This window comes from Ornithorhynchus anatinus, chromosome X2 (genome assembly GCF_004115215.2).
Source record: "Ornithorhynchus anatinus isolate Pmale09 chromosome X2, mOrnAna1.pri.v4, whole genome shotgun sequence".
Lineage (NCBI taxonomy): Eukaryota > Metazoa > Chordata > Mammalia > Monotremata > Ornithorhynchidae > Ornithorhynchus > Ornithorhynchus anatinus.
Window position 1 is genome coordinate 23,568,097 of NC_041750.1, and position 143,301 is coordinate 23,711,397.

The following is a 143,301-nucleotide window of genomic DNA, read 5'->3' on the forward strand; positions in this document are numbered from 1 at the left end:
GCCCGGCCTGGGTTTGAGGAGGGGACGCTGCTGCTCGGGGCCTGCAGGGGGCGGAAGAGAGCAAGGGGCGGGGCCTAAAGGGGGCGGGGCGTCGGAGAGGGCCACCAATCGGGAGCTAGGAAGAGCGGGAGGGAGGGGGCGGAGCCAATCGGGAGCTGGCAGAGCTGGGAGCGGAGCCAATCGGGACCTAGCGGAGGCGGGGGCGGAGCCAATAGGAAGCGGGCAGAGCCGGGGCCAATCGGGAGCTGGCAGAGGTGGGGGCGGAGCCGATCGGGGGCTGGCAGAGGCGGGGCCAATCGGAAACTGGCAGAGGCGGGGACGGAGCCAATCAGGGGCTGGACAGAACCGGTGGGCGGAGCCGAGCAGGGGGCGTGGCTGAGAAGAAGGCTGAGCCAATCAGAGTCTGGCTAGAGCCGGGGGCGGAGCCTATCAGAAAGCAGGGCGAGCAAGGGGCGGGGCAGGGGTGCGCCCGGTCCGCCCCCCTCCTCCCGTTCCCGCGGCGGCGCCGGGCCCCGGACCCGCAGCCCTCACCCGCGCAGGTGGGTGCAGGGGCGCGGGGCGGGGAGGAGCCGGAGGCCCGCTAGGCCGGGGAAGGTGGCGGCCCTGGGAGGCGGGCGCGCTGTGCAGGGGAAAGGGCGCCCCGAGCTGCCCCGGGGGCGCCGTCCCCAGCCCGGGCTGGAGTGCGCCTGCGCCGGCTTGACGGACACTTCCCCCCCGCGAGAGGGGGGGCGCGCGTTGGTGTAAGGGGGCGTCGGCGCCTGACTGCCTGGATGTGATTGGCTGTCCGGCCGGCAGGCCGGCAATCTGATTGGCTGTCTGACTGGCGGTCTGATTGGCCGACTGCCCGGATGACTGGCTGCCTGGCTGTCTGACTGGCTGGATGTGATTGGCTGTCCGACCGGCAGGCCGGCTGTCTGATTGGCTGGATGACTGGTGGCCCCACTGGCGATCTGATTGGCTGACTGCCCGGATGACTCGCTGTCTGATTGGCTGTCTGACTGGTAGCCCCCACTGGCGATCTGATTGGCTGACTGCCCGGATGACTCGCTGTCTGATTGGCTGGCTGACTGGTAGCTCCATTGGCGATCTGATTGGCTGACTGCCCGGATGACTCGCTGTCTGATTGGCTGGCTGACTGGCACGCTGGCTGGCTCATCAGCGCTCAGTACCGTGCCTGGCACATAGTAAGCGCTTAACAAATATAATTATTATGATTGGCTGGCTGATAATGTTGGTATTTCTTATTAAGCGCTTACTATGTGCAGAGCACTGTTCTAAGCGCTGGGGGAGATACAGGGTCATCAGATTGTCCCACGTGGGGCTCACAGTCTAGGGGGGAGACAGACATTAATATAAATAGCCAAATACATAAATAATAATAATTGTGGAATTTGTTAAGCATTTACTATATGCCAAGCACTGTTCTAAGCACTGGGGTAGATACAGGGTCATCAGGTTGTCCCATGTGGGGCTCACAGTCTAGGGGGGAGACAGACATTAATATAAATAAATAGCCAAATACATAAATAATAATAATTGTGGTATTTGTTAAGCATTTACTATGTGCGGAGCACTGTTGTAAGCACTGGGGTAGATACAGGGTCATCAGGTTGTCCCATGTGGGGCTCACAGTCTAGGGGGGAGACAGACATTAATATAAATAAATAGCCAAATACATAAATAATAATAATAATTGTGGAATTTGTTAAGCATTTACTATATGCCAAGCACTGTTCTAAGCACTGGGGTAGATACAGGGTCATCAGGTTGTCCCACGTGGGGCTCACAGTCTAGAGGGGGAGACAGACATTAATATAAATAGCCAAATACATAAATAATAATAATTGTGGTATTTGTTAAGCGCTTACTATGTGCGGAGCACTGTTCTAAGCGCTGGGGTAGATACAGGGTCATCAGGTTGTCCCACGTGGGGCTCACAATCTGAATCCCCATTTTCCAGATGAGGGATCGGAGGCATCGAGAAGTGAGGTGACTTGCCCAAAGTCACACAGCTGATAAGTGACGGAGCCGGGATTAGAACCCATGACTTCCGACTCCTAAACACGTGCTCCTTCCGAGCCACGCTGCTTCTCGCTCAGTACAGTGCCTGGCACATAGTTGCCAAATTGTACATTCTTAAGCGCTTAGTACAGTGTTCTGGACATAGGCTCTCAATAAACACGAATGAATGAATAAATTAATAAGTATCAGCTATATGAGCACCAGACTGGAAGCACCCAAGCTGAAAATGGAAGTGTCTGGTATAAAACCAGAAAAATAGCCACCTAATACACTCTTATAATAATAATAATAATAATGTTGGTATTTGTTAATAATATGTTAATAATAATGTTGGTAATCAGGTTGTCCCACATGAGTCTTAATCCCCATTTTACAGATGCGGTATCTGAGGCACAGAGCAGTTAAGTGACTTGCCCACAGTCGCACAACTGACAAGTGGCAGAGTCAGGATTCGAATCCATGACCTCTGACTCCCAAGCCCGGGCTCTTTCCACTGAGCCACGCTGCTTCTTATAACCACACACATTTTTTTAACTGGGTTCCATTATGGCTGCTCTGTCTTGTCGCCACGTCTCAACCACTTCTGCCTCTGTCCTGGAATGTCCTCGTTCCTCAAATCCAGGAGAGGTGCAGCGTGGCTCAGTGGAAAGAGCCCGGGCTTGGGAGTCCGAGGTCATGGGTTCGAATGCCGGCTCTGCCACCTGACAGCTGTGTGACTGTGGGCAAGTCACTTCACTTCTCTGGGCCTCAGTTCCCTCATCTGTAATAGGGGGATTAACTGTGAGCCTCACGTGGGACAAACTGATGGCCCTGTATCTACCCCAGCGTTTAGAACAGTGCCGTGCACATAGTAAGCGCTTAACAAATACCAACATTATTATTAGACATTTACTTCTCCCCCTCTTCAAAGCCTTATTGAAGGCACATCCCCTCCAAGAGGCCTTCCCTGACTAAGCCCTCATTTCCTCTTCTCCCACTCCCTTCTGCGTCACCTTGATTTGTTCCCTTTATATACTATAATCATAATCCTTATTGTTCGTAAATGGAAGGGCTGTGCTTGGCAAATCCTCAGAATGAATGTTAATACCATACAGGAATATTTTTTGATTAATTTGTTATTTCTTTTCCCTCCTCTCTCAAGAATTAGTGCTGTAAACGATCCTGATGAGTCTTTTGAAGTTTTCAGCTAGAAGAGTAGTTTCTCGGTTGGGTGGAGAACTGAAGTTTCCGGCTTCTAAGAGATTGAAGATTTGCATAGGAATGGCCCGTCCCAGTTCAAGTAAGAAACACGAGTCCTTGTTGAGATACTGTCTTGCTAGTGAATTCTGCAGGGTGTGAATGCTTAAAAAGGGTTTTAGAAAGTGTGACCCCCCCAGTAGAGAAGTTCCAGGGACCGAACACAAGCCTGCTTTGGTAGTTTAAGATGTATAGCTTGAGAAATGGCAGGTCCTTTCGTCTCATCATCATATCACTGGCGTTGCCTTCAGTAATAATAATAGTGTCGGTATTTGTTAAGCACTTACTATGTGCCGGGCACTGTTCTAAGCGCTGGGAGAGATACAGGGTGATCAGATTGTCCCACGTGAAGCTCACCGTCTTCATCCCCATTTTCCAGATGAGGTAACTTAAGCCCAGAGAAGCGAAGTGACTTGCCCACAGTCACACAGCTGACAAGTGGCAGAGCCGGGATTCGAACCCATGGCCTCTGACTCCCAAGCCCGGGATCTTTCCACTGAGCCACGCTGCTTCCCCGAGTCAATACCGGTACCCAAGTCTACCATCTCAGTCGGCAGGACTGGAACCTTTGACATTCTTATGAATGCAGAAACCTGACGATGGGTGTATTTATTGAGCGTTTATTATACGCAGAGCACTGTTACCAAGCCCTTGGGAAAATAACAATAGAGCAAAGTTGGTAGACGTGACCCCTGTCTCCAAGGAGCTTGATGCGTGTGGATTTGTTTAACCACAGAGTCCTCTCTTTGAAATGAAAAATTTCAGCTGCCCCCGTGTTGGATTAGACCCTGAGAGTTATGGAATGGAATATGGTGTAAGATTTCTGAGGTTCAGACCTTCATTCCCACCGCTTCCATTTGTGCCCTGCCACATTTGAAGGAGGATTTGAAGTAGGTCTGATTTTTTTTTTTCTGATCCATAAAGGGACGCTGAGAGAGAAGGAAAGAGACATCAAAACATCCCCCTATTACAAGTGAGATGTGCCCTAGTTGCAAAATATTGTGATTTTGGCCCATTCAGAATATTGCCTCTCCCATAATATATGTCGTGTGGTCTTAGCACACCAAGTAATGGAAACTCATCAGCCCTCTTGCGTGCCCAGATGCCACAGGGGAAGTAAATTCTGTCTTATTTCCGCTGTCTCCCCTTCTAGATATGGCAGATTTCCGAGAAGCCTTTGCAAAAGCCAAGCACGTCGCTATTATTACGGGGGCTGGGGTCAGTGCTGAGAGTGGAGTTCCAACTTTCAGGGGAGCAGGCGGATACTGGAGAAAATGGCAAGCCCAGGCAAGTAATTCAAGCCCAACTTTGCTCTCCAAAGGCCTTTCCTGACTAAGCCCTCATCTCTCTACTCCCTTCCCTTCCCTGTCGCCTCTGATCTCGGATCCGTACCCTTTCGGCACTTGCTTTCCACCTCCCCTTCAGCTCCACAGCTCATACGTACTTATCTGTAATTTAGCTTAATATCCGTCTCCCTTTCTAGACTGTAAGCTCCATTTGGACAGGGAATGTTATACCGACTCTAGTTGCTTCGTCCTCTCCAAAACACGTAGCACATTGCTCTTGCACACTGTAAGCGCTCAGGAAATACCACTGATTGCTTGAAAGCTCAAGATGAACAGCTCGTTTGACTGTTTTTGCTCATAATAATAATAATTGTGGTATTTCTAAAGAGTTTCCTTTGGGCCAGGCACTGTACCACAGACTGGTGAAGACGCAAAATAATCGGGTGGGACACAGTCCCTGTCCCACATGGGGCTCACAGTCTAAGTAGGATTTAATCAACATTTTACAGATGAGGCAACTGAGGCACAGAGAACATAAGTGACTTGTCCAAGGTCCCACAGCAGGCAAATGGCAGAGTTTACTGATGAAGAAAAGTGCTTTTCAACCGATGGAACTAATATCGCTGATGGGTACTTTGCTGATGATGGAGTCCCCCGTTGAGAACTGTGGACAAGCCTCGATCCTGACACTTTGGGTCTCCAAACTTGTGTGGAAGAACTGATTTTAGCGTTAGTGGTTCGGGCGGTGCCACTTTCTCCTACCGGTCTTGCTCCCGCTGAGGAATGGCATGTGGTGAGCAAAAGGCGGAGGGGTGAAGAACACCGGAAAGCAGCATGGTCTAGTGGAAAGAGCCCCGGGTTCTAATCCCGACTCCGCCTCTTGTCTGCTGTGTGACTTGGGGCAGGTCACTTCCCTGCGCCTCAGTTTCTTCGTCTGCAAAATGGGGAGTAAATATTCCTCCCTCCAACTTGGACTGTGAACCCCAGGAGGGCCAGGGACTGAGTCCAACCTGATTTTCTTGTGTCTTCCGCCGAGCTCAGTACAGTGTATACCATTTAAAAGATGCCTCCGGAGGATTTTACTTGCAGTACCCATTTAATAATAACAATAATAAAATTGATACTAATAATAACTATAATGGTCATATTTGTTAAGCACTCACTATGTGCCAAGCACTGGGGTGGATGCAAGGCTGGACGCCATCCCCGACAGTTTGTAATTGCTGGCATCTAGGAGTAGAGCAATTGAAGAATGTTAAAGTCGTCCCCAGAACCCGGGACCTTGGCCACAACTGGGTGGCATCTTGTTTTCCCACTTGGCCAGTCCCATTAGACTGTTCTGGGAGGCAATAAAGCAAAGCCGTTTCAGAGGGCTGGTGTGTCTCCTCGGATTTGTCTCCTCCTCGCTTCCAGGCCCTCGCTGTCTCCTCTGCAGGACCTGGCCACCCCCTTGGCCTTTGCCAAAAATGCCTCCCGGGTGTGGGAGTTCTACCACTACCGGCGGGAGGTGATGCTGAGCAAACACCCGAACCCGGCGCACCTGGCCATCTCGGAGTGCGAGGCCCGGCTGGGCAAGCAGGGGCGGCGCGTCGTGGTCATCACCCAGAACATCGATGAGCTGCACCGCAAGGCGGGCACCAAGAACCTCCTGGAAATTCACGGTAGGAGCCGGCCCGGCCCAGGGAGGCTGCCTGCCTCTCATTGAGCCTCCTGGCTGCCGGGGTAGCAGAATGACCTCCCTAAGGTGTTAGACGGGAAGAGAGAGACTCTGCCCACGCCCTCCTCTCTTCTCTCCCTGGAGCCAAGGATAATGCCCCATCCCTGCAGAGAAAGGCTGAGGAGGGGGAGGCTGTGGGCTCTACTCTGTGTGTGTGTGTGTTTTATTCTCTCAAGTTTCTTTTTAAATCGAAATGTTTCGTCCCCTGCCTTGAGAACACCGCTTGATCTACTAAACCCTGGATCTGATGAACTTGTTCTTTTAGGGAGCTTATTCAAAACCCGATGCACCAGCTGTGGGAACGTGGCCGAAAATTACAAAAGTCCAATATGCCCGGCTTTAGCAGGAAAAGGGTAATTAACCGCACTGTGTGATGAGATGTGTCTCGGTCGTATCTTTTTTGGGTAGTCCTGGGTGGGGCGTTTCAAAGGTGACTCAGGTTTTAATCCCATAACTCCCGTATACAACAGTGAGAATTAAGGATACACTCGAGGTTTTAAGGGCTGTAGAAAATTAAGATGTCATAGTAATTATTAACATAAACATGGGTAGATTGAGGGTCTTTTTAAGCATTAAAATAAGTTTATCTTCGAAGCATAAAGTAAGCAGCTGCACGCAGTTTTCTCGGTGAAGCAAATGCTGAGATGAAAGACATCTCACGTCCTCCCTCACCCCATTCTTCTTTTCCTTCGGTTAGACTATAAGCTCACTGTGGACAGGGATCGTGTCTGCCAATTGTATTATCCTCTTTCTAGTGCCTAGTACAGTGCTCGGCACCCAGTAAGAGCCTATTAAATATTATTACTACTACTAGTATTGATTGATTCGTTCTATTTCAGTCTCCTGAGACCCGAACACTAGGAGAGCGAATTGCTTGACAGCAGTTTCGCACAATCTTCTTCTTCTCTCACAAGCTTCTGCTAAGGAAAAGGTTTAGAGGCCAACACCCAGCGTTCAGTGGGGAAGCTGAAAAACGAAAAGAGGTTTTGTGATGGGGTGTTTTGGCCCGACTCCAGGGGTCTGTCAGGTCTCCTGTCTCTTTATGCCTCCTTTCTCCTTTCATGTTTCTCTGTTTGTTTCTACCTCTCATCTCTAATAATAACTGTGGTATTTAAGGGCTTACTGTATACGAAGCCCTGTATTAAATTCAAACTCAGTCCTTGTCCTCAGGGTCTCATAATGCAGGTAAGAGGGGAAAACAGGTATTAAATGTCCATTTTACAGTTAAGGAAACTGAGGCACAGAGAAGTTAAGTGACTTTGCCCAAGGTCACACAGCAGGCAAATGACAGAGACTGGATTAGAACCCAGGTCTTCTGACCCCGTGGCCTGTGCTCTTTCCACTATGTCATATTGCTTCTCTATCTCCGCATCCTTCTCTAGCTCTGCCTCTCTGGTATTGTCTCTGTCTCTCTACCTTTTTTCTGTTCTTGACACTCCTCTGGGCTTGTCTTTGCCCTTTCTGTTTTACAGCTCTCTGGGTCTCTTCCTCTCAGGGGCTTTTCATCCTTTCGCATCCCTCTGGGTCTCGCTGCCCTTTTTTGCATCTCTCTGGCTTTCATCTGACACTGCAGGTTCCATCTGATGCCTCCTCAAACTGAGGTTCTAGATACTTGATTACTGAAAACAGATATAAAAAAGGGGGAATATAAAAGGGTAGTTTAGCTGAATAGAAAGAGCATGGGTCTGGAAATCAGGGGACCTGGGTTCTAATCCCAGTTTGGCCACCTCCCCGCTGTGCGACCTTGGGGGAATCACTTAACTTCTCTGCGCCTCGGTTTCCTCATCTGTAAAATGGGGATAAAATGCTTGTTCTCCCTCTTAGCCTGTGAGAGCCTCCTTTGGGACAGGAACTGTGTCCAACCTGATTATCCTAAATCAACCTCAGTGTTTAGTACAGTGATTAGCACATAGCAAGCACGTACAATATTATTATTGCTATTATTCATAATAATAATAGTAAGAGGAATGGTAAAGGTAGGGATGACTGGTAAGGTAACTCAAAGAGAAAAGAGAAGTGAAGAAACGTACCCATAGGAAAGCGTACAGAAGAATTTATCTAATGAAGCCTCATGTTTTAGGGGGTCATCTTTTAAATCCAGGCTTGCCTTGTTTTTAGGGCAATATGGTAAATGAAGACTCTAGGGATGCCACACGCAGACAGATTCATTGTCCCAGAAGTAAGACAGCCAGTCAGTGCTATTTATTGAGTGCTTAATTGTGACCAGCACACTGAATTAAGTGTTGGGGAGGGTACCATAGAGTTGGTAGACATGATCCCTTCCCCTGAGGAGTCTACAAAATAATCAGTTTTAGATCGGGGGAAATACTGAGGTGACCATCCCTCAGTGCTGTGGGGGTGAGGGTGAAGTGAAGGTGACGGTCTTATTTTAATTAGTATCATGTCTTCAAAGAAGGAGCTTTCGGCTTGTGTTCGCCATGTTCTCCGTTGTTATTATTTCCTGTAACTCCAGGGCTCCGGAACCTGAAATTCAAGATGCCAGGATCCCAATAGAAAACCTGCCTCGGTGAGCACTGTCTTTTAGGTGGGTTGGGGCCTCTGATTGGGGAGGGGAGAAGCGGGTGAAATCTGTCCGTTTCTTAGGCAGAACCAGCTACATCATTATAAGACAATGAGCCCTCCCTGCAACCATGAAAACAGGCATTGTCACTGCCTAACAGAACAGACCAAAGTGGATCACCTAATTATGTTGAACTCTCTCCTGCCCTTAATACAGCGCTCTGCACATGGTAGGTGCTTAAAAGGAGAAGCAGTGTGGCCTAGAGGAAAGAGCTCGGGAGTCAGAGGACCTGGGTTCTCATCCCAGCTCCGCCACTTGTCTGCTGTGTGATCCAGGGCAAGTCACGGAACTTCTCTGTCCCTCAGTGACCTTATCTGTAAAATAGGGATGAAGACTACGAGCCTCATGTGGGCCTAGACTGGGCCCAACCTGATGATCTCGTATCTATCTCAGCACTCAGCACCATGCCTGGCACCTTAGTAAGCGCTTCCCAAATACCATTAAATACAAAGAGTGGCATTGCCCGATAGACTGATCTGCAGCGTGGCTCAGTGGAAAGAGCCCAGGTTTGGGAGTCAGAGGTCATGGGTTCTAATCCCGGCTCCACCACTTGTCAGCTGTGTGACTGTGGGCAAGTCCCTTCACTTCTCTGTGCCTCAGTTACCTCATCTGTAAAATGGAGGTTAAGACTAGGAGCCCCACGTGGGACAACCTGATCACCTTGTCTCCCCCCAGAACTTAGAATAGTGCTTTCCATATAGTAAGCGCTGAACAAATATCATCATCGTTATTATCAGGATAAGTTATAGATAATCCATGCTAAATGGATCTTTACAGTTATTCTTCTTGCCATACTGTCATTGCCAAATCACTTTGGCTCCTCTATAATGTGGAAAACACTGTCAGTCCATTGTTCAATAGAATTTATTCATTCATTCAATAGAATTTATTCACTCATTCAATCGTATTTATTGAGAGCTTAATGTGCGCAGAGCACTGTACAGAATGCTTGGGCGAATGCGATATTTAGTAGGCAAGATCCCTGCCCTCAAGAAGCTTACGATCTCAGAGTAAAGCTATATTCAACCTTCTTCGCCCAGGCGTATAAGCAAGTCACATCTTCAGTGCTGTTACATCAAGTCCTTTTAACTACTCATTTTGGCAGAACCTTGATATAGGGACTTAAGGAAAGTTCACCCCATGACAAGAGCCTTTTTGGAACAGAAGAAGTGATTTGTGTGTATGTGCAATCTGTTGAATGCGGGTAGTGCGAATTTTCCTTAACGTGGGGTTCCGCAAGAACGCTACCCTCACATTATAGGTGAACTGGGAGAATAGAAGGATCCAGCTCTTTCAGTGAATATGTGCGGAAAAAAGTGACATCGCTTCAGAGATGCATTTAATGTAATTCGTTTACATTAAGCTGATACATTTAATGTTATGAGTTAGTTTTATCAATGTCTGCCCCTCTAAACCGTAAGCTCACTGTGGGCAGGGAATATATTGTGCTCTCCCAACTGCTTCTTGCCGTGCTCTGCTCAGTATATCAGTACTCACTCTTAATATTCATTCCAAGGGCTTAAAAGTATTATCTAATTTACTCTGCCGTTAACCTTCCTCCTAGCTGTGAAGAAAAAGGTTGCAGTGGCCTGCTTCGACCCCACGTGGTGTGGTTTGGAGAGAATCTGGATCCTGACCTCCTGGAAGAGGTGGACAGAGAGCTCGCCCTGTGCGATTTATGTTTAGTGGTAAGTGACACGCTCGCCCTCTTCGATTTATGGTTAGTGATAAGTGACACCTGCGAGCTTGGGAGAAAGAGAGAGAGGGTATGTGCGTGTTTGTGTGTATGGGTAAAGAGATCAGCTATAGCCAAGCTACCCAGGGTCAAGACACTCCCTGGATCCCCACTGTTCCTCCCTGAAGCTACCATGGTCGACCCTCTCTTCCCGCACGTTCTGCCCCTCAGTGTTGGTTGGTCAAAACTCCCCAGTCACATATGCTCTTCTCCCCCCCTGAAATCTGGGCTATATTAGTGTAGATCGGCTTTGGAAAACTCTAGCGAGCTCCATCCTGTCTTGGTAAAGCACTAAGAATTCCTTGTGTGATGCAAGCTATAGTAATAATTGTGATATTTGTTAAGTGCTTTCTCTGGGCCAGTCACTGTACTAAGCGCTGGGGTGGATCAAAGCTAATCCCGGTCTCACGTGGGGCTCACAGTCTTAATCCCCATTTTACAGATGAGGAAACTGAGGCACAGAGAGGTTAAGTGCCTCGCCAAAGGTCACACAGCAGACAAGCAGCAGAGGAGCTAGGTTTAGACCCCGGGTTCTTCCGACTCCCAGGCTCATAGTGTAGCCACAAGGCCACACTGTTTCTCTGAGAAATTTAACATCATTTCGAATGTCGAAGTGCAGCAGACTGTGGCCAAGAGGCGTAATGTAGCACAAGGAGTCCAGGTCTCTGAGTCCTCCCGCTGTCAGAGCCAGTGAGTTGGGGATCCGCCCCCTCAGAGATGTTTGCCCAGCTCGGAGCAAATCCTGATGGTCTTGGGATGGGTCTTGTTGACCTTGCATGACCCTGGAAGGAGTCCACGTGAAAGGGAATTTCTCCCGAGTCACAGTCCTCTTTCTCCCTGAAAATAACACGATGGGATTTTCTTCCCGTTCTGGTTCATTGTTCTTGTGGGGCTCGAGTCTGTTTGGACCGTAAGGTCTTTGTGAGCAGCGAAAGTGCCTTGGGCTACTGTCATATTTAACCAAGCCTGTCATACGGTACCTCTCACTCAGTAGGTGCTCAATAATTACCATTACTCTTACTTCTGATAGCTTTTTCATACCGTACAGGACCTTGTACTCGGTGGGTGCTCAGTAACTCTCAAAATATCACTTTAAGGTGATATAAAGTATAAAAAATATAATCAAGTGATATAAAAAGATCACTTTAAGGTGTACTGACTGCTTCAAGATTTGGAATTATTGTGAACTAAGGGTTTTAGGTTTCTCAGGACTGGAAATGCTCCAAATAACTGGCAAAACTACCTCTGCTTTCGCTGCCTCTACACTCCTGTAATTCGAGGGTCCCTGAATGAATGGAAAATCAATCAATCAGTCAGTCTTTAGTGAGCGCTTACCGGGTGCAGAGCACTGTGCTAAGCATCAGGGAGACTCGTAAGGGATGCCGTAGCGATCCTTCCGGTTGGAACTCCCTTGGTGAACTCATTCGCTCTCACGGCTTTGACTACCATCTCTACGCAGATGACACGCAGATCTACATCTCCGCCCCTGTCCTCTCCCCCTCCCTTCAGGCTCGCATCTCCTCCCGCCTCCGGGACGTCTCCACCTGGATGTCGGCCCGCCACCTAAAACTCAACATGAGCAAGACTGAGCTCCTCATCTTCCCTCCCAAACCCGGTCCTCTCCCGGACTTCCCTATCACCGTGGATGGCACGACCATCCTTCCTGTCTCTCGGGCCCGCGATCTCGGTGTCATCCTTGACTCGTCTCTCTCGTTCACCCCACGCATCCTATCCGTTACCGAGACCTGCCGGTTTCACCTTTACAATATCGCCAAGATCCGCCCTCTCCTCTCCACCCAAACGGCTACCTTACTTCTACGGGCTCTCGTTATATCCCGGCTGGACTAATAATAATAATAATAATAATAATGTTGGTATTTGTTAAGCGCTTACTATGTGCCGAGCGCTGTTCCAAGCGCTGGGGTAGACACAGGGAATCAGGATGTCCCACGTGGGGCTCACACTCTTAATCCCCATTTTACAGATGAGGTAACTGAGGCACAGAGAAGTTAAGTGACTTGCCCACAGTCACACAGCTGACAAGTGGCAGAGCTGGGATTCGAACTCATGACCTCTGACTCCAAAGCCCGGGCTCTTTCCACTGAGCCACGCTGCTCCTCTAGACTACTGCGTCAGCCTTCTCTCTGATCTCCCTTCCTCCTCTCTCGCCCCACTCCGGTCTATTCTTCACTCCGCCGCCCGGCTCATCTTCCCGCAGAAACGATCTGGGCATGTCACTCCCCTTCTTAAACAACTCCAGTGGTTGCCTATCGACCTCTGCTCCAAACAAAAACTCCTCAGTCTAGGCTTCAAGGCTCTACGTCACCTCGCCCCTTCCTACCTCTCCTCCCTTCTCTTTTTCTACCGCCCACCCCGCCCGCTCCACTCCTCCGCCTCCCACCTCCTCACCGTCCCTTGGTCTCGCCCATCCCGCCGTCGACCCCCGGGCCGCGTCCTCCCGCGGTCCCGGAACGCCGTCCCTCCTCACCTCCGCCAAACCGATTCTCTTTCCCTCTTCAAAACCCTACTTAAAACTCACCTCCTCCAAGAGGCCTTCCCAGACTGAGCTCCCCTTCTCCCTCTACCGCCCCCCCACCTCTCCGCAGCTTAACCCTCTTTTCCCCCCATTTCCCTCTGCTCCTCCCCCTCTCCCTTCCCGTCCCCTCAGCACCGTATTCGTCTGCTCAACTGTATATATTTTCATTACCCTATTTATTTTGTTAATGAAATGTACATCGCCTCGATTCTATTTAGTCGCCATCGGTTTTTACGAGATGTTCTTCCCCTCGACTCTATTTATCGCCATCGTTCTCGTCTGTCCGTCTCCCCCGATTAGACCGTAAGCCCGTCAAACGGCAGGAACCGTCTCTATCTGTTGCCGACTTGTTCATTCCAAGCACTTAGTACAGTGCTCTGCACATAGTAAGCGCTCAATAAATACTATTGAATGAATGAATGAATGAATTTGTGCACTCCGCAGGTGGGAACCTCGTCGGTGGTCTATCCTGCTGCGATGTTCGCCCCCCAGGTGTCCGCTAGAGGTGTGCCAGTGGCCGAATTTAACATGGAAACGACACCCGCCACCGATCGATTCAGGTGAAGTGCTGCCCTGCCGGAGGAGGGAAGGGGCAGGGGCCCTGAGGACGGATAACTTCGACCTAAGTCTTACTAGAAAAGAGCGAGTCTGCTCATGTTTTAGGTGTTGGTCTGGAGAAGCAGCGCTCCCAACGGTGCCAAAACCTTAAGCTCAGGAGGTGAAATCATGGGAAAAAGATTCAGACCTCTCCCCGAAGTGTGGATGCTGGTACTTTCAATTATTCCCACGGCATTTCTTTTAAAATCACAAGATTGCTTTAAGGGCATTTAACACCAGGTCAGGCTGAGATGGAGAAGGCGAATCTCCAAACAAAATGGCAAACAAAACTTATTATCGCTAATATCAATCTTTATCGAGAATCAGCATTGCCCCGGGCACTGCACCGAAGCCTGCTTAGACAGGATATGGAGCAGGTAGGGGACGAGGTGCTGACTGCTTCTTCCATTCTTTCTTCTACCGTTCCCAGCCCAACCCCTTCCTGGCATTCCTGAATTCGGTACCCTTCTGATCGGGGGTGGCGTAGTGGAAAGAGCCCGGGAATGGGTGTCAGAGGCTCTGGGTTCTAATCTCGACTCTACTCTCGACTCTCTCCACTTATCGGCTGTGTGACCACGGGCCAGTCCGTGTCCCTACAGTTTTCTCACTCTCCTACGTGAGCCCCATGTGGGAAAGGCACTATATTTGATCTCACTATCTTGTATCTGCCCCAGCACATGGAGCAATTTGATAACCTCCCGGAGGCGATGGCTAGTATATTTCTGGAAATGTAAATTATTAACAACCCTTGACCTCAGAAATGGTTCTGCCATTTCCTCCCTCCCTGATCTCTAGGTCTCTGCAGCTCCCCTTCTCTGCTGGAAGGAATGAATCTTTTTAAGACGGGTCTGTCACTTGGAGGGTTGTCTAAAATGCAGTAGTTTTCTATTCCTTGCCACAGCCCCAGGAGGAATTGGAGGAAACCACCTTTTCCTGCTCTGTTTTGTAATGGCTTGTCTTGTCAGTAAGCAGCACCTTAGCGGAGTAGGTTCTAATTTTTCCATTTTTGCCCAACTATAGGCCTTCCTTCTGCTGTCTTGTATTTCTCTTTCAGATTTCACTTCCAAGGGCCTTGTGGAGCCACACTACCTGTAGCCCTGGCCCGGCACGAGACTGAAACAGTTTCTTGAACATCGATCCTGGGATGGAGGAAAACAAAAATTCCCCCCAAATAGGCTTTAAGCTATTAAGCATCTGGGGGGAAAGAAATAATTACTTTAAGGTGAACTGACTGCTTCAGGATTTGGAATTATATTTAACGTAACGGTTTTAGGTTTCTCAGGACTGGAAATTCTCCTGATCAAATTATGTTTTAGGATTTAGTCACATCGATGATGACAGAGTGTCTGAGGAGGGGAAAACTGAATTTTCCTCAGAGTTGTGAAAAAATTAATCTGTCACTTTTCTGTGGGTCTACAATCTGAAACCAAAAGGGTGATTGAGGTTGGATTGTTGGGGTGAAATTGTTTGAAGTCGAGTTGCTTTGTTTTTATTTGGTTTTTTAAAAAGTCTGTCAGCCTTTTTAGGTAATTCATGAGATATCGTTTTGGCAGGGATTGAGAAGAGGGTATTCCTTGTTCCCAATTAGCGCAAAAGTGCTTGACTGACGGAGAAATAAACGCGGTGGACTCAGTGTGCCATTTCCCAACTAGAGCTGCCTATCCAAGGGATGTTAATGCATTTGCAACGTTGTATTGAGTGGTTTCTGGTCAGTGACATCCTGTTGCTACCTCTGCAAGACAGGGAGCCTGCATTCGGTTCATCTTTCTCTTCTCAGGTGCTTCCTGTCCAAAAAAAGGATAAAGCTTTTGGAATAGCTTTTGGAACAGTGTCTAAGTCTCTCTCCACCTGACCTCTTGTGAGCATTGTTTCATGGATCTGTGACTCACTTTCCTGCTTCAAACCAGGCACTGTCAGAATTTAAGTGAAACCCTGAAGGGATGAAAGACTGGTTCTGGGCAAACTTTGATAATTGAAGTTGAATAATGGGATTTATGATTATCGATAAACTGGACTGGATACAAGCAAATGGGGTTGGACATTGTCCCTGTCCCACCCGGGACTCAGTGTCAATACTTTTCCCTGCTCCACGCCTTATTAATGATAATAATAATATTTAAGTGTTTACTATGTGCCGGGGTAGGTACAGTGTAATCGGGTGGGACACGGCCTGTTGTCGACAGAAATTAGACAAATTAGGAAGGGTTCGTTTAGTCGATGAAGAGACGAAAGACGCTGAGAGAACGGGTCAAAGAACGGGACGGTAGGAAAGGGGCGAGCGGCCTGCCCCACGAAGGGCTTAGAGTCTTAGCCCCCATTTTACAGATGAGGTAAATGAGGCTCAGAGAAGTGAAGTGACTTGACTGAGGCCACCCAGCAGACGAGTGGCAGAGGCTGGATCGGAACCCGGGGTCTTCCGCCAAGGGCCCTGCTCCATCTCTTAGCCCATGCGGCTTCTCTGCCTCACGTACAGTGTCGAGCACACGGTTAATAATAATGTTGCTATTTGTTAAGCGCTTACTATGTGCACAGTACTGTTCTAAGCGCTGGGATAGATACAAGGTGATCAGGTTGTCCCTCATGGGGCTCACAGTCTTCATCCCCATTTTCCAGATGAGGTAACTGAGGCCCAGAGAAGTGAAGTGACTTGCCCAGCGTCCCACTGCTGACAAGTGGCGGAGCCGGGATTCGAACCCATGACCTCTGGCTCCCAAGCCCCGGGTCTTTCCATTCATTCATTCAATAGTATTTATTGAGCGCTTACTACGTGCAGAGCACTGGACTAGGCGCTGGGAATGGACAGATCGGTAAAAGAGACAGTCCCTGCCCTTTCACAGGCTGCCGGTCTAATCGGGGGAGATGGACAAGAACAATAAAAAAAAAAAATATGGTATTTGTTAAGCGCTTAATATGTGCATATAGGGTAGATATAGGGTCATCAGGTCGTCCCACGTGAGGCTCCCAGTTAATCCCCATTTTCCAGATGAGGGAACTGAGGCCCAGAGAAGTGACTCCCCCACAGGTGACAGAGCGGGGGAGTCGAACCCAGGACCTCTGCCTCCCCAGCCCGGGCTCTTTGCCACTGAGCCACGCGGCTTCCCCCACAGTAGCCCTAAATCGAAGCAATAAAATGGGACTGAATGGATTTAAAGGGAGGGTCCGTCGTCTCGAGTCGCGTCACCAAGGGGGTTAAAACTTCAACCGAGGGGGAGGGGGGGGACGCCGCGAAAAGCATGGTGGGAAGGGAATGGCGGCCGACGGCGCCTCACGGCAGGCCCGGGCGGGAAGAGGGTGGGTGCAGGGCGCAGGCGCAGGGCGCAGGCGCAGAGCCCGCCTCCCGCTCTGCGGCCGGCGCATGCGCGACTCGTCGATGGGGGGGGCGAGGACGTCGGGTCAGGGGTCGGAGGTCAGAGGTGAAGCGGCAGGGCGGGGAGGATGGTCAAGCTGAGGCCGCGGCCGGGCCGGAGCAAGGCCCACCAGGAGGAGGAGGAGGAGGAGAGGGACGAGGAGCTGGAGCTGCGGCTGTCCGAGGACGGCGATGCCGCCGCGGAGGAGCAGGACCGGCAGGACCACGACGACGACGACGACGACGACGCCGCCCCGGACCGGCTGGCCTTCGCCACCACCAGGACCGAGGAGAAGGAGAAGCAGAAGCGCCTCTGGGAGAGCGAGCGCAGGTACTGCTTAATGACGATGTTGGGATTTGTGAAGCGCCTCCTCGGGCCGAAGCGCTGGGGGAGATCCGGGGGCATCAGCTGGGCCCACGTGGGGCTCCCAGGCTTCACCCCCACTTTAATAATGATGTTGGGATTTGTGAAGCGCCTACTCTGTGGACAGCGCTGTTCTAAGCGCTGGGGGAGATCCAGGGGCATCAGGTGGGCCCACGGGAGGCTCCCAGTCTTCATCCCCACTTTAATAATGATGTTGGTATTTGGTAAGCGCCTACTACGTGCAGAGCGCTGTCCTAAGCGCTGGGGGGAGATCCAGGGGCATCAGCTGGTCCCACGTGGGGCTCCCAGGCTTCATCCCCACTTTAATAATAATGTTGGTACTTGTTAAGCGCTTACTAGGTGCAGAGCACTGTCTAAGCGCTGGGGGAGATCCAGGGGCATCAGCTGGTCCCACGTGGGGCTCCCAGGCTTCAGCCCCACTTTAATAATGATGTTGGTATTTGTGAAGCGCTTACTAGGTGCACAGCGCTGTCCTGAGCGCTTGGAATGGACAATACGGCAACAGATAATAATGTTGGTATTTGTTAAGCGCTTAGTGTGTGCAGAGCACTGTTCTAAGCGCTGGGGGAGATCCAGGGGCATCAGGTGGTCCCACGGGAGGCTCCCAGTCTTCATCCCCACTTTAATAATAATGTTGGTACTTGTTAAGCTCCTACTCTGTGCGGAGCACTGTTCTAAGCGCTGGGGGAGATCCAGGGACATCAGGTGGTAGAGGAGCAGCGTGGCTCAGTGGAAAGAGCCCGGGCTTTGGAGTCAGAGGTCATGAGTTCGAATCCCAGCTCTGCCACTTGTCAGCTGTGTGACTGTGGGCAAATCACTTCACTTCTCTGGGCCTCAGCTACCTCATCTGTAAAATGGGGATTAAGAGTGTGAGCCCCACGTGGGACATCCTGATTCCCGTGTCTACCCCAGCGCTTAGAACAGTGCTCGGCACATAGTAAGCGCTCAACAAATACCAGCATTATTAGGTGGTCCCACATGGGGCTCCCAGTCTTCATCCCCACCTTAATAATGATGTTGGTATTTGTTAAGCGCTTACTAGGTGCAGAGCACTGTTCTAAGCGCTGGGGGAGATCCAGGGGCATCAGGTGGTCCCACGGGAGGCTCCCAGTCTTCATCCCCACTTTAATAATAATGTTGGTATTTGTGAAATGCTTACTAGGTGCAGAGCGCTGTCCTAAGCGCTGGGGGAGATCCAGGGGCATCAGGTGGTCCCATGTGAGGCTCCCAGTCTTCATCCCCACTTTAATAATGAAGTTGGTATTTGGTAAGTGCTTACTAGGTGCGGAGCGCTGTCCTAAGCGCTGGGGGAGATCCAGGGGCATCAGGTGGTCCCATGTGAGGCTCCCAGTCTTCATCCCCACTTTAATAATGATGTTGGTATTTGTTAAGCGCTTACTAGGTGCAGAGCACTGTCCTAAGTGCTTGGAATGGACAATTCGGCAACAGATAATAATGATGGTATTTGTTAAGCCCTTACTAGGTGCAGAGCATTGTCCTAAGCGCTTGGAATGGATAATTTGGCAACAGATAATAGTGTTGGTATTTGTTAAGCCCTTACTAGGTGCAGAGCACTGTTCTAAGTGCCAAGGTAGATACAGGGTAATCAGGTTGTCCCACGTGGGGCTCACAGTCTTAACCCCCATTTTACAGATGAGGCAACTGAGGCCCAGAGAAGTGAAATGACTTGCCCACGGTCACACAGCTGACAAGTGGCAGAGTGGGGATTCGAACCTGTGACTTCTGACTCCCAGGCCCGGGTTCTTTCCACTGAGCCACGCTGCTTCTCCCTGCCCAGTAATGGGCTCACAGTCCAAACGGGGGAGACAGACAGCAAAGCAAAACAAGACATCGTCAAGATAAATAGAATCAAGGAGTTATATACCTCATTAACAAAATAAGTAGGGTAATAACTTTCCCCCTCTCTTCCTCTGACCCTCTGTCCCTCCCTTCCCCTCCTCCCCGCCAGCTCTTTCTTCCTCCACTCTCTTGTCCCTTTCTCTCCCTTCCTCTCTTCCTTTTTCCCCACTTCTCCCTCCCTCTCTTCTGTCACCTTCCCACCCGTTCCTCTTCCTTCCCCCCTCCTCCGCCTAATGATAATGGTAACTGTGGTATCTGTTGAGCACTTACTATGTGCCAGGCACTGTACTGAGCGCTGGAGTGAGTACAAGCAAATGGGGTTGGACACTCTCCCTGTCCCACGAGGGCTCACAGTGTCAGTACCCTCCCCTGCCCCCTCTCCCTTCTTCCCATCTTCTTTAATCTCCCCCCATCCTCCTCTCCTCTCTTGTGGTCCCGCTGCCGTGACCGCCCGTGACGGGGACTCTGTCTTCCAGGGAGAAAGCCCTTCTGAAAGAGAAGCGCAAGCGGCGTGAGGAGCTGTTCACGGAACAAAAGGTGAAGCGCTGGGGACGGACATCCTCGTCCCCATCTCGAACTTAAACCTCAAGAGGGGGCATCGAGGGGACGGCCAACCTCCGGCCCCCGCCACCCACCCCACAGGCAGCAGTGCTGCTCTTCGATACCCACTTAGCGGCCCCGAGGGGGGGGGGGACATTCGAGAACCCGTGACTCGCGTGGAGTTGGATGGGGTGGTGTGTGTCTCTCTCTGGGCCACGCGGTAAGATGCGAGCACTGTTCTAAATGTCGCTACTGAAGTCATTTCCAGTGAGGGCAGTTGTTTTGGCAGTGGATCGATAACGGTATTTAAGCACGTGCTTTGGGTCAAGCACTGTACTAAGCACCATGGGGGTAGAGCTGGGATGAGAACCCAAGTCCTCTGACCCCCAAGCTGACGGTCCAGCGAAAGAGCACACGTGCGGGGGAAATGTCTGGGTGAAGAGCACCGCAGTGACTCAACCCTGGAGAACTGAAGGAGAAGCTTCGGGCCCTCCGGCCCTGGCCACTTGACCGCTCTGGTAGCCAGACCCAGGGTTTGCCTCTGCCCCATTGCATCAGCTTCCCTGTAAGACTTGGGGGTTCCACAACCTAGCAGCTTCCTAGATTTACCCAGGTGAATGGCTTTCAGGTTATTCACATTATATTCTGGTTTGTTGTTTTTTGTTCCTAGAAAAGAAAACTACTTCCAGCTTCCGTTCTAGAGGAGTTAGCGGCACCGCAGCCTGAGTAATGGATTTTTATAACTTCATTTTTCTGGAATGATTCTGTAACATCCTCCCCCCCGCCCGCCCGGTCTTTGGCGATTCATTTGCTACCTTCCTCGGCACTGGCCCGTGCCATAATCAGTGGTTTAAACCTGTGAGATTAAAAGATCGGGGGTAGGCTGTAATTGTGTCGGCCGGAGTCGTGGCACGTTCTACGAGGAAAAGGGCACTTTGACAAACTGAAGTCATCTGTAAGAATATCAAAAGATAACTAGCGGGGTAACCCATCAGAAATTCTAACCGTTGGTTTTGTGTCTTCTTTTTTCAGAGTGAAAGAATCACCGGATTCAGAGAAAAAGGGTGAGAGCTCATCCCTACTGGAAATATAGTTTCTGGGCAACAGTAGCAGTAATAATGGAAATATCAGACCCCCCACTGTTCCCCTTCTCTTACGTCCCAACGCTGCTTCCCCCTCTGCCATTTCCCCACTCTGGAAGTGGTTTTAGAGTGTGCCTTCCACCTCTTTTACGGAATCCTCCCAAGTGCTTAGCCCGGTGCCCCGCACACTGCAAGCTCTCGATATAGAGCATCAGTTTTCTTCCCAGCTCCGTGCTCCCGCAATCCGTAACCCCCAGTTCCCACACGCACGTACTTTGCCTTTTCCTCCTCCGGCTTTAGGCCCCACGGCTTCCTCCATCCCCGAGCGGGCTTTTTGGATCTCCCCGGAGGGTGCGATTAATTGGACGGGGACTAGACGTAGAAAAAGTAACCCATTTTTCTGTTGTTGTTTTCAGATTTGAAAACAAAAATTAAGGCTGCCGCAGGAAAGAGTAATAAACAGAAGAAAGAGGAGCAGCAGCCGAGGTAAGGCGTTAAATCACCGATTCAGTGGAACTGTGACGGTTGGGGGGGGCGTTGCCAGATGCCGGCCCAAGATTGAGAATCGTCCCCTGAGGGACGGGGGTCGCGTCTGAATCGCGCTGTGTATCTCCTCCTAGTGCTCAGTACAGTGTCCTACCCCTAGGAAATACTTAGTAAATTCCGTTACTGTGCTACTACTCTAAAATGTTACCGCCAACCCCCTCGCCTCCCTCCCATTTTGGTCCCACACTGCCCAGAGGATGGGGGAGAGGCTTGCAAAAAGTGGCCCGAGTCTCGGTAGCCAAACAAGCCACGGACTAGATCTGCTTCTGCTACCTAGGGACCCTCTCTGGGCTCCCGGTGAGTCCCGTCCCACAGAAAGCGGACGACGGAGAGAGGCGAGGTGCACCCAAACTGCAGAAGAGTCCGCCGTGACCGCTTTTCAAGAGTGAATGCCGCCCGAGTATGACTGGGTATTTTGTGCCCCTTAAGTAAACTTGGTCTTCACATCTGAGTCGAACCCATGTCCTTGGGAGGTCAGCCGGCTTAGAGGCAAACAGGTCCCAAAGGCAGCTCAGATCGAGGTGAGGATCGAAACTAGATACACGTTGGGCGGCATTTCAGGGGAAGAAATTATGCTCATTGTAAAACTTTCCGAAGTTGAATAAAAACCCACGGAGACTTTAAATTGACGATTCGCTAACTCTCGTGCTGAAGTTCTCTCTCCCTCCCCCCCCCCCCCCAACGTGTCTCCGGTCTGTAACTCTAACCTACTGCTTTGGTCACCAGAACCAAGATAAACTACACGGCCGTCAGGCTGCGGGACCACACCCTGGCCAACATACAGATGCAAGAGGCTAAAGCCTTCATTCAGAAACAGCTGTACGGACCCGGGAACAGCAGAACCACGGGTAACGGAGCCGAGCACCTTCCGCCCTCGTCTTCCCGCCCACCCCAACCACCCGAGGGAATGACGAAATCGTTTTCTCTTTCAGTGAATCAATTCTTCTCCCTGGCCCAGAAGAAACTGCCAGATAAGAAAGCGGCCATCCACTTTGTGAACGAGACCTGGGGTAAGTCGGCCTCCTCGGCTTCTCCCCGACCCGTGGGGGTGGGAGGGAATTAAAAATCTGAACCTCAGCTGCTACAAAGTTCTCGTAATACACCGAAATTAAGGCTAGATCTTCACAACTATTAAACAACTATTAAATTACTTTCTTTTCTAGGGGCGGAGAAGAAAGAAAAAGCTAAGGAAATTAAAAAATATTTGATTCACAGAAGGAACAAAGTTTCCAAAAAGAGAAAATGAATGTGTGATAAGTGGGAATGGAATCTATGCTTTGTTTCATTGTCAGTCACTTTGCATGTTCCATTTAAGAAATGGGGCTCGAAGTGTTTTGTTTTTTTGTTGCTTTTTTTAAACTGTAAAAATTCTTTAGTGTCTTAGGTGGTATGAAAATGATTTCCTTCAGATGTAAAACCAATAAAATAATGCCTTTAAAGAGTTGGGTCCTGCATTTTTTGTAGAGTGGCTGAGCCTCTGCCTGGTTTCAGTCTATTTTTACATCATTTGCATCTTTGGGACTGTTTCAAGAAAACTGGTAGGTTAAAGTGTGCCATTGAAAGGGAGATTAAAAAAAAAAAAGACTCTGGTTCTTGTGTCAATTGGGAAAAATTGTAATAGAGACCAAGGCTTTGTTCAATCAGTGGCCATTACTATGTGCAGAGCACTGTCCTAAGCCCTTCATGTGGGAGATCTGCGTTACCGACAGCAGTAGGTACAAAGGCTTACTGGAGAAATCTGTTTTAGAACCACAGTGGACACAGGAACAAGTTGGGATTCTACCTACTTCAGGAACGGAGAGCTAGTCGGTGAGGAAGTTCCGGTTATTTTCCTTATTACTGTTTCAGCCAGGGCACGATGGAAGTAGGTAGAATCCAAACTTGTTCCTCACAAGTAGGGCAGGAGAAAGGTGTTCACAATGGTTCCGTAAAGGGCGTTACCGGGTTTTCGACAACCGCTTCTCGGCTTTAAGGGATTCCTACCTGCCTTGACCGGCTTGGCCTGGGTCCCTCGTCCAGCACAAAGCTCAGGAGCAGAGGGAGGGTAGAGCGGGACCGGAAGACGATCACGGCTGACCCGGACAACTCTAGTTTTGATCCGTTTGCTTCTCTTCACCCTAAACGATGAGCTCACTGTATCCCTTCAAAGTCCCGACGGCAAAGCACATGTAGGCCTCTTTCATCCACTAAGACTTGGGGTACAGATGGGAAACATACTGCACCGCTCACCTATTTATGGTCTCCAGCTGCCACGATTCTGGATTAAGGGTGAAAAGAAAATGGACCGAGCTGGTATAAATTCATACCACCGATATCTGTAGAAGTAAATTTTTAATGGCTGGTTAATCATATCACTACATTTTATTGCAATATAGTACTCATCGAAGCACTTAAAAATGGAAGGTGTACAAAGATTAAATTAAGACACTGTAAATTGACTAAATATTTGGTTTTTATATAAATAAAGGTCATAACCACACTGTGTCGACATGTAATACTGTTATAATACAACAGTTAAACTCGTGAGTCTACAACAGAAGTCGTCTGCAGTTAAACAGAAAACAAAGTTGAAAAAGACCATGTTAAAACAAAACTACTGGGACCAAACAGGTTGGGATTGTAAGTAGCAACGAACATATTCACTCAGCTCCTGAGTATTTCAAGTTTTACAGTACACAGTAAAAATGATTTCTTCCATCAACACTATAAATCCGAACTGTCAGGTGTTTCTGCATTTTGCAAGTTACACTGATTAAACGGTAAGAATGGGATTGGGGGAGGGGGCGGGCGGGGGGGTGGGGGGCGGGGGGAGTCTCCCGGTTTGAAGTTTACATCACCCACATGCTAATAACACAAACACAACTTGTTCTAGATTGCCTCCCCCCCTCCCACGAAGGTGGGCTTTTTATTTCATTTTTTTGGTTTCTTTTCAATAATCGTTTTCGAGGGCTTGTGTGTGAAGATCCGTTTGAATGTCTGAAATTCAGTGGTATTTTAACTCTTAGACAACTAAGAGGTTAAAGATGGAAAATAATTTCTCCTAACACTAAGTTAGAAAATCATTTGCATCATGCTGTAAACTAGGAAGCAATGTAAAGCGACAAAGACCTGTCCCCAGTACGTAATTAAAAAAATCTAAATTTCCACGTCGGCAGAGCTGGTCTACTTCCATGTTGACTATATGCCACGATATAGGTTTGCGCTCTTTTAAATGCATAGCTAGTGTAGATAGTCTTCCACTGTGGCAAATGCACAGGAGCCAATTCCTGACCGAGCCATCAGTCCTAGACATTGTGTGGCCTGCCCCATGGCTAGGGCCAGTGGAGGTTGCTTTGGCAGATTGTGGGTCTCTGGAGGGGGAGAGAAGATTGGAACAATGAAAACGGCATCAGCACCGGAAAAAAAATAAACACATTTGCAGGCCTCATGGTTTTCTCTTAGGCTCACTAGAATTCTAAAAATAAACACATTTTCAGGCCTCATGGCTTTCTCTTAGGCTCACCAGAATTCTCATCAGCCTTGTGCAGCGGCTAAGTTAAGTTAGCTGTTCTCCCGTTATCGGGAGAGCAGTAAATCCCTCCTTAACTAGAAGCCAATAACATTCTCTAGGTAAACTTTCACCTCCGCTTTTCTTGAGCGGGGGACACTCCTGATTTTTTCTATAACCTAGGGGCCGCAGTCAGTTGCATTTATCGAGCGCTTACTGTGTGCACAGCACTGTAGTAAGCGCTTGGGAGAATACAATATAACAGTATAACAGACACCTTCCCTGCCCATGACGAGCCTACAGTCTAGTGTGCGCCGTGGGGGAGGACGACGACCTCTTCCAACATCGGGCTCTCTCCACACATTCAGGCCTGAGATCATTAAAGGGGCAAAGGCTAAATTTAATTCCTGTGGTTTTAGAATTTTAGCTCCTCGCCCGCCTTGCTGTCTATTCAACATGAAATTACCACTCAGACTAGGAAGTGCCTTTCTGGTGAGTTGTATTCAGTAGACTACTAATGGTAAAATATGCACACCACCCTCCCCCAACAAACAGAAACCAGTAGTGCTAAACTGTTTAACGGGTGAATCTCTTAGAAATTAAAAAAAAAGAAACCACACACAACCAATTGTTCCTCTGTGTCATTAACAATACGCTTTCTTTTTCAAAAGGAGAGCAACAGGTCGAAAACCCAGTGAAAATGAGGGTGTACGCAACATTGAGCTGTTAAAAAGCCTTCTTACTATTCAAAGCGTAAAGCCTGTACTTAAAACTTCAGACCTTTAGGTGAATAACCTACTCTGAATCTGTGCAGTTTGAAAGCTGTGAATTCTAATGCAAAATTAAGCCTCATAAGCCCTCTATAAGGAAAGGCAGTTTCAATAAAAACTGGGACAGGGCAGAGTGGTTTAAGCCCAGACTAAAGAGTTCCTACTCTGAAGGATAAAAGGGAAGCACACGCAGGTACAAGGGAATTAATTTCAAAAATGATAAGATTGACATCTAGACTGAATAGCGAGACGGTAAGCTCCTTGAGGTTAGGCCTCTTAACTATTAACTCCTGTACTTTCTCAACTGCTTAGGACAGTGCTCTGGACACGGAAAGGGCTCGAAAACTACCACCGTTAGAATGTGGAGGGTTTTTATAGTTCTCCTTACCTAGTATTGCACTGTTTAGCGCCGAGCACACAGGTTCTCTCTGAATTGGATCAAGCTGGTTTCCAACTGGGCTGCTCCAAGGATCCGAATAAGCAAGTAAACTGAACGCATCCTGTAGAAAGAAATAATGCGTTTTCATTTCCATCCAAATTCTATTCTGGCAGTAGAGAAATGGCACCAGATAAACTCGGGCATTTATCTAATGAGTACGTAAGCCCATCGACGTTTGCGTGATGCTCCAAGTTCATTTGCCAAATGGATTTTCATCGATACACTTGCCAGGCGTTTGCTCCTGGGGAAGTCACTCCAGAGACACAACCTGGATGTGACGCTCGTAAAAATGATGGGAGGAAGAGCCATTTGCAACCCAAATCCATTTCACCAACCCCTCTGCACCCTTCGAGTTATCCCTCGAAGGAAAGAAAAGGCCAGCAGATGAACCAAGGCCCATTCTACCACTGGCCCCCCGTGAACTGTTCTAACAAGGAGCCTGGCTCTAATGAAGCTCGGGCCACACTCCAACATCCTTGCATTTCCCCGAAAGCCACCAAGGGAAAGTAAAGTTACCTTTAGCATTTTTTTATTTGCTGTGTTTTTGCCACATTCTCGCCTTAGCTGTTCACTCATAGCTTGTAGTTCTCTTCCAAAGTGGATCATTCTTTCGATGGCCGCTTGACTTCCTCCACACAGCTGACGCCTCAACTGACTCGAATCGACTTCTGCAAGAGCAACGAGCCATGTCAACCGCAAGAAACCTGGCCAGCCACGGCTACCTTTTTGAAAGTGGTATTCGATACAATCGGTAGATGAGAATGGGGACCAAGCGGGTTTGCTGCCAACTTTGGACCAAACAGTGGCATTCTTTGGGGATAGAGATGAAATCGGGTGGAGAGATCGGTAGAAAAAGCCAAGGCGACAGGCCCAGCAGACACTGTGGGCAGGAGCAGAGCCCAAGACGGAGAACAGAAAGCAGAATGAAGAGAGGAGGGCATTACGAGACCTGAAGAGAAACCTAAGCATCCACAGCGAGGGGGAAAGGAGGTGAACAGACAGAAAGGCACAAAGTGCCAAAAATTCCTCACTGGTTTCCCAACCTCCAATCTCTCCTCTCTCCAGCCCGTACTTCACTCTGCTGCCCACAACATTTTTCTACATTACGTCTATGCCTGTTGAGCATTAACTGCTGACCACGCTTGCTTTATGGAACTCCCTCAGTTCTCTTCCCATCATTCATCGTCTCCACCGCCTTCACCCCAACTTGTCCTCTTTGTTCCTGTCAAACTAACCTAGTCCGTTTGTCACCCTCATCTCTCCCACCTCCAAATCATTGTTCAACTCCTTCTAGCCTCATCTTCCCTCCCTACTTCCAATCTGCCAGAGAGGGCTCTTTTCATCCAAACCCTTCCGAAACCTACCTCCTCCGAGAGCGCTTTCCCCGATTCATTTTTATTTTCCCCGGGGTCACATTCCCCCAACCACCCTAGCGCTTCTGAACATTTCAACTGACACACACTACTTTTTCAGCACTTAATCCTCATTCTCATGTCCCTTCTTCCATTCTCTTTTTACTCCCCTCTGCAAATTATTTTCTAAGTCTGCCCTACTAGGTTACAAGTCCTGCGGAGGCAGGAATCAGGCCTTGTAACACTACTGCGCGGTTTCAAGCACCTGTTACGGTGCTTGGCACAAAGAAGGGTGCTCAAACACTACTGATTTGTGGAGGGAGAAGGGGCAAGAGACAGAAGGATTCAATGTCCACATAAATTATTTGTAGAGTTCTGCTGGGAGCAAATAATATGTATTGGGATTGTACAAAACACATTTTAAATTCAGTTTAGTTGGAAAGGAGGAAAATCACTTCAGTTCCCCACCCCTTTTCTCTAAGGGACTTATTCAACAAAAAGAAACACCTACACACTTCCTATTGTGATAAGTGCTTAACTATAATGATACTGAATTTCCAGAAATATCTTACTACAGTGTACCAGTCATGACAGTGCATCCTCAAATAGACTGTGTCAGGGGGAAAAAAAAATATTCAGAATCTGCAGAAAATCAACTTCTCCATGCCACAGATTTCATCACTTCTTTCCAGCATTCTCAACCAAACAACGCCAGCTAAGTAAATCGCAGTGTGTTTGTCCATTTGCCAATATGCTCTTAAAAGTCAATGCTTAACCGTTAATTGTATTAAAAACCACCATTAAAAAAATTGAAAAGGTAAGAACTATCACTGCACACCCATTTCTGTGTCGCACTCTTCCATTTCGTGGTCATGTTTAGAACTGCCATTCAAGAAGCCGTTGGATGAAGATTCTCCAACTCCATTGGCATAATGATCTGTTTCCATGTCCACATCATTGCTGCGAAGGAAAGAAAGGCACAGACTTTCAGTGGCTAGTCCCGGAGGCAGCTGGGTTTAAAATCTTAGTTTCAGAAACACGGGGAATCACCCCAAAACCCAGTCGACACAGTAGATGGGAAAATAATCCAGCACTGGGTTGGGAGAGTTCAAAAGAGTCGACAGATGTGATCTCTGCCCTCTGGGAGTTTACAGTCTAGTAGGGGAGACAGGCGCTAAAATAAATTATACATTGGAGGAAGCAGGAGAAGGCTTTACCCTCTTCGACTGACATCATCCTTCCGTCCCCTTTTGCTCCCCTTGCTTGCAGCTTGAGGGGTGCAGGGGGATTAACTCGGAGGCAGAAGTAGACTAGACTGCCAGGGTGCCAGGCTGTGTGAGAAAGAGGCAGCCACTTGCTCTGGTTTGGGAGAGCCTGCCCAAGCCAACCTCCCCAAATGGAAGTTGGTCCCCTACCCAGCCCGTGGCAGTTTCAGACAAGGGCTGGGGAAGGTAGCCTCCAGAAACGGAGGGTTTGGTATCGGGCGATGGGGACGGATGGACACCTGCAGTTCTACAGTGCTGCGTTTGTACTGGGCACGGATAGGGACCCAAGGCAAACCGGGCCTGGCTTCACAGCGAATTCTAGCCCGCGCAGGCTGCTGGCAGAAAGACAACCCCCAAACACAAAGGAGCTGGGGGCAAGAAAGAGAAGGCAATATTCGTGTAGACTCACACACCACCACACGCACAGGAAGAAAGAGAGGAAATAAGGGGGTGACGCACTTGCAGAGGGGGAGGATTCACGTGTACAGACAAACATACACTGTCTCTCTCTCTCTCTCTCTCTCTCTCGCCCATCCTTGTTTTTTCCTTCCACAGTAAAGCTCGCCTGGTGCTGGGCAATGTTTCCTCCTCTGGCACGAGGCCAAGGAGGAATCTGGGAAAGAGTGAAACGCCTCAGTGCCCAGCACACAAAGTTTCCAGAGAATAATTGTGTGAATTGCTTATATGGCATTTTGACGGTGAGGCCTAACACAACCTCCCCTGCCCCCTCCAAAAAAACAACCCAACCCCACCCCCAAACCCTGGCATCTAGATTTCAAAGCAACGCAATGAAAGATCCCAACTCAATAAAAAGGTATTCTGCAGCACTTTTGGTGTGCTAACGTTAACCTAACTATAGGGAGGGCAGGACATTTACGAAGAGGAGTGCTACCCACGCTGCTTTTTCCTCCTCCAGTAAAAACCATCGCACTCCCGGTGACCTTCTCGAACACCAGCTCTTTCACTCACCACTGCCCTCCATCTTTTCAATAATCTCCTCTCCAGTTACCCTTCCATCTCTCTTCCTCTATCAAACTCTGATGTACTGTCTGTTCTCGCTGCCCTCACGTCTACTCCCCATGTTCTCTCCTAATGGCTACCCAAGATGGCTTCTGTCCTCCCAGGCTTTCAAAATGGCCTAAAGCAAAGAGCCAACGACCTCCCCTTGGGACAAATCTCAGAGCCTTATCTGTCCTCCCCCCACCGTAGGCCCCTCTTCTACTGGACAGACTACCCAGCGTGGCATCCCTCTGTTCCCCTCCCCAACTGTTCCTCCCTCTTCCCCAAACCCTTCAATGAGGTCATCTGTCAGAGGCGTGGGGACTGGTGGAAATCTCTTTTTTGCAGTTCCGGGAGGCGCCACGCTGCTCCCTCTGCATCATAATCATAGTAATGACCATAATCATAAAACAACATCAAATAAGGTATGTGTGCAAGGGAGCATTCCTTGAATTACCTGAAGCAAAATTCCCCGTCCTCAAAGCTGAAGAAATAGGAAAGAGGCTTTCAAAGAATAATGGTCTACTGAAATCACCGATTTAGAAAACTTAGATGAGGCTTTTTCTTTAGACTAGAGAATTCACAGATAGATAGAAGGCCTAACCCTGATCTTTCCCCCCAAAACCTGTCTTCGCCCTGACTTTCCCATCACTGGAGACAGCACCACCGTCCTTCCTGTCTCACAAGCCTGTAACCGTGACATTATCCTTGACTCCTCTCACTCATTCAACCCACTAAATCCTGTCAGTTCAATCTTCCCAACATCACTAAAACCTGCCCTTTCCTTTTCATCCAAATTGCTACCACGTTAATCCCAGAACTTATCCTATCCCATCTTGATTACTATATCCGCCTCCTTACTGACCTCACTGCCTGCTCTCTCTCCACTCCAGTCCTTACTTCACTCTGCTGCCCAGATCGTTCTTCTAAAAAACTTTCAGTCTACGTTTCCCTACCCCTCAAGAAACTCCAGTGGTTGCCCACCCTCCTCCACATCAAACAGAAACTCCTCACCATCGGCTTTAAAGCACTCAAATCACTTCCCCCCTACCTCACCTTGCCACTCTCCTACTACAAACCAGTCCGCACACTTTATGCCTCTAATGCCAATCTATCTCGTCGATGACCTCTTGTCTGCATCCTGTCTCCGGTGTGGAATCCCCTCCCTTCTCATATCCGACAGAAAATTACTTTCACCACCTTCAAGCCCTTAATGAAGGCTCATCTTCTCCAAGAGACCGTCCTAAGCCCTCCTTTCCTCTCTCCCACTCCCTTCTGCATCGCTCGGACCTGCTCCCTTCATTCATCACCCCCGACCCAGCCCCACAACACTTACGTACATCTCCGTAATTTACATTAACAACTGTCTCCCCCTTAGACCGTAAACTCACTGAGGGCAGCAAATGTGTCCCTTATATTGTTGTGTTGTACTCTCCCAGGTACTGAGCACAGTGTTCTACACACGGTAAGTGCTCAATAAATATGACCGATGACTGAGAGTCAATCTGCCCAAACAAAGTATCTTGCCATAAGGAAAGAGTCCCGGCTTGGGAGTCGGAGGTCGTGGGTTCTAATCCCAGCTCTGCCACTGGACAGCTGCGTGACTCTGGGCGAGTCACCTCACTTCTCTGTGACTCAGTTACCTCATCGGTAAAATGGGGATTAAAACTGGGAGCCCCACGTGGGACAACCTCATTATCCTGTATCTACCCCAGCGCTTACAACAGTGCTTGGCACATGGTATGCGCTTAACAAATAACATCGTCATCATTATTATTTTTAAGATTTTCTTGCTAGCTGAGTCAGGAACCGGAAGTCCAGCCCCAAGTGAGGTCCTGTGGCTCCAGCACTGCAGAACCGGAAATCATCAGAAAACTCAGTTCCAGGGGGCTACCTTCCCAAGCCCCCTGCAAGTGAGATTTTAAAAGGTGACAATCTGAATAAACTGCAAATATTTCAGAATACTACACGGTGACAAACACCACTGGAAACCTTTTTTTTTTTTTTTTTTTAACTGGTGCCGTACGTAGGAAAAGGAAATCACGCACTGATAACCGCTTGGCTTCTCCCAAAGCTTTGTAGGGGAGATTTTTTTCAAATCGAGCAGTCGGTGGTATTTACGGAGTGCTTACTGTGTGCAGAGCACTACATGAAGCCCTCGGCAGAGTACCGTACAACAGAGTCGACGGACACGTTCCCTGACCACAAAAAGCTTACAAGATCTACACGCATTTCTTCCAGTTTGCAAAATAACCCTCTGCTCTTTCCACTTTCTAACATCACGGCAATTACCAGCAGCCTGAAGAACAGTAGCACTTCTACAGATCTTCATTTCGATTAAAGTCACATTACCTTTATAACTGCTCTCATATAAACCAGTGTTTAAACTTTTTTTTTTTTTTTGACTTGGGAGAGCCACTCACCTGGTGAAGCTATTAACTTGCTGTGACCTTGACACGTTTATACTATTTAGTTCTGGTACATTTAAACTGGTTGATTGGTGTTTACTATGACAATAAGTTTGATGTGCTTTATTTGATATTACTCCATTACTACAACAACTTTCGAAACCTAAAAGAACAAAGAAAAAGTTAGCTTTAGTAACGGTGCTCCACGAACTTCACACAGCTTAGTATAGTGCCTGGCACACAGTGAGCGCTTAAATACCATAAACATTATTACGACCCAATCACCACACTCTCACATTTTGTTTTTGCCCCTTAAAACTGACTGAAGCCCTCCATAACCGAAGTCGATCGAGAAGGCAGCACTTTCCCAGGATCCCAGCAATTTAAGGTCATCGTCTCAACCTTCTAGCTTTCGCTATTCCATTCCATGCCTAGATAAAAATGTAAGTCTTAGAAACATTTTGTGTTCTCCCTTTTGACCCTCGAATCTTACCAGGAAAATGTGTGGTGTTTCCTTTGCTCGATGCTAGACAATGGATATTCATGCCATGGCTGGGGCTCATGCTGGGGCTACTGAAGGATCGAGGGCTCACGGGGTAACTGTCTTGCGATTTGGGGCTGCGGCCTCCCAAACACCGGACTTCGCTGTCGGTACCGTTCACCATTTCTATGAATTGGCGCACCCTAACAGAGGACAGAGGCAGAAAACATTACCCCAGTGAACCAGCACGGTGCTTCCAACTCACCCCATTTCTCCTTGAGTTGCTTTGGGGACAGAAATTCACACTTGGATTTTGGACTGTGAAATGGCGTGGGGGATGTACATACGGGAACTCTTAAAAGAACATGAACAGGTGAATTGAATAATGGTCAGATTTGAGAAAACGTTCACCAAAAACAGACTAGAAAAATGATTTCAATTAAAAGGACTTGCTGACTTAAATCAGCTATTTTAAAAATTCTCTTCTGATCTCCCGACAATATTTCTAAAATGGAAAAAATTTCTCGGAACTCAGCCTCCTGAGCTCAAAGTACCTAATCTGTGCCTTTAGAACCAGATGTTTAAAACATTAAAAAAAGTGTAAAAGCACATACAAAAAAAAAAAATCTTGAATACAGCAGAATACCTTAAGGGGCAACTTTCACAGATCTGAAGCCCTCAATTTAACGGCATTAACAGAAGAAGATTTAAACTTAATTTAGAAGCATTCAGGGGATAGGGAAAAACGCTTCAGCAACGTTACTGCACACATGCATTTGAAATTTTTTTCAACTATTAGAAATTAATATTTTCTGAAAGAGATTACCACATTCAGGCAGCTTGTCCTAATGGGCAGAGCACAATATTGTTATATCATACTCTCCCAAGTGCTTAGTACAGGGCTCTGTACCCAGAAAGTGCTCAATAAATAGGATTGACTAAAATAGGATGGCACTGGGAGTCTGGAGACCTGGGTCCTAATTATGTCTGCCCCTTGCTTGCTGTGTGACCTTGGGCAAGTCACTTCTCTGCACCTCAGTCTCATCTTTAAATACGAATCAATTCCTGTTCCCCCCCCCCCAAACGCCCTGTGTAGGATAGCATCTACATCCCATATTCCCAAATTATTATTGTGTATCGACACTAGTGCTTTGCACATTGTGAGTGTTAACAACTGCCACAAATGTTACAATTACTATTATTCTGAACCTGAGCAAACCTTTGGAAGGGCGAACAGCAAAAAACCTACCATGAAACTGCATGTAAAATGTATCGACTCCAGAACAGAATTAACTTTCTAATAACAATAATAAAAGTATTTGTACAGTGCCTGGCACGTACCAAGCGCTGGGGTGGATACAAGCAAATTGGGTTGGACCCAGTCCCTGTCCCACATGGCTCACAGCCTTAATCCCCATTTTACAGATGAGGTAATAGAGGCCTAGAAGAAGTGCAGGGACTCGGCCAGGGTCACGCGGCAGACAAGTGGGGGAGCTGTAATTAGAACCCAGGCCCTTCTGACTCCCAGGCCTATGCTCTATCCACGAGGCCATGCTGCTTCATATCAACATATGCTATAGCTCTACAACTGAAGACTCACTTTAACGTAAATAAGAGATTAGGATTTCTTTCAAGTAAGCTCGGATATAACTGTTGCGTCGTTTCAATGGCTTCTCCCATTCTACCTGCTAACACCAATTTCTGAATTCCTGTTGATCAAAACAAATCGAAAGTTAGTTTACTTGAACAGAAAAAATGGAAGAAACAAAAATCATGAAACGTGAGCAGCAATCATTGCACGTTCGATCCCAAAAGAAGGCCTTAATTTCCTTCTCTCAGAGTAACGGTTTCCTTTAGGATTTTTTAGATGGTGCCTGACTGGTGTACGAAACAACAGGGTAATGGTTTTTGCATAGATCGTATATTCCCTATACGCCACTGAATTTATTCCCAGCCAGTTTTCAAATTAATGGTTTAGCTGTGCTTCCTTTTTCATTTCTGGATTGTTTTCCCCTATCTGTTTCTTCCTTCATACTCTTTAAAACAGAGCCATGTTTCCTAGGCAGAGCAGGGCGGGAAAGCATATGGGGGAGATCACAATGGCCATGGTTCGGAGAACACCGCTTGACAGAAACTCACAAGCACTACAGGGACACGTCCTCCATTCTCCATAGCCTTCCAAGAAAACGGTTCTCGACTGGACACCATTTTAGACCAAGGTTTGAATGTAACGGACTGAATTTCAAATTGATTTCCATTTTCAGGAAATATGCTTTTCAGATTTGCAAGATTTTCACACGCAAAAAAAACAAAAAAGAGCAGTGACAGATGTGGGATTTTCTTCCCCCCCACTTTTGGATATATTCTATTTTCCCTTGTCTAACATCAAAAATATTCCACAGCCATCACGTTTCACAGAAAAAAATCGACAAGCCAGGCATAGATTGAGCAGTTGGTGCAGCTGGCACGATGTGCTCTTTCGCAGTGATTTTACGGCCCTCCGGCACTAGCTAAGAGACTGCTAGTGGCAAATTATAAGCCCAAGGGTAAAAACAGGATGCAGTTCCCGCCACCACAGGAGGGCATGAGGAAGGGGGACAGGGCTAGGAATACATTTTATGAGCTCTTACTTCCTTCTACATGCAATTTACTTAAGGGACGGGCACCCCCGCTAGACTGAGAGTCTTCGAGGGCAGGGTTCAGGGCCGTTACAGGTGCTCAACAAATGCCATTCATCGACTGAATTGGTGGCAGCGGGGCAGGGGATGGGGGAGAGAGGGTGCCTGGAACCCAGATGCAGCTGGAAGCACAGAACCAGGCCGGGAGTGAAGAGACAGACCTCACGGAAGCAAGAACGAGAGCTCTACGGTCACAGGTTAATCCCCTGCAGCATGTGATTCTCCGGTTCCTTCTAGTCTGTAAGTGTCACGGTATAACCGCTACGTAAAATAAATCAAGAGATGTAAAATGAAGGCTAATTTCCAAGCCCATCAGTGGATAGGAAAATATAAAGTCCTACCACTTGAATCCTAATTTCGGCACCATTTTCCTTTAAAAAAAAACCCAAACAAATGATGAAGTATGCATTTTCCTCTTTCAAAAATGTACTCTTTTTTTCTTAAAATCAGGATAGATTTTATCCTTGGCAAGCCGTTTCTTAACAGTGTTGATTTTCCCTTTTAAGTAAAACTCCAAGACCGTTTGCTACATCCATTCTCTTTAAAGCATAATTTTCAAAATATCCCCAGGCCTCATCAGGTGTACTTGTGGATTTTTTCAAAGAAACTGCACACAAACCAAAGGGTCCCAATTTTCACCCTGGAAATCCAGTGAACCACTGCATCCTTACTTTGTCTATTCTTAATGGAAGCTAATTCTTCTAATACGGCCTGGTCTGTGGATCTGGCAAAGGCTTCCGCTGTGGCACAGTACCCATGATGGACTAAGTAAGATGAAACCATTCTTAAAAGCAAACAGAAACAATGAAATTGTAGAAAACGTATCCTTTCAACCAATCAACATTTATAGTACAATTAGGAAAACTAATGCCCGTGTGTGTGTGTTTTTGGTGGGGTGGGGAGATGGTGTCGAGGTAAACCCCTCTGGCCTGTGGGGAATTTGGGGGTGGGGGTGAACAGTCTCGGAGATGCAAATCTTTCGGTGCCATCGGAGAGGACTCTGCTGGCAGCCCGAAGCTCCAGGACAGTTGAATCGCCCAACAGCCCAACTCCGGGGCAGTGGGTCACCCACCATTATTGCGGGATTGGCTCCAGACAGGACCCCTGCCCCTCTCCATGTGGGTCAAAGCCGCCCTGCCCTCGGTCACGCTACTGCAGGACTTGAGCACCCCACAAGCACAACCTCCACAGTGGCCTTCGCGGCCCCTAAAGCATTCGAAAGCTACAGTGACACGATCCCTCCTGCTCCCTCAGTATACCGAGGAACAATTTTCAGGTTCCCCTCAGGCACGTGGGGACTCAGTGAGTTGGTTGCAAACTCAATCTGGCGGCTATCACCGAGCGACAACCGAGGGTGGAGGCAACGACCAGAGCACACAAAAATCCCATATATTCTTTCTCCCTTTTGGGCGCCATTTCCCAACAGATTCAGAACCTGGTCAGAGTAATAGATGTCTACGTTACTTAAAATGGAAGTCAAAAAAACTTGGACCTCCTTGGCTTCCTTTTTTTTAAAAAAAAATTGCAATATTAAAAAGTCTTTTATTTAAAAAAAAGTCATGGTACTGTATTTCACTCAAGTTGTACACCTAAGTTATAACTACCTACATTGTGAACACTGAGCTGGAGCAAAAAATGGGAATGATTAAATTCTGTGGCTTGGGGTGCGAAGTGGCTTCTGGGAAGAATAATAAAACCTAATTATTGGAGAGTTAATTTTTCAGGTGCTCCACTTCTGGAATTCATTCCATTAGCATTGTATGGATTTTTTAATTTTTGCTTTATGGGTTTTTTTTTTTTTTACCAGATTCTAGGCTCGTTATGTATGCATTTTTAAATTTTTGTTTTATGGATTTTTAAAAATCAGATTCTAGGTCACTTGGATGGCAGATTTTAGTATAAGCAAATCAAAATTTCTCATTTTTGTACAAAAGAGCCATTCGCTCTGGGCCCAATATTGTACACTAAGGGGACAAGAACGCGTTCTGCAGTCAGGCACCTGAAGTGGACTGGGAATTTGAAAGCGTGGGCGAATTTTACAATTCACTTGTATTAGACCAATGACGTAAATTGGTTCTCCAAAATCATTCAGGGAATCAAGTGGGGGTAGTAAGTGCTTATCAAATACTATAATCATTATTATTATCTGTGGGCGTTTATGCACATTGTTAATGGCAACGCTGAACGTCGTCACCCCGCCCATTTCGAACACAGGTAAGAAATTACATTTTAAGGCCAATCTAGGCCAGGGCAGCACTATGGGAATCCCCACTTTGGCCGCTGTTTTCTACAGTGCGGACGGACTGCAGGGAAGCCCCGGTTCTTGACCAGACTGCGGAGATTTAGCTGTTCCCACAACTGAGGCAGGAACTCCTCTGCTTTAGGCTTAAAGCACGGCTCTGCAGGAAAAGCAAATATCTACATTTCTCCTGTTTGTTGGGAATGTGGAGGCCTGGGCTTGATGCTCTGCCCAATTTCCCCAGCTGCCCAGAGGATTCCTGTGAGGCCTGTAGTTAGTTACTCTGGGAACAGGCCGCTGTGTCCACCTCCCTACACCTGTCAATAGACCAGCTGCTGATTAGCACCAAGCATTCCAAGGTCCCAAAATTGCCCGCTGGGCCTTATGACTTCAAAGAGATTTCATTTTACCCCATGCAACTTTGGAAACGTGTGTCGATTCAAACTTTTCCATCCTTACTTTTGTATCATGGTCTGCCATTCTCCTTCCCGATCTCCTGTTGGAAATCGATCTATCTGGGCCTGGATTTTGGTTCTCCATTCTCGCATGTAGTCTTCTATGTCAAACACAAATGGATGCTGCCCAAAATTGGCATCCACCACTTCTCCTGGTGTCTGAAGTCCCACGGTAGGATACAAATTTGGCTGGAAGACAATACATTTCATTTTTTTCCCCCCTTAATTTCCCCTCAGCAAACCCTCTCAGTCTCCGGCAGCAATCGCTTACAGATTTCCCCACTGCAACAGAAAATGCTCGACTAATCTACAGGGATCGAAAATGTTCTAGAAGGTTCACACGCAAAGACTACTTAAAACTCCCCGATAAGAGTACTTAATAAAGGGAGCAGAGGTGAAAGGAGCTGGTTCTTTCAAGTTCCTTGGCTTTTTTTTTAATAATAAAATTATACTCTGGGTATTAGATTGGTACACAACACTTTAAACATTCAATAACTCCAGTTAAAATGTAGCAGGACCTTTTTTCTCAGAGTTCTTTACCAGTTACACACGAGTTCAAAATTATCATCCTACAGCTACTTATTGAGTTGCTATTTGACACAACTTATCTAACCAAAAACCATAGGGATATGAGCTGAAGACACATTTCTTCTAGAAAGTGAGAAGACACTGCCTCCGTGCCATCAAAAACTCTACCATACAAACGAGAGAAGCATGACCTAGGAGAAAGAGTACAGGACCCAGAATCAGGAGAGCTGGTTACTAATACCAGCTCCATCACTTGCTTGTCATGTGACCTTGCTCAAGTCACTTAACTTGCCTCATCTGTAAAATGAGGATTCAATAACTGCTCTCTCTGCCCATTATACTGTGAGCCCCATGTGGGATTGGGACTGTGTCAGATCTGATTGTACTGTATCTACAGAGTAAAAACTTGACAACACAGTAAGCACTTAAATACCGCAAGGATTGGGGATGGGAGACAACCACATTATGCTCACTGAAGGACATAAAAGATACAAGTTTAATCAGATAAACCCAGATTCACTTGAAAACACACACAGAGGGATGCACTAAATTGCTTCTCAATGTCTACAAGAATTATGGCCTGTGGAAAACTAGTACGAGACATTAATTCCCCAAGACTCCACCAAAAAAAAAAAACACTACCTTTGAAGTTCAGGGACCTAGGTTCAGTTCCACTGATTCACTAAACCCAATCGGTCCCTTACTTTACCCGTTTGTTAAAGAGAGAAGATGTCACACCTGGCCCCTCCTCTGCCTTGCTTGGAGAACGTACTCACTAGCCATCATTTCTGAGAAACACCAAAGTGTATGCCAGAGTTTGGTTTTACTATTGGATTTCACATTGAATTATTCTAAATTGGCTTCTTTAAACCAACTGACCAGAATACTTGGGGTTGGAGCCTGTGGCCCAGTCATCTCTCTTTCTTGAGCAAAACCCAGTACCTAAAAAGAACCCTCTCCAACACAGGGAGTGATGCAGAAGTTCCTGTGGAGAAGTGAGAACTGGGGGAGTTGGTTCTACTCAGCCTAATATGTCATCATTACAAGCTAAATTCCTTGCCCTCAATGTGTGTCCAGTTTCCCCCACGCAAAGCTGGGCCATCCACTACTAGAAAAAAATACTTAAAAAACAAACATGAGGCATGAAATAATCTCCAAAAAGTGGAATGCCACATCTCCAAATTTACAGTTACAGTGACCATGATCAAAATGTGATTTGCTGGGGAGAAAACCCAGAAGCCGATTAATGATACAGAGATGGTGGAATATCTGAGTTGCCGTTCATCCTAGACCAGTTTGGTTCTTGTAGGCCTTTGAGCCACTTGGATCTGGACAAATCTGGGGCAGACTAAAATTGACTCTTGTCCTCAAGGGCATTAGAGCAACCAGATGGGCCCCTGTCCTCTCCTGTCATGAAGATTCCAATTTGGTTCTATGTCAGGGGTTTAGCTCGCTGGCTCTCTCCCTCTCTTTTTTAGGCCCGGAGTGACCCTGCTGGGATTCTCAAACTGAATCAGTTCCACTAGCATACCCAAACTTGCATGGAACTTGACAAAAATGAAAACAGGAAGGTATTTTTATGAGGAGGGTTACTGTATGCCCTGATACTTCTTTTCAAATGAGATTGGAAAGAACGATAAGACTGATGAGTCAATTCAAGTCTAATATTACTTCTTCTGGGAGTCTTTCTTCTCCATAGCAGACAGATTTCCATGAAGGAAGACTGAAAGCTTTTGAGTGTACTGGTTGATATGGGCCATAAAATATACTAAAAAATAAAAAAGGAAGTGAGGGCACTACAATTAAAAGAATGAATTTCAATACTACAAAGCAGGGGGCGGGGAGTGAAAAATATTTTTGAAGCTAATAAGGCAGGGGCAAAGATGATCAGAGACAATTAAGATAATCAACTCACCACTGGGCTAATGGAACATCAAGAACAAAGCACCTCTGATCTCCACAGAAAAACCGAACGCAAAACCGCCGGAAAAGGAGACGGAAGACAGAAGGCGGAGACCAAAATCACTTTGGCCATCCAAAATTGGGAGGGAAACTGATTAGAAGTTCACTCCAAAAATTAGCTAGGACAAGATATGCCTTGTGAGCCAGACCAACTGGGGGTTCAGTCATTCACTGCGACTTGGCTCTCCAACATATATGTCTGCTCTCTATATTTGCTGCCAAGGGAAACAAGAAGCTGGGTAGACATTCTATGGCTTTTAGCTTCCTCCAGATAAAACCCACAAGATTTTTTTTCACATTAACTCATTGAGGAATGCGAGCAGCACTTATTCTGAAACCATCCGTCGGTGTGACTAGTCGGCAGGCCATTTTAAATACTCGAAGCTTCGCTACAGTAAAAGAAGTCTGTTTCAAATGGGCCACCCTGAAGGGTTTATCCTTAGCCACAATGTGCCCTTGTCATACTGGAACAGGGCGATCCAGTAGGCCCACTGCAAGGCTGGACCAAACGGCGTACATGACGCCACACTCCCAAGTACAGAAGAGCAAGTCACTGTCTAACGACGGTAAACAATAATTTCTATGAAATTCAGGAAATCTACATTCTGCTTTAGAAAAGATGGCTGTGTCTTACCGGTAGATCTGTAAAAGCAATACCTGCAAGAGACAAAGAAATATACGATATTAAAACACTCTGCAAAGAGAATGCTGTATATAACTGAGAGAAAGTGTAATTTTCAAAGTTGTCTGAAAACAAAACCAAACAACAACAACAAAACAAAACACAAAAAACCACCTAGGTCCTGAGACCAAAACTGGGAGCTGTCTTTGATAATTTTCTCTTTTAAAGTGTAACTTCTTTGAAGCACAAAATCCAAATGATTATTTTTGCAGGACCTTAAAAAACGACAACCCCCAAAACGAGAGCTCCCGTATTGGCTCGGCAAGAGAAGCCACAGATGTTCTTACATAAATTAGCATGAACCACAACAACAACAACAAAAAAGACAGAGTTAATTTCCAGCTCCATTAGTAACAGTGACCAAATCGGCTGTGCCACGGAGTAAAAGGAAAATCATTCAATTTTCTAAATCTAAAAAGAGTATGGAAAACAATACAGAAGAGAAAAACATCAACTACTTTATAACTATCCGCTTTATGTTGTCTTACTGTTTAACATACTAAGAGAAATGCAGGGCTAATTTTATTTGGTCTTTTCAGGAACTGGCACTGAAACCTTTTGGGGGGTGGTGAAGAAGCATGCAGAAGAGTTATTTTACACTCCATAATTAAAGGGTGGGGGAAAAGTCACAATCTCCCAAGTGAGAAATGAAAACTTTCTAAATGCATATTTTATATCTTGCATCCCATAAGGTTCTGAAATCTCTGGACAGGTCAGATCCTAAATGTGAGTAAACTACTCCTAGGAGTGCTGGTGGGGGCAGGGGAGGTGAATTTCATGACACCATTTAATGAAAGCAATACTTTTATGGCATTTTAATGAACCCGAATGTCTAATTCCCACCCAGCCATGTGAGAATATGTAGGAGTCCCTTAGAAACCCTAATGTGAAGGAAAGCCAACATCCAAGAAAGTGTATTTTCATATTTGACACCAACCATCACCAAAATACACCCTTTTGTTTTAGAAATATCTTTTAAAATTAGAGAAAGTCTTTACTGGGAGATCATGCTTTGTCTCCCACCTAGTTTAACATTAGATCGATATGACGGGTACTTTCATTAAAGCATCTGGGGAAACCAAACTAACCAGGAACAACAGGGTTAACTCTCTTTGACAAGTCAACTGTAAATCAACATCAACAAACAAATTAAAAGAGGCTGGTCTTCTGGGAAGCAATCTTAGCCATTACAACCACCTCCCTGAGAAGTACACTGGAAAAAACATACATAATTTCCATTAGGGCCTGTGATGATCAAAACTCTTCTGTGGACTAGCAGAAAATGAAAAGCAGCTATTTGCAGCTCTACTTGGAGAGCCTTGGCATCCGGTACCAAAGTTGAATTCAACACAAGCGTTAATGAACAGAAATTTACAATCAAGGAATACATTTTTTTGGTGACAAACAAATATGGAAAAGATTCTCTCATTTTGAATACAGACCGAGAGAAAAGGAATAAATAATGATTATTCATTGAGCCAGGGATTCGTCACTTCTGGTGTGAGGAGTCGAAATGAATATGCTATTTCAGAGGGACCTCTGAAGATAGGCTTAAGGATAGCTTCTTTCATATGATTTTTAAAACTTTCCATTTTTGAGGGGAGGAGGGGACCACAGTTTCTGCCAGCTTACATTCTAAAGATGAAGGTACTGAATTGATTCAGCTTGATTTTTGCTTCACATGAGAAGCTGCGTGGCCTACGGGATAGAACACAAGCCTGGGAGTCGGAAAGATCTGGTTCTAATTCCGACTCCACCATTTGTCTGCTATGTGACCTCGGGCAAGTCACTTTAACTTCTAAATGTCTCAGATAGCTCATCTGCAAAATGGGGATGAAATCTGTGAGTCCTATGTAGGACATGGACTGTGCCTGACCTGATTAGCTTATATCTACCCCAGCACTCAGTACAGCATCTGACATTTAGTAAATGCTTTAACAAATACCGTAAAAAAAATCCCCCTAATAGAAAAAATTACTTGTCAATAAAGTACCTGTTTTTAATAACTTGTTGAGTTTTGGCTGTTATCTGGGGACTATTCCTTGAAGTATGCAAAGGCTGTCCCCAAAGAGGGGTTTATACTACTAATCTTCATTCGGGAAGATATATTAAATGTGGAATTAAATGTAGGTTGCTGGCCTAAGTAAGGGATAAGTGGTCTACGTGAAGCACTGCCATGCTGCCCAGTCAAAGTGAAATGAAAACAGTGGAGCGAGGGCAGAGACCAGTAGGGAAACAGCAGAAAAACCCATAGTCGGAATGCATCATTTCTAGCCTTGAACCAGAATGCCTACTGTTCACTTTTGAGATATTATTCGGGGGCTGGGGGGACAAAATCAAAGTGTTTCTGAGAAGTGGCTCCTCTTCCTTTAAAGAACCCAATGTTATTTGCAAGGTCACGTGACTAAAGGCATTAAAGACTTGGGAAATTGAATTCTGCTTTCGAGATAAAACATCGCACTGCACCTTGAGCTCAGATTTAAACACGCTCCTGCGCAGTCCACTACAACAGTTCAGCAAATTATGAGTACCTGCCTTATGTACCCCGGCAAAGCACTGAGGATATTTACCTCGCCAGTCCCCATTCTCCTCCCAGCGCCCACCCACTTCCTTTCCTTTTTAAGAAAATATTTAGTGTTGTGGCTTTATATTGCTGCTGTCACATCCCTTCGACTCGTCTACTTTGATTGGTCTTTTCAATAGCGGGTCAGGTCACTTCCTTTGTGAGAAGCCATCATAAGCTTTTTTTTTTGCCCACCCTGCCCCTGGGGTTCAAGAAGCCGCTCTCGCCGCCCTCCTAGCACCTGCCACCCGGAGCCGTGAGCCACAGCGGAAACCTAGGTTTCCTGCCCGGACAGCACAGACGCTCGCCGCAGTAGATCTTGTCCTGAGACTGGGTGGAGAGGCGAGCTTTCAGGGTGAGCCTATACAGATCTGCAGCGGGCACACTCCCAAGATTTTTATGAATATGCCAACTTGTGGCTGAGAAACAGGGACCCTGCGAAGGAGCACTCTAAAACACACCCAAAGGCAAGGTTTTCAGTTTCAAATGCAAAAAGCAAGGTTAACGGTCACAGCATTTAGCTATCTGGCAAGCAAAAAAATGTTCTCGGTACCTAAACTATGTCCATTCTTTGTGTAGAAGCAGGTATTGTTGATTAGGTTTACGCAACAGCCAATGACATCACCGGTGGTAAAAGTTGGTCCATAGGGTTGCCCCGTTCCAGAAGAACAAAATGAATGCCCATCGTCTCCATGGTAACCATATGAATGCTTATCCCAACCTAAACACAAAGCAGCAATTGATATATTGTCTTTCAACTTTTATTTAAAAAGATATATATATACACATTCTTCATAGTGGATTTATTCACAAAGTTTGATGACAAAGGCTTTCCTTAAAGAAACCTCTAGAATAAATAGTATAGGAGTGCTATAGAAAGAAAATTCCCTTGCACATGTTTAATTCATAACAGTACTGTTGCACTGATGAATTCTTTTTAATCAAGAAGCTATTAAAACATTTAGCCCAACAAAATATGACCAAATGTAAAATGCTGAGCTAAGAATGCAATATAGGATGAATTCTAAAAATAAATAACTGTAAAAGCAACACTTGCCAGACAACTTTCATTCAAAAGGGAACTTTTTTTTTAAAGTAACCCATTATAATGCAATGCCCTGTATGATTCTTATTATAAATTAAGGCTTAGATTACAGCAGGTCATCTTATTGGTCACTTTTAAAGATTCAGCCACTCATAGAACTATCCAACAGCTTTATTACAGAATATGGTTTTATCTCACAACAGATCAACCGTATAAACTTAATGCTCAAGTTTTAGAAATGGCTAGTGTCTGCCTCATTTTCAGTGACTTTTAATACAATTTAAATGTTGCAAATATTATTTGCAAGGTACGCCCACCCTCGTGGCACCATTCTGGCAATTTCCACCTTACAGCAAAATAAAATTTGAAGCCCAAGAACACCGACTTGTGCTAGAGATCACATTTAACCCAACTTTACACACCGAGTGGATGTGATCTCAAATGCAATTATATTTACTCTGAAAGTTAATGAAGCTCCACAGTCTCCTCCACCAGACTTAGGGACACTTTGACCCTTTTCCTTTTTTTGAAGCAGCTTAGCACATCGCATTAATAGTCAACACTCTACTCCTGACCCATTTCAAAACTGGCATTAGACTGAACCTTCAAGGCAAATAGCTTCCTGCAAGGCTACTCTAAACTTCAAACACAAATATACCTGGTAGTCTATTCATGTTCACACCTTGAGCAGAAAGACCAATTCCCATGTAACTGTAAAAAAGAAAAGCATGTTATTTGTATTTTTCATTAAGTTATGAACATGATTCATGACATGAATAGGCACCCGCCTGAGAATCCTGAAACTGATCATCTTGATAATCTGGCTGGACAGTCAAATCTTAGATTGAGGAGATCACAAAAGATCAACATTAACAGACTGTTTCAAAAACGCTGTAAATCCCTTCCAAGTGGCTCTACCTCCAAGACTTTTAACAAAACCGTACTTTGCTTTAACCAACACAGAAGGGTTTTGTTTGTTTGTTTGTTTGGGAAGAATCGAGGAGATATTATAGGATCAAGTTGTAGTAGAATCTAAAGTAAAGAGCAGTAACTCCCATTTGATTTCTTGCAAAGACCACATGGTACAGAACCGTTGAACTGTGAGCAGACTAGGCACGATGCAGCTAGGGAAAACCCGGTGGGTCCAGAGAAATATTTTGCCTCATTCTCTTCCCCTTCACCATCCCACGTAAAGCTCTCTACCTTCCCACCTCCTCCACTGGTCTCCTCAGACCCAACTCTGTACGCTTAGACTCTCCCTCCTCCTATTAATGCTACTACCCGGCATACATGACTGTATGCTGAACTAAAACACAGACTCAATAAACCAGAGATCCAGTCACGCAGGAACTGCATACAATTGTAGGATTACTTGGAAAAATACCTAGTTATACCAAGAAAGGCACAGAATCTCAACTGGATATTACTGGATAAATGGAGAGGAGAATTCCTCCAAATAGATTTCAAATTACAATAAAGACACACGTTTCTAAATTTACACCATTTTAGCTTTAGAGCAATAATCCTCTGGGGGTGCAGGGAAGGAGGGAAACCCAGGAACTAAGGGGAAACTACTTAAAAAGCTGCTTCACAACGCTTCAGCTTAAAACATAGCTTTCGGTAACCAAGTGTTCTTAAGTCTGAATTCTGATATTAGAAGATTCACACTAACTAGTTGCCCGCTTATTTTGTTAATACTATATCGGGGGTGTTTTGTGATCAGAAACTTCTCCACGTAAATCAGAAGCTTGCAAACCAGTCATCAACCCACCAACTGCGAGCCGGCTCAAGGGCCACAGGAGAATTTAGGGAAGAGAGTGGGAGACGTGAGTGGGTTTCTTTTTCGCAGCAGCAAAGGGCCCAAGAAGAGACCAGAAAGCTGGAATCCCCTCAGATATCAACCACCCTCCTTGCTCCTCTCCCAAGATTCCCACCACTTACCGCCAACATCTGATGGAGCCACCCGCTAGGTTCAAAGATTTCATATATTGGTCAGGGGAGGAAGCCTATTTCAAGACCAAAAAGGGGAAGCCTTCCCAGCCCCAATTGAAAAAGCCTACCCAGTTTGAGAGATCGGACCACCCTGCTCTAATAGCACTGATTTTTTTTCTCACTTTCCTTTCACCTCATTTAAAAGACTGTTGGCCATTAAAAGATCATTTTAAAGTCTGTTGGTCAGTTTAGCCAGTTGATTCTTCTACCAAGGCATAACATCACATATCTTAAATCTATAGGGGAACGTTAAATCTAAACACCCTTTTAGGAAAAAACCCAAACATTTTTAGTGCATTTGCTATGTAAGTACTTGAATCCATTTTCAGAAATGCCCATCATTCATTTCCTTCCCATTACTGTAACTGGACTCTCAAATAAGAGCTTTTTTTTTTTTTTGGTAAACCCACGCATATCAGAATACTGATGCAGATTAGGAGATAGAGAATAGTTTGGGGTTTTTTTAACCTAAAAACAGGAAACAATATACATTGCTTAAGGTTGCAAAGGAAGTTTCATTATGTCTTCCCTATGTTCTACCTAAAGAAGCAGAACCACCCAAAAACTAAGAAAGCTTTAAGTTTTCTAACACATTCAACTGGGAATATATCTTATTTTTGAAAGTAAATCAGGTAACCAAAATTGTGACTTTGTTTTTGTGTTCTTCATTTTGTTTGCATATATCTTCATATACACACACACACCTACATATGCATATATAGGTTTAATAAATAAAATCTAACAAATTTTCAATAATTCCATATCAGATAGCCGGGGCAAAACGGCTTTGACTTTATCAGGCCTTTCAAACAGACAATAAATCAGTGTTGGGGAAAAAAGAAAAAAAAATCACAATTACTTTTAAATCTGAGGCAAGGGTGATTGGGTGTCTTGCCATTGCTTCAGGCTCTCCTTGTCCCTTCTGCCTCCTCAGTAGCAAAAGGAAGTAAAGGAGGAAGCCACGGTAGTGTGGTTTTGCATCACTTCATTACCCTTTATCGGGGACCGGTAGTTCTACGTGCAGTCGACGGTGGCATAAAACAGCTAGAACCGAACGCTGAAGTCCTGCAACATTACAGGATCGCATGCCCCGAGGGGATGGTGATAAGAGTTCAGCTGCAATGGGGTACCTCATGCCTCCAGAGGTACCTCAAAATAATGATCATAATAATTGTGGTTTTTGTTAAGCGCTGACCCTGGGCCACTCCCCATACCAAGCGCTGGGACAGATCCACGCTAATCAGATTGGACCCAATCCCCGTCCCACAACAGGGCTCACAGTCCAAGCAGGAGGCAGAACAGGTATTCTCCATTGTACGGATGCAGAAACTGAGGCACAGCACAGAGAAATGACTCGCCCAGGGACAGACAGCCGGCAAGTGGCTGGGATTAGGTCCCATGACTCCCAGTTCCGGGCTCTTTCCACTAAGGCCAGGTTGTTTCTCTACAGTGGCAGAACAGAAGCGTGGCCTTTGCTTTCAACGGGTGACTCCAGCTTTTAGTCTCCCACGGTGGAGATTATACTTTCCCACAATGGTTCTGTTTTCATCACTCCCCACTACTCTGGAGGGGAGGATGCAGGGGCAGGCAAACAGCTGCTGGTGAAGCTAGGTGCAGATTATTCATGCATTCAATAGTATTTATTGAGTACTTACTGTGTGCAAAGCACTGCAAGGCCAAACTAAACAGGCAGGGCCTTTAGTTCAGATTCACGAGGCTTTCTTTGGTGGAAACTACCTTCACCGACAGTGGGCAATGATCACTTTGATACTTACTCACATTTCTTGGATATTGGGTCACGTTCAATTTGCTGACCCCTTAACCAGGGCTTCCCAAATGACGTAATAATGCTGTAATGGAGCAGCGGCACTTTGGAGAATATCAGGTCTCAACTTTGAAAATCCAAGACTGGCAATTAAGACTTCACCTTCACAACTTCCTGAAAACTCACCTCCATAAGCCCTTTTTTATGCTATTTAAACACTATGTGCCAAGCACCATACTAAGCACTAGGGAAAATACAAGAGGTAATCAGGTTGGACATAGTCTGTGTCACTCATGGGGCTCTCAGTCTTCACCCCCATTTTAGAGATGTGGTAACAGGCATAGAGAAGTTAAGTGACTTGCCCAAGGTCACCCAGCAGAGCCAGGATTAGAACCCAGACCCTTCTGACTCCCAGGCCCACGCTCAATCTGCTACGCCACGCTGCTTCTCCAGCAGTCCCCAGGCCACATCACCCAAACGACTATCCCAGCATTTACCCACATAGCTGCTTATTCTATTCATTTTTCCCATTTCTGTATTCTTTTCCACTACACTTTAGCTATTACTGCGTGTACTAAGGCTATGCAATGTGCGCCTGCCCATCTCCCCCATTTGAGTGTGCCATTCGCTGTTCATTGTACTTGCCCAAGTGCTTGATGTAAAGTTCAAAAAATACTAAGAAACACAAACTTCAGTTGCATTTGAAATCAAAGGCTTTGTACTGCTGGAAACAACAACAACATACAAGTCAGATGGAAAATGTTTCCCCTAAAAGTCACCCAGAAAAATGGAAAGTGAGGTCTAAAGGGTCATCTCCAAGACTTCTAGAGTTATTTGACATTCCATTTTTGAACCTGCCTACTCATCTCAAGCAGTTCAACTCACTTGCTATTCAGATAGAAATGCAAAGCTGCTGTACACAATTTTCTCCTTCCCGCTTCATTTTTCCCAAGTTTTCTACTGAACCTTACAAACTGAAGCGTGCTGCGCAAGCCCATGACCTCATTTCCTAGAAATCACCTAGGCAAACTCCACGATATGGAGGAGTTACGTTCCTCAAAAAACTGGTTATATCATGGACGTTTTCCTATAATCTTACATCTTGTAGATCAGGATCTATTCCAGAATTTAGTAATAGTAATGGTCTGGAAAAACAACATGAAATTCCTTCATTTGCTCTATACTGGAAGATTAAACGTCACCAACTCTATTATACAATCTTTGTTAAAAGTAATTCAAACTATATCATCACAAATTAAGTGAGGAGCTGCAATACGATAATCAGACTGCGGGAGACTGTAGATGCAAAAACTCAATCTGGTGAATGGGGAGTTACTAGGCTGTGAGCCCGATGCGGGACAGGGACTGTGTCCAACCAGATAACCAGGTACCCATTCCAGTGCTTAGAACAGTGCTTGGCACATAGCAAGCATTTAAACACCACAATGAATTAATCTGTGGTTTTTCAACCTCTGTGAAGAATTTGTCTAATTTAAGGGGTCACCACCATCTTTTTTTCATAAAGTACTCTATGGTTGGCTAATTCTTTCCGACCATCCCTGTGCACCTTTGAACTTCTCTGTCCACTGGGAACTATTTCAATCACCTTGGTATCCTAATCTGATTTGTTGAAATCTGATGTCAAATTTCTTAATCCCCAAACTGTTGTTGGTATGGTCAGGCCATAATCTCTTCATCTGCTTTGGCGCCTGTCAAGATTTCATGAGGTCCTCAGTGGACAATGACAATGATTCCTCTGAATCAGACGCAGTTAACAAGTCGACTTCAATGCTCTCCATTTCTCAATTAAGTTGCCTCCCCAGTCCAACAACTTCTTTGGCTATCTGTTCGGGGGTGGGGCTTCTCAAAAATTTAACAACTGGGTAGAGCTTCCTCCAAAACCATTCATTCCCTGTGGTGGCTTAACCTCAGCCCAAGAAGGAGAAGGCGGGGATGGATTTACTTCCCTGGAACTTGGGGGTGGGGGAGGGTGGGGAGGGGAAGAGGCACCAAAATCATACCAACTAGAGGGAGGAATCAAGGCTTGAGGTATGCCTGTATCTGCTACTTTTACATCGCTGTATTACTGATGAAAGAAAGCAGAACTGTGATTGTGTAGATGCACTGCAACTGAGCTTTAGAAAGAAACTAAAACTGGGTGAATATCCATGAGTAGTATAATGTGTTGCATTTGGTAAATTTGTAAGAGATGAATTTTTATCGCCGGCATCCTTCCTCTGACCATAGTTTCAAGCCAGCATGATATATGGAATTATCCCGACCAACTGTCAGGCTCAAGTTAATTGCTCCGGGCACTATTTAATAATAATAATGTTGATATTTGTTAAGCGCTTACTATGTGCCGAGCACTGTTCTAAGCGCTGGGGTAGACACAGGGGAATCAGGTTGTCCCACGTGGGGCTCACAGTCTTAATCCCCATTTTACAGATGAGGGAACTGAGGCACAGAGAAGTTAAGTGACTTGCCCACAGTCACACAGCCGACAAGTGGCAGAGCTGGGATTCGAACTCATGAGCCCTGACTCCAAAGCCCGCGCTCTTTCCACTGAGCCACGCTGCTTCACTATTTGACTCGTGGTACCTCATTTTCCAACTTCTGCTTCCTGCCTCGTGGCCTGACTGATTTCCACACCCCTCCCTTATGGCACCAGGGCTGGAGCTGGGATTTGGGTGTCAGCCAGGATGTTCGGACCTGAGCAGTCCACCTCCGGCTATCAGCTTTACAGCTGGTAGGGTTTGGTTTTCTTTTCCTTTATGGTATTTGTTAAGCGCCTACTTTGTGCCAGGCACTGTTCTAAGCGCCGGGGTAGATACGACTAATCAGGTTAGACCTGGTCCACGTTCCATATGGGCTTCAGTCTTCATGCCCATTTCAGATGAGGGAACTGAGGCACAGAGAAATTAAGTGACTTGCCCAAGGTTACACAGCGGACAAATGGTGGTGCCAGGATTAGAACCCAGGTCCTCCAGACTACCAGGCCGTGCTCTAACCACTAGACCACACTGCTTCTCTGTTCTGCTGGTTTACTGATCTGGGGCCTTCATTTTTGATTCCTGTATTTTTTAAAAAAGCTTCCATTATCTGCAAATTGTTGCCCAGATTTTCTCTTTACTCTGCATCTTTCTTTCCCCAGCTAGATTTGTGAGTCCCTAGTGGGCCTGGGCCCATAAGTAAATTATTTATTTTGGGTTCACTCCAGCCCTTAGTACAGTGCCTTACGTATTGAAAGTGCTCAATAAATACCATAACTAACTAGCAAAAAATGCTAGGATTCAGTTGGCAAGATTAAATCTTAGGTACCCGAAATCTGAGCATCTGTGTTCTGTAAAATTAATCTGGGATTAAAGTAAACATCCTAACTTTCTAAATTTACCCAAAATTTTCCTGCCTGGAATTTTTATTCAGAGGTGAGTTGAACAGAATAAGTCACCATTCAGAATAGTCTTATTTCAAATGCTCTCCAGTTTTTCCCCCCCAAAAAGAATCCAGTCTTTCTAAAGAAACTGTTTATGCTTCTCCCCACCTGGATGAATGATACACTAGATCTTTTCTACTAAAAGACTCCTTCAGAGTTTGTTTAAAAGGAGCAACAGCACTGAACCACAGTCACTAAAAATCAAAAGATTTATGCACACGCCAGAAGACGCGGCACTGAAACAAGACTCCATAAAGCAGGGCTATATAGGGGCATATACAGAATTTATGGAACTTGGATCCCAAAGCGCCTAATGAAGACAAAGAAAAAAACTGAGCATGTGCGCATCCAATGCTAAGGTGTAACCACACTACAAGAATAGTCTAATGTTCTCCCAGTAATGTTCAGTCCAAACGATATATGAACCTTAAAGGGAGTCTAGAGAGGAGGCAAATGAAACCGATGAAACAGACAAAATGGTCTGAATATATGAACCTTATATGAACCTTAAAGGGAGTCTAGAGAGGAGGCAAATGAAATCGATGAAAGAGACAAAATGGTCTGAATACTTAAATAAAATTACAACCTTCATCTTTAAAAGCCCCTGAGTTTAGGATGTAAACAAGAGGAGGTTTTTTTCCACTTTATCCACAGAAAATAACCACAGTACAATTCGATGGTCATAAATGAGCCAAGAGTCAATTGGGTAGAACCCCTTTCCCATGAGCCCAACATGTTGGACTGCATCCCACAATATAAAAGATCTTACTTGGTCAGTTTTCTATTTGAGTTTAATTTTACTCATTTAAATAGCGCTTGGGCCTATCTCCACCTAAGTTTCAAAAATAAATTTTGACGGCAAACCGGGCTGCGACCGAAAACCTCTCTACTAGTAAATGAATTACCTTAAGTCTGGATTCTACTGGTCTTTGGAGACGACTGAACACCCGGAGGCTGATTTGCCAGCGCTGGAAAGTTGCTGAACTCTGGCTCCTGTAGCAGCCTACAAGCAGTGGGGAGTGGGAAAAGGTTCCAAAAAACTGTCCGGTCCCTTATACTGCACAGGTTCTGAGAGCACCCCAAGAGGTCAAGCCGACAGCCGGATGAGTCCAGCTTGCCAGGAACCCACACGGCTGGTGCAGAAAGCGTGACAAAAAGCCAATTCGGCTTGGCATTCGTGTCGCCCCTTTTCGGTTGGGTTTCTATGGGGTCGGAACAGCTCATTGTAAAATGGAGAACACAAAACCCTTGAGTAGAATTTTCCCATCTGTGGTTATGGAGTACCGTGGCTATCTCTAGAAACTCGTTGCGGGCAGGGAGTGTGTCTACTACCTACGCTATCCTGTACTTTCCTGAACACTTAATACAGTGCTCTGCACACAGTAAGCACTCAAATATGATTGATATCAGAAACTCAGGAAAGAAAATATAACATTTCCCCAATTTTCTTCCTTATTTACCTTATACAAGGTCAACTTGGGGAAGAGATCTGAGAAAAGAGACACTTATGCAGAGGGAAGACGACTTCCACTAACCTTCCACCTCACAGTGTTTAACCCAAGGAGGCACCTGGCTTTTGCAGACCTTCTAGAAGGGACTTTGCCACTGACGTTGCATAGCAAGGTTTCAGAAACCTGGAAAATTCCTCCAGATTAATCCTTGTCAAACTCAAAATCTTTTAGAGACGATACTCAACGCGTCCAAAATTTTGTTTTGTTAATTACTTTCCCTGACCATAGTGAATGCTCTTTGGCATTCATATACCATCAAGCTTTACGAACTCAAATACTGCACAGCAGAGGATTCCTGAAATGAAAGTGCATTCTGATGACAGCACTCACTTTGGAAACTCAATTCAAGGCAGATATTAATTTTAAAAGGTAATTTAAAATAAAAGGTTACTCACTAAAAACTAAATAACCATGCACAGGGTGAATGGTTTGACAAGTCCATAAAAATCTGCTTTGCATGCACAGGAAGATTATTTTAAGATTTACATTCAGGTGAATTCATAAGGATTTTAAAAAATGTTCTGATCTTAGCATGCTGCTTTTCCCAATGTTACCTTAAACCTCTAAATCTGCAATAGAAGGTTTTGGCTGAATATAAAAATAATATCTATTTGAGCCCAAGCCATCCTACCAACACGATAGGGGGAAATAGGATGCGATGCCCAGTTACCTCCTGCTGTTTACTACTGTTTGTCAAGGCAGGCCAAGAGAGTAGGCACATTTGTTACAAGATTAACAAGATCTCACTCCAAAGTAGAACCAAACATTCAAGCACTTTGGACTCCAAGATCCAGACAAACCAGTCTCCCTACCTTTTCCATGGAATAGTATTAATAAATGCAATTAAGGGGCTACCAACAGGCCTCCCTGCACTTTTAGCTTTTGAAAATAAAAGCGTGGCCTTAGAATTATTATCCAGGACATTAAGTACTTTTTAATTTCTGGACTAACAAGTGGGGTGCGACTGTGTATAAACACAAAAATCCAAAGAGTTGCTCATCTGGAAAAAAAAAATGTTGCTCTTCAACCAATGTTATATACCAAACATATGCTGTGTGCAGAGCACCATATTTAGTACTTGGAAAAATACAGAAACAAAAGACTGCTCCTGCTCTCAAATGACTTATAATCTAATCTGAAAGTGTGGGCTCCACTCTCAATTTTAGAATCACTTGGGTAGACAGAGAAAGTGATTACTGATTTCTCCAGCAGCCAACCTGGGTCTTTTTAGATTCACTTCAGGACAGGCTCTGGAATACTTTTACTCTGAGGAGAATTTGCCTACCGTTTTATCCACAGAAGGCGTCTCTGCCTTTTGACTCAGATCATTTGAAACATCGGTCTTTTGTGAGTGTCTCTGAGCCTGTGGATGTGTAGGTCTGTGGACTTGGGGGGTGTCTCTATGCAAAAATCCTTTGCAAGCCAAAATCCTGAGGTACAGCCCAGCCTGACCCAAACACCAGAGAAGTGGAGACTCCGAATCAGTCTGATGCCCCACTGGGCTCCAAATTCACGTCTCTAGATGGTAAGTTTGTTGTGAGTAGGGAATGTCTACCAGCTCTGCTTTACTGTACTCTCCCAAGCACTTAGTACAGTGGTCCACAAACAGTATGTACTCAAACAAGTTCGACTGATTGATTAACTCTAGACTGGGGCAGAGTCGCATGTTCAGTATGAAATACCTCTGCTGCTGGTCCCGGAAGCACTCAACACCTGTATTTACTATCACTACTAGTGTTAGCAGACCCTGGCTCAGACTTCCTTTAGTGATGGATCTAAGGGACCAAAGGGAAATACAAAAAGGACATAGGAAAATCTCACCTAGCGACTTGTAGGTAAAATGCCCAAATTTCCCAGAAGCCATCTGAGCATGGGGTTCTTTTAAATTCAGGAGAACTCCTCACTCTGGCTCTCTAATAATAACAATGATAATGTTGATATTTGTTAACCACTTACTATGTGCAGAACACTGTTCTAAGCACTAGGGTCTCTCTCTCTCTGGAATCATTCTTTTCCTGCCTTGCTGTAGAACTGTAAATGTTGGGGAAGGTTCTGCTAGGTGCCATTTAACAGCATGTCCTTTCAGAACATGTCTTCCGACTTGGAGAAAGTGTAAAATCAGAAGGCTTGTGTGCTTAGAGGAACGAATAGTAATTTGGCTCTCCCTTTTTTCTCCCTGAAATTACCTTGTTTCTGGGCCACACCTATGAATATCTCGGAAGGTAGAGCAGAATCACAAATTTTTCTCAGGCTCCCTTCCAAGAGTCCTAGCAGATCAGCCTTCCCTACAGGCCACCTGGATGTTGATTCAAGTCCCATGGCTACTAATCACATGCGACAACACCTGAAAGGGCCCGCAGCCCAACAACTATTAATAAGGTATGATGTTCGTATTTTCCCTAGTTGACCGATCCTCTGAGGTTCTTAGAAGAACTGCCAAGGTGAGATGTTAACGGTGGCTGTACTTCTTCAAATGCTCTTTGTTAAGCACTGGAATCAGGACACTTACTAGGAATCGCTGCCCACCAAGCCTATAGGAACCAAATTGGGAATGCATAAGTCAGTCTAGGAACACAGCCCATGAAGGCCTCTGGATTTGGAGGTGGGAGAGAGAATAAAGGACAATAAAGGAGACAGTGAATGCCGGGAAGAGTAGTTAGGCTTCAAATGAAAGGATGAAAATGTCTGTGAATGAGATGGCCCAAATGAAACTCAGACAGTCATATTTTATCACTCATTTTACTTCTGAAAATGTTCCTAAAATACCACTAATGTTATACATGTAATTAAATAATGCTAAAATCTAGGGCCTGCTTTGCTATGGTGAGCTTTCTCCATTCTTGAGCATGGGATTTAGCAAAGACAACCGGCTCAGGTGTCAGGCGAAAGGATTTGCTTCAGCTGGAGTCCCAAGTGAGACGGGGATATTTTGTTATCCCAGAGGTTTAGCACTCCTATTACCAACCTCCAAAGTCATCAAGTTCCCATGCAAGTAAAGCCTTTTGGCCTTGAATTTTAAAAGATCAGATTCGACCACAGAAAGCACATATCGACTACAATGAATCCCTCCCTCAGAGAAATAATACCCGTTGCTACTAGTACTCACCCATCTCTTCCTTTGCTAACAATTTTTACTTCAAAGTAATAAATCCCACAGGCGGCTGGTATGGGATGGGTGGCCCGAACTGAAGCTGCATCTTTTGGGGTTTTGCCGTGACCTGTAAAGATGGGGGAAAAAAAAATCTAATGAAGAACATTTATCATAGTGTATATCTACGTGTTAGATGGGTAAATGTAATTCATTCTCATTTATTTCAAGTAAATAAAAGACTTAGTAAGCACAGTATCTCCACCTTTAACTTATAAACTCCTTGGAGGTAGGAATTGAAATCTTTTTTTTTTTTTTTTTTACCACCGCTGTCCTCTCCCAAAGCCAGAAGTACAGTGCTTCGCTTATAGTGCGTACTCAGTAAATAGTACTGACCAAAAATGAGTAGTTTGCCATTAAACACAAATGAATGGATCCTAACTTTGAACTTTTTCTGAACAAAATCTTCCTACAAGGTGTAAAATGTCTTAGTGAAATCAGTCCCTTAGCCAAACTTCAAGAATCTCTATCACAGCACTTAGTACACTGCCTGGAACATAATAAACACAACAGATACCACCATCTCCATTATTTTTATCACCACAGAATTACCTTCTGTATAACTGCAAGCTCGCTGAGGTCAGGAAACATACCTGCCAACTCTGTGGTATTATACTCTCTAAAGTGCTTAGTACGATCCTCTGTATTCAAGAAATATCACTGTTGTTGATAAAGATGATGACGATGAATGCAGTATATGAGAAACGCCACAGTGAATCAAGTCCAATCTAAAGCTCGGTATTCAGTCTCCAAAACTGAGCAAAGGATTTTTGGAGGAGCAGTGAAACAATTTTCCACTGACACCTGTCCTAATGGTTATCGCTGGGTAACCTATGAGCCTTAGATTTCCCCCTCCTAACCTGTTATTTTTAACCACATGTGGTACAGTTTTTACACATGGCATATAAAGGATATCTTTTTAGCAGTTTGAAGACCCTCAGCAATTATTCAGTTTTGCCTAGAAAGTCTCTCAATCACTATTTTGTGAGCACTTACTGTGTGTAGAGCACTGTACCCAGTGCTTGGAAAGAGTTCAGTTATTGTTGGTAGACACAACCCCTACTTTCACGGAGATTATATTAACCAATATTACTTTATACTATTAACCTTAGAAAACACATCCAATGTTCAAAAACTTTTCAACAGTCCAATAGCTACACAAAACACACTGGCAAGTGCATCCAAGCCCTAGTCAATGTTACAACAAAGAAATCACAAACCATCACTGTTACTGCCATTTTCAGGAAATCTTTTTCCACATAACAACCTCAAGGCTCCCCTATGTACTACAGGTTTCTTGTCAGTATCATTGTTTCCAAGTCGCTTTCATTAAAATTACCTTTATATTTACAGGATTTCTATTTGCTGAGTTAGTAGCAATTTTATAATTTTGCACCTCTAAGTGGTCGGACGTTACCTACCATTTGGAAAAGAAAAACCTAACCCAAAAACCTGATGTACAAATGTCCACTGAAAGAAAACCACATTTGTTCCCATCAAATACTTTAGTATGTACATTTATCGATATCATATTCTTCCATTAAATCCTTTAGCTTCTACCTGTCATGTCAGTTAGTACAAGACTCTATGCCCTGGGCCCAGAAGAAATGTAATAAACTCTGCCTCCTTTCTATTACCCACTAGGTTTCCATGGAAATTTGTGTAAGAGAGAATTTTAGGTAATTTTGTCAGCAAAGATCCCCTAAACCTTGTGAACTGCTAAACGTGACCTTATGGATTGAAAAGCAAGACAGCAGCATTAGTAAATGTGGACTGAGCCAATGAAAATACTGTAGGCTAGGAATTCTTCTAATTTATCTACCAGCCATGTCTATGAATTTGAATTAAACAAAAAAAGTGATATTCTAAAGACATCACCCATTCTTTCCGTAGAATGTTTTAAAGGAGGGCCACCTAAGCCACTGTTTGGGTTGGGTTTACATACAAGGTATAATCCTGAAGACTGATCCCACTATATTATTTAAAAAGGATCCATACCCAAAGATAAGAAAAAAGAGGCTTTGGATTTTGCCTGGCTTCAAAATTTCCAGTAAAATTTCTCTAAAAAAGCTCATTAGAGCCTGTATAAGGGCTCTTTTCTTTATCACTGGCCTACACTTCTTTCTTTAGACACCTGGGAGTCAATAGTAGTGAACATCTACAATAGGCTGAGCACTACACCACGTATACATCTGCACTGTATTTAATCTACTGATTAATTTATATTAATGTCTGTCTCCCCTTCTAGTCTGTGAGCTTGTTGAGGGTTGTATCATCCTCTCCCGAGTGCTTTGTACAGTGCTTTGCACAGAGTAAGTGCTCAAAAAATACAACTGAATGAATGAATGTACTAAGTCTAGTGAAAGGCACACAGGCCTGGGAGCCAGGAGACACGGGTTCCAATTCCAGGCTCTGCCATTTGCCTGCTGTGTGACCTTGGGAATGTCACATAACTTCTCTGAGAAAAGAAGAGTAGAGGCCATTAGGTTTGGCTAGGAGGAGGCTGTCATAACTTGATGAGAGCAGGGTTCGCAAAGTGAAGGGGATAGAAACCAAGAGAGTTGGAGAAGAGAAAGTGAAGCCACTGGAGTGTATACTAGACATTCAAGGAGTCTATACAGGAAATTAGAGCAGAATGATGAGGCATCAAGCATGCAAGGGGATCCAGAGTGTTTGGGTTTTGCTTTTTTTTCTTGAACATGTGAATGGCAGTGTGGAAGCATCCAGTGAAGAGCAAAAGATTGAGGATGCAAGTGTGGCAAAAAATTTCTCACTCACACTTGCCTTCCAGCATACACCATTACCTCAAAAGTCTACAGGTCTTGTCTCCATATCAAACCTTCCACAACTATCTGAACAGGCCCCCATTAGGACTGGCTTTAAAAAAGGGCCAAATTCACTCAAATGCCCCTCTGGTTTTTTCCACACTCTGATGTTCAAGTTCAGGATTATGGGTTAGTCATTCATCATGTAAACCCAGCTTTCCTGTCATACGGAGACTGTGTACTTACAGAACCCTGCATTGAGGAAAAATTCACATTGCACTACTCATCCCGCACCCAATACCTGCCATCAGCAGGCAGACCATGGTTCCTTCCACAAGGCATCGTGCCGAATCCAGACGGAAGTGCGTTGTTGGAAGATCTTTCCCTAATTCTACGGTCACATTCGACCCAAAATCCAGAGTGAAAACATGCTTTCTGGCATAACAGAGGCTAAATACATGAACTCGCTATTATTCTAGACTTGAAAAATATCCAGCCATGGATTGAAATCTGAAAACAAACTGATTCTCTGCAGAAAAGATCCCCCCCCAAAGTCTACCCTTGGGGAAGGCACAAAGAACTCAGTGCTCTCCAAGCTGTGTCACCCCAAGAGCTGCCTCAGGGCGCAGCTTGGACCTACTTCCAAAATCCGGGTTAAAAATAGCCCGGGGAGCTCTGAAACTGGTCAGGCGGGGCCTGGAAGTGGCCTAGGCAGGACTGAACAGCAGGACCAAGTGGCTGGTTTCTTTAGACTCCGGGCCTAGTCTTCCACCTCTTCCCACACCGCCCCCTTCTCATCCTCACCTATTTTAGTCCCAAGAGCTTGGCATCCAGGTCAGGCAGGGCCTGGAGCCAGAGGGTCCAGCCTTAAGGCCCAGCAGATAGCTCCAGGACCTTCTAGGATCAAAATAGTTCCAGAGGCTGTGGAACACACTGGCCCAGAAGGGAAGGCACCGGTGCCATCGCAGCCCAGGACTCAGAGCGAATGAGACCAGTGCCCACTGCAGAGCTCTACTAAGCACCTTCACCAAACTTCTCCCTGCATGAAGATTAAAAGGACAAATTCGAAATCCAGACCTGACTCAGGAAACAATGACAACAACAAAACTGGGACTGGGCTGGAAGCTACAATTACTTCTTCCATTGAAGAATTCTGCACCGACAAAATCCCTGCACAGTTAATACACCGCAAAAACGATCTTTCACTTCATTTAGAGAAGAACTGCATCCGAACATACTTCTTCATACAATCATATTTACTGAGCACTTACTGTGTGAAAAGCACTTTACTAAGCACTTGGGAGAGTACGCTCTAACAATTAATGGACACATTCCCTGCCCACAACAAGCATGCAATCTACAGGTGAACGGCACGAAGGCAGACAAAGTTTACAATTCGGTATCAAAATCCGGCAGAGTTTGGGGTGGTCTGGGGACGTGAAACAGGAAGGGGCTTAGGCAACTTCTTCAAGCCTCTTCCCCCTCTCTTCTGTCCTCTCCGGCTACCTCTCAGACCTCTCTTCCCTCTTCCTCTCCAATCTCTGTCTCTTCCCCTTCCTGAATTCTCTCTCTCTGCCCCTCCCTTCCTCCAAGCCCACTGTCCATCTCTGGCTGGCACACATCCTGCATCGTCCCCCGTCCCTTCCCCACGACCATCCGACTGGCCCACGGATCCTTTACCTCCTGCCTGACTCTTCAAAGTGCTGCCAATTGAGGACTGCTCCACGTCAACGCCTCTGCCCAGCCTTAGACACCCCCGTCTCCCGCTCGCTGGCTTCCTGTGGCACCCTGGTCTCTCCTTCAAGGCTCGGGGGCCTTCCTGGCTCTTCCCCTTTCGTGGCTTTGGCCTCTGTCCCCAACTGGAGCCACTGGCAGCCACTGCCCCGTCTCCCCAGGCCACCCCAGCCTCTCACCCCAGTTGGCCTGGACAGCTGATCCTCTCCTCTTCCTCCAGGTTCTTGGCCCTCTCCTTCTCTGGCCCCATTCCCACACGTTCTTGTCTGTTTTCTCTCTCCCTCAGAGCCCACCCCATCTTTCGTTTCATTTTCAGTCTTCCTTTGTCCTTCTTCTCCCACTGTCACAATACCCACTGTCATGACTTTCTCTGTCATCTCAGCTTTTTCCTGCTCTTGTGCTGCACACCTGCTTCCCTCTCGCTCATGCTCTTTTCATTGTTTGCCCACGCAGGCATAGAACATTCCTGGACAAAGTCTGATGCCTGTTAAGTGATGTAGACATTTTGCTGCGTGTAATTTCCAACCAAGGTTAAAGAATATTCGTTTACAGAAGAACTAAACATAGCAGGCATCATATTAAATGCCCAGAACACGCTTTCCCGGTAAGATAAAGTCTTGTCTCTTTTAGGATCCAATTCGGAAGGTAGTGGCTTTTAAACATAACTCATTTAGATTTTTTAAAAAATGGATAACCCTTGAGAAAATTCTGCGAAAGTTCCAATAATAATGCTCATTTCATAATTTCTCAGAGGTTCCACTCGGGATCGGCAGTGTTTGGAAGAAGCTAGACTACTGCGGTTCATCAAGTCACATAATACTTTCCAGCTGTTCATTTTCAAGTCTAAAGCCCGGACAATGAACTGTTAATACGTGAGCTCAGTATCTGTTTGGCACCTTCACATTTGGCCCTAAAATAACTTCTGCTAATACAAGCAACCTAGCAGTGAGGATTCCCACAGATGAGGAAAGTGGAACTATGCAACTGTGCTTTCTTTCCCACTCTATTTCTTTCCCCGTGTCAGAGTCACATAGGGACCAAAACAGACACCGCACTAGTCTAGACGCTTCTTGTATCCCACTGGGACTCCCTCATCGGCCTCCTCACTGACCTCCCTGCCTCCAGTTTCTCCCCTCTCCAGTCCACACTTCATTCTGGTTGAGAATCACATTTATTCATTCAATTGCATCTGTTGGGAGCTTACCCTGTTCAGAGCACCGTACTAAGCGCTTGGGAGGGTGCAATACAACAACAACAAACAGTGACACACCCTGCCCTTACAAAGAGTTTACAGTCTAGAAGGGAGGAAGGCGGTCATTAATATAAATGACAGCTACGTATATAAGTGCTGTGGGGCTGGAAGGGAGGGATGAACACAGGGAGCGAGTGAGGGCGAGCCAGAAAGGGGTGGGAGAAGAGGGAAAGGGGGATTTAATCAGGGAAGGTCTCTTGGAGATGTGTCCTCAATAAGGCTTTGAAGGGGGCAGAATAATTGCCTGTTGGATTTGAGGGAGGGCGTTCCAGGCCAGAGGCAGGTCGCGGGCCAGGGGTGAGTGGTGTGATAAACAAGATGGAGGCACAAAGAGAAGATTAGCATTAAAGGAGCGAGGTGGGTGGGCTGGGTTATAGCAGGAGAGTAGGAGGGAGCAAAGTGATTGAGTGCACTCAAGACCATGGAGAGTAGCTTTTGTTGACGCAGAGGTAGATGGGCAACGACGAGTTTTTTGAGGAGCGGGGAAACACGTTTTTCTAAAACAGTGTTCTGCACGTGTCCCCCACAATTCTCTAAAACCTCCAACGGCAGTCCAATCCTGTCTACATCAAGTAGAAACTCCCGATTATTGGCTTTAAAGCAATCGGCCTTCTCCCTCCTATCTACCCACTCTTCTCCCATTACTCCTCAGCTCATACTCTTTGTTCCGCTTAAGGTAAACTTCTCACCATGTCTTGCTCTGGTCTCTCCTGCTACTGAACTCTTGCTCTTGTCCTCCCTGAACTCTCTCCCACTTCCCATCCAACAAACTACTGCTTCTCCCCATCTTCAAAGCTCTTCTGAGGTCACTGTTCCTCCAAGAAGCCTTCTAATATCACTACCCGCCTTACATTCCCAACTACTGCCCGAGCACTTCCACACCACCTACGTCCTTAAGTACTCAGAACTCTCCTATACACTTATGTTCAACTTTATACTGTATTGCTTCCTTCTAACTATGATTTATTTTACTGTCAGTCTCCCCCTGCTAAAACACGAGACCCTTGAGGGTAGGACTCGTGCCTACCAATTCCATTGTTCTTTCCTGGGGGCTGAGTACCATGCTCTGGCCAAAGTAGGTGCCCAACAAATACTGTTGATTGATTGGCTGACCTGATTTCTGGTGAGAGAGAGAGCACGATGGGGGGTGGCCAACACATCCATTATTTTACACATTCGGAAGTGTTCGGGTGACCTGCTATAATTTGCAGGCACTCACGGACCTCTCACATGTACAGGATTTCATTCATCAGGACCCTCACCTCCACTTTTCCAGAGTGGGAAATATGAAGAAACCACGCCACCAAAAAGAAGGGTTTATAGCAGCAGTATTCACCGAACAAGACAAGTGGAAAATGTAGAAAAAAATAAAAGACATCCACTCCTGCCCTCGAGGAATTGACATTCCTCCTGGATCCAAGGCTGGGTTAGTTAGTCCTCTGCTTCTGATGCGAGGTCACGCAGGGCTGAAACTGTCACTTGACAGCCAGAGCCCTAGGTTACTTTGAATCGTCTGCGTGACCTGCAACGACCAGTGGCGACGATGGATTTTGAAAATAATCTGGAAACTATGGCCATCCCTAGAAAACTGATCGAGAGACCTGGATTCTACACGATGTAGAGAGGAGGATCTCCTGTGAAATTGCTCAGAGACAAATCACAAAGAGGGAGAAGAGTCTCAAGAAAACCCCGAGGGTAGCCTAGGAGCCAGGGACAAGGGAAGAGACTGGCAGACAACCAAAGCAGTCTCCTTTCCTTGGATTCTGCTCGCATATTGAGGGGGTTGGGGGGGAGAGGAAGAAGGGATGGGGTTAGTCCTTTTTAAATCTCTACTCAACAGTGGACCCTGGGCAAGTGGATTTTTCCAAACTGTGGCATCTAATAATATTTGCTGTATATTTTATTTTTGCTCTCTGGACTACCCAGAAACTACAATGTCCAAAAAACCCGAAATAAAATAAAAGGGCAAATAAATCTTGTCACTAAATGGCCAGAGACATGTTCAGGTGAAATTCTGACCTGAACTCCAGCGTACGTGCTCTTAATTTAACGCGCTAGCAGCTTGGTACTTTAAGTCAACATGTCTGAGACTTTGGGTTACCTCTGTGGGGAGCAACTGACCCCCGTGGAGGCCAGCTGGGGAAATTCCCCTGAGGAAGGAGGTATCAGAGGGTGACTCCAAGTTCTCCCCAGGTGACTGCAGTATCCCCAAACTGCTCTTTCAATAATGAACTCAACAACCCAGATTACCTTGCTACCTAAATAGACCTTAAGTCATGCGTTCCCAGTATTTTTTTTAGTTGTATACTTAAAGTATTCCGTTTGCACTGGGCAACTGTGAGGAATGGAAATCTCCTTTGATATGTGAAGAGATGCTTCAGCAATATGTAAGTGTACACAAGTACAAATCTACAGATATATGTTTTATATCTATACTAACAGCCAAGTCTGAAACACGAGTTTTGCATTCTTGCACAGGCTTGCATAAAGGAAAACTCAAGTTCAGATATACAAATACGACCGTTTCTTCTGATGCCACGTTGCACTGCAACAAAAAGGGCTTGTGTTGTCAGGAGACCTGGCCTAAATTGCCTCTAGTCTGGATGTTCCTAGTGGGCACAGACTGTATCTCTCAACTCTACTTTAGTCCTCTCTCCCAAGCACCTACAGTACTCGGCACCCAGCACTGTACAGTGTACTCAGCAAACAGTAACCACTCAATAAATACCACCGATTGCCCGATCCATTAAGAGGTCTAACCAAAATGCGTGCTGGAACCTTGCATCCTGCCAAAACTGTGGGTGGGGCAAATATCCTTCGTTTATAGCGCGTGGCAGTACCGCATCCTCTAGCTCCACTGCCAGCCATTTTTACCATCAGGATTATTGCCGAAGAAAAGTTCTACGTCCACCAGTCTCCCGACTGTATATCCCAAATGGGAATCTGGTGACTCCCGGTGAACTCCTTATTTTGTTCCAATTTGATGCCAAGACAGAAGATGTGGTCAGAGAAGATCGAAGGCTAGATCTGGGCTGTCTGAAAACGTAAGGATAAAAGTGAAAGGGACGGAACCATATTCACACGAGAGAAAATCCAAGTGGTCAGCTGTAATTTCGGATCCTTGGTTTAGAAACTTTATAAGCCACGCTTTTTTATTTGTAGAGAGCCAACTTCTTTGACAGGAACCACTCTTTTTTATACCTAGAGAGCAAACTTCTTTTACCGGAACTACGATAGTTAGAATAATGAAAAATGTAGCATTTGATGAGCACGTACTACACTGCACTGCCTTAAATACTGGGGAAGTTTGAAGATCATCTGGTCAAATACAGTCCCTGTCACAGTCTAGGTTTGATTGCATATTGCCTTGTTTACTGTTGGCATTCAACTACTAATAAGCTTATTGTGGACAGGGAACTTGTATGTCAACTCTCTTGGACTGTATTCTCCCAAGTGCTTAGTACAGCGCTATGCACATAGTAAGCCCTCAATAAATACCCCTGAAAATGACAACACCGAAAGAGAAGCAGTTTGGCCTAGTGGACAGAGCACGGGCCAGGGAGTCAGAAGGAGTTAGGCTAATTCCAGCTCTGCCACTTGTCCGCTGTGTGACCTTGGGCAAGTTACTTAACTTCTCTGTGCCTCAGCTACTTCATCTGTAAAATGGGGATTAAGAGTATGAGTCCTATGTGGGACATGGACTTAGCTTATATCTACCCCTGAGTTTAGTACAGTGCCTGGCACACAGTAAGTGCTGGATACCATAAAAAAAAAAATAATGCCCTTTTTATGCCTCTTCTGCAGCCATTACCATTTACCACTCCAAGGGAAACCGAGATATGGTTAGGGAGTAGAATGGAAAGAGAACACTGGACAGAGTTGTGACACTACCAGCAACATTTAACAAAAAAACCAAACCAAACACAGGATTCAGCTTTGCCACTTTTCCGTAGCATTAACCGCCTCTGGATGACAGACTTTCTGATCACAGACCCGGTTTTAGTTGTAATATTAAAAGCCACTTCTGATTCAGATCTCTTAACTCATCTTATCCTATTCATGTTCCTAGTACTATGGCATTAAACACGCGTTAAATGATCTGACTAAAGTCAACTAACTAGCCCACTGACGAGGCTCCTGAATGCCAAAGCCTCTGAAGCCCTCTACTACCAAACCTGAAAAGTGCTAGTTTGCCGTTTCCCTGAATGCGTATCAATACCGCCACCCGACAATGATTATTGGATTTTGTTTGTTTGAAGGGTGAAGGATCGAAGGTTAGTTAACTCCTTGTGGGCAGGGACCTTGTCTACCAGCTCTAGTGCACTGTACACTCCCAAGCACTTAGTACAGAGCTCTGCCCCCAAGAAGCACTCAATAAATACCATTGATTGACTGAAGCTGTAACAGCCCACGTAAACGAACAGGATCGAAGCACTAGAAGGAATGAGGCCACAGGCCCCGGCCCCTCTACCGTTTCACTCACTGCCATCCGGACGGGGCCCAGAACACACAGCGAAAAAGTTGTTCAAAATGGGGGTCAGTGGAACGTCTTCACGGCCAATCCATTTCCTCTTTCTTCAACCCGGGACTGATTTAACATGCCTTCTGCCCTATTTGTAATTCTATAAAGGTGACTTAGCAGTACTGCCAGCAGATGGCTACTTTAAAGATGAGTTATATAAGGCGCAATTAAGCCCGGAAAGCTAACGGCAGTTATTGGAATACAAGCTGATACGGTAACAAAGGATATTTTTTTTCCCTGTAGCACAATCAATTCTGTAGGGGAAAAATGTGTCTAGCACCGTTCAACAATCATCTCTCCAATCACTTGAGAAGCAAGACCTTCCCCAGAGACAATGTACCCAATTGTTGCCTGAAAGGAAGAGGCTTTGGAGATGGAAAGAGGTTGAAAGAGAATATAAGAGGGAGCCTTAAAACACCAAAACCCTGAAAATTCCTCCCACATATTGGCATTCTGAAATACAAAAAAAAAAAAAATGATTATCTAATCAGAAGGTCTCGAATGAAAGAATGTCTTCACATGCCTAAATTCAAAATTACATGCCTAAATGAAACACTAGGTTCAATTCAAAATTACGCTGAAGAATAATTTCAATTCCCTTTGTCATTTTCCTTACCCCATAGCTGTAGGGTTTTTGTTGGGTTTTTTTGTTTCTGTTTGGTTGGTGGTTTTTTTTTTACCTATAGCCTTGTTTGCTCTGACATTTTTCTCACAGGCCATCTTACTAAAATTACTCAGCTAAATTCAGCACCTCCCATCCAGGGTGATCCATTGGTCAGAATGGCAGAAGAGTACACAAATACAAATACACATACACGCACCCAGAGAGTACTTTCCAAGGCCTCAGTACAGTGCTCTGCACACAGTAAACGTTCAATAAATATGATTGAATACAGGGTGGGACCAAGGAAGAACCAAAAGGAAGTAGTAAATAGAGGGGGAAAAAAGCAGGCACCCATCACACTTCAGTGGTTGGGAAGATGGAAGTAAGGGGAGGCGAGGAGGTAGGGCCAAGTACAGCCCCTGCCCCAAACTTGAGGCAGCACTTCTTCTAGTTGTACTTTCATGCGCCAATTTCAAATTTAGATACTTTCCTTGTCCCATACTAGGCATGTTTTCTGTAAGGAAGCACTAAAAATTTCCCCCCAGATGGCAGTGTACATCCTACAACCTCTAGCCTCACCTTTATTTCAGTGTATTTTTTAAAGAGTATTTGTTTCTTAAAAACTGGTATGAAAAGAAAGCAAGCGCATTTTTCCCCCAAGTACAACTTTTGTGCAAATATACAATTTTAGATAGCAGGACCAAGAAATTGGAGAAAAACTTCACGTAGAAATTGAGGGGTTTGGCAGGCCCCGCTTAGCTCTTCGCTGTGGGGGAAATGGTACGGCACACTACCGCAAACTGCGCCGAAGCTACAAAAACCTAAATCTGCTAATAATTCCCATCCTTTTCACCAGGATTACGGAAGTTAACCAAAGATCAGTTCATTTTGAAATCCGTTATTAGGGTAACGCTTAGACGGTTATTTAAAAATTCAAGGTGCTGTCTTTTCCACCTCATTCAATAGCACTTATTGAGCGCTTATTATGTGCGGAGCACTGTACTAAGCGCTTGGGATGTACAGTTTGGCAACAGATAGAGACAATCCCTACCCAACGACGGGCTCACAGCCTAAACACCTCAAGACGACAGCACCTTGAATTTTAAATAACAGCATTATTTAGAGGTGGAACACGGAGAAAGGAGGAATTTAATATTCAACAAAATTGCAATGTGCATAATCCTTTCGGTGCACTGAAATCACGTCATCTGTGTTTCTGTGGCCATTCTCTTCCTCCGATTAAACAGTAACTCATTTACCCAGTTTCCTCTCAAATTTCACCCCTGCGATACTTCGGGAAGAATTTAACCCCAGTGGGTTTTTTGTTTTTTTTTACCCCCGGACATTCGTTTTAATGGGCTCTTTAGACCCTGCCCTTTTGTAGCCCACCCCAAAAAGAAGCCGTTTCGAATGCGAAAGCTCCTAGTTGAGGACTAGGCCCCCCAGATTGATTCCCAGCGGCTAATGTGGTCGGCTGGATTTTGGGGTCGGGGTTGGTGTCATCTTCGCTTTGACATTTTTCAAGGCACGTTTCCGAGAACACCCACCGCGACTCCCAATGCCCCATGCCGCTGCTTTCTCCTTAAGGTGACGGGTGGGTGGTTTGGCCGTCCATCTTTTGAGCAACGAGAGCCAGCAGATCTGGTAGGTGGCTCGTGCCAAAAAAAAGGATCTTCTTTACCCTGTTTTGCAAATGGAAGGTGTGTCGTCCCCCCGTCCCCTCCCCCCGGGACTTCCAACCCCAGGACAGATGACCCAAGCATGCAAGTGGAGAGAAGGCTGTCCTTTCCCCCTCCCCCCTGGGGTTTCGTGGGCCGAGATGTGTTTTCGTAGCTCAAACTCCCTTCCACTTCCGTGTGGCTTTGGGTGAGAATTGTCGATTTCCAACTCGACCCCTCGGTCTTCCCGGGCAGTCTCTGGCCTGCGCATCGAGGAAAAATCCCGGCCTACTTACTGCGACCCTCCGGAGGTCGGGCCTCCCGGAAAATGGGAACATTACAGGGCCGGGGGGGGGGGGGGGAATCGGCTCCCATTTTCCCCACGCCATCCAGCCCCCGCCCACCGCCCACCCCTCAAAAAAAATAGGGGACAGAAAAAGGGGAGCAAAAACACCGGCGGGCAGAAGGGAAGCCAAGTGGGGAGGTGGGGGGGGGCGAGGGAAAGGGCCTGGGTCCCCCTGAAAACGGAGCGGGGCTGAAAATCGACTGCTGTCATTGTTGATTTGGTTTGGGGGGGGGGGGTGCAGGCCGGGATCCCCTCCCCTCAACGATGTCACCGGTGGGGGCTGAGCCTTAACCCCCCTGCTCGGCCGGGGGCCGCTCCCCCTTCCTTTGGGCCCGGCGGACACGACGGGAAGACACGACGACGACGACGAGGAGGAGGAGGAAGAGGAAGAGGAGGAGTCGACGAAAACATTCCGAGAACAACAACACAGGACCCCCCCCCAACCACCGCCACCAGCCCCCGATCGCGCCAAGTCCGACCCCCGACGGGGGCACAAACCTAGGGAGGGGAAAATAATATCGGGGCGGGGGGGGAAGGGGGAGCAAGCCCAACTCCCCCCCCCCCACCAGCACATAGGTATACACCCCACATCACACACACAGATGTACAGCCACACGCACGTACATCCAAACGCGCACACATACGTACTCCCAAACACACACAAGTGCGCGCCCAAACATACACACACACACACAAAAATGCACAGCCACACACACAAACGGACACACAGACACAAACGGACACCCGACACACAAACACAAATATACACTCAACACACAAATGTGCACCCAGACACACACACACACACAAATGTACACACACACACAAATGCATACCCAAGCACACACACAAATTTACACCCAAACACACACACACACGTACACCCAAACACACACACACAAATGTATACCCAAGCGCGCACACACACGCAAATATACACCCAGACACACATATGTACACCCAACACACAAATGTATACCCAAGCACACACACACACACAAATGTGCACCCCAGCCCACACACGAATGCGCACCCAGACACAGACAGAAAAGGGCAAACAAACAGAGGCCCAAACGTGCCAACGCAGACACAAACGGGCGACGTTTGGCGACGGGTCGCACAGACACGAAGGTGGCCCAGAAGGCGGGCAGATGCACAAACGGGCAACCGACCCGAGACAGAAGTGTGCCCACACGGCCCCAAAAGGACAACCGAACACACAGACGCACCTGTGCCCCCAGAGGCCCACGGACACACAAACGGGGCCCCCAACACACACACACACACACACACACACAGGCACCCGGGTCCAGACCCACACATGCGGCCCTCCACATCACACACACACACGCCCTCGCACATAGACGAGGATCCAGATCCACACATGCGCCCCCCCCAACATAACACACACACACAAACACACCAGGATCGAGACCCACAAATGCGCCCCCCAACATCACACACACACACACACACCTAGACGAGGATCGAGACGCACAAATGCGCCCCCCCCAACCTAACACATACACAGACCAGGATCCAGACCCACAAATGTGCCCCCCCCCACAACACACACCTAGACGAGGGTCCAGACCCACACATGCGCCCCCCCAACACACACACACACACAAACACACCAGGATTGAGATCCACAAATGCGCCCCCCCACAACATAACACACACACACACAGACCAGGATCCAGACCCACAAATGCGCCCCCCCCCCAACATAACACACACACAGACCAGGATCGAGACCCACAAATGCGCCCCCCAACATCACACACACACACACACACCTAGACGAGGATCGAGACGCACAAATGCGCCCCCCCCAACCTAACACATACACAGACCAGGATCCAGACCCACAAATGTGCCCCCCCCAACACACACACCTAGACGAGGGTCCAGACCCACACATGCGCCCCCCCACAACACACACACACCTAGACGAGGGTCCAGACCCACACATGCGCCCCCCCACAACCTAACACACACACACACACACACAGACCAGGATCCAGACCCACAAAGGGGCCCAACACACACACACACACACAGAGACCAGCTCCAGACCCACAAATGCGCCCCCCACAACACACACACACACACCTAGACGAGGGTCCAGACCCACAAATGCGCCCCCCCACAACCTAACACACACACACACACAGAGACCAGGATCCAGACCCACAAAGGGGCCCAACACACACACACACACACAGACCAGCTCCAGACCCACAAATGCGCCCCCCACAACACACACACAAGGGACCAGGATCCAGACCCACAAATGCTCACACACACACACACAATCAGACAAATCCCCCCCCCTTCCCCCCCGAGAGCCACCTGGATAGAGCCCCGCGTCCTCCCCGCCGCCCCCGAGGGGGGAGCAGAGTCCGGTGCGGGCGCGTGTGTGTGTGTGTGTGTGTGTGTGTGTGTGTGTGCGAGCCGCACCTTTGTAGTGGACCCTCAGGTTGTTCTGCGAGAGGCCGATGTAGCTGAACTTGTCCTTGGGGCTCCAGGAGCGCGGCAGCGGCGTGTCGCGCTCGTCCACGGCCGGGTAGAGGCGCCTCAGCCGGCGCTGCAGCTCCTTCTCCTGCTCGTTGAGGGCCGGGTCGCCGTGAGGGAAGGGGCCGGGGGTGGGGGTGGGGGCCGAGGGCGCCGGCGGCGGCGGAGGCGGAGGCGGAGGAGGAGGCGGTGGCGGCGGCGGAGGCGGCGGCGGCGGCGGCGGCGGGTGAAGGAGCAGCGCGGCGGCGGCGGCGGCGGCCCCCAGCCCCGCTCCGCCCCCGCCGGGGGACCCGGCCGAGGCCACGACCCCCGCGGGGCCCGGGGCGGCCGGCGATGGCGGCGGCTGCTGTTGTCCCGACATCCCGGATGGCCGCCGCTCCGCCGCCCCTTCCCCTCCCCCCGCCGGAAGCGGCCGGCGGCGCGAGCCCGCGCGCGCGCGCCGGGGGGGGGGGCGGGCGGCGGTTACCAGGCGGCCCGGCGCGGGGGGAGGAGGGAGGGAGGGAGGGGGGGGCGCGCGCCCGCCGCCACAAAAAGGCGGCACGAGGCGGGAGGCCGCGCGCCTGCGCCCGCGGGCGGCGCCTGCGGCGGCTCCTCGGCGGGCGCGAGACGCGGCGCGCGCGCGCGCGCGAGGCGGTGGGGGAAAGGGAGGGGAAGGGGGGAGGGAGGGGGCGGGGGGAGGGGGGGGGGGCGGGGTCCCCGGATCAGCCGCGAACGCGCGACGTGCCCCGGACGGAGACGCGCGCCCCCAGGGCGCATGCGCGGCCTCCCTCCGACCGCGCCCCCGCTGGCCGCCGCTGGAACTGCGCCCCTCTCTGTTGGGCCCCAGCACGGCTAATTCACTCATTCGATAGTATTTCTAATAACAATGTTGATATGATTTATACGATCGTATCATTTTAATTATATTAATCAACACCCGGGTAATATATTTACAATTATGTTGGTCTTTGTTATTGAGCGCTTACTATGTGCAGAGCACTGTACTAATAATAGTGATAATGTTGGTCTTAAGTGCTTACTATGTGCAGAGCACTGTACTAATTCAATAGTATTTATTGAGCGCTTACTGTGTGCAGAGCACTGTACTAAGCGCTTGAGTAATGATGCTATTTGTTAAGCGCTTACTATGTGCAGAGCACTGTTCTAATTCAATAGTATTTATTGAGCGCTTACTGTGTGCAGAGCACTGTACTAAGCGCTTGAGTAATGATGGTATTTGTTAAGCGCTTACTATGTGCAGAGCACTGTTCTAATTCAATAGTATTTATTGAGCGCTTACTGTGTGCAGAGCACTGTACTAAGCGCTTGAGTAATGATGGTATTTGTTAAGCGCTTACTATGTGCAGAGCACTGTTCTATTTCAATAGTATTTATTGAGCGCTTACTGTGTGCAGAGCACTGTACTAAGCGCTTGAGTAATGATGGTATTTGTTAAGCGCTTACTATGTGCAGAGCACTGTTCTATTTCAATAGTATTTATTGAGCGCTTACTGTGTGCAGAGCACTGTACTAAGCGCTTGAGTAATGATGGTATTTGTTAAGCGCTTACTATGTGCAGAGCACTGTTCTATTTCAATAGTATTTATTGAGCGCTTACTGTGTGCAGAGCACTGTACTAAGCGCTTGAGTAATGATGGTATTTGTTGAGCGCTTACTATGTGCAGAGCACTGTTCTAAGCGCTGGGGTAGACACAGGGGAATCAGGTTGTCCCACGTGGGGCTCACAGACTTCATCCCCATTTTACAGATGAGGTAACTGAGGCACAGAGAAGTGAAGCGACTTGCCCACAGTCACACAGCTGGCAAGTGGCAGAGCCGGGATTTGAACTCATGACCTCTGACTCCAAAGCCCGGGCTCTTTCCACTGAGCCACGCTGCTTCACTAATTATTATCACTAATAATAGTGATAATGTTGGTATTAAGCGCTTACTATGTGCAGAGCACTGTAATAATAATAGTAATAATGTTGGTATTAAGCGCTTACTATGTGCAGAGCACTGTACTAATAATAGTAATAATGTTGGTATTTCTTAAGCGCTTACCATGTGCAGAGCCCTGTACTAATAATAGTAATAATGTTGGCATTTCTTAAGCGCTTACCATGTGCAGAGCACTGTACTAATAATAGTAATAATGTTGGTATTTCTTAAGCGCTTACCATGTGCAGAGCACGGTATTAATAATGGTAATAACGTTGTTATTTCTTAAGCGCTTACTATGTGCAGAGCATTGTACTAATAATAGTAATGATGTTGGTGTTTCTTAAGCGCTTACCATGGGCAGAGCACTGTATTAATAATGGTAATAACGTTGGTATTTCTTAAGCGCTTACTATGTACAGAGCATTGTACTAATAATAGTAATGATGTTGGTATTTCTTAAGCACTTACTATGTGCAGAGCACTGTATTAATAATGGTAATAACATTGGTATTTCTTAAGCGCTTACTATGTGCAGAGGACTATACTAATAATAGTAATAACATTGGTATTTCTTGAGCACTGTACTAATAATAGTAATAACGTTGGTATTTCTTAAGCGCTTACTATGTGCAGAGCACTGTTGTAAGCACTGGGGTAGTTACAGGGTAATAAAGTTACCTGGACAAATCTGTTACCGATTTGTCCATTCCAAGCGCTTAGTACAGTGTTCTGCACATAGTAAGCGCTCAATAAATACTATTGAATGAATGAATGTTGTCCCCCATGAGGCTCACACTCTTCATCCCCATTTTACAGATGAGGTCACTGAGGCACAGAGAAGTGAAGTGACTTGCCCACAATCCCACAGCTGACAAGTGGCAGAGCCGGGATTCGAACCCATGACCTCGGACTCCCAAGCCCGGGCTCTTTCCACTGAGCCACGCTGCTTCTCAATAATGTTGGTATTTGTTATTGAGTGCTTACTATGTGCAGAGCACTGTACTAAGCGCTTGGAATGGACGAATCGGCAACAGATAGAGACAGTCCCTGCCCATTGACGGGCTGACAGTCTAATCGATAATGGTGGTATTTGTTAAGCGCTTACTACGTGTAGAGCACTGTTCTAAGCGCTGGGGGAGATACAGCGTCATCAGGTTGTCCCACATGAGGCTCACAGTTAATTCCCATTTTACAGAAGAGGTAACTGAGGCACAGAGAAGTGAAGTGACTTAACAGTCACACAGCTGACAAGTGGCAGAGCTGGGATTCGAACCCATGACCTCTAACTCCCAAGCCCGGGATCTTTCTACTGAGCCACACTGCTTCTCACCACTACTACTCCAGCCAGTCCCAGAAGCCTCCGCACCCCAACGCTTAGCCCCTCCGGCTCTGTGCCGGATGGCCTCCATCTCCCATTTCATCCATTCGGTCCTGCTGGAACCAAGCCCCCGAAGACCTCTCTCATCCCCACCCACCACTAATAATAATTCATTCAATAGTATTTATTGAGCGCTTACTATGTGCAGAGCACTGTACTAAGCGCTTGGGATGAACAAGTCGGCAACAGATAGAGACGGTCCCTGCCGTTTGACGGGCTTACGGTCTAATCGGGGGAGACGGACAGACGAGAACAATGGCACTAAACAGCGTCAAGGGGAAGAACATCTCGTAATGATAGCATTTGTTAAGCGCTTACTATCTGCGAAGCACTGTTCTAAGCACTGGGGGGATACAGGGTGATCAGGCTGTCCCACGTGGGGCTCACAGTCTTCATCTCCATTTTACAGATGAGGAAACCGAGGCAATGAGAAGTGAAGTGACTTGCCCAGGGTCACTCAGCTGACAAGAGGTGGAGCCGGGATTCGAACCCATGACCTCTGACTCCCAAGCCCGGGCTCTTTCCACTGGGCCATGCTTCTTCTCCACTACCACAGTCGGGCCCAGAAGCCTCCGCAACGCTTAGCCCCTCCAACTGTGCGCTGGATGGCCTCCACCTCCCATTTCATTCATTCAGTTCTATTTATTGAGCGCTTACTCGGTGCAGAGCACCGTACTAAGCGCTTGGAAAGTACAAATCCGGCCCCAGATAGAGGCGATCGCTACCCAAAAACGGGCTCACAGTCTAGAAGGGGGGAGACGGACAGCAAAACAAAACAAGTAGACAGGCTGCAATAGCGTCCCTATAAATAAATAGAATTTTCCTGCCTACCTCCTTTCCCACTCATCGAGCCCTTCCTCCCTCTCTGTCTTTTGTCGGAGGGCCTGGAAGACCATCCACGGGGCAGCCCCTCTCCCACAGGCCTTCACCCTCGCTCCAGCCCCGAATTTCGGGAGCCAAACGAGGCAAAGAGGAGCCGGGGGGGAACCAGTTGAATTTAGAAGAGTTTGCGCTACAATTTTTTTCAAGTGGTAGTTGTTAAAAACTGTTCTGAGCACTGGGGTAGACCCAGGATGAACAGGTTGGACACGGTCCCTGTCCCTCATTCAATCATCCATTCATTCAGTCGTATTTGTTGAACACTTACTGTGTGCAGAGCACTGTACTAAGCGCTTGGGAAAGTACAATACAGCAGCGACGAGTGACAATCCCTGCCCACATGGGCTCACGGTCCTAGGCCCCAATTTACAGATGAAGTAACTGAGGTACAGAGAAGTGAAGTGAGGTGCAGAAAAGTGAGGTACAGCGAAATCAGGCCGAGTGGAAAGAGCACAGGCCTGGGGGGGTCAGAGGATCTGGGTTCTAATCCTGACCACCAGTTGCCTGCGGAGTGACCTAGGGCAAGACTCGGCCTCGCTTTTCCCATCTGTAAAATGAGGATAAAATGCCTGTTCTCCTTTCCTCTTAGGCTGCAAGCCCTGTGCAAGATAGAGATTCTGTCCAATCTGATTATCTTACATCTCTCCCAGGGCGTCTAGCCCAGTGAAGTGAGTTCTTAACAAATAACACAATTATTAGGATTATTAATAAAACATTAAACTGCATTTTAAAATCAAGAAATTGGTGTATTAGCTGCCAGTGCTCTCAGAACTTTTTTTTTTTTTCTCAGCCACCTTGAAATCTCCAGATCCTTGTCTTCCTTACCTCCCACTCATTCCCGATGTTGTGGAGCAGCAGATGGTTGAAGGAAAAAAAGTTGAGCATCAACAAAATTCTGTCATTAAAAATGTCCATGAGAACATAAGAAATGTCATTTCTGAGCCAGTCCAATGGTCCATCCAACCCCAGTACTTGGTCTGACTGGGACAACAGGATTCTTGGGAGAAAAAGAATAATTTTTTTTGCCCTCCTTGGCACTCATCCTCGAGGTTTAGTGCTCTACCATCTAAAATCCCTTAATATTCCCCCTTGACATCCTTAACTTTCTCTCAACCCATTATGGTTCTCTTACCCATTCATTTTTTTTCCAAACCCCTCTTGAATCTACTGACAGTTTCATTCTGCAGGACTGATTGTGGTAACAAATTCAATATGCCTCCCACCCACCGAATTAAACTCTAGTCAAGTCAGAGGTCAACTAATCCTGGCAAATTCTAGTTGACAAATCATGGAATCAGCCACTTCCTATGAGGATTACTTCTGGACCAAAACTTCTACGTGAATAGAGAGGGCTCCGTCGAAATCCTCTATCCTGGTGGAGAAAAGCCACGAGCGTCACAGTGGAGGTATTCTCAATTAGCTAGATCTTCTCTGTCCGATAGGAGACGGTTTCTCACGAGGCTGGGTCAGACTCTGTGTGAATCCAGTTGGAGACCAAAGTTCTCCCTTCTAAACAGAGATGGTGTGGAATCGTATGGGTCGAATGGAAAGATCAGATTTTATCTGATCCCAGGACAGTCTTCAATTGGGTGTAGATCGATTTTGTTCAATCAAATTACTTCAGGTCAGGTGGAGACCAACTATGTCCAATCAGCTGGAGAGAATATGATCTACACAGTCCCTCATTACAGGAAAAATGCAGAGAGTAGCCCCAAGATCTCAGTGTAGTTTTCATATCAATCGCCAAACACCTACTCCGTGCAGAATACTCTATTAAGTGGAATTAGTAGATTTTCATATCAATCGCTGAACACCTACTCTGTGCAGAATACTCTATTAAGTGGAATTAGTAGACATGATCACTGAATTCCAGGACCTTCTAAACCTCTTTGTTTCTTATTGGAAATTTGGTTCCGAAAAATTGAAATGGAAGTCAGAATTAATCTGCCCATGGGAACGGTGCTAGAAATGAAGAGTTGTTTCTGAATACGGCTTGGGCCTTATTTTTAGCAAAATTATCCTAAACTGGGTATTCCATCAATTAAGGATGAGTAATATAGCTACACACCTATATCCGTATTGAGTCAGAGAGATTCTACCACAGGGGAGCCAACTTTTACTTCAACGGAGGTAAAACGAATGTTTTGATTCTAGACTGGAAGCTTGTTGTGGGCAGAGAACATGTCTACCAACTCTCTTATGGTGTTCTCTCCCCAGATCTTAGTACAGTGCTCCATACCCATTAAGTGCTCAGTAAATACGGTTGATTGATCTTGACCTTTCCTTGCAACCAGGCATTCTTTCCGCTCCCATCTCCTGACCTCTCCCTCTTTGTCCCACCACCTTCTGGAAAAATTCTCCCCTCTGCTCTCCCTGTCCCCATCACAGCTTTTAAAACTCCCCTTCTCCCGGTGGCCTCCAGATTCATTCAGTAGTATTTACTGAGTGCTTACTAGGTGCAGACCACTGTACTAAGCACTTGGAATGGACAATTCGGCAACAGATAGAGACAATCCCTGCCCAGTGATGGGCTCCATATCCTCCTTCCCCGCACGACCAACCACCCTACTCCAGGAACCAGTGCCATAAAGGAAGCTGGTGTTGTAAAATCAAAACCAGGGGGTGCAAAGCTGCAACAGTATATTTTGGAGCATCTGTAAACCTTATGCATCTTACCTTCAAACATATCTTACACTGAGCACTTCCAGAGCATGAAAACAAAGCCTCAGCCAGTCAGCTGAAAATGCAAAGTCAGTGGTGGTGGAAAAATTAGCAAGGGGTAGGGCAGTCAAGAAAGGAGTGGCTTTTTTTCAAAGAGAAGCTTTCAGAGGAACCTGAGACAAGAAAACACAAGTGTCAATAGGGCCAAGGGCTGCAAACAATAAATGTGACAGCACAATGAGGGCCAGTCTTTGTGTGTGCATAGTGCCTTTGGGACTGAGGGCCCTACACTGACCTTCCCAACACACACATACACACACCCCACACACACCTTCCCCCACCACCCCCTCTGCCCAGTGAGCGACCTTCACCATCAATGACATCTTCAGGCACAAAGGACAATGAGAGACATATAGAAAATTGAAATTGCCAGTTTAACCATTGCCAGTAAAGGATGAAATGTTTTCCCTCATCCAAAGAGCAGGTGACGCATTCTGTAGGCTTACAGGTTTATAACTTCTATGTATTTAGGAAGGGCTTCTCTGTCTGGAAGATCAAAGTTCTTTACAGGCTTATGAATTCTCACTGCATCGCTGATTAGGAGGCAACAAATATAATTACACCCATTTTATGGATTAAAAAACCGAGGTACAGGGGTTAAATGACAATGCTCAAGGTGATTCAGTGAATCATCAGTTGTAGGATCGGGGAGTCATATTTGCCGACTCCTACTCTGATCCTTTTAATTCAACTGTTTTGAATATGGGAGTCCAGGTCACCATGTATTAAGTGATCTGAGAATTAGTGCATATAGTCATTCTTGTTTCCTCCTCTTTGTTTTCATCTTCCTCTTACTCTTTTAAATTGTCTTGCACGATTAAAAATTGTGAAATGTATTAAACGATTTCATGTTGTTGCTAAAGGTTGGAGTTCGTATTTGGGCACCGACCTGAATAAATTTCCATAAATTTGGCAAAATAATAATTGTCACTGGGGATTTTAAAGGACCCCATGACCTGGATCCTTTGCCAGTACAATAAGGAAGCCCCTTAGCTGGTTGCGTGTCATCTCGGTCAATCAATCGACAGTATTTACTGAGTGCCTACTCTGTACAGAGTACTGTATTAAGCGCTTGGTAAAGTACGTTCGTATCGTATTAAGCGCTTGGAAATGTATGATAGAGTAAATAAACATAATCATAAGGGAGCAATAATAATAAGGGAGTAATAGACATAATAATAATAATGTTGGTATTTGTTAAGCGCTTACTATGTGCTGAGCACTGTTCTAAGCGCTGGGGTAGACACAGGGGAATCAGGTTGTCCCACGTGGGGCTCACAGTCTTAATCCCCATTTTACAGATGAGGTAACTGAGGCACCGAGAAGGTAAGTGACTTGCCCAAAGTCACACAGCTGACAAGTGGCCAAGCTGGGATTTGAACCCATGACCTCTGCCTCCAAAGCCCGAGCTCTTTCCACTGAGCACGCTGCTTCTCACATAGCAGCAGCAGCTGCTTCTCACATAGACATAGAAAAGCAGCGTGGCTTAGTGGAAAGAACCCGGGCTTGGGAGTCAGAGGACTTGGGTTCTAATCCTGGCTCTGCCATTTGTCTGCTGTGTGACCTTGGGCAAGCCACTTAACTTCTCTGGGCCTGTTACCTCATCTGTAAAATGGGGATTAAGATTGGGAGCCCCACGTGGACAACCCGATTGTATCTCCCCCAGCGCTTAGAACAATGCTGGGCACAAAGTAAGAGCTTAACAAATGCCATCATCGAGAAGCAGCGTGGCTCAGTGGAAAGAGCATGGGCTTTGGAGTCAGGGCTCATGAGTTCGAATCCCAGCTCTGCCACTTGTCGGCTGTGTGACTGTGGGCAAGTCACTTAACTTCTCTGTGCCTCAGTTCCCTCATCTGTAAAATGGGGATTAAGACTGTGAGCCCCACGTGGGACAACCTGATTCCCCTATGTCTACCCCAGCGCTTAGAACAGTGCTCTGCACATAGTAAGCGCTTAACAAATACCAACATTATTATAAGCCCTGCCTTTAAGGAGTTTACAGTCTAATGCGGGACACAGACACTAAAGTAGGAGGAAGCAATCCATGAACGGTATTTATTGAACACTTACTGTGCGGAGAGTACTGTACTATGCGCTTGAGAGAGTATACCGTAACATTGATAGACACGATCCCTGCCCACAAGGAGCTTACAGTCTAGAGGGGGAGACAGAAATTCAAATAAATTATTGATGTCAGTCAGTCATATTTATTGAGTGCTTACTGTGTGCAGAGCACTGTACTAAACTCTTGGCAGGGTACAATATAGCTATATTACAGACATTCCATGCCCACAATGACCTTATAGTCTAGAGGAAGAGATGTATATCCATCTAAATAAACAAATTACAGATGTGTTCATATGTGCTGTGGGACTGGGAGGTGGGGGATGAATAAAGGGAGCAAGTCAGGGTGACATAGAAGGGAGCTGAAGAAAAGGAAGAGAGGGCTTAGTCGGGGACGGCCTCTCGAGGAGATGTGCCTTCAATAAGGCTTTGAAGTGGGGGGAGAGTAATTGTCTGTCGGATATGAGGAGGGTGGCGTTCCAGGCCAGAGGCAGGACGTGGGCGAGAGGTTGGCGACGAGATAGACGAGATTAAGGTGGAGCGAGAAGGTTAGCATTACAGAAGCAACGTGTGCAGGCCGAGTTGTAGTAGGAGGGTAGTAAGGAGAGGTAGGAAGGGGCAAGGTGATTGATTGCTTTCAAGCCGATGGTGAGGAGTTTCTGTTTGATGTGGAAGTGGATGGGCAACCAATGGAGGTTCCTGAGGAGTGGGGAAATTAGGCCCGGACGATTCTGTAGAAAAATGTTCTCGGCAACAGAGTGACGTATGGACTGGAGTGGGAGAGACGGGAGGCTGGAAGGTCAGGAAGGAGGCCGATACAGTAATGAAGGTAGGATAGGATAAGTGCTTGGATTAACGTGGCAGCGGTTTGGATGGAGAGGAAGGGGTGGATTTTAGCCACGTTGTGAAGGTCGAACTGACAGGATTTGGTGATGGATTGAATATGTGGGTTGAATGAGAGAGAGGAGTCAAGGGTAAGGCCAAAGTTATGGGCTTAAGAGACAAGGATGGCGGTGCCTTCTTCGGGGATGTGAAACGAAGAGGAGAGGGTTTGGGTGGGTAGAGAAGGAGTTCAGTTTTAAACATGTTAAGTTTGAGATGATGAGAGGACATCTAAGTAGAGATGTCTTGAAGGCAGGAGGAAGCACGAGGCTGCAGGGGGGGAGAGAGAGATCAGGGCTGGAGATGGAGATTTGGCTATCCGCATGGAGGTGGTAATTGAAGCCATGTGAACCAACGAGTTCTCCAATAGACTAGAAGGGGATCCAGTCCTGAACCTTAAGGGACACCCACAGTTAGAAGGTAGGAGGCAGAGGAGGAGTCCGTGACAGAGTCCGAGAATGAACAGCCAGGGAGATAGGAGGAGAACCGGGAGAGGACGGTGTCGGTGAGGTCGAGGTCGGATAATGTTTCCAGGAGAAGGGGGTGGTCGACGGTGCCAGAGGCAGCTGAGTGGTCAAGGAGGATTAGGATAGAGTAGAGGCCCCTGGATTTGGCCAGAAGAAGATCATTCTGTGACCTCTGAGAGGGTGGTTTCTGTGGAGTGATGGGAACCTAAGTGCTGTGTGGCTGAGGGTGGGGTGAATATCAAGTGCTTAAATATTCAAGTGCACAGACTGCAGATGTAGAGGAAATGAGAGATTAGTTGGGGCGGGCCTTCGAAGGAGACGTGATTTTAGTAAGTCTTTGGAGAGTGGTGGTCTCTCACGTGTGAACGGTGAGGGAGTTCCAGGGCCGAGGGAGGATGTGGGCAAGGGGTTGGGGGGTGAGGTAGACAAGAAGTCATTACCACCATCATCATCAGTGGTATTTATTGAGCACTTACTATGTGCAGCACACTGTACTAAGCACTTGGGAGGGTACGCTACATCAGAGTTGGCAGGCACTTTCCCTGTGAGATACAGTGAGTACCTTGGGATTAGAGGAGTGAAGTGTGTGGCTGCGTTGTAGTAGGAGATCAGGGAGGTAAGGTAGGCGGGGGCAAGGGGATTGAGTGTCTTAAAGCTAATGGGGAGGAGGTTTTGCTCGATGCGGAGGTGGATGGGCAACCACTGGAGATGTTTGGGGAGTGGGGAGATAAGGACCGAAGGCTGTTTCAGAAGAATGATCTGGGCGGCAGAGTGAAGTATGGATTGGAGTGGGGAGAGACAGGAGGCAGGAGGTCAGTGAGGAGGCGGATGCAGTAATCAAGCAAGGCTACGATGTGCTTGGATCCGTGCGGTAGCAGTTTGGATGGTGAGGAAAGGGCGGATTTTAGAGAGATTGTGAGGGTAGACCCAAAAAGATTGGGTGACATTCCACGTGTGGGTTGAAAAGAGGGATGAGTCAAGGATAACGCCCATCAACCACGTTTAAACTGAAAGTAGATGCAAGCCCCCACATGGGCCCATTGGACCAAACTCAACGAACAGTCCACAAACTCAGGGCTTCCCTGGCTAGTTGAACACTTAACAAAACACATACGGGTGTTTGCAAGCAGAAGAGTATTGCACTCTCCCAAGCACTTAATACAGTGGTCTGCGCATAATAAGCGCTTAATAAATACCACTATGAATGAAGAGAAGAGGCCAAACAGAAACCATCATGGGAAATTAGTGGACACCAGGGCCAGGAGGAGGGTGCCATAAGCAGAGAGGTATATGCTAAGGGCCACCATCTTTGATGGAGGGGTGTTGTCCCCACACAAGGGCGTCTATGAACTCTAAACTCTGAACATCTGAACTCTGTGGAGAGCAGAGTTGAGACTAAACTACCGATGAATGGTATTATCAATCAATAGTATTCACTGAGCGTTTAATATGTGCAGAACACCGTACTAAGCACTTGGGAGAGTACAGTACTCTTCTGCTTGCCGACACCTGTATTTGTTTTGTTAAAGAATAATTATTATTATTGTGGTACTTGTTAAGCGCTTACTAAGTGCCAAGCACTGTTCTAAGCCCTGGGGTAGATGGAGGTTAATCAGGTTGGACACAGTCCCTCTCCCACAGGGGGCTTGCCCTCATTCCCCCCCCTTTACAGATGAGGTAACTGAGGCCCAGAGAAGTGAAGTGACTTACCCAAGGTCACACAGCAATCAGTGGTATTTATCGAGCTCTTACTGTGAGAGCACTGTACTAAGCGCTTGGAAAAGTACAATATTGATAGAGTTGGTTGACACAGTTCCTGTCCACAAGAAGCTTCCAGTCTAGAGGGGGAGACTGACGTTAAAATAAATCATAAACCGAAGTGCTGATTTCTGGGGAAAGATCCTGGGGATATTGCATAGATACTTCCATAATGAGCTATTGTGAAATTTTCAAGGACAATAGTTTCCCACCAAAATCACATAGATTCCAATCCGTGCAATTGTTCATGTTTAGAAATATAATTATTCTTCTCAACTAAGGGATACCGTCACCATTTTCAACTGACAGCCCAAGAAATCTAAACCATGAGTGCCCCCTCCACTTTCTCACACAATTATCATCAACATTATTCAAAAAGAGCTGATACCATTATAATTCGGATTATTTATAGCTCACTCACTTTCCTTTTCAGGATAAAAAAGATTATACTATAGTCCCCAAAGAAAGATAAGATTTTTTTTTTGGTTAAGTCTGTTCACCTATTATTTCCGCCTTAAGAACTGCTATTTGAATGGTCTTTAAAAGGAGGGTAAAGTTCACACGAGAGCTTGAAAAAACTCAGAATGAGCATGTAGCCTGCATAAGGAGGTTGCACAAGCATGGGGAAGGAACATGGCCTAGTGAAGACAGCACCGGCCTGGAAGTCAGAAGGTCCCGAGTTCTAATCCTGCTCCGCCACTTGTCTGCTACGTGTGACCTTGGACAAGTCACTTCACTTCTCTGTGCCTCAGTGACTTCATCTGTAAAATGCCGATTAAGACTGTGAGTCCTCCGTGGAACATGGACTGGGTCAAACCTGATTAGCTTGGATCTACCCCAGTCTTTAGTCCAGTGCCTGGTTGCTGAACAAATACCATTTTAAAAAAAGGAAGGGAAGGAGAACAAAAAATGGCTGTTGGCCTCTTGCCTATATTTACACTTCTCCCCCACCCCCCAACCCCGGCGGTGGCAGTCTGCCCGCTTTAGGGGTCAGCAGGACAAAAGTCTGAGTCAGCTGTTCCAGCAACTGTCTTCATGATATCTCCAGAATCTACCCTTTCCTCTCCACCCAAATTGCCCCTCCGTTGGTCCAGGCAGTTGCCAAATTCCAGTCTGGAGACTTCATCACACACACCTCTCCCCACACTTACCTCTGCTCCTTGGATCATTTTAAAATGAGAAGCAGCGTGGCGCAGTAGAAAGAGCATGGGCTTTGGAGTCAGGGCTCATGAGTTCGAATCCCAGCTCTGCCACTTGTCAGCTGTGTGACTGTGGGCAAGTCACTTAACTTCTCTGTGCCTCAGTTCCCTCATCTGTAAAATGGGGATTAAGACTGTGAGTCCCACGTGGGACAACCTGATTCCCCTGTGTTTACCCCAGCGCTTAGAACAGTGCTCTGCACATAGTAAGCGCTTAACAAATACCAACATTTTTTCTAAAATTTTGTTCTTTGCCAATCTCCCCTTGCCTCAGAAACCTCCATTGGCTGCCTATTCCTCTTCTCATCAATCATTCGATGATATTTATTGAGAGTTTACTATGTGCAGAGCATTGAACTAAGCACTTGGGAGAGTACAGTACTGCAGAGTCGGCGGGCACGTTCCCCGCCTACAGTGAGCCATCAGATCTGACCCAGATCTCAGTGCTTACTCTGTGCAGAGCACTGCACTAAACCCTTGGGAGAGAGAAGCAGCGCAAAGTACAGTGCAAAGAGCCTGGGCTTGGGAGTCAGAGTTCATGGGTTCGAATCCCGGCTCCACCACTTGCCAGCTGTGTGACTTTGGGCAAGACATTAAACTTCTCTGTGCCTCAGTTACCTCATCTGTAAAATGAGGATTAAAACTGTGAGCCCCATGTGGGACAACCTGATCACCTTGTATCCTCCAGCGCTTAGAACAGTGCTTTGCACATAGTAAGCGCTTAACAAATACCACCATTTATTTACAATACAATAGAGTTGGTAACCAGGATCGATTGCTAGCCTCAATCTAGCGGGATCAGGCTTAAGTAGAATTTAAGTACACTTAAGTGATATTTCAGTATATATCTTCATGCTCTACTGCTTCCTTCTACTATTTTAGTGTCTTTCACCCTCACTAGATTGGAAGCTCCATGAGGAGAGGCACTGTGTCTACCTACTCTGCCAAGTACTAAGTACAGTGCTCTGCACACAATAAGAGCTCAATAAATTTGACTGATGGACTGACCGATTGAGTTTCCCTCTTCAGGGTCCTTCTGAACATGAAAGATTAGAGATCTGGGGCTCTCCTCCTCAGGCGGCTGCAGATCTGAGGAGAGATCCAGGGCCTGTCCCAGGGTTTCTCTGGACCCTCCGAACTGGCCTCTGACCTCAGAGAAGCAGCCTGGCCTAGTGGAAAGAGCACAGGCCTGGGAGTCTGAGGACCTGGGTTCTAATTCCCAGGTCTGTCACGTGCCTGCTGTGTGATTTCGAGGAAGGCACTTCATTTCTCTGCACCTCGCCTGTAGATTGGAGGATTCATAATCTGTTTTCTCTCCTACTTGGGCTGAGAGCCCCATGTGGTACAAGGCTGTGACTGACTTCTTTACCCTGTATCTACCACAGTGCTTAACACGTAGTAAGCACTTACCAAAAACCACAGTTATGATTATGGTTTTAGTGAAGGTGGCCAGTTGTCTGGATATATACCTGACAGCCTAGCTCTCAGATAGTCTGGCCCCTGATTGGTATTCACCCTTTAGGCACTTGATTTTCACTTTATCCTCAGCTCCACAGCACTTCTCTACATATCTGTAATTTGTTTTAATGTCCATCTCCCCATCTAGACTGCAAATTCCTTTTGGGCAGGGAACATGTCTACCAACTCGGTTGTATTGAACTCTCCAAATTACTTAGTACAGTGCTCTACACTCAACTGGAGCTCAGGAAATCCCCTCGATGGCTGACTTGTCTGCTGTGTGACCTGCCTTCTCCATGCCCGGTTACCTCATCTGTAAAATGGGGATTAAGACCGTGAGCCCCATATGGGACGTGGACTATGTCCGACCTGATTAGCTTGGATCTACCCCAGGACTTCCTGGCCTGGCCACTCCTGGCCACTTCGACATCCTCTACCTCCCCTGCCGGCACTGTAGCTGAGGTATGAACAACGTGTGGCGGCTTTTGTTCTCAGCCTCCCGATTAACCTCCGTCATAAGCAGGCAAGTAAATCTCAGCTGGTAGTGGACAGTTGAAAAGACATACTGCTTTGAACTTGAGGGAATGTGAAAAATAGCTTTAGGTCTCTTTAGAAAAAGATATAGCTGTTGATTGATTCTGGAAGAGTCAAAACTGGACACACTGTTAAATCTTCGATCTAAAATTTTTGATAAATAATGTCCCCCCAGAGGTGTTTTTCTTTGGGAGGATGGAGGTAAGAACGGAAGATGAATGAGATTTTACACAAGTGAGAAATGTCATTACCCAGCAAAATCACTTTTCTCAAAGTTCAGATTTCCTAAATAAATGTGCTAGCACATTTCTCTCTAATGGCTCGATCTTTCTTTTCTTCTCTTTAAAAATGAAGAACTTGGAGATTAATTCCTAAGCATTTCCTAAAGGGTAGGCAGCCCCCTCAGCACCCTAAATACTATGATTGCTTTTCTTATCATGGGACGTCGGGTCACTTTGTTCCTATCACAGACACCCAATTTTCCAAAGCATTGCATTCCTTATCTCATTTTGTTCTTGCAACATACCTGCGCATTAGGAAGAGGCAGGTATTATCATCCCCACTTTTCAGCTGAAGAAGCTGAAGCAGAAAGGTGAAATGGATTGCAGAGTTGGGAGCTAGATGTCCTTTCCACTAGATCACATTTTTTCGATGGCCAGCTGAAAAAAAAAATCTCTGGTCATATCCTTTTATGGAGTTGGAACACAATTTCCCTCAATTTGGCTAGTCATTCATTCATGAATGCAGTCTCATTGTCGGCAGTGTCATCTTCAGACCTAAGGACAACTCTTCTGCTACTATTAATAATATATACACACGCAAACCACACACACTCACACCCCTATGTAACTGCTCTTCCTACTCAAAGAAGGCATCACAGTGGTTTTATATATCTATCTATATTTTTTTAACGGTAATAGTAAAGTGCTTACCAGGTGTTAAGCACTATTCTAAGTGCTGGGATAGATACAAGTTAATTAAGTTGGACACAATCCCTGTCCTGCACAGGGCTCACAATCTAAGTAAGGCGGGAAAACAAGAATTGAATCCCCATTTTATAGTTGAGGAAACTGAGGCACAGAGAAATCCAGTGATTTTCCCCAGGCCACACAGCAAGCAGTCGTCACAGCTGGGATTAGAACCGAGGTCCTCTACCTCCCAGGCCTCTGCTCTTTCCACTAGGCCCATGGTTGCCTGTGCCTAGTGGCAAGAGCCCAGGCTTAGGGTTCAGAGGACGAGGGTTCTAATCCCAGCTCCGCCACTTGTCTGCTGTGTGATCTTGGGGAAGTCACTTAACTTCTCTGTGCCTCAGTTACCTCATCTGTAAAATGGGGATTCGGATTGGGAGCCCCACGTGGGACAACCCGATGACTTGGTGTCTAACCCAGCACTTTGAACAATACTTGGGATTTAGTAAGCGCTTAACAAATGCCATTATCATTATTATTAATATTAAAAAGGCAATGTAGAACCTACATTCCCAGTGACATTGTTCCCAAAAAAAGGTGGTCTCCTATTTTGTTGTCATGTTTGATGTCTGCAGTGACAGAAACTGCTTCTGCTTTTGCCTCCTAGCTTTTACTAAGCTTCTGCTCAGAGAGAGACACACTCCTTTGTTGACTGTAGCAACCGTCTTCCCGTTTTCAGGCGAATGCAGCAATATCTGAGGCTTTGTTTTACTTAAAATGTTTCCTCCGTCCTCTTTGCTTTCAGTTTTCCATGTGCAGCTCCCCATATGTCAGTTATTTGGGTGTGCTGCTGTTGCTGACTCCTCTCGTGCCCCACTCAATGTACTTATAATAATACTGATGATGATGGTATTTATTGAGCTGCTTACTTTGTGCCAGGCACGGTACTAAGCGCTGGGGTGGACACGAATAAATTGAGTTGGACACAATCCCTGTCCCATATGGGCCTCACAGTCTCGAACCCCTTTTTACAGAGGAGGTGACTGAGGCACAGAGAAGTGCAGTGACTGGCCCAATAGTGAGGTGCAGACAAGTGAGGTGGGAATAGTTTAATGCTAGGAGTTGGGCAGTGTTCCTGAACTTCCTGTCGTACGGTGTTGAATTTAGCCCACATACAGCTCTGTCGACCTTCAGTTTGAGCCGCGGCCTGACAGCACCATGCTACCTCATTCCGATCGACAGACGCCCCAACGATGTGCTGGCCTTCTTGATTCGCTTTTCCCTCTAGACCGTAAGTTCTCTGTGGGTAGGGAACGTGTCTACCAACTCTGTTATATTGTTACATTGGACTCTCCCAAGTGCTTAGTACAGTGCTTGGCACACAGTAAGTTCTCGATAAATAAAATGGATTGATACGTCTTTGTCTACTGTTGTTTTATTGGTCAGTGGGCTGTTTAATAATAATAATAATAATTATTATGGTATTTGTTAAGCGCTTACTATGTGCCAAGCACTGTTATAAGCACTGGGGTAGATACAAGGCAACAGGTTGTCCCCCTTGGGGCTCACAGTCTTCATCCTCATTTTACAGATGAGATAACTGAGGTACAGAGAATTCATTCATTCATTCATTCAATAGTATTTATTGAGTGCTTACTATGTGCAGAGCACTGTACTAAGCACTTGGAATGAACAAGCCGGCAACAGATAGAGACAGTCCCTGCCGTTTGACGGGCTTACGGTCTAATCGGGGGAGACGGGTGGACGAGAACGATGGCAATAAATAGAGTCGAGGGGAAGAACATCTCGTAAAAACAATGGCAACTAAATAGAATCGAGGCGATGTACATTTCATTAACAAAATAAATAGGGTAATGAAAATATATACAGTTGAGCGGACGAGTACGGTGCTGAGGGGATGGGAAGGGAGAGGGGGAGGAGCAGAGGGAAATGGGGGGACAAGAGGGTTAAGCTGCAGAGAGGTGAAGGGGGGATGGTAGAGGGAGTAGAGGGAGAAGAGGAGCTCAGTCTGGGAAGGCCTCTTGGAGGAGGTGAGTTTTAAGTAGGGTTTTGAAGAGGGGAACAGAATCAGTTTGGCAGAGGTGAGGAGGGAGGGCGTTCTGGGACCGCGGGAGGACGTGGCCCGGGGGTCGATGGCGGGATAGGCGAGACCGAGGGACAGCGAGGAGGTGGGTGGCAGAGGAGCGGAGCGTGCGGGGTGGGCGGTAGAAAGAGAGAAGGGAGGAGAGGTAGGAAGGGGCAAGGTGATGTAGAGCCTTGAAGCCTAGAATGAGGAGTTTTTGTTTGGAGCGGAGGTTGATAGGCAACCACTGGAGTTGTTTAAGAAGGGGAGTGACAGAGAAGTGAAGTGACTCGTCCAAGGTCACAGAGCAGGTAGGTGCCGTAGCCGGGATTAGAACCCGCATCTTCTGAATCCCAAACCCAGGCTCTTGACACTAGGCTATGCTGCTTAGGTAACATAATTCCAAGGACAGAGTTTATCTGTCTCTCACACACACCCACACACACACACACATTTCCCTCTCTCCAGAGAAGGCAGTTTATCGCTGACCCCTGAATTCATGCAGAAAATGATTAGCTTCACTTTGCTTCTCTCCCCTTCATTCTCCACTGAATCTGAAGAGCCTATTTGGCTTCAAACTGCAAAGGAGACTCGGGGTATTGAAGACATTCTGGGATTTACAGTGTTGCACAATGGCAGGCTCACTGCCGAAGCAAAGCAGACTCTGAAACTGTACTTTGAACTTTCCCAGATCCTTTTCCATCAACCAAGCCATGTATGTATCTAAACTGCCTAAGCCACTTATCTGACGAACACACTTGAAATCTTCCATGCCTTGTCATTCTGCAATTTGCCTTTTCTTCTACAATGTTATTGTTGATCAGAAGATCCACAGCTTTTGTCTCCGATTAATGTAGGCCATGGATAACTTCTCATGTGTGGGGAAGAGTTGTATTGCAAGAGCCCAGGATATATGAGATTTCCCCTTATTTCATTGGTTAGTTAGTTTGGGAATATATTAGTAATTATAATGTTTATGTCATTTATTAAGTGCTTACTCTGTGCCAGGCATGTATAAGCACTGGGGAGATACAAGATTATCAGGCTAGAAACACTCCCTGTCCTACATGGGAGACCCAATCTACGTAGGAGGGAGAACAGGTTTTAAATCCCCATTTTAGGGATGAGGAAATTGAGGCAGAGAGGAGTTAACTGACTTACCCAAGGTTATACAGTGGCCATCCAGGGATTAGAATCCAGGTCCTCCGACACCCAGGCCCGGGTTCTTTCCACTAACCAAGCAGAGATACATGTTACGTCACCTGTGTTGTGCTGGACACATACTATAACATATCAATGTCACTCACGCCATTTTGTTCAACTGGGGCCTCCAGGGGGCTCATAGTCTCAATTCTCATTTAACAGATGAGGTAACTGAGGCACAGAGAAGTTAAGTGACTGGCCCAAGAACACACAGCAGTCAAGTGGTGGAGCCAGGATTAGAACCCAAGTCCTCTGATTCCAGGCGTGAGTATGTGTTTCTTCCCACCCCTAGTCACCCTATACTCAGGCAGGCTCATGTCATCCGAAGAATGTTCCCCAATTCTACCGTCATATACGTAATAATAATAATAATAATAATGATAATGGTATTTGTGAAGCACTTACTATATGCCAGGCACTGACTAAACTCTGGGATAGATACAAGTGCCTGTCCCATATAGGGCTCACAGTCTTAATTCCCATTTTCCAGATAAGGTAACTAAGGCACAGAGAAGTTAAAGGACTTGCCCAAAGTCACACAGCAGGCAACTGGCAGAACCGGGATTAGAACCCAGGTCCTCTGACTCCATTAGGCCACACTGCCAGCAGACTGCTCTTTCAATTACACTTGTTGAGTCTGTATCAGGGACAGTATCACGGCACATTCAGAGTCACGATTCAGCACACAGTAGGGTGGGATGGTATTGATTGAGAACAGATTTAAAGTGTAAAATGACCTAATAATTCGATTCCGGCTTTCACTGCAAATTAAAGCCCCTTGTGGAGGTCTGAGAATGAAGAACTCCATGTCATCGGTCATGTGGTTGTGTATCACCCGGAGAGGAGGTGCTTCATCTGCTAGGCAGGGGCAACCTCTGGGACCTTTTGGAATACGAGGAGCCAAAGGCACAAAAACTTGTCGCGATCAATCAATTAATTAATCAGTGGCATTTATTGAATGTGGACCGTGCGCAGAGCGCTGTACTAAGTTCTTGGGAAAATACAACAGAGTTGATAGACGTGTTCTTTGCTCTCAAGGAACTTACAATTTAGGAGGGGGTGACAGACCTTAAAATAAATCGTAGATCTGTGCGTAAGTGCTGTGGACTGAGGATGGGGTGAATATCAAGTGCTTAAAGGGTTCAAATCCAAGTGTAAGGGCACTTTAGAAGGGAGAGGGAGTGGGGGAAATGAGGGCTTAATGGAGGAAGGCCTCTCGGAGGAGATTTGCTTTTAATAAGGCTTTGAAGGTGAGGAGAGCGATTCTTTTATCAGATATGAACGGGGAGGGAATTCCAGGCCAGAGGCAGGACGTGGGTGAGGGATCGGCAGCGAAATAGAGGAGACGGAGGCTCAGTGAGTAGGTTGGGTTGGGGGAGTGAAGTGAGCGAGCTGAGTCATAGTAGGAAATCAACGAGGTAAAATCTGGTCTAAGAGCCAGTTTTACTGGTGAGGTGAAGAGCAATTTCCTCCAGCCCCAAGATTAGAGGTAATCCTAACCCTAATCCTAACTCTAATTATTGTGGAAATCCCCGAGACATTCCTTGGCCTCTACCTATCCTTTCTGGGCTCATCTGAATCTCTTCTATTTGTCGCAGGTACCACCTCATCCTCCTGTATACTTTGTAGTCATCAGGAATATTCTCATTATCAGCAATTTATTGCGAGTCTACTGTTTTCAGAGCATTAAACTAAACTCTTGGGAGCATAAAGTAGAAGCATAAAAAGTAAAAGTCACTGCCTCTGCCTTCAAAGAGCTTCCAATCTAGAGGGATAACCAAAGTGACCATGAATCAATGTCAGTGGTATTTATTGAGTGCTTACGTGAAGAGAACACTGTACGAAGTTCTTGGGAGAGTACAGTACAATAGAGCTGGTAGATATATTCCCTGGCCTCGAGGCACTTACAGTCTACGCTGAGCATACGTTATGCTCTTAGTGTTTAATAATAATTATTAATAGTAATAATAATAATGAGAATAAGACTATTTAGCAAGGGGTTACTATGCATTCGACACTGGGATAGGTACAAGATAATCAGGTTGGACACAGTTCCTGTCCCAAATGGGGCTCACCATCTAAGTAGGAGGGCGAATGGGAATTTCATCCCCATTTAAGAGGTCACACAGCAGGAACTCCAGTTTTCTAGTCCTTGCTCCTTGTCTCTATTTTCTCCAGCACTGAATGGTCAGTGTCCATTAATTATAGCCACTCCAGTTCTTCTACAATGAAGCTCCACAGCTTAGATCCCCGGTCTTCTGGGTAGACTGTCTGACATCTATCCTCTGGCCCCATTTTCAGTCTGGACTTGTCCGAGCTAGAAGCAGCCTTAAGACCACACTTTTCTCTAAGCCATTGACTTATCTCTTTCTCTGAATTTAGAAAGGACTTATCAGGGTTCCTCAGGGTATTAAGAAATACTATTCCACTGCTATCTTCCTCCGGCCCAAACCAACCATGAAATGAGCCAAGGAAACCTTTCCTTTACAGGAACATTTTGGAATTCAACCAAGATTACTCCTGAAACATGCTGAAGATTCCCAGAACCTCCCCAAAATGTGTCTCCTCCCATCCAGATACATGCAATTAAGTAGAAAGGAGCCTTGTAAATCATTCCAATGAAAAGTGGACAAGAGAAAGCCATGCATCTGGAAAGTAAAGCACGAGGGTGGAAGCTATATAGGTTCTCACTGAGTACAGAGGTGAAGAGCAGAGATAATGAAGAACAGGGAAGCAGTGTGGTCTAGTGGAAAGAGCACAGGCTTGGGAAGCAGAGAACCTAGGTTCTAATCCATCCCCTGACACTTGTCTGCTGTATGACCTTGGGCAATTCATTTAACTTTCTGACTCGATTACCTCATCTGTAAATGGGGATTAAATCCTTCTCCCTCCGTCTGTGAGCGCATGTGGGACAGGGACTCTGTCTGACTTGACTACCTTGTATCTACCTCAGCGCTGAGTACAGTGCTTAGCACATTATAACCCTTTAGCCAGCACTGTTGTTTTTTTTAAAGAAAGATAATAACCCAGTTGAAGTGGCTGGCAGTAGTATTCCCTAGGGTGTCTAGGACACTGGTTTCCTTGCAGGCTGTAACTAGCTTTACTAAAAGCGTATGTCTAGCTCATGAGCCCTATCAGTTCACTATGGTAACACATCTTTGAAAACACAAATGCAAAGAAGGCCTAAAATTATAGAGAAACCGAAGCAAACGAGACTGTCTGGAAGCCTTGGGGTTGCAGTAAATGAGCTCACGGGTTCGAATGCAGCGCTGGGTGGTGGCAGAGAAAGACAAAATGGGAAACACCAATTCTAGGGACAAGTAACACTCTGCGGGAGCCCAGATTTCTCAAACGGAGTAGGATGGCCTTTGCGGGGCGATTTGAGGGACCAGAGGATAGGAGTGGAGAAGAAGCAGAACCCCTCCTCCAAATTCCTGATTTGGCTAATCTGTTGTCCTTCAGTAACCTGCCACATTCCCTTCTTGAGGGCCCAGACATACTTGTTTGAAGGCCTCTTTTGAAAGGACTGTAGGGAGCTGTTTGTTGAGTAGCAGTGTGGCCTAGTGGCTAGAGCATAACCCTGGGAGTCAGAAGGATCTGGGTTGTAAGACAGCAGTCCTGGTGGGTGGAATCGTACTGATTAACCTCCATCTGAGTCAGTGGTGTGATAATCAATCAATCAATCAATGGTATTTATTGAGCCCTTTACCAAGAGCTTAGGAGAGGACAATCCAAAAGAATCGGTAGATCTATTCCCTGCCCATAAGGAGTTTACAGTCACTTCACTTCCCTTCGCCTCATTTACCTCACACGTAAACTCCTTGTGAGCAGGGAATATGTCTGTTTACTGTTATATTGTACTCTCTGAAGTACTTAGAGAAGCAGCGTGGCTCAGTGGAAAGAGCACGGGCTTGGGAGTCAGAGGTCATGAGTTCGAATCCCAGCTCTGCCACTTGTCAGCTGTGTGACTGTGGGCAAGTCACTTCACTTCTCTGGGCCTCAGTTACCTCATCTGTCAAATGGGGATTAACTGTGAGCCTCACGTGGGACAACCTGATTACCCTGTATCTACCCCAGCGCTTAGAACAGTGCTCTGCACATAGTAAGCGCTTAACAAATACCAACATTATTATTAGTACAGTGCTGTCCACATAGAAAGTGCTCAATAAATACAATTGATGAAGAAGGGGAGACAGACAATGGGGTTAAGAGGGCGGGTGAATATCAAATGCTTGAAGAGTAAAAATCTAAGTGCAGGTGATGCGGAAGGGTGAGTAAATAGGGAAATCGAAGGCTTAGTAGGGAAAGGCCTCTTGGAGATGCTGTTTTAGTAAGGCTTTGATGGTAGGGAGAGTACCTACACGTCTGTCTCTCCCTCTCTTTCCATCTCTTTCTTTCTGTTCTTTCCTCACGATCATTCTCCGTTGTATTCTCCCAATCGCTTAGTACAGTGCTCTGCACCCAGTAAATGCCCAATGAATACCACTGATTGATCGATTCTCTCGGTACCTCTCCACCCTCCCATCCTAGCCCCACCTCCTATTCGCAAAAAATTCCGAGGCTTCTCCTCAGCCTCAGAGGTAAATGAAAACCTATCTTTGTCTTCATCTTGAATAGTCGACTAAAGATCTACCTTGGATAAAATAAATGCATTCCTATTCAAACTAAGGGAAGAATTCCAGAGAAAAGATTTATTTGCCAATGTCGGAAGAAGCCAAAAGGGGCGTAGGGAAGCTGAAGAGCTGGCGTTCCCTCTGTGTGTGCGTGTGTGTGTGTAAGCAGTGTAGCGGAGGCTGATGATGGGCTGTAATTTGATAAGTTGTTATTCCAGTGCTTTTCCACAAATGCAGTTTCAAGGAGGAAGTTAGAAGACACAGTTTCACCTTGCTACTGCTGGTTGGGAAACCAACAGCCAGAGGGGCGGCCAGCCTGCTTGCAGGGGAGGGAAGGAGGGAGTAAAACCAGTGGAAGCCAAGTGTCGGAGTGGACTCTGGGGTTTGGGGAATGTTCTCTTTGTCCGGGCCCTCATCTGAAATTACTACTCCCTTTCCACAAGTATCCACACGCTCCGATGTTTGGAACCCGGAAGGAAGAAAGTCCCCATTTAAGGGCCCGCTGGTAGGTCTGGGAGCTGTATAAATTGCATTTCCCCAGCTGCTGCTGCAAATTGAGATTATGGTAGCTTAAAAAAGGAGAGATCGGAAGGGAGTACAGTTGCCGGTAGCGTTTCGAACCCAGCACCAGCAGTGACCTTTGAAATCAGGGGGGTGGGAGGGACTGTGGCCACCGGCATGTCGAGACCTCTCCCCTCTCCCATTGCCCTGTTACCTCTCCCATCACTGTGGCCTACCAACTCTCCTGTATTAAACTCACCCAAGCACTCAGTATAGTCCTCTGCGTGCGGAAAGCGCTCAATAAATACCACTGATTTAGAGGGTGTGCATAGCCATGAGAATTAGCGCCACTGGATCTCTTCCCCAGAGGATGAGCTACCAACACTATTGTGTTGTACTCTCCCAAGTGCTTAGCACAGTGCTCTGTCCACAGGACTCAATCAATATCAATTGATGAATTGTCTTGTACCTACCCCAGGGCTAAGTACATAGTAAGAATTGAACAAATACTGCCATTATTATGGGTTATGAAGTGGATAGAGCACAAGCCTGGGAGTCAGAGGACCTGGGTTCTAACCCCAGCTCCGCCCCTCGTCTGCTGCGTGACCTTGAGTAAGTCACTTCACGTCTCGGCGCCTCAGTTACTTCATCTGTAAAACGAGGATTGAGCCCGAGAGCCCCGAGTGGGATAGGTACTGTGTCCAACTCGATCTGCTCGAATCCACCCAGCGCTTAGTACAGTGACTGGCGCAGAGTAAGCGCTTAACGAATATCATAACTGTTATTGTTATCTTGATTGTTGATTCACAAGGCCAACTGTGGTCCCCTTTAAGGGGAACTGCTGTACAAACTGGTGAAACAGGGCAGACGGGACACACTCAAGTGGCACTCACCAAAGGGCTAAAACCTGATGAGGCTGCCTCGTATCTGCCCAATCACCGGGCTGCTGAGGAAGGGCAGGAAGGATGTCGGTCTGGCTTCTCCTTCTCCGTGGCCCAGTGGCTCAGTCATCGGCTACTGCAGGAAGCTTTGGGGGTCATAAAACAGCAGTCGAAGTTTGGTCATTCGGAGGCTGATTATTCAGTTTGCGGGCTTATCTAGGATGGCCGTCTGCCTTCTGGCCTTTTCACTGCTCATTAGCATCTCCACGGGGAAATAGAAAGAGATGAAACTCCGGCCAGTCTTTTCCAGCTCCAGGAAGAAGCCGGGTGGGAGGAGTAGGAGACAACAGACTGCCAGAAGGCAGGCTCCACATTTTCGGTAGATGTTGTTTTATCCATCGATGGTAGTTTCGGATTAGGAGTGCGGCCTAATGGCAAGTGCACAGAACCGAGAGTCAGGAGACATGGGTTCTGTTCTGACACTTTCCAGCCAGGTGACCTTGGGCAAGTCATTTCACCGTGCCTCAGTTTACTCATCTACAAATAAAATCCCTGTTAGCCTCGTCCCAGGTGTGTGACTGTGGGCAAGTCACTTAACTTCTCTGGGCCTCAGTTACCTCATCTGTAAAATGGGGATTAACTGGGAGCCTCACGTGGGACGACCCGATTACCCTGTATCTACCCCAGCGCTTAGAACAGTGCTCTGCACATAGTAAGCGCTTAACAAATACCAACATTATTATCATTATTATTATTGTCATGTATCTACCCCAGGGCTTAGCTCTTATAAGCGCTTACCTAAAATCACAATAATCATTGAGCGTCTTACTATCTCTAGCCCACTGAATTAAGCATTTGGGAGAGTAGGATAGAATTAGTTAAGCGCTTACTATGTGCCAAGCACCGTTCTAAGCGCTGGGGGAGATACAAGGTAATCCCAGCTCACGGTCTCAATCCTCAATTTACAGGTTAGATAACTGAGGCACAGAGAAGTTAAGTGACTTGTGCTGGAGGAGATACAGGTAATCCCAGCTCACAGTCTCAGTCCCCATTTTACAGATGAGAGAGGCACAGAGAAGTTGAGTGACTTGCCCAAGGTCACTCAGCCAAGTAGCAGAGTCGGGATTAGAACCCACGACCTCTGCCTCCCAAGCCCGTGCTCTTGCCACTAGGCCATGCTGCTTCTCGCTCTTCCTCTTTCTTCAGTACCCCCAGATCACTGGGGAGAGATAGGTGGGATGATCTGCCCTGTTCCAATAGCCAATCTGCAGATTTGGCTCTTCCAGAGCTCATTAAATTGTTCTACAAATCCCATTGCTCCCCTCTGCTCAACAAGCCAATCCAGGAAGAAGTTCAGAGCAACATCACTGATATCATCACTAACATCTTCCTTCTATGTACTGCATTTTAACCCCACTGACTCTTGTCCATCTACAGAGTAGAGCATTCATGTTGTGACCAAATATATTGTTACAATCGATACCCGGAGCACAGCGGAGACAGATAATTGCGACGGGGAGAACAGAAGCACCGGGATTTTAAGTTTCCGTTACGAACTGGAAAAATACATCCATCCAATTATCAGGTGTATGCGTTTTATTTTAGATATTAAAAATATTCCACCCACTCTGTTACAAAGGCGGTTTTTTTTCCTTTTATGTAGTTAGATTGAACATTCACTGACAGACTAAAATGAGTAAGAAATGATCTAGGTTATCAGTGTAAAAATACAAAGATAAAAAATAAAAAGATAAATATTTTAAAATAGGATTCAAAATGAGAAATAGCATTCTCAAACCTTCACACACTTGATAAATGACTATTTTCAAAGAACACACATTTCTCTAGTGCACTGAAAGACCATATCTAATTTGTCTGAATTCAATGATTAAAATGCACAGGCATTCTTGGTCTGTTTTTTTCCCTTTTTTTTTGTGGGGAGGGTTTTAATGGTATTTGTTAAGCACTTACTACGTGCCAGGCAGTGTTCTAAGCGGGTTTAAGGTCTGGTTCCTGGATGGTCTCAGGAACTGGAGTTTACATGGTAGAAAATGGTGCAGAACCCTCAACGGAGGAACCTCTGGATTGTAAAGTCATTGTGGGCAAGGAACATGTCTACCAACTTTATTGTACTGTCCCAAGCACTCAGTACAGTGCTCTGCACACAGTAAGTGCTCAATAAATAGTAGAAAAGCAGCACGATCTAGGCCATAGAGCCCAGGCCTGGCGGTCAGAAGTGGGCTCTAATCCCGGCCCCGCCTCTTGTCCAGTGTGTGATCTTGGGCAAATCACTTCACTTCTCTGTTCCTCAGTACTTCATCTATAAAAGGGGGATTAAGATCTTGAGCCCCATGTGGGACATGGACTGTGTCCAACCTGATAACCTTGTTACTGTTACTCGTTAAGACTGTGAGCCCCACGTGGGACAACCTGATCACCTTGTATCCCCCCCAGTGCTTAGAACAGTGCTTTGCACACAGTAAGTGCTTAAAAAATACCATCATCATTATTATTATTATCTATCCCAGCACTTACAACAGTGCCTGGCGCATAGTAAGCACTAAAATACCTTTAAAAAATACCACTGACTGACTGATTGATAGTGACTTATGTCCAAAGACACGATCACTTAAGTGGCTGAGAAGTGGGGTGGGTGGGGGGAAGGAGCCCAAAAGCTGCAGTGGAAGAGTCATGGAAAAAAACACCGGACTGGGTGGGAGTCAGGAGATACAGGTTTTAGCATTCACTGGCCTGCTGTGTGACTGTGGGCAAGTCACTTGGCCTCTCGGTGCCCCAGGTTTTCCAACCGTAAAAATAGATCGTGATTGGGGGACGGGGACTGTGTCCAATCAAATGACACTGGATCTCAGTGTTTAGCACATGGTAAGCACTAATTAAATGCCATAATTAATACTCTGTGCAGAAACAGAGGGAAAAAAGAACCACCAGCATCTGTACAGCGATTGAATCCAGGCATATTAGTTCATGGTGTTTGTTAAGCACATACTATGTGCCAGGTGCTGTTCTAGGGGAAGAGACACTTTTGATGTTGCTGGAAAGGAACATTCAGAACTTTAAAGTCCTCCTGGTTTATGCAATCCCTCTCTCCCTCAGTTTGTGGCTTCTCCACAGAAGCACTTCGCACAGGGAAGGAAAACAAAGAATGCATTCAGATTCCTCCACTAGAGATTAAGCTGGAAACCCAGCTGTGATAATAAAACCAGTGTAGTCATTTAAACAGAAGCAGGGCGCCAGTGTAGAAAACTACAATAAAAATCAGGTGGCACTTATTAGCAGCGAAAGAAAGGAATGAGACCCTTTTGGCTGCTTTAAAATGAAAACTTGAAAACTTAAAGCAGCTTAAAGCTGCAAGGAAAACCCAGATCTCAAAAGGAGATAAGTCGGAAAGTTCCAGACCATAAAGGGGAAAGGTTCAGGGACTAAGGAGAAAATGCTTCCATTTCCACTTAATCTTACTCAGTCAATCAATCGTATTTACTGAGCGCTTACTATGTATAGAGCACTGTACTAAGTGCCTGGGAAAGTACAACAGAATTAGCAGACACATTAACTGCCCATAATGAATTTACAGCATATCTCCTCCAAGAGGTCTTCCCTGATTAAGCCCTCATTTCCTCTTCTCCCACCCCCTTTTGCGCAGCCCTTATATTTGGATTTCCATCCTTTATTCACCCTTCCCTCAGCCCCACAGCATTTATGTATATATCCATAATTTATTTATTTACATGAACGTCTGTCTTCCCCTCTATACTGTAAGCTCACCGTGGGCAGGGAACGTGTTTATTAACTCTGTTCTGCTGTAATAATAATAATAATAATGTTGGTATTTGTTAAGCGCTTACTATGTGCAGAGCACTGTTCTAAGCGCTGGGATAGACACAGGGGATCAGGTTGTCCCATGTGGGGCTCACAGTCTTAATCCCCATTTTACAGATGAGGGAACTGAGGCACAGAGAAGTGAAGTGACTTGCCCACAGTCACACAGCTGACAAGTGACAGAGCTGGGATTCGAACTCATGACCTCTGACTCCAAAGCCCGTGCTCTTTCCACTGAGCCACACTGCTTCTCAAACTCTCCCAAACGCTGAGCACAGTGCTCCGCACACAGTCAGCACTCAATAAATACGATTGGTTGATTGAGAGAGCTGATTCTGACCTTCTCACCTGAGTCTGGTAGATTTGATAGGGAAACAGGGTGGAAAGAGGTCAGGCCTGGAAATCCGAGGGTCTGGGTTCTAATTCTGCTTTTGCCGCCTGCCAGCCGGGATTTAACTTTCCGTGTCTCAATTTCCTCCTCTGTAAAATGGGAATTAAATAAATGCCTGTTCTCCCACCTACTTGGAGTGCGAGCCCCAAGTGGGACAGGGATTGGGTCCGACCTGATTATCTTGTAAAAACCCCAGTGCCTGACGCATAGTAAACCCTTAACAAATAATAATAATTGTGGTATTTGTTAAGTGCTTACTATGTGATGAGCACTGTTCTAAGCACTGGGGTAGATACAAGGCAATCAGGTTGGACACAGTCCCTGACCCACCTGAGGCTCAGTCTTAATCCCCATTTCACAGGTGAGGTAACTGAGGTAAAGTTAAGCGACTTGCCCAAGGTCATACAGCAGACGTGGCAGAGCCGGAGTTAGAACCCACATCCTCTGACTCCCAGGCCCGTGCTCTTTCCACTAGGCCGAGCCGCTTACCACAGCTATTATTATTATTTTATTATGTTTGGGGTGGGACGTAGCCCGCTAACTCCTAAGGGCAGTTCAAGCTTTCCTGTGTGTAAGGCCTGAAGATCACAATTTGAAAGCCACACTGTGGCTTCCTCCCTTCACAGGACTAGAACCTCTGCTTCCTCAACACTTCCCCAAAACCAGAATCCTGCGGGTTGCCGTTTCCCGTCTAGCGGAGGTCTCCTCACGCCGTTCAGAGCCTCCCGAACCCGAAGGGGAGAGGGCAGACCCTGGCTGTTGTGGGTAGAAAGCTGAGACGACAACCATTTAGTCGTTCGGTGCGCAAAGCTCTCTTATCCTGCAGATGTGTCCACAAACCACATCGTCAGAAGTGAGGCAGGTTGACACAGAGGAACTCTCTTGACTTTCGGACTGAGTCAAAGAGGTCTTTATAGCCCACGGAGAATTCTGCTTCAATAGCCAGGTCTCCAAAGAACCACAAGATTTTTCGAGGCATGTTTTCTCTAATACGATAAGAAGAAAATTTGGAAGACTAGGCAGGAAGAACTGAGGCGACGATCCAATATCGGTAATTGACCCCACGCATTTAGTTCTGAACTAAGGGTGTTTTTTCTCGCTTACAACCAATTCAAATTAGATTATTTTTGTGGGTTTAGTGGCACCTGAAAATATACCTATTTCCCCTCTCCTAAGGCACAACAGTTCTTTTCTCTTTTGATAATTGTACATTTTGGAAGGATGGTTTGGCAGGGGTTCCTCTCTGAGCTGGGATGTCGGATTTAATCATCTTGTCACTGTGGCAGCTGCTGAATAATCTTTTCTGGAGATTATTCTCTGGGGAAAATGGGGAAAACATTCTCCTCAGATTTGGGGGTAAAAATGGCATCCCTTTGAAGCAACAGAGTGTTCTTGGGGATTCACATTCCTGGAGTCCAGAGTCCTTGCCCAATTCACTTCTGGTCTGGAAGCATTATTGCCAATCACACACATATTTAGGGAGTTTTCAGGATGCATAGAGAAGCAGCGTGGCTTAGTGGAAAGAGCCTGGGCTTGGGAGTCAGAGGTCATGAGTTTGAATCCCAGCTCTGCCACTTGTCAGCTGTGTGACTGTGGGCAAGTCACTTAACTTCTCTGTGCCTCAGTTACCTCATCTGTAAAATGGGGATTAACTGTGAGTCTCACATGGGACAACCTGATGACCCTGTATCTCCCCCAGTGCTTAGAACAGTGCTCTGCACATAGTAAGTGTTTAACAAATACCAACATTATTATTCTAGAAAAACACTGTGGTCTAGTGGGAAGAACAGTGGCCTGGGAGTAGAAGGACTTGCGTTCTAATCTCGGCTCTCCCCCTGTCTGCTGTGTGACCTTCGACAAAGTCACTTCACTTCTCCGGGCTTCAGTTATCTCATCCGTAAAATGGGGATTAAGAATGTGAGCCCCATATGGGACGTGCATTGAGTCCAACCTGGTTATCTTGTATCTACCTTAGAGCTAAATCCAGTTCCTGGCACACAGTCAGCGCTTCACAAATGTCATTTAAAAAAAATCGAGAAATGATTAAATTGGTTCTTTTTATCTCAAGAAAGCTTGAACTAATTGGAGTGCCTAAAGAGAATGACTAATGAAGACCTGCATATTAAAGTGCTACCTTAGTACCAAAATTTGCTTTGAAATTAAACTGCTTATTCGGAGAAAGCAGGGATCTACACAAAGATTCACATAAGACCTAGATTAAAACTGGTTTTCCCAGTTAATTTCCTGGCTGCAGATTTTTCCATTTTTCAATTCTGTAGAAGGACACAGATATAACCAGAATTGTATTTCAAATGGCAAAATGTTAATGAGGCCGATTAATAGAGAAACTCTGTTATCTTTAAGGATGACATATAGTAATTAGGGGGACATAATTTAGCTTGGAAGGGCCCGAGAAGTGGTCCTTTTGACTGGGGACAAGTTAGGCTGGACATTTCTCCAGATGTTCACACTTCACCCTAGAACTCAAACTGATCCCAACACAGCGGCTCCATTGTGCAAACCCAGGAGAAAAGCCGTGATCAGGGAGATCCAAACACAGGAATAATAATAATAATAATTGTGGTATCTGTTAAGCGCTTACTATATGCCAGGCACTGTACTAAGCGCTTAGTACAGTGCTGGGGTGGTTACAAGCAAATCGGATTGGACACAGTCCCTGTCCCTCTTGGGGCTCACCGTCTCAATCCCCATTTTACAGATGAGGTGAGGCAGAAAAGTTAAGTGACTTGCCCAAGGTCACACAGCAGACAAGTGGCTGTGCCACGATGAGAACCCATGACCACTTGACGGCCAGGCCCATGCTCTATCCCCCACACCATAATGACGGTGTTAGTGCTTTGACGATGAGGTTTTCTAGGTCCTTCATTTGTAGGCCATAAAGAACAATCACAGACCCCAAACCACTCCATTATAAACCAAATCAAACCGAGGCAACGACAGACATTCCAACAAACCAGCCCGCTGAAAGACATGAGTGATGCGGCATCATATCAGGACACTTTCTCAGGCAGAGTGTTTTGGCAAATACTACCAACAGCTTTTAGAACAATAAACCCAAAATACCATCCTATTTGCAAAAGCCCAACTTAAGTCAATACATCAAACCACTCAGAAGTAGCACGCCCTGCAGCAAAACCTCATAATTTTCCCACGGTTCACACCTTTCTTTTCCTCCTGAACATCCAGTGATAGCTATGAGCCCTAAAGCCACGAAAAAGGAATCTCCCGTTTCTCCCCTCTGGGCCTGCCTGCCTGCCTCTCTCCCCCTGATCCCGTTAAATGGGAGCGTCAAGCCGAGTGGTCTTGGAATGGTGGAATAGGAGAAGCTGTTTGTAGTTGGGTTTTCAGAAATGGGGTGAAACAGTGAAAATCCACCCAGTGAAAACACTCTGGAAAACAAGAGATGGCTTCCCTTCTCCCACAGGACTGGGAGCACGAAAACTAACTTGAGTCTGCCTCTTTCTCAGCTCCGGCGTCTGGGGAGGACCCCTCTCCCATCTCCTCAGCCGTCGGTCACCATCTGGGCAATTGGCCCTCTCTCCTTCCGTAGAAGCAACATGGCGTATTAGATAAAGCACGGGCTTGGGAGTCAGAAGATCATGGGTTCTAATCCCAGCTCTGTACTTGTCTGCTATGTGGCCTTGGGCAAGTTCCTTCACTTCTCTGGGCCTGAGTTCCCTCATCTGTAAAATGGGGATTAAGACTGTGAGCCCTGTGCGGGATGGGGACTTTGTCCAAACCTATCTGCTTGTATCCAGCCCAGCTCTTAGTACAGTGCCTGACACATAGTAAATGCTTAACAAATACCATAATAATAATATTATATATTACTTTCCTACAATTGACACCCCCCCCACCATTAGTAACACCTTTTCTTCCTCCTGCTGTGTCGCCAGAAAAGTGCAAAAAGTAGAGTTTTATGCCATCCAAGGGTTAGTTCTTCCCTTCTATGAGCGGGGAAGAGAGTTCTTGGGTGGTAGACGGTTTTGTGCTTTAGGTGAAGTCTCAGGGATCCTCCTTTGGGTTATGTGACAGTCGCTTCTTACTGAGGACCTCCCCACAACCCCTGCTCCCACCCCAGTGTATCAGCAGTGATGCCTTGGTCAGTTGAGCTGCTAGAGCTGAGAGATTCAGGCTAGGCTCTGGCCCCAAAATGAGGAGGGAAAAGGAGGTGAAGAGAGGATTTTCTAGTATCTTGGTGTTGGTCCCATCTCCAGAGTTGGCATGAAAATAAATAGCATAAATAAAACCTGGAATCGGGATTCAAAAATACAAGGGGAGGAAAACAGGCAACAATTTGGGGTTTGTAAGGGCAAGACGATAAAGATCCCTTTAAATAAACATTTTATTATATCCATAGACGATAAAATCCCAGTGCTACGGTAAGGCACGTAAATACGGAACCTGTTAAAAAAAAAAAAAGCAATGGGGGCAACAGTTAGTTTTGGTTTCGTGCTTCAGGAAGAAATTTATTTTTAACAGAAAATCAGTTGTTTATTGAACTGCTTGATTCTGTGAAATGTTTGCTTTCCCAAAAACAAACACGAGAAACTCCACTTCCAAGACACGATAGCAACTACGAGAGCTTTCCAAATCAGGGCCAGGGAAAAAAATGTTGGACTCAGAAAGTATCAAAAGCATGGGAAAGGGAGGCAAGTTGGGAATTCTGCAGGAATTCCTGCCTTTGCCTTTGGAAAACCTCTAAAGACTTCCCCCATGACTGATGCTGGCCCAACTCTAGAAAGTGGTGCTTTTGACCAAGAAGGAAATCTCCCTTCATGCCCTCAGCTGGACAAACACTGACCCTAAAAGAGAGGTTATTAGCTGTAACAGAAAGTGTCCAGGGCCAAAGGCAAGACCTTCCAATTAACCGATCAAATCTCGCTTAAGATTTTTATTAAACTCCATTTAGGCTCTCCAGATTCTTTTTTTAAAGTTTCTTTTCTTAAATTCTTTATTTCTTTTCTTTCTTCCTTGTCTTTATTGCCTCTCCCTACTTAGAATTTATTTGAATATCCCTCTCCCCTGCTACTTGAGGGCAGGAATCGTATCGACTGACTCGGCTGTACTGCTCATACGATGCTCTGCACCGAGTAAGCACTCGATAGATGCTAGTGGCTGAGGAAACCCGATTTTTGAGACTCTTACCTGCTAAATATTTAATATTATCTAGTTTGTGCGATTCGAGCATGGTTTTCAGGCCTGCCACTTCTGTGTCTATCTTCCTGTCGGTCTGGGTTAGGGCCCGATCTTGCTGGGCGTGCTTCAAGACAAAGAGACAGAGACAAAGCAACGGTCCGATTAGCTGGATCAGCAAGACTACTACTCCTGTAGCCTTCTTTCCACCTCTTCCCGTACCGGATGGGACGCCGTTAGGAGAATTAGGAATGGTCTTTTGACCCGGAGCGTCTAGCTGGGTGGAACGCGATGTGGCGTTGGGAAAATGGGAGTGGGCTAGTCTTATTTCATCCTTGGAGGAAGTTGTCAGTCGACACTACGGATAAAGGTCACATCTAGTAAGCACTTAAGAAATCCCATCTTTTTATTATCATCATCATTATTATTAACTACCTATTAGGTCCCTAAGGTTCCCCTAGCTTCTCCCAAGCAGGTAATAACGTCCAGTGACAGGAGCATTTTCCAAAGGAAAGAAAAAGGGGCAGTTGTGCCTCGCCGTGTCGGTTATTCCCCCGAGAACGAAGACGGCACGGAACAGAGTTGATTTTCGAGTTCAACTTAGCAAAGTCGGAGACCCGCATGCTTACCAACGCCATGACTTCTGTCCTCATTTCGAGCAGCTTTTTTTCATTAAGTGAATACTGAAATGGAAACGTTTTAATACAGGTCAGCCTCTCTCTCTCTCTCAATTCACTCCTCTCCGGCCTTTCTCCCTCCCTCATCCTGTAGGAACCGGTACTGAGGGCCACCTGTTGCCCCGAGGAGCCTCCTCAGGGGGAAGGTGATAGGAGTGTTGAGTCACTTCCTAACTGAAGATAAGGGGATGTGGGGAGGAGGGGTTGCCATCATATTAGTTCATATCAGCTGGCTTCCACCCCTGGCCTGATGACTCTCCCCTCTTTGGTTACCTGCTCTGCTGAGCTTCTTCAATCAATCAATCACTCATATTTATTGAGCCGCTTGAGAGAGAACAGCAAAACAGAGTTGGTAGTCGGGTTCCCTTTCATCCATTCGTTCAATTGTATTTACTGAGCGCTTACTGTGTGGAAAGCACTGTACTGTTTCTGTCCACTGGGACAAGGACACACACGCACACACTCTGTTGTAGCGTACAGCAACTGGGCTGAGGTTACAGAAAAATGAATAGGGAACAGTAGTGTAGTTTGAACGACAGGCAGCCTTCCCTGATTCATTTCCAGCCCTCAGTCACCCATCAGCCAACTCTAGCACTGACGAACTCGCTTCTACTCCTGTACTATTTATCCGCTTGTACGTTTAATTACCTCTCTCGACTACTCTACTGGAAAATATTTACACCCTGTTAATTGTCTCAGTAGCGTGGGCAAAGAACACGTTGCTCGTTTCGTCCCACCCACGCTCTCAGGACGGGAAGCAGTGAACCAAGTGGCAGATGAGTAAACGCCGCTCGTAACTGCTGCCTCCTCGGGCAGGATCGGGGTGATGGGGAGATCGGTCTACAGCTGACAAGCTGGAGTCTCAGCCTCGCTCATCACGAGTCTCTGACAAGACTCGAGTTTTCCGTCAGGGTGGAAGAGGCCCAAGATGGAGGCTGTCCGGACTGTTAGTTCCTTGAAGTCGGTCCCGTCGTGTCCTCACCCTCCCTAAAATCCCTAACCCCTTTTTGCTCCTTTTGGGCAGGGAATGGATCGACCATCTCTGTCGCAGTCTCCCAAGCGCTCAGTACGGTGCTTGGCATGCAGTGAGCGCTCAATAAATTATCACTGGTTGATCGACTGATCGAGTGAGTGAAACGGCATCTGAAGAACCCTCTAAGTAGGGTCTTATGAATACTGGCTAACTGGTTTGGGAGAACACAACAACTCATTTCCGGTTCTGCGTCCAACTCACTAAACCCACAGCCACATGATAGATGACCCTTGGAAATATAATCTCTCTTCAGAGCACCTTGTTCACTGAGCCACGAGCTGACAGCTCATGAATAGTGAGGGTTAGCAATTTTTTTTAAAAAGCAGTCCAGTTTCATTAATCTGGCATCTTTCAGGTCTGAGCTAGTGCTGGTTTAACTCTGTTGGAACACCAGGGTCATACTTTTAGTCTCAGACTACGTTTAGGCCTTTAACGATCCACACTGTCGACGCTCGGCTAAGAGCTGCAAGGCAGTAGCGTCTGGTAGTCTCACTAATTCTGATTTAAATGGGAGGGGAGCCTTGTTTTAATTAATGGAAAATCTGAAGGGTGGAAACATTTCTTCAGCTTTATTCATGTTGCTTCATTACAGAATTGCTTTTACGAGTCTCCCTGTCTGTGCCCCTACAAGGCCATGATCAGTCTCTTTCTTGAGTCCTCCAAAGCAGGGGATTCTGGGAGGGCTCTGTGCCCTGCCGACAATCCTCCTCTGTCCAAACTTTCAGTTTAACTAAGTCTTTGCTAATCAGAGAATTCCAAGAATTCCAGTTTTATCTTACTGTTAGCAATCGATCAATCAATGGGATTTATCCAGCACTTACTTGTGTGCAGAGCACTGTACTAAGCCCTCGGCAGACACGTTCCCTGCCCATAAGGCACTTACGGTCTAGAGATGAACTTACAGTTCCATTCAAAATCACTTACCTTTATGTTTTATTATGAGAACATAAGCCACAATTAAAGGGCCATAAACACAAGTAATATTACTGGGGCTAAGAACATATCTGTAAAGTGCTTGATGAAAATTATAACACAAGCCAACAGCAACAAAACCCAAAAACAATCAACCAGGAAAAAAAGTTATGTCTATAGTTGGGTCAAATAGAAAATATTTTGCTTTGAGGTCTTATTTCAAAACTGCATGAAAATCAATTTATACAATGAAATCCCACCACTCCTCCACCCCGAAAACGTACCAATTCTTTTACTCGGCTCTTCTCTAGATTAAAGTCTAATTTGTTGTCTGACCGAACTTTGACTATTTCATCCTAGAATGGGAAGAATGGCGGGTGAGGGAAGGGGAAAGAAGGGGGAAAGAGGGGGTGAAGGGAAGGAAATAGAGGACAACAAAATAAGGCATTAAGATCCAACGGTTAAATGTTTATCTCTTGTACTCAAAAAACTACCATTTCCATTACTGTGTCCAGGGAGTTGTGGCGATAACTTGCATGGTTATTATTTAAGACAGAAATGCAATCGAAGAATATCTCTCTCTTTCCATTTTCATCTTCAACTTGGAGGCTTTACACTATTTAATAAAACCAAACGGCCATTGTGGATAACTTTTAACAGTACCTTCAGAAGCAGAATTTTCTAAAAGACAAAACCTTAGCACCCATGTGGCATTTTACATCACAAGAGACCTATCTCTGACAGGCTTACCATATTTTATTTGAACTATTTGACCATAAGCTTCCATTATTTACAGAGTACTATATCGGTCAATTAACCGTATTTACTGAGATCTTACCGGTGTGCAGAGCACTGTACTGAGTGCTTGAGAGAGGATGATGCAACGGAGTTGGTATATATGTTCCCTGCTCAAAAAGGGCTTAGAGTCTATATGTATTACATATGTATAAACAGATGAAACCAATTCTGCCCCCTTCCCAGTTTAACAACAAACTGCAGTATGCAGTACCGATAATGAAAGAAGAGTACCCAAACCCATGCTCTCCTTAAATTTGATTTTAAAAGTGAAGCCATTTGAGGTTAAAAACTACTAAACATAATTTGGAAGAATGTTTATTCTTCTCCTAGAACATTACTCTCTTGAAGAATTTGGAAATAAACACCAAAACAGATATCACATTTCATTGGAGGCAACTTCAGCTTAATCAGAAATGAAAAAAAATTACAATCACTGCAGATCATATGATCATTTAGGGTTTTTTTTGAATGGCAGCTGGCATACATCTCGTGGCATTCAAATGAAGACCGAGTTCCCAAATTATTTATTTGATTTGATACATCGATATGGATAGGAGCATTTAGAAGACAAGACCTAAAGCATCAATTAAAAAAGAAAAATAAGAAATCCTCTTTTACTAGCAATAGTAATAATACTAGTGGCATTTGTTAAGCACTTACTCTATGCTAAGCACTGGAGTAGATCCAGTATATGCAGACTGACACAGTCCCTGTCCCACACGGGGCTCACAGTCTTAGTAGACGGGAGAAGAGGAATTGAATCCCAGATAAGGAAACTGAGGCACAATAAAGTTAAGTAATTTGCCTGAGGCAGGTGGTGGAGCTGTAATTAGAACTCAGGTCCTCTGACTCCCATTGCCTGCACTCCTTCCGCTAGACCGCGCTGCTTCCAATATTAATTGTTCCTTATATTGTATTTTACTTAATCAATTCAATTACTCCAAGAGTATCTTACCATCACTTGCTGCTTTAACTGCTGGAGTTCAAGTTTGATTTTCTAAAAAAAACATGCAAAAAAAGCCAATTAAATACCACCATGGTGTTCTAAGTAAAAGCTTGAAATACAGAATTAGTCACTGCATGTGATTCTACCCTGGGCTGTGCTAGCCTTGTTTCTTGCCCCACAGTCAACCTCCCCAAAACTCTTAATAATATACTAATGATTGTGGTATTTGTTAAACGCTTACTTTGTGCCAGACATTGTACTAAGCGCTGGGGTGGATACAACCAATCGGATTGGAAAGTCCCCATCCCACATGGGCTCCCAGTCTCAATCCCCATTTTACAGGTGAAGTAACTGAGGCCCAGAGAAATCAAGTGACTTGCCTAAGGCCATCCAGCAGACAAGTGGTGGAGCCAGGATTAGAACCCATGACCTTCTGACTTCCAGGCCCATGCTCTATCCACTCCACCATGCTGCTTCTCTAATGGTGTGGGACCGTAGCAGGTGTGGAAGGTCTGGGGTCTGTGTCCCCTTCCCCACCCCCCGGCCCATCTCCACCTGATACTGCAGAGAGGAAATCCAGCCCTCCCAGCAGCAGATGGATGGGGGTCGGGGACGACAGCGGGCACGTGGAAGCGGCAGAGAGAGGAGCGCTAGAAGCTGTGCAGAATCCTGGAGCCGAGGAAGCTGTAACACTCCCTGGCGCTCGTCCTAGAGGCTGATGTGCCAGGCAGAAGGGCCTGGGGTTACCGTTCTCTGGCATGGGCGCCGCCGGGGTTGCCAGTGCCTACCCTAGAGCCAAGAAGCATGGCGTAATGGCTAGAGCACGGGCTTGGGTGTCAGAAGGTCAAGGGTTCTAATCCCCACTCCACCACTTGTCTGCTGTATCACCGTGGGCAAGTCGCTTCACTTCTCTGTGCCTCCGTTACCTCATCTGGGAAATGGGGATCGAGACTGTGAGCCCCACATGGGACAGGGACTGTGTCCAACCCGATTTGCTTGTATCCACCCCAGTGTTTACTACAGTGCCTGGCACATAGTAAACACTTAACAGATATCATAATTATCATCATTATTATTATTTCAATATCCCTTGAGAGCAATGGTTTATTGAAGTGGTGGGGACTGATGGGTGAGCAGTACCATCTCTGCCAGGTGATAGTTGATTTAGATCCTCTCCCTCTCATTATTTTTGTAATGGTATTTGTTAAGTGCTTACTAATAGCCAGGCAAATGTACTAAGCTCTGGAGTAGATATAAGCTAATCAGGTTGGACTCAGTCCCGGTCCCGCATGGGGCTCACTTTCTTAATCCCCATTTCACAGATGAGGTAACTGAGGCCCAGGGAAGTGAGGCCAAGGTCACACACCAGACAAGATTTCCCTCCAAGGCCTGAAGAGAACTGAACTGGACCTACGCTCTGTCCCCCCAAGTCATGATACAAGAAACCCCGGGGAATATTTCCAGCTGAGTGCTGGATGAGAACCGATTATTATCAGAGAGAAAAGACCACTCACCAGAGTATAGTTCTTTCAGTTTCACGGCAGTGTTTACAAATACGGGACTTAGAAAAAACCTGGGCAGGGTTGTGTGGTTTACCTCATTTTCTGCTCTGAGTGTTGAAAATTCACTCTTCTCCAAAATGATCATATCCTTTTTCACACCAGCAATCTGAGACATGATCTGCTGAAGAGTGATCTCCTAGGAAAAACAAACGCAAACAATCTCAGCAAGCTCTGGGTTAGCTGGAAAACCTGCAGAGTGATGGCTTAGGAGCCTGTTGTGGGCAGGGAATGTGTCTGTTTATTGTTGCATTGGACTCTCCCGAGCAGCGCTCTGCACACAATAAGCACTGAATAGATACGATTGACGATTAGAAAAGAACAGAGCTCATCTACTCCCCCAGCCAAGACCTCTAACTTGATTTTCCAAGCTGAGTTCTCATGCCAGTACAACCTCTTGCCAGCTGCCATTGACTTTTCTAGATAACTGGTCAGTACCCTTCCGTTGAGTTGGCCAATTTCCCAAAACTCATGATGATGTCATGAGCAACAAACATGCACAGCTTTGGAGAAGCCACAGATCCACATTTAGGCTTTAAAAAGGATAGATTGACAATCCTTAGATCAAACCTGCTGCATTTTGGTGACCATATCCTTGTAAACCACTTCCATGTTGGCATCCATGATTTTCACTAATGCAGATACAATAATTTCTGCTTGCTGAGTGGTGAACCCTGAGCAAAACAAAACAGATAGACCCAAAAAAAATTAGCTCTCAGAGAAAAGCCTTCACAGATATTCCCTAACAATTTAAAAATATAAGGAGGGCTTCAAACAAGGAGAGAGACATTTACAGTAAATGTTCAGTTCATATACGCTAAAATATTCCTTTTGTCAAGAAAGGAACAAAAAATAGTTCACGTCTAAGGGAATACTTAAAACTGGCTTAAATATGATGACACCCCAGAATTTAAGCTTTGGAATGTTCATTTGCATGCTTCAAGTCTATTGTCAAAAAGTATAATAATGTCCTTAGTTATGGCTCCTTTCTTTCACTTTTGCTTCTGCACTATCAGGTGGGCTGATGCAGTCAGGAAAATTAAGACGGGATGGGTTTTCACTTTCCTAAAATCATATTCATTCAATAGTATTTATTGAACATTTACTATGTGCAGAGCACTGTACTAAGCGCTTGGAATGTACAATTCGGCAACAGATAGAGACAATCCCTGCCCAGTGACGGGCTCACAGTCTAATCGGGGAAGACAGACTAAAACAAGACAACATTATCACAATAAATAGAATCAGGGGATGTACACCTCATTAATAAAATAAATAGGGTAATAGGGTAATATCACTTCTCCCCTTCTCTTGCTTACTACACAGAGAGAGAGAGAGAGAGAGAGAGAGAGTATTTTTCTACATAGAATGGTTCAGGAGCATGTTCAGCAAACCGACTTTTCCATCTAAAACGTTCAATGTTCATTCTTTTGGCATATGAGTTTCTTTTTTTTCTTTTAAGGGGCATACATGAAAAAAAATTCACAAGATCAAAAGATTATACAGCTGGGCAGCTACTAGACTTACATACATCATCTGAGTCTTTGTGAGCAAACTGGGTGCAGAAATTGGCAAAAATTCATTCGGAGATGAGTGTTATTTGAGTGCTGGAATAGCATTCTGTGAGAAGGCAAGTCGGTATCAACTGAACTGTTTTAATGTTTACCAACTCTGTTGTCCTCTCCCAAGCAGTTAATACAATGCTCTGCACACAGTGAGCTAATAACCACTGTTATTGGATTGACTTCATATGGAAAAAAATAGGGTTAGGTCTCTGAGTCCTTTAAGATTAAGCCAAAGCCAGTTGGGTCCCACACTCCTAGAAACTGTGGAGGAGTGCGACACCCTGGAACCCCTAAAGTCTGAGCTAACTGGGGTCTGTCCACCCCTCTTTGACCAACCTACTTGGGCTTTGGGTGTTGCAGCAGAACTGTAGTAATAATTGTGGTATTTATTAAGCACTTTCTATGTGCCAGGCACTGTATTAAGTGCTGGGGTGAATACAAGCTAGGTTGGATAAAGTCCACGTCCCACAGGGGGCTCACGGTCTAAATCTCCATTTTACAGATGAAGTAACCGAAGCAAAGAGAAGTGAAGTGACTTGCCCGCAGTCACACAGCAGAGAAGTGCTGAAGCTGGGATTAGAATCCAGGTCCTTTTGACTCCCAGGCCAGTGCTCTCTCCATGCTGCCTGATCTGACTGCATGTACCTCAGCCCCTAGTCTAAAATAAGTAAGTTAGCACTTAACAAATACCACAGTTATTATTAAGCTCTCCTTTCCTCTTCTCCCACTCCCTTCTGCGTCGCCCGGACTTGTTCCCTTTATTTATCCCCCTTCCCAGCCATACAGCACTTATGTCTAAATCTGTCATTTATTTATTTAGATTAATGTCTGTCTCCCCCCAATCTGTAAGCTCGTTGTGGGCAGGGAACGTATCTGTTATATTGTCGTGTTGTACTCTCCCAAGCACTTAGTACAGTGCTCTGCACACACGAAGCGCTCAGTAAATACGATCGACTGACTGATTTTAGAGCTTTCAGCAGTCAGCAGAGCAGAGCCCCGCCTGGGTAGTTTCTTTGGCCACCACTCGGAGAGACGTCAGAGTACTTGGTTCCGAGCCGGCTCCCGAGGCCGCATCTTCACACAGATTCCCCGGAGCCTCAACTGAACACAGATGCGTGCGTGGATCTGTCGCTCCTGCCCGGAGCTCAAGCCAGGCAGTGGCAAGTCTGCCCGAAACTCAGGAAGCCGGGCCAAAACCATGTCCTCTTGGGACCGCACCCATGCGAAGCCCGTTTTTGCCAGGGGAAGAACCCGAAACGTCTGAGTCCGGGCCCGCGTGATAAGGATCCCTTTGGAAGGAAGGAGGCAGCGGCGTCTTCACCCACCAGATGTCTGGCTTTTAGGCCCCGTTGGCTTCCCGTGCCCTTTGAGAGCCGTGTGATCGAAACTTTCTGCTGCTGACTTTACACTTTTTTAAAAATTACACAATGGCAAGCAGGATATTTTACAAGCTAAGCGCACACGAACTCTTCCGCTGCTTGCCAAGATTTCTCCTCCAGCCCGGTCCCTTCTCAGCTGCCTTCACCCTTTAATGAAAGCCACACGAGTCGACAAGATGACCCAGAAACTCATTTCCTTGCCGCGGCTCTACGGAGGGAAGAATCTTCCGGCCAAACGTGTCCTGGTCTTGACCGGCCCAGGACACAGCAGGCTTTTAGGAACCACTACTGGCCTGCTGCTTAGGGGTAGTGGCCACTTCTACTTAGTGGCCGGGCCATTTTCAACCTCCGTGATAATAATAGTCATAATGATGTTATTTGTTAAGCGCTTACTATGTGCCAAGCACTGTTCTAAGCACTGGGGGAGATACAAGATCATCAGGTTGTCCCACGTGGGGCTCACCATCTTAATCCTCATTTTACAGATGAGGTAAGTGAGGCACAGAGAAGTGAAGGTACTTGCCCGGAGTCACACAGCTGACAAATGGCGGAGCCGGGATTAGAACCCACGACCTCTGACTCCCAAGCCCGGGCCCATTCCACTAGGCAACGCTGCTTCTCGATACGATGAGAGTTTATACAATCCCAAGGATACTCGTTATGACCGAACAGGTAGCCACATGCAGGGCCTTCGGGACAAGAGGCATTCGTAGGCAAGGTGTTTATTGTTGTATCGTACTTTCCCAAGCACTTAGTAGAGCGCTCTGCACACAGTGAGCGCTCAGTAAATACGACCGAACGAATGGATGACAGAAACATTTCCAGCCTTAATGCCTGGACTGGGTGTTTAAAAATCAATCTAGGGGTAGAAGAGTAGAGACAAATCGCCTTATAGCCTAAAACAGCCCGCATTCAATGAGGGCCATACACTCAATCCGAAATAACAGGTCTGGGCGAATTTATCACTCCATCAGTGGTATTTATTGAGTGCTTACTATCTGCAGAGTACTGTACTAAGCACTTGGCACTAAGCTCATTTCTTCTTGTAATAATAATAATAATAATGTTGGTATTTGTTAAGCGCTTACTATGTGCAGAGCACTGTTCTAAGCGCTGGGGTAGACACAGGGGAATGGGGTTGTCCCACGTGGGGCTCACAGTCTTAATCCCCATTTTACAGATGAGGGAACTGAGGCACAGAGAAGCGAAGTGACTCGCCCACAGTCACACAGCTGACAAGTGGCAGAGCCGGGATTCGAACTCATGACCTCTGACTCCAAAGCCCGGGCTCTTTCCACTGAGCCACGCTGCTTCTCTAAGCAGCTTCTTCTTGTCTCACTCCCCTCTGCGTCACCCTGATTCGCTCCCTTTATTCACCCCTCCTTCGGCTCCACAGCGCTTACTGTACGTATCGGGAATTTCTTTATATTCGTGTCTGGCTCCCCCTCTAAACTGTGAGGTTGTGGTGAGTAGGGAAGGTGTCCATCAACTCTGTTATATTGTACTTGCCCAAGTGCTTAGTACAGTGCTCTGCACACCCTCAGCACTCAATAAATTGATTGGGAGAGTATAACACAACAGAATTAGCAGACACATTCTCTTCCCATGATAAGCTTACAGCCTAGAGGGGGGCTTACAAAGTAAGGGGTCTAAATTTAGTGTGTTTTGGGCCGGTCGTGAGCCCCCTCAAAGGACAGGGACTGTGTCTAATTCCCACCTGTGTATTCTTTCCCTGTGTTTAGTACAGTGCCCTGTGTTCGTAAGTACGTGTTTAATAAATACTATTCTTAGTACTGGTGTCCTCCTGGTATCTGGGTGCAGCGCCAGTCGAACCTCCCACGAGACCAAAATCCCCCGGCCCTGAATTGACAGTCGGCCGGACGGCGGGAGCTGCTTTGCTGTTGGGTTCTCACTGGGGACTGGGGGGGGTGGCTTCACGTCTCCGGCAAACTCCCACAGCCAACTGGGAAGCAGCACGGCGGTAACGGAAAGACCACGGGCCCGGGAGTCAGAGAACCTGGGTTCTTATCCTGTCAGCTGCTTGCTCTGTGACCTCGGGCAGGTCACTTAACTTCTCCGTGCCTCTGTCTCAACTGTAAAATGGGGATTAAATCCTACTCCCTCCTGTTTAGACTGTGACCCCCACGTGGGACGGGGACTGTGTCCAAACCGATTATCTCATATCTACCCCAGTGCTCGGCACAGAACAAGCACTTAACGGATTCCGTAAAAGCAAAGGAACAACAACAGCAACAAAAAACTGGGGGAGCTGGGAGACCTGGGATGACCCGAGACCAGACCCTCCCGGTGCCATAGGGATCGATCATCCAATCCCCTGCACCTCCTCCTGGGGTGAAGGTCAAAGCGTGTGTAGGGGGATGAGAGAGAGAGTGTGTGTGTGTGTATTTGTGTGCATGTGTGAGCACGTACACGCACAAGCCCCAAGGTTGGCATCTGCTCAGTTTGTTGTGAACCCAGCTGACAGCTCCCTCCCCCTCCCCCACCCCGCCCCCCCAGACTCCCGGGAACTGCTGCCCATTGTCCATGCCCCGCCCTCCAACCTCTTTTCTGCCCCTTTAGTTCAGCCAGGAAAGAAAAAGTTGGAAAAATCAGTTATTTTGATTCATTGTTTGTACAATCATTCTCAGCGGGTGGTAACCCTAGCTCCCAACCAGCCCCCAAACAGTATTATGGGTCTTATTTGGCTAGCCGGGGGACTTGGAAATTTTCCTGGACAGCTTTCTTGATTTGTCCTCAAAAATCAAGGTTTCCCTTTCATCTCTTTAATCCTCAAGATGGAGGGTCTATTTATTTATTTATTTATGTATTTATTTATTTATGCAACAGGAAAAAAAGAAAACCTTCCAAGGTAGCCATGGACAGTTTCAAAATCAATTCAGGGAGGTCAAAGGGGATTGATTGGCTCACGGCTGGGAGGCCAGTCAGCCAATTTGCTGGACCTCAATAGCAATCTTGCACATGGACATTCCTAAACTGACTTCATAGTTACGCACAAAATATGGGTGAAGGGAAAAACTTGCACATTCTCCCTCGCCGTTGACCCCTTGCCCACATCCTCCCATTGGACTGGAATTCCGTCCCGGTTCATATCTGCCAGACCATCCTCTAGATCAGTCTCCCCCTCTAGATCGTGAGCTTGTTGTGGGCAGGAAATGTATCTGTCTGTTGCTTTATTGCACTCTCCTTCGGGCTTAATACAGTGCTTTGCACACAGTAAGCGCTCAATAAATACGATTGGATGAATGAATAAATGAACCACCACCCTTCCCAGCTTCAAAAGGACCAAGGTTCTAATCCCAACTCTGCGGGGTGCCTGCTGTGCCAACTTGGGCAAGTTACTTAATATCTCTGTGCCTCCATTTCCTCATCTGTAAAATGGGAATTCAAAGACTGGTCTCCTTCCTACTTGTACCTGTGAGCTCCATGTGGGACAGGGACTAGGTATGACCTGATTAACTTGTAGCCACTTCCAGCACTTGGAACGGTGCTTGGCACACAGTGAGCGCTTAATAAGTACCATGATAATAATAAGAACGACAACAATGATAACAGTGGTAGTGACTGAGCATCTGCTGGGTCCAATCCACTAAACCCTCGGGGAAAGGATCACAGAAGCATGAGACCTGTTTCCCACCCACAAGGAGCTTGCCTTTAAACCGAGCAGACGGAAATCGGAATCGGAATCAATCCGAGAAAGCCCCAACCGAACATTCAGAATTCAAAGAGCTCTCCGTAAGGACTGCAGTTTTCCCGAGTCCGAGAAGGAACGGCTGGAAAAATTAATTGTTTCCAAACTATAAACTGAACACGCAGAGCAAATCGTCCTCCCTTCTCTCTGGCTTGCAGTGAGCATGGCTTCCTGGGGTTTCCAACGCCCAACGCCTTAAATAACTGCCCGCTTAAATGAAACCCAGCTGGACTTTCTTCAATAACGGAAGGTCCGCGTGCTCATTTAAAATGCTGGTTTGGGAGCAGTGTTTATTTTCAGCTCGACTGTAACCATAATGTAGAATATTTTACTTTCAAAAGGGGCACTGTTCAAGAACACTACTGGCAAGAGACCTTGGGCAAGCATGACGCTTCGCTTGCTCTCTAGTGCCAAAGAGGAGGGCTCGGGCCTGCTCTCAATCTACCCTCCTTCCTCAGACTCCGTGCCCTCTTAGGTTCTCTCATCCCCTCTAGACTGTAAGCTCGTTGTGGGCAGGGATCGCGTCTGTTTATTGCTCTATTGTACTCTCCCAAGTGCTCAGTACAGTGCTTCCCACACGGTAAGTGCTCAATAAATACGACTGAATGAATGAATCCCCTTCCCTACCGCCATCTTCAATCTCTCCCTCTCTGCCTTCAAACACACTTGAGTCACCCCTGGATCTCACATCTCTCTACTCAAGGTAATCGCTCAATAAATATCATTGATTAATTGTCTGATGGAGGTTGGGCTCATTAAAGACTCCAATGACCTTCTCCTAGGCAAGAAGAACAGGCTCCACCCCATCCTAATCTTTCTCTGCCATCTTTGACACTCGATCACTTCCCTTCTATGGGAAATGCCACCTGACCTTGGTTTCGCTGATAATGACAGTCCAGATTCCCCTACTTTCTCAGTGTCATCCTTGGGCTCCTCTTCCACTTTTCTCCCTCTATTGGTGGGTGTGTGGCTAGGTTTGGTCCTGGGTCTTCTCTTCTTCTCTCTTTACGCTCGCTCCATCAGGCGCCCAACTGCACATGTGGCTTCAACTCCCGCCTCCTTACGGATGTCTCCCAAATCTTCCTCACTAGTTCCAATTTCACTTCTACTCTAAAAACATCGCGCCGTCCTCTTGCCTCTAAGACATTTCCACAAGGTGGGAGTCCCTCTGGGACCTCAACCTCAACGTGGCTAAAAAAATGGGACTCCTCATCTTTCGGCTACAACCACTGCTCTCCTACTGTCCCAGGAGCCCATAAACTTCATGATGTCACCTTGGACTCCTCACTATCTCTATACCCCCACATTTTGCCCGTGGCTAAATCCTGCTGGTTTTTCTGCCGCAGTTTTCCCTCAGATCCACCTCTGCCTCCCCACCCTGGTTCAAGCCATCTTCATCTTCTGACTAGACCAATATAGCAGCCTCCTAGCCACCGAACTCTCCCTTCTTCAGTCTACGCTATACTCTGTGGCCTGGATCATCTTTCTAAAAGGTTATTGGGCCTACATCTCTTTACTCAAAAATCTCCAATGGTTGTCAGGGAGTTGCTGTTTAAAATCCTCCACCGGCTTTCTCCTTTTCAGATCCCAGCTCCCTTCGCCGGTATATCCTGGCTCGTTCTTTCCACTCCTCCCACTCAGACTTTCATAATGTGCCTTGCTATCGACTCTCTCCCACCTCCGAACCATCGCCCACTCCTTCCCCTCTGCCCAAACTCCCTTAACTTTCAAATCCGCTAGGCTCCAGATCTCTCCATCTTCAAATCCCTCCTAAAAACCCACCTCTTCCAGGAAGCATTCCCTGATTAATTCCCACCCTCCCCAACCTGTCAAACGTCAGTCACCCCCGTAACTTACATTTACAGAGCAGAAAGATGGGAAACGGTGGTGAGGTGAGACCCCCCCCACTGCTTCAGGTGGTGGCGATTAGTTAAGGACCCCCCAGGGCTTGGGTGGTAAGCTAACGTGATGGTTCACTGGAGCCTGGTCTGATTCCCAGGAATAATAAATAATAATAATTGTGAAATTTCTTAAGCACTTACTATATGCCAAGCACTGTTCTAAGCACTGGGGAAGATACAAGATAATCAGATCAGAAACGTACTCTGTACCTCAATGGGAGGAAAAAGAGGTATTTAATTTCCACTTTCCGGAGGGGGAAGCTGAGGGTGATAACTGACTGGCCCGAGGTCACGTGGCGTAAATGGGATTAGAACCCAGGTCCTCTGTCTCCCAGGCCCACGATTTTTCCAATAAGCCAGGCTGCTTCTCAGCCGTGAGCGTGGAGCTCCGGGTCTTTGCCATCTTTGGCAGCAGCCGGCCCACTTAGAGCCACTCCTTCCAGGGTAGTAGCCAGCAGGGCAGACAAGTGGCAGGGGGTAGTGGGTGTTGAGCTGTTGGCATCATCCCATCGCCCTCCTCTCTCCCCTCCCCACCAACAAAATTCCCCCCACTGCCACTCGAGGTAGCTCTCCCACTTCAGACCCAGATGCCCACTCCATAGCTGGCCCCAGAGGGAGGGGGGAAACGGGGAAGAAAGAGAAGAGGAGCAGCATGGAACCCCAAAATGTCACTGCATCTGAGAACTGAGCCCAGAAAATGAGGCAACAGCCCAAACGCTCAGTCGTCTAGATTCCTCCGTGGAATCTTTACGACCGACTTAGGGGGGATGCTTGCAGAAAACACAGCCCAGGTGTAGCCATCTTTTTGGCTTCTTCAATAACGAGGTTCAACACCCCAAAGAAAAAAGTCATCTTCAATCTACCTCACAGCTAAGGATTTTTCTTTAAAAATCATGAAGCCGGAAACGCTCTCTCCATTTCATATGTATCTTAAACGCAGACATTTAAAAAGGTACATGCTGAAATAAAAATATTTCCCTTGGGTTTAGAGCACAGTTGCCATGGAAACCAAAATTGAGTTCTGCTGACTTGTGTCTAATTGGGTAACCATAATATTGTGCTCGTTCAGTTGTCTGGGATTATTAAATCCCAACTCGATGGCAGAGAGAAGAAGATGGTTTGCAAATGGATTTGACTTTATGTACATAGCTGAAATTTTCTTTAGCTCGAAAATGCGTTTTGGTTCTAATGTATCTTACCCACTACTAGCTTTGATGTAAAAAAAGAGTGTGCAGATTGATTTAAATCTTGACAGCATTCCTGGATTCTGAAATCCCAAAAGCCAGAAAGAAAGAAAGGAAATGACAGGAGGAAGATAGAGAAGACAACCGATCACGGTGATAGCATGAGATTTAAGAAAGTCATGAAGAAATAAGAAGATTAGTCGCTTGGGTGAGAGATGCTACCAAATAAATACAAAAGAAACAGTACATTCTGGTGATCTCAGCCCCGACTGGATGATGTGTTCTCCCAAATAATTACCATTTTCTTCCAATAAACACACTAGGGTGTGGGTATCGAAGTAGAGTTTCTTACTCCCAGAAGAGGTGAAATCCTTTCTTCGGATTTCTACCTGGAGTGGTCCAGCAGAGATGCTTAGATCTACGGGAGAAATGGACAACATAAAAAACACAAACCAGTACAACAATAAGCAGTGGCATTCCCTGCCTACAACAATCCTACAGTCTAGAGCCGGGGGGAGGATTACAGTCTAATAGTGCTTAGGACAGTGCTCTGCACATAGTAAGCGCTCAATAAATACGATTGACTTACTGACTAGCTCTCCTCCTAGTAGTCCATTAAGGTGAGAGAAACAAGTAAAAGATGGGGTAGGACACCGAGATTGGGATCCTACACTTGCCTTTAGATTTATAAAAAATCAGGCAAATAATAAGAGTAAATATAATAATTGTGGTATTTGTTAAGGCTATGTGCCAGGCACTGTACTAAGCACTGGGGTGGATAAAAACAAATCGGGTTGGACACAGTCCCTGAACCACATGGGGCTCACTGTCTTAATCTCCATTTTACAGATGAGCTGAGGACCAGAGAAGTGAAGTGATTTGCCCGAGGTCACATAGCAGGCCAGCAGCAGTCAGCATCAGAACCCAGGTCCTCTGACTCCCAGGTCCCTGCTCTATCCACTAGGTCATGCTGCTTCTCTTTAGGCAGAGCAAATTTGATATTGAAAACGCCAGTTCCTTGAAGGTCTTCCCGTCACCTTGACGGTCATAAGGCATTGGCTGGAATCTCCCGTCTACGCCTGAATGTGGGTGAGGGGGAAAAGCAGGATCTAAGGAAGAGTTAGGTCTATTCCCCCTCACAGCCTAGCACGGGCTCCCATCAGCCGGTGTGGCAGGTCGGCCAAAAGAAAACTTGGCCGAGATCGGGAAGCATCCCGTGACCCAGTAATCGAAGAGCGGCCTGGCTTAGGGGAAAGAGCCCGGGCTCGGGGGTCAGAGGATCTGGGTTCTAATCTTGGCTCTTCCACGAGTCTGCCGTACGATACTTCACTTCTCTGTGCCTCAGTTACCTCATCTGTAAAACGGGGACTATGACTGTGAGACCTGTGTGGGACAGGGACTGAATACAACCTGATTATCTTGTATCTACCCCAGTGCTTAGTCCGACGGCTGGCAAAAAGTAAGCATTTAACGAGTACCACAGTTATTATTCTTATCAAGATGGCAGCGGAGCCTGCTTCTGGGGCCGCCGTCACGGGGACGGTCGTATGCTGAGCATCCTGGGAAATGTCCCAGCCACAGAGACTCCTGTTCTGCACCTAATACTTACTGACGCTCAAGGGACTTCACTTAGATGGGTGTTGCCTCTGCTGATGTGCCGATCTGGGCTGCGTTAGCTTCCCTCGGGGCTCTTCCTGGACTCCCTCCCTTCCCCTCCCAGCCCGGGCACTTCCAGGGAAGTCCTCTCCCTGGGTCGAGGAGTCTTGTGGCTTCTCGGTACCGCTCCCCCAGGCGCTGTGGAAATTTTAACAGATTCTTGGCTAGAGGAGCTCAGTTCCGCTGTACGATTTTCCCAGGGGGAGAAAGGACTGAAGGGTTCCCCCTAACCCAGTTCTGTGACTGAAGCGAGCAGACACCGTCCTTGCCATGGAATCGCTAGACTGTGAGCCCGTTATTGGGCAGGGATTGTCTCTGTTGCCAAATTGCCCATTCCAGGCGCTTAGTAAGGTGCTCTGCACATAGAAAGCGCTCAGTAAATACTATTGAATGAAGGATGAGAGCTCGTGGAGTTCTGGATCATCAGCGAAGCTCTCTGGTGGCCAGGTTCTAGACTCCCCAAGTTCCGGGGAGGCCAGAGATTTGCGGCAGGTTCCCTCAGACTGTGGGGGCTGTTCCCCTGACTTCAGCTGCCTCCCACAGGTTCTCCATAATAATAATGCTACTAATAATACTGATGGTATTTGTTAAGCACTTACTATGCGCCAAGCACTGTAGTAAGCGCTGGGGTGGATACAAGCAAAACGAGATGGATGCGGTCCCTGTCTCACGTGGGGCTCACAGTCTCAATCCCCATTTTACAGCTGAGGTAAGTGAGGCCCAGAGAAGTGAAGCTGATTCGATAATAAGAATGGTACTTACCCAGCACTTACCATGTGTCGAGCACTGTTCTAAGCCCTGGGGTGGATACAAGACAATCAGTTGGATACAGTCCCTGCCCCTCACGAGGCCACAGTCTAAGTGGAGGGAATAGGATTTAATTCTCATTTTACAGAAGAGGAAACTGAGGCTCAGAGGAGTTAAGTGACTGGCCCAAGGTTGCACAGCAGACCAGTGGAGGAGCGGGATAAGAACCCAGATCCTCTGACGGACAGGTCCATGCTCTTAACCACTAGGCCACGCTGCTTCCCCCAACGACTGTCCCCCCAATAACAGCTGTCGTCCTCGGACTCTGGCAGATCTGAGATACGTTTAGTGGGCGAAGGAGGAGGGGGAAATGTCCAAATCTTATAAACAAGCCTCGGGGGAGGGTTATCTTATGGGGGCGGCTTGGTCAGGGCCACCCAGATGATACAATCGCAGCTGCTTCCCCAAGATGCTGAGCCCTTTTAGGGGATGTGCACCCCGCTTATAGTGTTCTTCTATAGGGCCCGGGGGCCTGAATCTCTCACTCTCCATAATCCAAAGAGGGCAGCCTGAGTCAGTGGGGCTAATCTCAACGTCACAGATTCCTTATAACTGGAAAAAACTATCTCAACAAGAATTTCTGTTTATATTTCAAATGTGGATCATTTCTACCAATCTATCTGGTGTGCCTCTTTTTCTGTCGACATGTGTTCGTACGGGCAGGTGGGTAACTGTGAGTACATATGTGGGTCTTGCCCTTAGCTTTACCTTCCTGGTGTCTCTGCTTGGGAAAATCTGGGCGGGGAAATGGGAATTGCTGTCTCTCCTCCCCTCGATTCTCTGCCACTCTGCCCAGCAGGAAAAATTAGCAGTAAACTGGGGCTGTTGCTAACACAATGCAGAGCGAAAGCTTCAACCCAGTCCATTTGAGGGTTACGAGCACATAAAAAACCGTGCCTTAAAGTGCCCCAGTTCTGAAAAATCCAAGGGAAGGTATCAACTGCATTTGTGAAAATCCAGCCTTCCAAAGAACTTTTTTCTTTCTTTATAGTATTTGTTAAGTGCTTACTATGTGCCAGGCACTGTACTAAGCCCTGGATGGAGTCGCTGCTGGCAGATAGACAGAACAATGACCTTATTCAGTGTTCTTCTGTATATCTACCAGTTGCAGCTCCATCTGAGGCCAAAGGGCAGCATTAAGGTCCCGGGGATGGCTAATACGTGGTCAATTCTTCTTTATAGTTGAGAAACCTCACAATAAAGAGAAATCACACCGTGGAACTCCCTGACTAACCAGAGGCTGACACCCTGTGTGGGGGTATAAAAAAAATTTCTTCCAGTACTGCATCACGCTGTATCCAGGCCGGTGCATCTTTTGGGGCGGGAATATTCCCCAGTTCCTCAACGGTGTTCTTGACAAACTGAAAAATGAAACTTGCATTATAGAAGACCTGACTGTATCTGTCCAAGAGAGGAATGAAAAGCAAAATAGGCTTAGCCTCTTTTTCTCCCCTCCACAGAGATCAACTGGGCAAGGGTGGAGAGGTTTCTTCCTCATGCCCAACCTAGGGCTTGGTGTGGTGCACTGTATGACTTCAGCTTCCGTAGGGTGATGGGCAAACCTGTCCCTACCCAAGCACTGCTGAGGAGGATACCACATCCGTAGCGTGGCCTACTAGAAAGCGTACAGGCCTGAAACTCCGCGGACCTGGGTTCCAACCTCAGCTCTGTCTCTGTGCTCCCAGTTCCTCACCTGGAAAATGGGGATTCAATGCTTCTTCTCCCTTCTACTTAGACTGTGAGCCTCGTGGGGGACAGGGACCACATACCACCTGATTATTTTGATCGCTTCCCGCATCCCACCTCCCCACAAACATTCATTCATCTGTGAGGAGCCCCAGGATAAACCCTGAAAGGATGGGTACGAAACAGACACTCTCCTTACAGTGCCTGACCCAGGACAGGTTTCAAAACTCTCAGTGCCCCCTTTCTATTAAACAGATCACTCGTCCCCACACTAGTAAACAACAATGGGGACTAGAGACAAAACTAAAAAGAACCCTTTTATTACGTGTTCTTGGAAAGCTTCATGTCTCAGTTTCCTTTCCAGTGCTAAGCACTGTAATTATTGACTAGTTTGGGGAGAAGCTGGTGAGGTACGGGAGACGCTGGGAAGGTTGGAAGTCTGAAGGGGATTAGCTCTTGGAGTCTGAGGGTAGCAAAGACAGGAGGAAGGAGACAGCCCTGGCTATAGTGGTCTCTTCCTGACCACTCCCCGAAACTACCTCTGGACACTGCCCTTTCATTCGGTCCTATTTACTGAGCGCTTACCGCCCTTCTACTGTTGGGGGCGGGGGAGAAGGGGGGAGGAGAAGGGGGAAGCCGGGGTGCTGATTGGCCTGAGTTTTGGAAAACCCACAACCACGCTCCTTAAGCTAATAAGCATGATGGTAGATCTATTACCATGACCATTCTGGTCAGAGTCCTTCCCAAGTCAGCAGCATTTTAAAATGCTAATGGCGCCGCTATAAAAGATTAGAATTGACGTCTAGCACATCTCAACTACCTCACCCACGATCCAGGTCTCTATCCTTGTCAATCGAATGACTAAGAACTAAACAATTCACTCCCTTCCGGAAGGACTCTGATAGTTTCCGCTCCCAAAAAGCCACAAAGCTCCACCCTGATAGAAATACTGAAGGAGCATGGCCTAGTGGAAATAATAATGATAATGGTCGTATTTGTTAAGCACTTACTATGGGCAAAGCACCGCTCTGTGCCCTGGGGGGATACAAGGTGATCAGGTTGTCCCATGTGGGGCTCACAGTCTTCATTCCCATTTTCCAGATGAGGTCACTGAGGCCCAGATAAGTTAAGTGACTTGTCCAAAGTCACACAGCTGACAAGCGGCGGATCCAGGATTAGAACCCACGACCTCTGACTCCCAAGCCCGGGGCTCTTTCCACTGAGCCACGCTGCTTCTCTTAAAATAATTCTAGCAACCGAGAAGGGACTCGAACCCTCAATCTTCTGAAAGAGCACGGGCCTGGGAGGCAGAGGACCTGGGTTCCAATATCGGCTCCACCACCCGTTTGCCGTGTGGGCAAATCACTTCACTTCCCTGGGTCTCAGTTACCTCATCTGTAGAATGGGGATTAAAACTGCAAGTCCCATGTGGGACAGGGTCCGTGTTCAATCTGATTACGTTGGATCTACTCCAGCACTTAGAACAGTGCTTGGCACAGAGTAAGGGCTTAGCAAATACAACTATAATTTTTGCTATTACTAAAAATGACTATTTACAACCACCTGCCCCTCTTCTGTTACATACCAACTTCCAACCCTCCTCTTTAAGTCCCAACTCATGTACATCACTACTTTTTCCTCCTCCAATCTAAAATCGTTTCAAGTGACTGCCTCTCTCGGTAGACTGCAAGATGCCCAAGGGGAGAGGTTGTTTCTACTAACTCCACTGCCCTCTCCCAAGTCCTTGATAGAGTGTTCAGCACAGAGTAGGGGCCAGGTCCTGTGCCCCTTAATGGTATTTATTAACAATAATTAACAATTATTATTAATAAAAATAATTGTGGCATTCGTTAAGCCCTTACTATGTGCATGGCACTGTACTAAGCGCTGGGGTGGATACAAGCAAATGGGGTTGGACACAGTCCCTGTCCCACGTGGAGCTCACAATTTCATTCACTCATTCATTCATTCATTCAATAGTATTTATTGAGCGCTTACTATGTGCACAGCACTGTACTAAGCGCTTGGAATGTACAAGTCGGCACCAGATAGAGACAGTCCCTGCCCTTTGACGGGCTTACGGTCTAATCGGGGGAGACGGGCAGACAAGAACAATGGCAATAAATAGAGTCAAGGGGAAAAACATCTCATAAAAACAATGGCAACTAAAAAGAACCAGGGTGATGTACATCTATTAAACAAAATAAATAGGGTGGAAACCCCATTTTGCGGATGAGGGAACTGAGGCCCAGAGAAGTGAAGTGACTTGCTCAAGGTCACACAGCAGACAAGCGGCAGGACCGGATTTACTACACTTGACTTTTGGACTCTCAGGCCTGTATTGTATAATAATAATAATTATGGGGCTTGTTAAACGTTTACTATGTGCCGGGCACCTTACTAAGCACTGGGGTGGATACAAGCAAATCAGGTTGGACAGAGTAGCCCCGTCCCGCGTGGGGCTCACACACTCAATCCCCATATTGCAGATGAGGTCACTGAAGCCCAGAGATGAATAATAATAATAATAATGATGGTATTTGTTAAGCGCTTACTATGTGCAAAGCACTGTTCTAAGCGCTGGGGAGGGATACAAGGTGATCAGGTTGTCCCACATGGGGCTCACAGTCTTGATCCCCATTGTACAGATGAGGGAACTGAGGCCCAGAGAAGTGAAGTGACTTCTGATTCCCAAGCCCGGGCTCTTTCCAGTGAGCCACGCTGCTTCTCATTTTTAATAATAATGATGATGGCATCTGTAAAGCACGTGCAGCGACGCGCCCAAGCTGGGATTAGAACCCACGACCTCCCGAGAAGCAGTCTGGCTCGGTGGAAAGAACCCGGGCCGGGGAGTCGGAGGTCGTGGGTTCCAATCCCCCCTCCGCCCCTTTGCTGCTGGGTGACGTTGGGCCAGTCACTTCCCTTCTGTGGGCCTCAGTGACCTCATCTGCAAAATGGGGATGCCGAGTGGGCGCCCCACGTGGACCCCGCGATGACCTTGTCTCTCCCCCTGCGCTCGGCACCAAGTAAGCGCTTAGCAGAGAGCATCGTCATCATTCCGGCTGCAGCCACTCAGTGGAAAGAGCCTGGGCTTTGGAGTCAGAGGTCATGAGTTCGAATCCCTGCTGTGTGACTGTGGGCGAGTCACTTCACTTCTCTGGGCCTCAGTTCCCTCCTCTGCAAAATGAGGATGAAGACTGTGAGCCTCACGGGGGACAACTTGATTACCCTGTATCTATCTCAGCGCTTAGAACAGTGCTCTGCACATAGTAAGCGCTTAACAAATACCAACATTATTATTATTATTATTATTATTATTATTATTCTCTGCAGCGACTGGGCGCATGGGGCGGGGCAGGGTACCGCGCCTTTTCTCACCTCTCCGGCCGGGGCCGGGGCCGGGGCCGGCCTTGCAGCACCAGACGCCGCCGCCGGGGGTCGCCCGCGCCCGGTCTCCATGGCGACGGCGCGGGGCCGCGGCGGGAGGGGGCGCGCCCCCGCAGCCCCCCCCGCCGCCCAGGCAGCCCGAGGAGCGGCCGGAGCCGCAGCGCGGGGGCCGAGGCCATGAACCCGCGCGCCAGCCCGCGCGCGCCGCCCCTCCTCCTGCGCGCGCTCCCGGCCCGCGCCGACCCGCGCCGACCCGCCCCGGCGCGCGCGTGCGCAGTGACAGGCGCGAGGGACTTTGGCCCTCAGGCCGAGGCCCCGCCCCTCCCCCTCCGCCCCCGCCACTCACTCTATTCGTCAGTCAGTCCGTCGTTCCTTCGGTCGTTCACTCATTCGTGCAGTCTTCATTCATTCATTCTTCGTTCATGCCCTCTTCATTCATTCATCCTTTACTCACCCATTCATTCATTCTTCATTCACCATCCACTCATTCATTCTTCATTCATTCATTCTTTATTCACTCACTCATTCATTCTTCATTCATCATCCGCTCATTCATTCTTCATTCATTCATTCATTCTTTATTCCCTCGTTCATTCTTTAGTCACTCATTCATGCATTCATTCATTCTTCATTCATCATCCACTCATTCATTCATTATTCCTTCATTCATTCTTCATTCATTCACTCATCCTTCCTTCCTTCATTCTTCATTCGTTAACTCATCCTTCATTGATTCATTCTTCATTTATTCACTCATCCTTCCTTCCTTCATTCTTCATTCATTCACTCATCCTTCATTCCTTCATTCATTCTTCATTCATTCACTCATCCTTCATTCATTCATTCTTCATTCTTTCACTCATCCTTCCTTCATTCATCCTTCCTTCCTTCCTTCCTTCCTTCCTTCCTTCCTTCCTTCCTTCCTTCCTTCCTTCCTTCCTTCCTTCCTTCCTTCCTTCCTTCCTTCATTCACTCTTCCTTCATTCTTCCTTCCTTCCTTCCTTCCTTCCTTCCTTCCTTCCTTCCTTCCTTCCTTCCTTCCTTCCTTCCTTCCTTCCTTCCTTCCTTCCTTCCTTCCTTCCTTCCTTCCTTCCTTCCTTCCTTCCTCCATCCATTCATTCTTCATCCATTCAGTCTTCATTTATTCTTCATTCATTCATTCTTCATTCATTCTTCTTTCGTTCTTCATTCATTCTTCATTCATTCATTCACCTTTGATCATAATAATAATGTCGGTATTTGTTAAGCGGAGTGGCTCAGCGGCAACAGCCCGGGCTGGGGAGTCAGAGATCGTGGGTTCTAATCCCGGCTCTGCCACTTGTCAGCGGTGTGACTTTGAGCAAGTCCCTTCACTTCTCTGGGCCTCAGTTCCCTCCTCTGTAAAATGGGGATGAAGACTGTGAGCCCCACGCGGGACCACCTGATTACCTTGTATCCCCCCCAGCACTTAGAACAGTGCTTTGCACATAGTAAACGCTTAACAAATGCCATTATTATTATTATTATGTGCTTACTATGTGCCGAACAACTCTCTTCCCCTCTCCAAAGCCCTCCTGAGAGCTCACCCCCTCCAGGAGGCCTTCCCTGACTGAGCCCTCCCTTTCCCTCTGCTCCTCCTCCCCTCCCCATTCCCCCTTCCCCTCCCCACAGCACTTGTGCAGATTTGTGTATGCTATTTATTACTCTATTTATTTTGTTAATGATGTGTCTATATCTATGATTCTATTTATCTTGATGGTATTGATGTCTGACTACTTGTTTGGCTTTGCTGTCTCTCTTCCCCGTTTAGACTGTGAGCCTGTTGTTGGCAGGGATGGTCTCTCTCTGTTGCCGAATGTACATTCCAAGCGCTCAGTCCAGTGCTCTGCACATAGTAAGCGCTCGATAAATACAATTGAATTGAATCGAACACTGTTCTAAGCACTGGGGAAGGTACAGCGTAATCAGGTTGTCCTACGTGAGGCTCACAGTCTTCATCCCCATGTTACAGATGAGGGGACCGAGGCACCGAGAAGTTAAGTGACTTGCCCAAAGTCACACAACTGACAGGTGACAGAGCTGGAATTAGAACTCGTGACCTCTGACTCCTAAGCCCGTGATCGTTCCACTGAGCCACAGGGCTTCTCTAAATTGAGCGCTTACTGTGTGCAGAGCACTGTACTAAGCGTTTGGGAAGTACAGTTTGGTAATAGATAGAGACCATCCCTACCCGACAATGGGCTCACAGTCTAGAAGCAGAGATTTTTACCTCAAGACTGTAAACTCCTTGTGTGCAGGGGATGCGTCTGTAGGGCTCGGGCCTAGGTGTCATTCATTCATTCATTCACTCACTCATTCGTTCATTCCAATAAATTTCTTGAGTGCTTACTGTGTGCAGAGCACTGCACTAAGCACTTGGGAAGTACAATTTGATGCCAACTTGTTTTGTTGTCTGTCTCCCCCCTTCTAGACTGTGAGCCATTGTTGGGTAGGGATGGTCTCCCTCTGTTGCCGAATTGGACTTTCCAAGCGCTCGGCACACAGTAAGTGCTTAATAAATATGGACGGAATGAATGAATACAATTCAGCAATAAAGAGAGACCATCCCTGCCCACACTGGGCTTACAATCTAGAAGGGGGGAGGAAGACACCAAAATGAGTAAACGGGCCTCAATATAAATATATCGAATTATAGATATATACACATCAAGACAAGTGAACAGGCCTCGATATAAATAAATAGAATTGTAGGTATATACACATCAAGACAAGTAAGCAGGCATGAATGTAAATAAATAGAATTATAGATGTGTACACATCAAGACCAGTAAACAGGCATCGATAGAAATAAATAGAATTATCGATATATACAGATCAAGACACGTACACGGGGATTAATATAAATAAATAGAATTATAGGTATATACACATCAAAAAAAGTAAACGGGCATCAATATAAAGAGTTAAAAAGAAGGTCATGGGTTCTAATCACACCCATGCCACTTGTCTGCTGTGTGACCTTGGGCAAGTCACTTCACTTATAATAATAATTATGGTGTTAATTAAGTGCTTACTATGCTCCAGGCACTGTACTAAACGCTGGGGTGGGTATAATCAAATTGAGTTGGACACAGTCTCTGTCCCACAGGGGGCTCACAGTCTCAATCCCCATTTTCCAGATGAGATAACTGAGCCCCCGAGAAGTGAAGTGACTCGCCCGTGGTCACACAGCAGACAAGTGGCAGAGCTGGGATTAGAACCCACGACCTTCTGACTCCCAGTCCCACTTCTCTTTGCCTCAGTTGCCTCATCTGGAAAATGGGGATTAAGAGTGAGAGTCCCTTGTGGGACGGGGACTGTGACCGATCTGATTAGTTTGTATCTATCCCAGTGACTGGTACAGTGCCCGGCACACAGTAAGCACTGAACAAGTACCATTTACAAAAAAAGAAAAAACCGGTTCAACCACTAGAAACAGCCCTGTCTAGACCTGAAATATGGAAATCTTGGATTATCTTTCTTCTGTTCCTTTGCTCGGTTTTGCCCAGTATCACTATGTGTCAGTGAGCTCGACGCATTAAAAGCATTCCCCACCCATGCTCTTAAGAGACTCGTGAAAAGCCTCAAATGAAGGATTAGCGCGACCTTAAGAGCTCTAGCATTCCTTAGGCGTGCCCTGCTGAAATTTGATTAATTTTAATGGTGACAGGCCCTTTTACAAGGAAAAAGGAAACCTGCAAGTTCAGTGATGTAACCGAGTCCGGACCAGGGGACTCCTTGCCTACGTCCCCCCTCTAGCCTGGAACTCCCTCCCCCTCCATCAATCCGCCAATCGACGATTTGTATTGAGTGCTTACTGTGTGCCGAACACTGTACTCAGCCCTTGGGAGAGAATGGTACAACAGAGTTGGAAGACACACTCCCTGCCCACAAAGAAATTACACTCTAGAGACGAGCTCCATATACACCAGACCACCACTCTCCCCACCTTCAAAGCCTGACGAAGGTCACATCTCTAGGAGGCCTTCCCCAAATAAGCCCTCTTTTCCTCGGCTCCCTCTCCTTTCTGTGTCATCTATGCACTCGGGACTGTCATTTTAGGGATTTAATATCTATCTCACCTTCAGCCCCATAAAACTAATGTACCTGTCTATATATTATAAATTATTTATATGAATGTCTGCCTCCCCCTCTAGACTGTAAGCTCACTGTGGGCAAGGAACGTGTCTGCCCACTGTGTTGTACTCTCCCAAGTGTTTAGTTCTGTGCTCTGCACACATTAAGCGCTCAGTAAACGCCATTAAAGATGATGTGGGTTGAAATATGTCTCTCTGAAGACATGTTCCATGATCCCTGGTAATAGAGAATGGGCACTGTTAAAACTGGCCGAGTTCAAACACCGCCCTGAGGAGACGTCTGTGGAAGCTGACTACGCTGCCCTGAAATCTCCCACTATTCAATATATACGCATAGAGTTGACCTTATTTCTCGAAGAATGCATCGCTGAGGGTGAAATTCATCTAAGCATATGTGTGTGAATGTTTGTGCACCTGAAAAGGCTGTTGTGGGTCCATCCGCACCATAGGTACACAGACTACGCAGCCTTCTGTAAAACTCCCCGTTCATTTCATTGAAAAATAATATTGTAGAATTCTGGCAATAAAAAAATCCATACAGTGTTTATGTGTTGTTGTGGATGTTGTATTTCAGATTTAAAAGAATAGTTCCTTTCAGAAGTCTTCTTTTTGGGCCTGTTTAGACAACAGTTCATTTGAAACCAAATAGCATGTGTCGTACCCTCAGTTTTAACTGGGCCATCTCATTTACAGTTCCTAGGGAGATTTCTGCTTGCCTGAAGTACATTAAAAAAAAATATTACTACTGGATTTAGGTTTATCTGTGGTAGAACCACCACTAGCTAGCATGAATGAAGGAAAATCTACAGTTTTTTCCCAAACCTAGCTTTAGTCTACTTTGGTTCTTAAAGACCACTTCCTCCAAGAGCCCTTCCTGGATTCACCCCAGCAATTCTAATCACTGCAGGCTAATTAAAAACATTCTGGTGCTTGCACTTTTTATCCTTTATATGTTCTCTACTGTAGGCATTTGCAATTTTGCAATCTACCCTTTGTGGTACTTAAGCTCTTACTTTTGCACCAAGTAACGCCCTAAATTCTGGAGTAGATACAGGATTATGAAGATGGACACAATCCCTGCCTCATATAGGGCTCAAGTAGGAAGAATTAGGACTTAATTCCCATTTTACAGATGAGGAAACCGGCACAGAGAAATTAAGTGATTTCCCCAGTGTCACACAGAAGACAAGTGGTGGAGCCAGGATTAGAACACAGGTCCTCTAACTCACAAGCCCATCCTCTTTCCTTTAGGCCATGCTGCTTCTGTTTGAATCTTCTATTTGGGAGCATTAATGCAGCTTCCCCATATCTGCCATTAGATGGTAAATTTCTGGATGGCAGGGACCATCTCTTGTACCTTTTTGGGAATGAGTGAGTGAATGTGGAGGCTAACCTTTCAGTCTATCAATCAATGGTATTTAGTAGCAGAGCACTGTACTGAGCATTTGGGAGAGTACATATCTGGCAGACAATTACTCCCCCACTTCAAAGCCTTATTGGAGACCCATCTCCTCCAAGAGACCTTCCCCAATTAAGCCCTCCTTTTCTCTTCGCCCATTCCCTTCTGCGTCACCCTGACTTGTTCCCTTTATTCATCCTCCCTCCCAGCCCCGCAGCACTTACGTACTTATCTGTAATTTAGGTATTTATATTATTCATTCATTCAATCATATTTATTAAGCATTTACTGAGCGCAGAGCACTGTAATAAGCTCTTGGGAAAGTACAATATAGCAATAAAGAGTGACAATTCCCTGCTCACAACAAGCTCACAGTCTAGAGGAGAATGAGATGAATATTAATATCTGTCTCCCCTTCTAGGCTGTAAGTTGGTTGTGGGCAGGGAATGTGTCTGTTTATTGTTACATTGTATTCTCCCAAGTGCTTAGCACAGTGCTCCACACACACAGTAAGGGCTCAGTAAATATGATTGACTGATTGATTGAAAGATCACTTGTTCGAGTGGTCGAGAAGACCACCAGAGAGGAAGCAACGCATAAGAAAATGGAAAAAAAGCAGGAGACAGAAAAGGGGAGGAAATTCATCCAGGGCCTTACATAATTCATAAGCAGAATAATTCAAAACCAATAACCTCAGATGGTCCCCCTGATCTGATGTTTCGGTATCTTTCTCAAGTTTCTCCCTCTGAATCTGCATTCAATTGTTCAAGTCGTTTCAGAGTTTATTACAGAGTTCACCTCGACGCCAACCTCTCTGGTCTTTTGCTCTAACTTCTCTCAGGTTGCATAATTATTTTTAAGTGCATTTTTTAAAACCCTTGATTTACATGTTAACCACAATTAATCACCAGCCCTAAGTTCAAATCAGCATTTCCACCAGCGCCTCTAGCTAATCTTTTAGGCATCGATTTCCATTGGCTTAAACTGACTAAATTGAGATTGTGTTTCAGTCTCGGAACATTCTCCAAGCCTGCTTCGCCCTACCATTTGCCTGGATTCCTTTTTCCTTTCCTCTCTCTCCCTGTCTGGGTTATTGAAGTTCACTGTCTTGATAGTAAAACTTGCCTGACATTGTCATAGTTACCGACAATCAAATCGGAACATTCCATCTCATTTCCCTATTTAAAGGTACAAATTCAGCTCAGCAGGATTGCATGGGGCAAATACGCAAATCCCACCCTATTCTTGTTTGTGACACTCTGTCATTCAGTCATACTTACTGAGCGCTTACTGTGTGCAAAGCACTATACTGAGCTCTTGGGAGAGTACATGATTAGAAACTCGCATTCCTGGAAAAGGCTTCAAAGAGGTCGTGTAATTTCCCACTATTTAATGCAGATCCAGAAATGACAGTTTTATTCTTAAAGCACAATAGTACACAGCTTCCTTCAATTACCTGCCCCAGTATCTGACTACTCAAACTCTGTTCTTTTTTTGTTTTAGAAAGTGTGTCCTGTTTTCTGATGCTAGGGATTTTAGGAATTTTGCAATTTACCTTTTTCTGCTGAGAACTGAGTGTAGTGGCTGTGTTTAAGATGTTTTAGAACCTCGGTCTTGGCTGCTCTCCAGACTAGCGAAACTCTAGGAGACAGAAAAGCCGTGGGTCTTTTAGTGGATTTGCCACTCGGATACATGGGAAAAGCCAATTCAGTCCCAACTGAATAAAACTAATTGGGGAATTTGGTAAACACTTATTCGGTGCCAAGCACTGTGCTGACAGCTGGGGTAGAAACAAGATAACCGGGTCAGACACAGTCCTTGTTCCACATGGGGCTCACAGCCTCAATAGGAGGGAGAACAGGTCTTGGATCCCCATTTTACAGATGAAGAAACTGGTGCAACAAAAAGTGAAATGACTTCTCCAAGTTCGCACAGCAGGCAAAAGGCTGCTCCAGTCAATCAACTGCATTTATCGAGCACTTACAGTGTGCAGAGCACTGCACTAAGCCCTTGGGAGAGTACAATATAAAAGAGTTCCAGTAGACTGAGATCATTACAACAGAAGGGAGTCAGGGTTGGGGCATTCAGCTACTGCGCCAGAAGATAAAGTTGATCACCCCAATATGAATCTTTGATTTTTTTTATGGTATTAGTTAAGCACTTTCAGTGTGCCAGACACCATATCGAGGAGTGGTAAATACAAATAGGTTGCACACAGTCCACTGTCCCACATGAGGCTCCCAGTTTTAATCCTCATTTTCCAAATGAGGTAACCGAGGTACAGAGAAGTTAAATGACTTGCCCAAGGTCAATCGGCAGAAGAGTGACGGAGATGGGATTAGAAGCCAGATCCTTCTGACTCCCAGGCCCGTACTCTATCCACTAGGCCATGCTGTTTCTCTGAAAGAGCCAAGTTCTTCCTGGCCGATGTTCAACAGATTTTAACCATTGGCCATTACTAGTTGACATTGACTTCAGAGGTGGTGGTGGAAGCTGAAAATAAAAGGAGGAAAATGGGCAGGTTAAGCATTGAGCTGGCATCCCACTAACAGGTTTGGTGAGTGAGACAAGGACACCTTCGGAACCTTGTGATCGAGCTCCTTCCTGTTAATGTTCCCAAAGTAGACAAACACAAAAAAGGCACGCTTGGCCAGATACACTTTGACCTATGATGACTTGTGCCCCCACTAAAAATATCAACTTTCTATTTACCATAAATACTGGGGCTGTAGGGGAGTTGAGTTGCAGGCCCTTTTAAGGCTTCATTTCTAGGTGAAAAGTCTGCTTCTGGCTAATAATCATGCCACTTGACTCCTTTCCTTCACACAGCTGGGAATTCTGAGTAGCTTCTGTACAGATTTAGACATTTGCCTTGTATGTATTTGCTTGGCTCTAAATGAAAATACGTGGTAGGTGGGTGCTAACCAACCCCAGAATGAAGTCATAAATGAAGATGTGCAGGATTAGGAGATCAGCAAATCGGGTTAATCAATCTGCCGTATTTAAGGACAGGGAATGTGTCTGTTGTTATCCCAAGCGCTTAGTAAAGTTCTCTGCACACAGTAAGCAATTAATACAGTTGACGGAAGATTCTCTTCAGAGAAAAGAAACATAAGGAAGCCACTCATAGTAGTAATAAAAATAGTAATTATGGCATTCGTTAAGCACTGACATTGTTCTAAGCACTTCGGTAACAGCGGTACCATTAGTGACACTATTAAGAGTAATCAACCCTGAGGGCTTCTCTCCCTACTATTAATTGCTACTAATTAATAGTGACAAGAGTTAGCATTTGTTTTATTACCGTGGTGCTGATGTTCTTCTCTTCCTCCATCAATCAGTGGAACTTACTGAGCACTTACTCTGCGCAGAGCGCTGTCCTAAGCACCTGGGAAGCACAATAGAATTAGCCGATATGATCCCTACCCTCAAGAAGCTTACAGTACAGAGAGGAAAATAATAACTGTGGTATTGGTTAAACGCTTGCTGTGTGCCAAGCATTCTGCTAGGAGCCAGGGTTGATATTGGATCAGACTGGATCCAGCGCCTGTCCCACACAGGGCTCGCCGTCTTCTTGGGAGAGAGTATTTAAACCCATTTTACAGATGGGGAAACTGAGGCCCAGAGAAGTCAAGTAACTTGTCCGAGTAGTGATGCGGCAGGCCGGTAGAGGAGCTGGGATTATCAATCGATATTCAATCGGTGGTATTTATTGAGCACTTACTCTGTGCAGAGCACCGTACCAAATGTTTGGGAGAATAATACCGGCTAAGCTTCCACTGTAAATTTCACCGTTCGGAGTGTCCTCTGAGCTTCTTGTTATTCCATCAAGGACTTCATTATGGGCAGAGAACGTATCCGCTAATTCTGTTGTATTGTCCTCTCCCAAGTGCTTAGTGCCGTGCTTTGCCCATAGTAAACACTCAATAGCTACCTTTGATTGATTGACTGACGTTGGCTTTCCTCTCTTCTACCAGGCTGATTTTCTAAGCCTGGTTACACGGGGGCATCCTCAGGTTTCTGGGACCAATAATTGGCAAGTAGATTTTGCCACCAGAATGGCCTAACTTGGATGACGTAAGGATGGTTACTTCCCTTCGATATGGTGCCTGGTGGGAGAGAGGTAGTTTGAGGAGAAGAGGAAATACGTTTTGTTTCTAAGGATTCTTCAAAATGCTGATGGAAGGAATTGGCGATCCTTCTGAACAAGGACCAGAAGCAGAAATCACTGATCTGCCCCAGAGTGACTTTGCTTATAACCTTATAAGGGATAGCCCAGTGACCCAGAATCCTGTCTCTTAAGATGTTTGACGTCTCCGCGTCATCCAGTTTTGAGGGCAGGGACTGTTTCTTTGCACTCAGTTGACTCTCCCAAGCACTTAATGCAGTGTTTATGATTATTATTATTATTACAACTACTAATAACAATACAATAACAATTTTGTTCAACACTTTGTATAAGCCAAGCACTGTACTAAGGGGTAGATACGAGATAATCAGGTTCCACACAGGGTTCACAGTCTAAGTAGGAGAGAGAGCAGGTATTGAATCCCCAGTAAAAGTCACGATTGATTGATTTATTGATTGAATGCTCCAAGGCTGTGGGAGAGGAAATTGGAACAGAACAAGAGTCCCATAAACAAGATTAAATTTCATCCTGCCAAGCCTCTCAAGCACAGTTGCTTTTAGGCACAATTTTCTAATGTGACGTGTTAGTAAATACCACAGTTATTCTTATTAATATGCATTTTAATTAGGAACTTAGATTCTGAGAGAATCTGGATCGATATTTGATGATGAGTTGCGGGGGTGTGAGTTGCAGGGATTCCACTCTATCACTTGGTTAAATATTCCCCTAAATGATATTACAAATTCTCCTCCCTTTAAAAGTTAAATCCTATTTGTGGCTACAGCAGATACTCCAATTTAATTAAGGAAAATCATTTTGCCTTCTGCCTCAGAGCCTCTCTTTTATGTATTTGTAAATCAGGGATATGTTTCCCTCTAAAGACAGTTCATTTTTCCCCCTTATGGCTGAACAATCTGTGTCCAGCTCTCGAAAACCATGCTTATTAGTGTTAGAATTTATTCAGTTCTTGTCTAAATTACTCGCTCACTGGAATCTCTCCGGGCCATTAAACTTCTCTCTCCAACTGCAAGGGGCCAAAAACCAGACTATGCTATGACCTCTCCAACTTTTCAAGCTGAAATCAATTAACAGTATTTTTTATTTATTTATTTACATATGTCTGTATTTATTTATCTACTTATTCTTATGGTATTTGTTAAGCACTTACTATATAACAGATACTGTAATAAGCACTGAGGTAGATACAAACTAATCAGGTTGGGCACAGTCTATGTCCCCCGTGGGCTCACAGACTTCATCCCCATTTTATAGATGAGGTAACTGAGGAACAGAGAAGTGAGTGACTTGCCCAAGGTCACACAGCAGACTGGTGGTGGAGCTGGGATTAGAACCCAGGTCCTTCTCATTCCCAGACCTGGTCTCTTTCCACTATTGCAGATTGCTTCTCATTGAGTATTCTTTATTGAGTGCTTAGATGTGCAGAGCATTGTACTAAACACTTAGGAGAGTGCAGTAAAGTTAATAGTCACGATCCCTGCCCTCAGGAGCTTCCAGTCTACTGTGCATAGAGCACTGTATTAAGCTTTTGGGAGAGTACAGTAGAATTTGTCACAAGCCCTGCCTTCAAGGAAGTTACAATCCAGGGCTTTGGAATCTATTAATTAATCAATCAATTCATGGTATTGACTGACTGCTTATAGAGCACGGAGACTAATCACTTGGGAAAGTGCAACGCAACAGTGTCGGTAAACGCAACGCCTGCTATTTTAAATGTCCAGCTTTCCTCCTCCTCAGTTTGCTTTCTATTTTACATCCTTTCATAACAGCAACTTCCCAGGTTGCTCTCTAGTTCATTCTCCTTTACTGAATTCCACTTCAATCATCTCACTTAATTTCTTGCCAGTTTATTTTTCCTTCCTGAATGTCCTTTAATAATCTCACTTCATTTCTAGACTCTTTTAGCTTCTCTCTACATTCTGAGTTCGTGTTGGCTGCTGAGTCTGTTTCCACTAGGCCCAGAAACAAAGGATTTGTAGACTCCTCCTGTGTGATGATTTCCTCTAGTCTTCTTCTAGTCTATGACCCTCTTCCCTGGTAGTTCATCATAGAGTAAAACGTCTCAGTCATGGTCAAAGTCGATGAGCAGAGAAGGGGAGGGCTTCCAGAATAAAATCCTATTCGAGTGAATCCATTGCAGGGAAGCTATATTTTTTAACTTGGTCTCCTCCTTACTCTCCCAGCTTCCCCTTTGATCAATCAATCGATTGTATTTATTTAGCCCTTACTGTTTGCGGAGCACTCTACTAAGTGCTTGAGAGAGTACAAAATAAAAACATAATAGACACATTCCCTGTCCACAGTGAACTTACAGTCTAGAGGAGAGACAGACATTAATATAAATAAATAAATTAGGGATATGGACTTAAGTGCTGTGGGGTTGAGGCGGCAAATAAAGGGAGCAAGTCAGGGTGATGCAGAATGGAGTAGGAGGAAACAAAATGAGGGCTCAGACAGGGAAGGTCTCTTGGAGGCGATACGCCTTCAATAAAGCTTTGAAGAGGCGGGGAATGTAATTATCAGTTGGATATGAAGAGGGACAGCATTCCAGGTCAGAGGCAGGACATGGGTGAGAGGTGGAGGTGAGATGGACAAGATCAAGGTACAGTGAGTAAGCCTGGGATTAGAGGAGTGAAGCGGGTGGGCTGGGTTGTAGTAGAAGAGTAGCAGAGTTAGGTAGGAGGGGGCAAGGTGACTGTGTGCTTTAAAGCCAATGGTAAGGAATTTCTGTTTAATACAGACGTGGACAGGCAATCACTGGGGTTCTTGAGTAGTGGGGAAACATGCCCTGAACGTTTTTGTAGAAATCTGATCAGGGCAGCAGAGTGAAGTACGGACTGGAGTGGGGAGAGACAGGAGGCAGGGAGGTTGGCAAGGAGGCTGAGACAGTAATTAAGGGGAGAGAATAAGTGATTGGATTAATGTGGTAGCTGTTTGAATGGAGAGAAAAGCATGGATTTTAGCGATGTTGTGAAGTTTGCGGAGACAAGATTTAGTGATAGACTGAATATGTGGGTTGAATGAGAGAGAAGAATCAAGGATAATGCCAAGGTTATGGGCTTGTGAGACAGGAAGGTTAGTGGTGCTGTCTACAGTGATGAGAAAGACCTGGGGCAGAGAAGGTTTGGGTGGGAAGATAAGAAGTTCTCTTTTGGACAGGTTAAGTTTGAAGTGAAAACAATGAGATCTTTAATCCCGGACCACTGGGCACCAAACTGTCCAGTTTCCTCACTGAATTAACAAAGTCGATCAGCAGTGGAGGGAGAGAGAAAGCTATGGCTACCTTAATTAAGAACAGATTACCAATGTCAACTTAGGGAGGGCAGGAGGTATCCTGTATGGCATGTCAGTGAAACAGAAATGAGGATAGAGACGGTGGGGAACCTCAGGGAACAGGCTATCACGTGATAAGGCAGACATTTACTGCTAAGGATTCCGGTATGTGAGTGGAATCAAGAACTTCCCACCACCATTTATCAAACCTTGTTAGTGCCATTAAAATTTCTGGGCATCCGTTGTGTCTAGATTTAAG

General features: G+C 46.3%; 4 protein-coding genes and 1 long non-coding RNA gene across 6 annotated transcripts; 2 read left to right on the forward strand and 3 right to left on the reverse strand.

The window, feature by feature from the left end:
• Window positions 1-445: 445 nt before the first annotated feature.
• SIRT5 (sirtuin 5) lies at window positions 446-15,734 on the forward strand. Of its 2 annotated transcripts, none has more exons than XM_029053361.2 (9): window positions 446-539; window positions 3,164-3,301; window positions 4,412-4,545; window positions 5,980-6,205; window positions 6,527-6,614; window positions 8,735-8,788; window positions 10,407-10,530; window positions 13,558-13,673; window positions 14,765-15,734. In XM_029053361.2, the coding sequence occupies exons 2-9, from the start codon at window positions 3,187-3,189 to the stop codon at window positions 14,838-14,840; spliced, it is 933 nt and encodes a 310-aa protein (XP_028909194.1). In that variant the 5' UTR covers window positions 446-539; window positions 3,164-3,186; the 3' UTR covers window positions 14,841-15,734. The 2 variants fall into 2 exon arrangements, with proteins under 2 accessions (XP_028909194.1, XP_028909195.1); XM_029053362.2 differs by lacking the exon at window positions 446-539 and adding an exon at window positions 1,164-1,184.
• Window positions 15,735-17,091: 1,357 nt separating this feature from the next.
• On the forward strand, window positions 17,092-22,908 carry NOL7 (nucleolar protein 7). Its single transcript, XM_029053056.2, has 8 exons — window positions 17,092-17,387; window positions 19,778-19,838; window positions 20,512-20,567; window positions 20,874-20,905; window positions 21,340-21,409; window positions 22,196-22,317; window positions 22,402-22,479; window positions 22,633-22,908. Exons 1-8 carry the CDS (start codon window positions 17,146-17,148, stop codon window positions 22,713-22,715), a joined length of 744 nt encoding a protein of 247 aa, XP_028908889.1. The 5' UTR covers window positions 17,092-17,145; the 3' UTR covers window positions 22,716-22,908.
• An 875-nt stretch (window positions 22,909-23,783) lies between these two features.
• RANBP9 (RAN binding protein 9) lies at window positions 23,784-72,448 on the reverse strand. Its single transcript, XM_029053055.1, has 14 exons — window positions 72,019-72,448; window positions 56,633-56,744; window positions 45,481-45,533; window positions 44,331-44,498; window positions 41,167-41,189; window positions 38,047-38,231; window positions 36,020-36,132; window positions 34,271-34,379; window positions 32,683-32,873; window positions 32,205-32,352; window positions 28,356-28,477; window positions 26,682-26,833; window positions 26,115-26,226; window positions 23,784-24,819 (listed from the first exon to the last, which is right to left on the reverse strand). Exons 1-14 carry the CDS (start codon window positions 72,431-72,433, stop codon window positions 24,689-24,691), a joined length of 2,034 nt encoding a protein of 677 aa, XP_028908888.1. The 5' UTR covers window positions 72,434-72,448; the 3' UTR covers window positions 23,784-24,688.
• Window positions 72,449-76,977: 4,529 nt separating this feature from the next.
• Window positions 76,978-79,073, reverse strand: LOC103167086. Its single transcript, XR_485049.3, has 2 exons — window positions 78,929-79,073; window positions 76,978-77,249 (listed from the first exon to the last, which is right to left on the reverse strand). It is a non-coding gene; the product is annotated as an uncharacterized LOC103167086 (long non-coding RNA).
• A 27,027-nt stretch (window positions 79,074-106,100) lies between these two features.
• Window positions 106,101-134,588, reverse strand: MCUR1 (mitochondrial calcium uniporter regulator 1). Its single transcript, XM_029053386.1, has 10 exons — window positions 134,555-134,588; window positions 130,100-130,324; window positions 122,871-122,990; window positions 113,405-113,508; window positions 112,872-112,973; window positions 111,285-111,326; window positions 109,816-109,887; window positions 107,539-107,592; window positions 106,922-107,036; window positions 106,101-106,177 (listed from the first exon to the last, which is right to left on the reverse strand). The coding sequence occupies exons 1-10, from the start codon at window positions 134,586-134,588 to the stop codon at window positions 106,122-106,124; spliced, it is 924 nt and encodes a 307-aa protein (XP_028909219.1). The 3' UTR covers window positions 106,101-106,121.
• Window positions 134,589-143,301: the final 8,713 nt, after the last annotated feature.

Bases quoted from the DNA above. Each gene is read 5' to 3' on its own strand.
- SIRT5 (XM_029053361.2), top strand. From the start codon at position 3,187: ATGAGTCTTTTGAAGTTTTCAGCTAGAAGAGTAGTTTCTCGGTTGGGT. The intron at 6,206-6,526 runs GTAGGAGCCGGC...TTGTTCTTTTAG, and splicing joins GAACCTCCTGGAAATTCACG to GGAGCTTATTCAAAACCCGA. The intron at 13,674-14,764 runs GTGAAGTGCTGC...TTTCTCTTTCAG, and splicing joins CCCGCCACCGATCGATTCAG to ATTTCACTTCCAAGGGCCTT.
- NOL7 (XM_029053056.2), top strand. From the start codon at position 17,146: ATGGTCAAGCTGAGGCCGCGGCCGGGCCGGAGCAAGGCCCACCAGGAG. The intron at 17,388-19,777 runs GTACTGCTTAAT...TCTGTCTTCCAG, and splicing joins CTCTGGGAGAGCGAGCGCAG to GGAGAAAGCCCTTCTGAAAG. The intron at 20,568-20,873 runs GTAATGGATTTT...TTCTTTTTTCAG, and splicing joins TTAGCGGCACCGCAGCCTGA to AGTGAAAGAATCACCGGATT.
- RANBP9 (XM_029053055.1), bottom strand. From the start codon at position 72,433: ATGTCGGGACAACAGCAGCCGCCGCCATCGCCGGCCGCCCCGGGCCCC. The intron at 56,745-72,018 runs GTGCGGCTCGCA...CCATCTTTACAG, and splicing joins CCTGAGGGTCCACTACAAAG to GTCACGGCAAAACCCCAAAA. The intron at 28,478-32,204 runs GTGAGTGGCTCT...TTTCCTTCGCAG, and splicing joins CAAGTTAATAGCTTCACCAG to CAATGATGTGGACATGGAAA.
- MCUR1 (XM_029053386.1), bottom strand. From the start codon at position 134,588: ATGCATTCTTCGAGAAATAAGGTCAACTCTATGC. The intron at 112,974-113,404 runs GTTTGATCTAAG...TGTTTTTCCTAG, and splicing joins TGGTCACCAAAATGCAGCAG to GAGATCACTCTTCAGCAGAT. The intron at 109,888-111,284 runs GTAAGATACTCT...TTCCCATTCTAG, and splicing joins AGTTAAAGCAGCAAGTGATG to GATGAAATAGTCAAAGTTCG.